Source organism: Cucumis melo, chromosome 11 (genome assembly GCF_025177605.1).
Source record: "Cucumis melo cultivar AY chromosome 11, USDA_Cmelo_AY_1.0, whole genome shotgun sequence".
Lineage (NCBI taxonomy): Eukaryota > Viridiplantae > Streptophyta > Magnoliopsida > Cucurbitales > Cucurbitaceae > Cucumis > Cucumis melo.
This window is the reverse complement of record NC_066867.1, coordinates 19,852,939-19,992,024: the sequence shown is the minus strand read 5'-3', so window position 1 is coordinate 19,992,024 and position 139,086 is coordinate 19,852,939. Positions and strand designations below refer to the sequence as shown.

Sequence of the window (139,086 nt, the reverse complement as noted above, 5' to 3'; positions counted from 1 at the left end):
TTTATGATATATGCACATATATATATATATATACATATGTAACATATTGCAGTACTGGTTTATATTGTAATGTTGTATAAATATAATTAGTGGTAGATCTAAAAATTTTATATAGGGGACACCGACCATTATATAATAAATACATTAAAAATTGTTAAAAAAATATCTCGACGTTTTATTAACACTCCAATAACATTTACACTACATTTGTAACAATAAAGAAAGAGATTTTTTTTGTAATGCAAGTATATGAATTTAAAAATTCCATATAAAGATAAAGAAAGAAAAAAGAATAATACCTTTTCTACTAGATATCAGTAAAAAAAAAGTAAAAATTTAGACCATCAACTTTGTTATATTTTTCTTTTAAATATTTGTTAGATAAAAAATACGGCTAAAAAATAAGAAAATTATTAATATTGGAATAAAAACTATTTTTTTGCAAAAGATAAGAATTTGACTCCTTAACCCCAAAGTTATAAGAACTAAAATTTATCTAAAAAACTTTATTTAATATATATTTTAGTTTGATATTCTAAAATCAATATTAAAATACAAAAATCGATAATGTGAGTAGCGGCATGTACCATTGGTCCCTTAATAAATTCGACTTTGAATATAGTTTATCTATCTATTATAACAATTTTAAATTTCATATATTGGTTATTATATAGAATGTTGTAAGGTAGATTTATAAATATAAAAGAGGAATATAATTTTAAACACTTAACTAGTGAACTTACATATATGGTTCACATTTGTAATATAGAATATTATTGAGTAATTTAAGTTGAATGAAAATTCTATGAAAGGACAAAAATATGTGAAGGAACAATATTTACTACCACTTGCAAAACCATGCCCCATTCATCCTCTAAACTGCTATCCATTTTTTACTGAATAATATACACACATTAAACTTTTTGCTATCCATTTGTTCTGTATAAATATCCCACTTGTCTAAACTGCATTACAAAATTCACCAAGTTTTTATATATGTATGTATTTATGTATATCTTAAAAATAAACAATGTGAAAAGGCTGTTGTCTAAGAAAAAGAAAAAGATAAAAGATAAAAGAATGTGAAAAGCATAAAGTATGATTCACCAATTAATTAATCCAACGTGACAGCTTCTCATCTATATATTTAAGTAGCAGAAGAATATGAATTATTTTCAAAACCACTTTTTTAATTGCATTGATTTATTTAATCAGTTTGGTGAGAACCCAAATTAGTTGATCCAACTCTCTACCTTTCGCCACCTACTCTTAAATGTTACAAAGTTATTATAGATAATAGTCTTTCAAAATAAAAATAAAAAAAATAAAAAAAATAAAAAAATTAAACCTAAACTAAACCCCATTTGAGTTACTGGGCTCAGCTGGCAATCACTTTCAATCAGTTATGGGCTTTTAATTGCTGCCTACAGCCAGAACTCAATAACGGCCCATTTCAGGTGTGACTCTTAACAAAAACAATCCTTAAATAACAATTTAGCCCCTTAATTTTTCTTATTTATTCATTTAGCCCCTTAAAAAAAAAAAAAAAACCAATTACAAATTTCATTTGAAATATTAAATATAATACCAAAATAGAAAAAAAGAATGAAGGAGCTTCAAATCTTAATCGATTATTTTATTAAAAAAGTCTTAATTAGTTGCTATTATTATTTTAAACTTTAGCTGAAGTTAGGGTGATAAACAGTAAAAATTATAAATATTCCACTACACCTAAATCCCAATACCATAATCCATATTGGACAAATCATATAAAAGATGCGAATTGTAAAAGCAATCTCATATTTCTAACCGGCCCATTATATAAAATGTATAGTTAAAGTGAAACATTATACTATTAAATTTTCTAAAGTAAATATTAATGCTTTTTTTTTTTTTTTCCTTTCTTATTACAAGTTTCTAGAGATAGGGGAAAAAGAACCACTAGAACCAAAATTTGTAGACTTGTATTGAATTTGGGTGACTCTATGATAATATATGATTAGATCATATCCCAATATACCTAATCAAAAGAAAAATCCGATGTTGTTTTCTAATAAATCACTTGCATCATTAAGTGTGGACACACATATGTACATATAATAAATTACCTTATCTCCTCGCATAGTTTTAATTACCTTATCTCCTCGCATAGTTTTAATTATCTTATGAATTTAATATATATTTAGAGAGATTACTAGATGTCACCAATACAAATTATTGCCACATGACAAAACCACTAGTGATTGTTTTAGTTATGTTAGATTTATATTATGATTGAGATGCAAAATATCTAATAATTATTAATTGGATGATGATAAGAATAAAAAAAATTGTTAAAATGAGCATCTAACTCAACCGACAAAATACTTGTATTATTAAGTTTAAAATTAGATGTTTGATTTTCCTACTTTTTAGTTTATTTTATTTTTCAAAAAATTGAAATGAAATGGAAGATTAGTTTAATTTCAAAAACAGTGAATGCCTTTACATATTTGAGGAAGCAAAACAATAAACTAGAGAAGAAGGAAGATAACCACCAAGATTGAGGTAAAAAAAAAAAGCAAAGCAAGAAAATATTCTCTCCTCGGACTTTTTCAAAAGAAAATGTATCAATAAGTTTTATATGATAGGTTGGAAAGTGATTAAGTTCCATTACTATCGTTCTTGTTTCTCTTTTATATGTTTATGTAAAAGCATGCAATCGTGTAGCATTGTTAATCGATCTTCTTATTACAATTTAATGATCTCAAATGCATAGCAAAATAAATAAATAAATAAAAAATAGTACAATTGAGAATAGAAAGATTTTCTTTGTTAAAATCTCTGTTGTCATTTTTTTTTCCGACATGACTTCATCGTTTGTAAGAGCATTGACGGGTCCACAAGTTGACGGGTGTCGTTTTGTCCATCATCCCCTGTTCTCTATTCTTGTTGGGATTTTAACGAATTTAAACTCCTAACAAGCAAAGACAACTAAAATGTCATGGTTGTCACTATATCCGAATCTTCATCACACTGCTCGCACTGTTAAACAACACGGGAGGCAAGGGGAGTACAAGAAGCAATTTGTTTCCATGCGGGTCCAACTTTACAAGGTCAACTTTGTAGTTTTCATGATGGTGTTGTCACATGATCATATCTATAATGAATGATTTAGTTTTTTTTTTCTTTGTAAAGAAATAATAGCAACCAAATACATATTGTATACTAAAACATGGTTTTGAAGCATTCATGAAATATCTTTGTAAACATCATTAAAATTAAACTAAGACTTAACCAAAATGTAACAATGTGACACATTTGTTCAAGTTTGAAGTTTAAACAGACGAAATCAAAAGTTTAGGGTTAAACTTAAAAATATCTTTTTTTTTTCCTTTTAAATATTATTAGAATTGTTTTAGTTATATTAATTTATCAGGAGTTTTCCATAGAACGCGGGATTATATGGTTACAATCTTTCTTCCTCTCTTAAATGTGTAGGAAAGTATAAAAAAAATAGCAAAATTGACCTAATATTTACACTTTGATTTTTGTTGGATTTTTCGAGGGAGGGTAAATAATTTTTTTCTAAAAAAAGAAATCCTAAATTTAATAGAAATAAAATAATATTGAACAACTTTTAATAATAAAATAAATTTGAATAACAAAAGTACAAAATTGATTGCATAAAAGAAAGAATAATACAAGATTCTAGCAATGCAATGCAATGCAATGCAATGAATACGTCAATAACGAATTTTCTATATACTTTCTGATATAATTTAAAACAGTAACATATATATATATATATATATATATATATATATATATATATATATATATATAAAGAAATTAATAAATATATTAAAAATTAAAAGAAGATAATTATGAATTAAAATTGAGTCTGATTAGGAAGATAATGATGAGAAGTATGTTATTGGCAAGTTGTGTTCTATAAAAATATGTAATGATAATGATAATAATATAAATAAATAAAATAAAATAATTAAGGGACACCCAATTTCCAAATTCCACTTGTTTGATGACTTCTTCAAACCAAACCTCTACAAATGTCTCTTTCTACCTCTCACATGGATTCAAATAATTATTTTTTTTTATTTTAAAAATTATGTTATTTCTTTATCATTTTAAAAAAAAAAAATTCTTAAGTTCCAAAAACACAAATTTAGTTGGAGAATTTTTGAGTTTAGTTTTTACGATTTATTAACACTTTTATAAATTATAGGGATAAAATTTTAGAGATGACAATTTCTTCTGCAAAACTCGAGGCTCTAGACAAGGAATATGAGGAGGATGTGAGAGAAAAAAAAATTACCCACAAGAGCTAAACGAAGACATAAAAGATGAAAAGTTCAGTCTTGTTCTATATGTCGTTCATGATAAAAATGGTAAATGTTTGTTTAGTTTTTTGATATGTCCAAACCATGAGGAAATAACCATTGAAAGAACAACTTCATTGTTTTTTCCCCTAAAAGAATTAAATGGAGATCCACCCTTCAATAATATCCTAGAGGAAATTTTTTCACACTAACCATTAAAATTGATCATCCCGTTTCTGTCTCCTCTTGTAACTATTTCTACTAAATTCTAATTATAAATCATAAGTGATTAAATTCTAACTTTTTCCAATCATGAAAACTACTTCTTTTTTTTTTTTTAATTGCAATTTAACCTAAAAGATTATTCTACATGTTATAAAAAAGAAACTTTAGTTAAGCAATTTGTCCAGAACACCGAATTAAAAATTATAAATTCCAAAATTAATATGTTAAAATTAGAAAGTCGAAGTTTAAGATCAAACTTTTTGTAAATAAACCTACAAAAGGGATAGAAAATCAGAGTTTGTTGAAAATTGTAAAACCGATTTATAAAGTGAATTGCCCAAATATAGCTTCAATCAACATTTAATTATGAGGCGAAAAATAGTAATATGGAAGAGGATATGTAATTTATTTTATGACAGCAATGAGTCGTGACCAAGTGAGTGGAGTCTTATTCATTTGGGAGAATCTATATGTTTAAATTATAAAGTAAAAAAAAAAAAAAAACAAATAGAAAAGAAGAAGAAGACAAAAAGAGAGTAAAAACGTGGTACAACAAACACCACAAAACATTTTTCATTCCCACTTAAAAAAAAAAAAAAAAAAAAAAAAAAAAGAAAAATGAAAATCTAAACCCCATCCCTATTAAGGATTAAAAAAAAAAGAATGTTTATTGATATGTAGGTTACAATTATATGGACATAAGAATGATCTATCCATAAAATATGAATATATATATATATATATATATATATATATATATATATGTATCCATAAAGATATGGTTTTGATTTATAAAATCTAGGTACTAAATTTGATTATATGAAATAAGTTATAAATCTTATTAGGTTAATAAAAAAGTCATGGGGAGAAGATGAAACTTACCCTTGTAGGGTTAATATAATCTTGATCTCTTCACTTCCACGAGTATTAGAATCTCTCGGTACGAAAAATTCTACTTATCATTAATTCTGATGATGAAGAAAGGATGAAAGGTTGGTTGGTGGGAAGCTAAAATTAGATAGATGGGAATTCAGTTTTGTTAAATTTTTTGATTAAAGAGAAGAATAATGTTGTTTTTGATGTAGAAAAAGATGTTTTTTGAAAATGCGAATTCTGCAAATATTAAGGAGGGAGAAAGAGGTGAGAGGGAGAGGGATAATATCCAATATTCTCTCCTCTCACATGATCACCACTCCCTCTTGTTGTTTGCAGGCAGATCATTTACAATTACTTTAAGAACCAATATCATTAATGAAATTAATTATTCAAACATTTAATCTAAACATCATAATTGTTTTAAATCATTTTCAATTCCAATCTCTCTCCTCATCTATAATTTTAATATAAATCTCATTCCTATTAATTTTAACTTATAGTTTTTTTTTAATGTGAATGTTATCTATATTATTATATTATATATATATATATATATTTTTTTTTTTTATTTTGATCCTTATTCAAAATTAACTTTATATTATATAATTAATTATAATAATTGTTTCTCATATCATTAATGCATATTCTCTTTATCTCATTTGAATAATTCAAATTATTCCAAAACTTTTTATCGTCATGTTATATTGTTAGGTTAGCTAGCAAGAGAACCTAATGAATCTAAGATTAGAAAATCTAATGGTTCTAAATTAATTAATTAAACTTTGTAATTACATTTTAGTTACATTAAATCAACTTTCATTAACTATGTGTCCCTCCACTAAAACCCGGTAGTTATATACTCTTTGGACTATTAGGATATTTTCTATGTCCATTGGTTAATACCCATTACAAGTAAATCGATCCTTCACGAGTGTTCTCTAAGTACCACTAACATTCAGATGAACAATTTGTTTATGATATAATTATAAACTAAATTCCTCTCGAGCCAATGAGATACTACCAGGAGGGGATATGCCAACGCAATACTGCATCGACATATTCCCGAAACGTGTCGGTAGAGGCTACGCCAACGCCGAGACCGATGTCGGCAAGGACGTTGGGAGAACTGCGTCGGTGTCGCCTCTCCTGATGTGATAATAGGACGACGCACTCTTTGGACGACATAGTTAACACGTTGACAGTGCGAAACTATTGACATGTATTAACAGCGTCGCAAAAACCTTATTGTCGACGTCATCGTGTGCATTAGCGTCATCTAGTACGCAGCGTCGACAGTGCTATCAGATTTAATTTTTTATTAATTACATTAATTAATAAAAAATATTAAAATTCTAAGTTGAATTAGAATTAACATAAAATTGAAAAAAAATTACAAAAATACCAAATCAAATTTATTATTAATTAAAATATTAAAAAAGTACACGTTTTAAGTAGTTCAAATATAAATTACATCTATAATATAAAGTAAAAATGAAAACTTAAACATAATTCAAAGCGTCGACGCCAGTTTCTCAACTTTTGCACATTGCCTCAACATCATGTAGCTAGTATGATCATAGGAACATAAGCAGAATGTGCAAAGAGGGAATGTAAAGACCCAAGTTGAGAACTTTATTTTAAAAGAAAAGAATTAAAATTTATTTAAAGTAAATAGAAAATAAAACAAAACTGCGAATTGTCGTTAAAATCATAAATAGAATGTAGGGAAATAAATTAAAACAAATCCTATCTCAGGCCCTACTAGTTTTAAAGGGAAAGAAAAACAAAGAAATAAATAAAATAGAATAAAATGAAAGGAAATATCAACTCTGAAATCTGACACATGACGTAAGCGGAAGCAAACGTATCCCTATGGCTCGCTACGGTCACTTCTGGTCATTCGCCAGCTTGCCTTTGCTCTTACCTTTGCCTCTGCCTGAAAAATAGAAATGGAAAGAGTGAGGATAAAAATACTCAATAAGGGACCCACTACTAGTCCCGCTTGGTGCCTGTTAACTTCATATTAGAGTCCTATAGAGTGGTACCTCTGAACTGGCACGTTCCCGAACACGTGCAATCTGTGGTCCCGTAGAAACAAGCTGGTCTTTGGTGAACCCAAGGGAACACCTAAGACGATCGGGCTGTAAGTGATCCCGTCGAATCACTCAAATCATGTCTATGTTAATGTCAATGTCAGACTAGTGGTCTCATTCGACTACGCAGTCATAAGTGTCAACGGTCCCGTCGGATCTCTCAAATCATGTCTGTATCAATGTCAAAGTCAGATTGGTGATCCTGTCGGATTACACAGTCGTCAAAAAGAGTGGTGATCCTGAAGGACACTCATGCGGGTACGACCCTAATAGATAAAGCTAACATACACCCTATCCATAGCATGCATATAACACATCATCAAATCACATCACAACATATCACGCATAACATGTCATACCATATATATCTTATCATATCATGTCATATCATCCTCAATCACAATACTGTATCAATAAAACGTAAGTGATCACATCAATGCATTATCAACTCTAACATATAGTCATCCCACAGTCAAAATTCCAATATCAGTTTCTATTTGTAACTTCAAGTTCTGTAACTAGCCATCATCAGTACATAACCATTCATACATGCGGTCTCTTTAAATTAAACTCGAGGGTCTAGTAGTAGAATCTCTTACCTGAAGATTAGCTCGGTTGAATTTTAACAGCAAAACACACTTTTCAAGCAACGAAGTCCTAAATAGTTAGAAACACCAATTAATAACTTGACCCTCGAGGAAAATAAAGGTCCAAAAACTCCAGTTGAATCAGCTTAACCAATATCAAGGTTGCAACAATTTTTTTTAACTAGGAGTTCCACAGCCCAAACTCCAATTGGTCCAACTTGTCATTTAGGATAAATAATAATTTAATTTAATCAAAAAATTAAATTATTTAGGTCCAAAAATTAAACTTAGTTGGACATAAGTTAGACATACCAAAACCCAATAAAAACTTACCAAAACAGGTAAAAAAGACCCAAAAACAGGCTTGTGGCTCACAAAAAGCTTGGCGGCTCAGCTAAAAGCCAGAAGGCGTCTTGGAGACAGGTCGGCTATGCGACGATCGTCGACCAAAGATGGCCCATTGACGGCGCTGTTGCACGGGGAACGACGGTGTTGCACGGTGAACGACGGTGTTGCCCGAACGGTTGGTTGATGGAGCTGCTGCACGACGAACGACGGTGCAACGCAAAGTGTCGTGACGTGCGGATGCTCAGGTCGTGTCGGGCGATCGATTGGTCGAAAACACACAGTGCAGAGGACGGTCAGTCGGCTCGTGCTCCTTGCGGCGATCGGCGGTGAGTCGAGCGATGGCGACGACTGCAGTTGAGGAGAAATTAGGGTTTCCTTTTCTTTTCTCAATGAAGGAGATGGTTGATGTTCCCGAGGTCTATTAATAATAATAATCTATTATTATTATTATTATTATTATTATTATTATTATTATTATTATTTTCCCAATTAACCAAACAAATCTTCTCTCATTTCATTTAAAACCCATCAAATCTCCTTTTTAAACTTAAATTTCTCTCTCTCTCTAAACCAATCATCTTTATCTTTAAATAAATAAATACCCTTATCTAATTATAATATCCACATAATATAATTACCTTACCAACAAAATTTAATTAATTATACAACCAAATATAATTAATCCAATTTTTCTCAAATACAACCAAATAAATCATGAACTCCCACACCACAACAATTAGATATTTTCCTAATATCTAGAAAAATCCAATTTTCATAAATCAAATAAATTAACAAAGTAACACCCAAAATTACAAAAATTTAATCTTAAGACCAGCAAAATAAAATACCTTAAATTTTGGGGCGTTACAGGGAAGTTGAACATTATTACGAGTTATGTCAAGAGAAACACAAGGTTTCTTCAAACAGAAGCAACCCTTACTATGGCGGTTTCAAAAAATAGATTGGGAAGAGAGTTGCAGAAAATGATAAGATCGAGAGCCGAACAAGTAAGTCATAGAAAGTTCCTTACTTGCAAGTGAGAAACTTTCTATGACTTACCTGTTCGGTTCTCGATCTTGTCATTTTATGCTCATCTCTTTCTAATTAATTTTCTGAACCACCAGAGTTATGGTTCTTTCTGTTTTAAGCAACCTCATGTTTCTCCAGACAAGCGGCTTGTAATAATGTCCAACTACCCTCTTTACACATGCTGCCCATGTCTCTATGATCAAACGAACATAACAATGTTTAACTTCCCTTACTCTGTTTGAGTTTCTCCATTGAACATAATGCTGAAATACACAACAATAATATCAATACAACAAAACATACATTTGTAGGAAATAATAGAACAACCATCAATATACATTCAAAAGCATCAACATACATACAACAGAACGATCATCAACATACATTCAAAAGCATCAATACACATTCAAAAGCATTAACATACATACAACAAAACAACCATCAACATACATTTAACAGAACCCAATGTCTAGATTTGAAATGTCCATACAACAACATCTCATTTTCTTCATTCTTTTTCTTTTCAGTTGAATGAATGGCTAATGCCTATTTGTGACCTAATGAAACATAGTGCACTTACGACCTGTGCAAACTAAACGACTTGTGATTATATCCCTCGTTCTCTATTGAATATAAGTTGTAGATTTATCATTAGTTTGAAACTAAAATATAAACTAAAATCTTAATGGTTTGAAACTTACTGAAAATGGAAGAACGACGACGAGGGAGACATCATTAGTTTGAAACGAAAATGCAAACTTCTCCTATCTTCAAAGACGTCGAAGCACGACAGATGGACAAGATGCGATGAAGATGCGGATCTCTAACGATGGTTGTGTGCGACGGAGACAACGAACAGAGAGAGACGAAGACGGCCTCATCTTCGAAGTTTCAGTTCTGTCTTTTAGAGAACTGAAATGAAATATATAGAGAAACTTTCGACCTCGTTATCTATGCATCAGGAATAGTTAGACAAAGTCCCAACAAATCATTAATGTCATCGGGAGTAGATAAACCATTTCCGATGCTCAATGCATGACATATATCGTAGATCTTGCTCAGACACATAACTAATGTTCGAGTTTATCCCGATGTCTCGTGCAACCTGTCAGGAACTATATACCTATTTTCTACGTCATGCATGCAGTGTCGGGGATCTTGCTTTAACACATAATAAATGTTCGAGTTTATCCTGACGTCACGTGCAACGCGTTGGAAACTATATTCCTATTTCTGATGCCATTTGAGAAACATCGGGACTGGCTTCTTTTTTCCCAACGTTCTTCATGACACGTCGGGCAAAGATGATATTAAAACAATGTTTTCGCCATGTCTCGATGTATGATCACGATGTCAGAATAGTCGTTTGTCCCGACGTTTCGTAATCCGACGATGTTTTGTGCATCGAGAAAATCCTAATTTTTTGTAGTGAGAGGGAAGAACCTCGTTGTTCAAGGCCCAACTCCCTATTCGGTTTCGTCAACTCTAAAATTATAGGCATATTGAGTCAACGACATAGGTCACTCTCACCCATATGAATCAAAGAACGATCTCTCATAGATAAGAGTTCATAATTCACTTAGGAGATCGAGTTACATATGGTGATCATTAAATTGAAATATTAGTCTCTTCATCGGTGTCAAAAAAAAAATATATTTTTATTGGTTCTGTCTTATACAAACTCTTTGTATAAGATACTCCATTGGCACGTTTCTACATAAATGATTTGGATCAAATTGTTTGTAACATTTACAAGTGGTTCCTATCGATATATAGTATTACTAGGATAAGGTATCCAATTTTATCTGTATACTATAGAGACCTTTTAAAATATCACTTGAACATGACCCAATTGTATATTTTTACATACTATATACTTAAGTCAAATATAATATTCTTGAAACTTAGTTTATTGGATTGAGTTATACGATAAATGAAATTTAAATAAATAAAACTTTATTAATAAATAAGTTTGTTTATACAAAACACAAGTTTAGGGCGTAAACCTCAAGTGGGTCGGGACCCTACAAGAGAGCCAAAAAGTGTAGTTTATACCATATTACTCTTTGGTTTCTATATAATATTGGCGTTGCCTTTCAAAATATTTATTTTGATCTTCTATTTTTATTTTTATTTTCATTTTAGTCCTTAACTTTTAAAAACTAATTACTTTTGCCCCCTTCATATATTTAATAAATTCATTTAATTTTTTACGAATCAAATGATCACATTCTAAAAGTTCAAACCAAATGAACAAAAATTAATTAAGATTACAAGGACAAAGGTAAACATCCTAAAATAAAGGGATCAAAGTAGTTAGAAGTGTTTGTGGGTTGGGTTGGGTTGGATTGAGTTGAAGCGATTTTTCGACCCACCCTTATAGTTCGGATTGTAAATTTATTCAACTCAAATGATCTTTATTTAAAAAGAACGCAACCCAACCATAAAATAAATGGGTTGGGTTGGTTCGAGTTACTTAGGTTGTATATTAAAATTTTAACGTGCAGCAACCGTCTTTAATTAGTTTTATATATTGAATTAAGAATAAAAGCTCAATTTCAATTTTTATTATTAGAGGTTGCTATCTAGGGTACTAAAAATTATTTTTAGACGTGGTTGGAGAATAAACTATTAAAAAAATGCAATTAAATAAGATTTAAAATAAATATGTGTATATATGTTCATATTATAAGTAAAAGAAATATCTTTTAAAATTATTAATAACCCCACCCAACCTCTAATACTATCTTTTGACTTATTTGAAGTGAACTCACGAACCAATCCAACTTATAAAATCCAATCCAATCCAAATGAGTTTATAACCCGACCCAAACGGTATATTATATGTGTTGTTAACCCAAATAATTTATGAGTTGAGCGAGTTAATCAGATTTTTTGGGTTAGAGTTTTGTGAACGTCTGTAAAAGTAGCATTCAAACCATATTATTATTAATAGGAATAATATTGATTTAAACCTCAAACAAATAGTCAAATTAAGCCCCTAAACTTTCGTTAGTGTATAAATCTAAACCTTCAACTTTCAAATTATAAAAGAACGGTTGAAGAACAAGAAAACCCTGAAAAAGAAGTAAGACAAAAAAGGAAAAAAAAAATCATTCATTTATGTTTTATTTTTGGATATACTAGATACATATATGAAAATTAATTAAAAAATTTAATTGATGATACACATTGAAGTTAAAGGTCTAATTTAATATAACTATTAGTTTGACATTTAAATTAAGTTTAAATTGATACAAGATTATAGTTTGAATTGTTTTGTTTTTATTAATGTTTAGAAGCATCTATTTTATTACTTGAAATTTTGAATTACATATATAAAGACAAGTAAGGAACACGAAATTCAACTTAAAAGTTAAATAGCAAACACAAATTAACAAAAACCGACCACCAAAATTAAGTTAATACACAAATCCATCCCAAATGACTAATAAAAACTCACCCTAACCACGTTTCGTTTATTTCGTTTATTTATATTTACCACAACATTAAATCAAACAAACACAAAATCATCCCTCCAAACTTCCTTTGGTTTATTAATTAAGTTATATTGAAATCTAAATAGAGACCAATATTTTGAAAGCATGGGTAGCTTTAAGACAATTGGATTACAATTTAAAATTAATACTTAAAACTTAAAAGTGTGTGTTTGATAATGTATACTTATAATTTATTGTAAATATCCATTCAAATAAGCTATAGTTAATAATTTATGAATGAGTTTTATTATGTTATAAATTTTATTTTTAAAACACAATAATAATTGAAATTGTGTTTTTAAATATAAAAAATATTTATAAATATAATAAAATATTAAAGATTATATCAACGGTAATATCTTATTATAATTTATTTTACTATATTTAAAAGTAAATTGACTTATTTAGAATGATAAAATGCATAGAAAAGTTAAAAAAGAAATAAGAAGGGGGGGTTAAAAGTGGTGATTTCCACGTCACAAGTGGTTTTCTCTTTAAAGAATGAATAAATAAAAGTGGGTTTGCACTAAAAGTGTCATTGAAAGGGTGAATTGTCTTTCCAAAAAGAAAGAGAAAAGAAAAAAAAAAAAAAAAAGTTGAATGGGGGGGTGGGCGAAAAGGCAAATAAAATTCATTCTTTTAATTTTCTTTTATTAAAATACCATCTTCCTCCCCACTTTTTTTTTTTTATTATTTTTAGTCGCTTTAATTTTAAATGTCCAATTTTAATCAAGGTTGATTCTCAATTCTCTTTTAAATATGACTTAACTATTCGAATGGTAAATTTCTTCGATTTATTAAATAATAAACATAAAATAAGTTAATTTATCAAACATTTTAATTGGTTGATTTGAGTTATTTACTTGGTTTTCTTATTTTGGTTATAAATTTTATTTTAATTATTTTTATATATTAAATTGAGATTAAAAAATTATTTTATATTTTTATATTATAAAAAATTTCTTTTCATGGTTCAAAAAAATTATTCTTTGAAGTTCCAATCAAATTATATCATTAAATAGAATTAAAATAAGTATATGTACATATAATTGTATCACGATACGTCAAAATAGATAGTAAGTTTGGATTAGATTGAGTTTTTCAAATGAATGGTCCTTACATATTCTAAACATATCTATTTCCGATCTCAATTGTTGTTGGTTTTTTAAAAGTTCTTCTTTTTCTAATAATTAATAATCAATATTTTTACTATGATCAATATTATTACTAATCATAAAAAATTAATTTTAAAGATAAAATTTAAGATTTTTTTTTTTTAAAAAAAAATTATGTTATTCAAATATTATAGAATCAAGTAGAAATTAGGAAGCGTGCGTAAATTAACTCAAATGCTATAGAAAGAAAAAAAGCTATGTTTTCATTAATGGGCCGTTTGTATGTATTTGATTTTGAATTTTGATAGATACAGCCAATTAGGTGATACCAAATTCCATTTCTTCCTTATCTTATGCTTTGCTTTGCTAATGCTGTCATCTCATTTTACCAACCCAATATTTATTCATAATATTAATTATAATTGTTTCCAACCTTTTTCTTTTTTTTATTTTTCTTTTTACCAAAATTGTATTGTATAGCTCCCTATGCATGCTTTGTTTCTAAATTTGGGATTGAAGGATAATAAACAATATATTTTTCAATTACTATAGTATATCTTTCTCTTCATTAATATTGTTTAGTTATTTTTTTTTTTTTATTTTATGGATGTGGAATTTATGGAGGAGAAATTATAATTAATGAGGGAAATAATAAAAATATCTGGGTTGGTACAGTAATCCCAAAATGCTGGGATGTTTCATTTTGTGGTGGAATTGAAAAGATTGTGATGGAAAACTTAATTTGATAAGATAAGGGTTTGGATAGGATTTTTGGCCAAAATCACATACTCTTTGTTTTTTTTTTTTTTTTATAGTGGGAGGAGTTTTATTTGTTTCAATTCTCTTCTCCCCCTTTTTCTCTTTAATTTTGCTTTTCTAAAATACCCTTTTTGTGTATCAACCATTACCATCCTCCCAAGGTCTAAATAATAATAGAATGATGGAGAGATCGAGAGAGTAGAACAAAAGGTTGGGTTGAAAATTAAACTATGCAAATAGAATGAGTTTGGACGATCGTTACAAACCGACCGACAAAAAACGCTCAATTCGGATATAAGAATTGAATTACAGTACATTATTGTTATTGTGGTTGGTTTTTCGTTTAGGGTTAGTTTCTTTCGTATCTTCTTAGTACAATAATATATAATATAGAGTTTTCGTAATTATTAAAATGAATCTTACTAAATAATATTAGAGTCAACTTTTTATAATTAACTTAGAGGCTTTATAAATATATATAAAATTAGAAAAACATCTTCCACGAGATCAACTCGACCAAGCTGTAAAATAGACTAAAATCCTAAACTCTAAACCCTAAGTAGTATATAAGATTAAGCTAAGTCTAGTTTTACTGTGCCAATTTATCCCAAACTACATATATTTAAGCTTACGAAATTTATAATTCATATAATATACGTAGCTATCAAAACAAGGATAATTCAACTAATATAATGTTGATTATTAAATTTAAAATTAGTGATTTGATTTGTGTGTTCCAGTAAAAATTAAAACTTGATTTGACAAACTAAAGCTTCAAACAGACCATTAGAGACATTGAAAAATTAGTTCAATATCCTCATGCTTATAGTGATAATTAACAACAATTCAACCAACAAAATGAATTACTTCTCAACCAAAAGAAATAATAAAAAAAAAAAATTAAGTCACTTAATACATTTTATTTTATTTATTTTGAATTATACTCAATCTTTTATTCCACTACAGAGACTCCAATTTTTTTTCTTTTATGAAAAAACAGAAAAATACTTATTTTGGTTTTAGTTTTCCTTTACTCTGTATATTTCGAAATGTTACACTTTCATCATTATCATTAGGATTTGAGATCTAATATTCTAGTTTCTTTTTTTTTTTAATTTAGCTTGTAAAAAGAACTTGAGATTCACACTTTTAGTTTTGATTTTTCACTAAATATCCACCATTAATATTTTACACTGATACACATTAATTAACTAAAAATAATTATAAAGTAAAATTTTAAATTTAGTTTTAATAGCAATGAAAACCATGAAACTCAATTATTTATAATTCTTTCAAATTAACTAATATACATTACCACTAAGGATAGGATATAATTGAATATTTAAAGAAAAATCAAACGTAAAAGTATAAATCTCAGAATCTATATATATATATAAATTCAAATCTTAAAAACTAAAAATGTAATTTTTAAATATAAATAATATAAATAAAAAATAGATTTGTAAAAGAATAAAAGGATTTATAACGAAAGATATATATACATATATAACAAGGGAAAATTTTGGTTAATGTCTTGTCTCTATTTTAGGGATAATTTTTAGAAATATAGTTATTTTTCAAACTATTGACAAAAATAGAATAAGTTGAGAACAAACAGTGCATATAGGGTCTTTTGACAAATTATTGTAAAAAATATGGTGATTTTGGATTTTTCGATGGCTTACACGACTTCCACATCAACACTTAAACCATTTGACCGTCCGACGGAATGTATGGAAGTCGTGTACTTCCTTAGTTATTATTATTATTATTATTATTATTATTATTATATTATTATTATTATTATTATTATTATTATTATTATGTTTTGATGATTCTTCCTCTTCTTCTTCTCATTATTATTATTAGTACATAAGGACTCAAATCTGGTATGTTTACAAATTTTTTTTATCAAGATTTTAATATAAACGATATGTTCTAAATTTCAATTGGATTGAGAGAAATTGTTTGTGTACTAAATGTGTAAATTATCCAGAGTTTTAATTTTAAATAAGTATATGCTTTTTTCTTTTGAAACTCATATTATAATTATTAGTATCTAATTTCTTAGTAAAAAACTATCATACTTTTAGAAAAGTTGAACATTTAAGTAATTAGTTAACGATGTTTTATATATTTTAAATTGAAATTAACAAGAATTCGAAATTAATTTACAAACCTTTAATTATCTTCATCACCCTCTACAACATCATCGCCTTGTCGTCGTCTACATTGCATGCGTCTACAATCTGTGTTAGCAACATTGAGTTGTCGGGTCTGCTGAATAATTTGTTTTACGACTCCCGTGGTTCTGTCACATATGTTTCCCAAAGCTTCTATAACGTGTTCCACGGAGAAAGCTTGTACTTCGTCAACAAAATCATACTCAAAGATTACAAGTAATACAAACAAAAATATTGTTTTATTATTATTAAATGTATAAAATAAACTATATTAAATCTTTACCATGCAATGATAGAAAGTGCCATGTTGGTTGATGAAGCATCTGGTAATCGACTTTGTACCAGAGAAAATAGTTGTCTGATACTATTGGTTGGCCTGTGGTGGGTGCTTTAACTCGAGAATTATATCGCAAATTTCACATCCCGATATGTTTTGCATGAATCCGATGCCAATTCTGATCATGCTTATCCCTCAAATCTATTTAATGCAGGCTCGGATCTATGAAACTAATCGCTGGTAGGATTTGCAACATATTAAATTATCACAACACATGATCTAGTTGATGCTTCTCGACCAGATGAAAACAAATCTATGGACCCACGTAAGTCCACACTGCTTAATCACTACGACATCTAAGAGGAAGCGATGTCATAATGTTGGGCGTGTACGATGTCCAATTAATCTGTTGAAAAAACAAATGTCAATAGGTAACAAAAAATAGAACTATAGAACATTCGTATAATACTTTAAGACTGCCTCAGCCGATAAAAATTTTATCGATATGTCAGCAACATATTTACTGACTATTCAGATGCAAGTAGAGCATCGCTCCATCTATTTGTGAAATAAACCATTAATAAATTATAGATAGTGCAAATTCTATTAAAAAAACATGTATATGAAATAGTATCTGAAACTCAAAGGTCGACCATTTGAATGCTACAGTTTTCTCTGTGGCGCTACAATGGGGAATTTGTCATATGTCCATACTTGTAGCAGCATTAATGGGTCGGCGATCTCTAAGGACTGTACATGACTCGGTCGATAAAATTCTCTATACAACCATGCGAGGGTCGCAGCGTCCCACGCTTACGTACCAGCTTGGTCGAAATCGAATATGAATTGGAGAAACATACAATGGAACAAGGTGTTTGACTTATCGGTAAAAAGAAAGCCCCCAATCAACTGCATGATGTACGCACGAGCGTATCTCTGAACGCTCACAATGTCAACATCTGGTAGCAATTCTTCAAACTGTTCTGCCAACCATGGAAGACTTAACCATTGACCTTTCATGTCAGGCGGTACAACTCCCAAGAAATCCTCGCAGATAACCTTCCAGTTATACCTTAATGATCCAGTCAGAGGCTTCCCATCCCCGTACCCGATACAGACTTCTGCGCTAGACGACAAAATTACATCTAGTACGTCAGGTACGAAAGTCGTGTATCTGATACACGACTCTAGTCAGTTGTCGTGGACCAGGTACACGACTCTAGTCCGAAATCGTAGACCCGATCCACGATTTAGCAAAGTCATGTACCTGATACACAACTTCGCTACTCTATTTTTTATAATACTTTTTGAACAACCCTATTTTTAAAGTTAATTTTTAAATTTACATTATTTAAAAAAAAATCATATTTGAGCGATTCCTTAATTTCATGGGTGCACCCATGGCCATACCAAAATCAAAATATAAAATAAAAATTAAGCTTACATCTAACCTTTTAGATGCCTATGAATGACAAATTAATAAGTTCAATCTAATTGAAACTGTTATATGACTAAAATATCTTTATAGTTAAAAACGTAGAACTGTATTTGATTATTGCTTGATTATCATTTAATTACCATTAATTATCAATAATATCTATTTCTATTTTATTGTTGACTAACTGTTATTTGATATTCAATGTTATCTAATTGCTAATGATATCGATTTATCATCTCAATGTTATTTAATTACAATTAATGATATCAGTTGCTATCTAATGACCGTACAATTTTTTTATAATTACTAAGTAGAATATTATAATCATCTCATTACCTTCCATTTTTTGTCAATTGGTAAGTTTTTTTTTTTTTTGTTGCATTATGATTGTCATCTGATAACCTTATATCTTTTTTTGTCAATTACCAAGTAGTTTCTTACTATCATCCATTTTGTAATCTACATAACATATAAATCATCCCATTACCACTTTGAAAAATGAATGCCCATAGGAAGCTCAACCACAACAACAAAATATTAAGATTGTCATTTGGTTATTTTATGATTATCATCTGATTACATTCTTATTGCCTATTTCTTTTCTTCTATTTTAATTAGCTTCTGACATAGTCATTTAGTTACTTTCCGATTGACATTTGATTACTTTTTTTTTTCTTTTGTAATCTTTTATATTGCTTGATTGCCTTCTAATTACCATATGATTAGCTTTCATTTAGCATTTGATTGCCGTCTAAATATAATCAACATTTATCTTTCATTTGCCATAAGATATATATTAGTTGGATAGCAATCACATAATAATCACAAAGTACTGAATATATAATTAAAATCTCATATGACAATCAGATAACAGTAATATATCAATCAAACAGTGATCACACGACAATCAAATAATAATTACAAAGTTTTAATATCTAATAAAATCACATAACAATTAAATATTAATCATATAACAAAACATTCACGAAGCATAATTTGAATAACTACTAATTCTTGGTTTACATAAATAAATCATGAAGTACTTGATATCTTATAAAAACTCATATGACAATCACAAACGACTAATTATCACATAGAAATAAGATAGTAATTAGATGACAATAAAAGGAAAATTAAAGCCTTAGTCATGAATTCCACATCTCAAACCATATATATCTTCCCATGCAACTCAATAAATAAGTCTAATTATTCCACCAAAATGCAATCAATCGGATTTACATCTTATTTTGCCATGTGATTGTCATTTGATTGAGTTCTTATACACTAAAGGCATTCGATTAAATTAAAATCAATGATATTTTTGCAAATAAGTTCGTCTTCAAAAATTTTAGCATTCCATGGTGGTTCACGTAAAAGGAGAAGGAAATTAGGGCTGCTACAAACAAACAAAAATGCCCAAGTAGAAAGAAAAAAAATAACTTATTTATTTATTTGCTAACACTATTATTTTTGACAAATTAGAAATACTACTTTGGATTGAAAGTGGTTACAACTTACAACATACAAAATGCTAAACATAACCACAAATTGAAACAATAAACAAAATAATTAAAACCCACAGATAGAAGACTTAATGCTTCAATTCTTACCCAACAAATATTTGCTCTAATCAATAATGGCAATAATGTTTTTCCTCTCCTCCTGCTTCAAGGTTTACGATCTTCCTAATAATTATTTTCTCAACTAACCGCAGTTAAAATCTGAAATTTTTGAAATCAAAATCAAAAGATAAAAAGAAAAAGAAATGGAAAGATGAAAGTGTAATTCCTTATCAATAAAAAAAAAAAAAAAAAAAAAAAGATAAATCAAAATCGAATCGGAAGGAAGTAAAAATCGGATGAGATATTCGTTTTAGCATAAGAAAATTTGAGAGCAAATTTGGAAAGAAGAAGAAGGACTGAGAGACACATGTGTTTGCTTAGTATTTACAAAATTAAGGATGATTTTGATTGGCCAAATATTACTAATGATTTTTGCTATATTTACATTATACAAAAGAGGTGATGGAGACTTAGTTTTGTTTCTTGAAAAATGTGATACGTCCAAATCCCCTAATTTCATTTTAAACCCATTTCTCTTCAGCAGCTTATTCCAGCAATCAACACTACGAATTTGCACCCAAAGCAAAGGAAAAAGGAAGGTTTCTAAGCCTTCTTTTTTTTTTTTTCATTTCGCTCTTCTCTTCCCCATTGTCGGTGGAATTTAGATGATGTCTTTTCTCAATACAAATGATTTGACAAGCATTTTCAGAAACACAAAGGTATTCCACTAACCACTTTACTACACAGTTTTAACCCTTTCTTTTTTTTTACACATTAGAACTCTCTGGGGCATTTCATCGAACACTTTCAACGCATATACCAATTGCCTTCCACAAAGCTCCACCTTATTTGAAATCCCAACGTGGGTTTTCTTAATACCTTATTGAACTTTATTTTTCTTTCTATATTAAAGAAAAAAGATCTCAATGTATAGTGGGTTGTTTTTCCTTTTGTTTTTTTTTTTTCCTAAATTTCCAAAAGAATACTAGAGACAGACAGGAAGAAGTTGATCGACCCTTGGGTTTGAAAGAGGCGTTTTTGAAAGCTACATCAACATATCAATCGCTTACTTTGATTATTTTTGGTGTTAATGGCTTACATCATATGCATAAGGTTACTTATCACTAATAAATAAAAAAAACCCCACCTCACTTCCATTGGTGGCTCTGCCTCCATTACATTACATTACATGTACGGTCAGGATTCAAAGCTCCTTCATAAAGTAGAGTCACTTACTTGAGATTTTGATGCTATAAATATTAGTTGGATACACTCAAAGTCTCCATGAGTTGGTGAGCTGAGAGAGAGAAAAAGAAGAAGAAGAAGAAGAAGAAGAAGAAGAAGAAGAAGAAAAGAAAAAAATGGTTGAAGGACAGGAAATCAGAAAGGGTCCATGGACAGAACAAGAAGACATTCAGCTGATATGCTTTGTGGGCTTATTTGGAGATCGAAGATGGGATTTCATTGCAAAAGTTTCAGGTTTGAAGGTGGCGGGAGACAGTTGATAGGTAGGCTAAACTGAAGATTTAATCTTTTTTTCAAAGGACTCTGTTTTGATTGCTTTTGGATTTTGGGAAATTTTGTGGAAATTTTTGTTGTAGGATTGAATAGAACAGGCAAAAGTTGTAGGCTGAGATGGGTTAATTATCTTCATCCTGGTCTTAAGAGAGGAAAAATGACTACTCAAGAAGAAAGACTTGTGCTTGAACTTCACGCCAAATGGGGAAACAGGTTTTCATCTCTACAAACTTCATAGATTCTAAGTCTAAACTTCAAAACCATTATCTCTAAATTCCTTTTGTTCTGTTTCAATATCAGATGGTCCAAAATTGCTAGAAAGTTACCAGGTAGAACTGATAATGAAATCAAGAACTACTGGAGAACCCATATGAGGAAGAAAGCACAAGAGAAAAGAAGGGGTTTATCTGCATCTTCTTCTTCATCATCATCGTCGTCCTCATCATCGTCATCTTCTTCATCTTCTTCCTTCAACAACCCAGCAAAGGAATTTCCTGCAGATACAGGACCAGTGAAGTTTTTTGATTCAGGTGGGTCTGAAATATCAGCTTCATCCTCAACAAAGAAGAAGATTGAAGAGAATCAAGAACTGGGCGGCGGTGATCAAAATGGATACACCATGGATGATATATGGAAAGATATAGAGGTATCAAATCATGAGAGTTTGATTATGAATCAAGATGTGTATAGTGAAGACAATAACTTTTCTTGTCCTGCTTTGAATTCTGCTGCTTCTTCATGGGAGGATTATTACTGTGGGGATTCACTGTGGAAGATGGAGGAAGAAGAAAGTAAGCTAATATTCTCTGGGTGGCCATGTCTTGGCTTAGCTCAGCCTAATCAGAATTTTTTCTATTGAATTTTGTGTATAAATATGTAGTGATTACTTCTTCTGTTGTCTAAGTTCACTAATGTGTTTATTTAGCTGTGTCCTTGTTCATACTACAAACTAAGTTAAAGAATAATGGAAAGTGATGGATTTAGATCCATTTTTCCACTTCTGTGATGTGATTAATTTTAGTTGTTTTGAATCAAAACTTTTGATGGCTGTTTGTTTCTATCTTCTAAAACAAAAGCAACAGAGTATATATAAATAACAGAGAAAGAGAAAAGATAGAGATAGAGATAGAGATAAAAAGTGGTTAAGTTAAAAACAAAAGGCGGCATTTGCTTTTTGGGTTTTTCTAAGGCTGATTTATAAATTATATCTTGTTAGCTGGACAGTTCCATTAACACCATTACCAATTCAAACTCCACCACCACCACCACCACCACCACCACACCCCTAATATATATATATACACATATATAGTTTAGTCTTACCTTTTCGAATTTATTCTTCATTTAATACGTGATCTTTCTTAATATTTAATACCTTCCTAAACTTTTCCCTTTCCATACGATAATTTATAAAACTTTAAACTTTTCGTCTGATTCATCTTTGATATGTTTAGTTTTTTAAACTTTTAGAAAAATAAAAAATTAAAATTGTAGATTTATATCTAATGAAACTACTAAGGTTATGTTTAATAGATCAAAGACTTATTCTATGCAAAACTAAAATTTATCTAGAAATTTAATATACACATACTTGAAAGTTTTGAGTATCTACTAGACATTTTTAAAATTTAAAAAACTTAAAAAACATAACATTAAAAGACCTACTGAACTTATATAACACACAACTGTGAAGTGTTAAAATGTTATTTTACCAAAAAGTTGAAGTTGGGTTAAGAGAGACAAAACGTTAGAAAATGGAAGAAGTAAAAGGTAGGACAGATGAATGATTTTTCCATGATAAGTGGAAGAGCATATTCAACAGTATGATACACTTTGATGCCTTCCAAAAAAAAAGACCAATGTATCCAACAAATATGTCACAAGACAAACAATAATGACAATAATAACAAATAGTATCTATCATCCTTCTCAAAAGAAAGTATCTCCCAATTATTATTATATTGAAGACACAAAACAATTGATGTTGTGGGTTAACTTTTAACATTAAAGAAGAGGGTGAAAAAAAAAAGTCTATTTGAACATCAGGTCTTGTTACTTTAATTAGCATGTTTGCTAGCTGTAGGATGAGTTGACCAAAGCCCTACCTCTCACCCACCATTAAAATACAAACAGTACTTAGTTTAAAGCTCAGCATCTTTACCTTCCAATTAACCACTGACAAAATGACTAGAGAACCATTTTAGATCGATAAGACACAACACAAGACACAAGAGTTAGTGTTATCACTTGTAACACTCTAAGTAGAATATTGAGTTAATATAGTCACATCAAAACGTCAATTATTCTCATCAATAAAATTGATCTCATACATGATCGACGTTTAACCTATCTGTCAGATAAGACAAGAATAGTAAACTTGAAGTAATTGAAATAAGAAAGATACGTTATGTAGTGTAGATCTCTTTTTGTGTCAAGAAAACATGTTATAGTTGGATGCTCGATAAGTCTAATCAAACAACCTAAAATTAGCATAATGTACCATTAAATTCATTTGTAAGCAAAGGAAGCAAAGTAATTAATGAAGTAGAAGAGTCCATGATTCTCAGCCACATTCCTAATGGAGAGAGAGAAAAGTGGAGGTGGGAATAATTCCTCATTTGACCCGTCAATGGTTTCTTTGTGGATTAGAATGGTATAATTTCAAGGAACAAAGAGTCCTAAGATAAGAACTAACAAGGAAGTGAATTTTATATTGAGAATTCAAAGTGGAAACACTTACTCAAGAAAGATACCACAATGTTATTATATTTTTTACCAGCAATCAAATACAAATTAAAAAAGACTCAGATTTATATTCGGATTTGAGTATATGTTTGACAAACAACATGAATTTTTGTTTTTTTAACTTTTATTTGTTTCTGTGATTCAAATATTACAAATTCTGAAAACAACATTTTTGCTTTTCGTTGTATTCCAAATTTTAATTTCAAAACTTAAAAGGTAGAAATATATTAAATAAAGATAAAAGAATATTTAAAAAAAAATATAAAAACCAATTCAATTTTTTAAAATAAAATGAAATATGTATTATGTAATGTGTTATATATTAAATTAGGTTAAACTCTAAATTTTGTGACATAATTTAGATAAAGTTAAATTCTAAAAGTTAATTTCATATATAGTCTTTGACGAAGAGTGTAAATCTACACTTATAAAAGTTCAAAGTTTAAATTGATATAAATCGACAAAACTTTTAAAGTTCATGGATATAAATAGATATTTGAACCTCCAACTTTAAATCTATGAAGTGGAGAACTATAATAATTAATGTTTCCAACATTATAACCACAATTAACTACAATATTATTATTCTAATCACTCTTTATTATATAATTTACTATTTTCTACTCCTCTTTTTTCTTTCTTGTTATCATAGTATTTATATCTTCCTTTTCAAACTAAAATACTACAGATATTGTTGTAATACAGATTAAAACAGTCACGGCTTCAAACACGAATTCCTGTAAAAGCATACCGTAATAAGTTGACTTAATAGCTCATGTTAAACGGACGAGCTTTATTGTGGTGGCGCTCCGAACAAATTAGCCTTAATTTACTTTGGCTGGAAGAAACAGAATGGTTGGCAATTTGTTGACATCATATCCCAAGTTGAGTCAAGAGATCCAAAACAAAACCCCCCCTAACTTAATTCCAATCCTACTTCTCTACTCCCAGATGTGATTTTTACCAAAACCTGAGAGAAGGGTATAAACTTTCTTTTTCCATTTCCAATTTGAAGCTCAACAAGTGGGTTACTGTTCAATTTATCAACAACCCAATGTCTCGTCTATCGAACTTGTATCTTCTAACTTACAATTCCCTCCAGGGTTTTGGCTGGTAATGGTATTTTTCAATTTTCCAGTCTTAAGATCTTTCTGCTGTTGTTCTTCTTCAGCAACGGAATTGTGTTTCTTGTTGTCAGGATGGTTTCTCTTTACAGACTTTTGGGAGATTTTGTAGCCACTAAATCTACTAGTGGTGCTTACTCGTCTACGGGAGAACTTGTCTGTAAGTTTTTAGCGCTCTGTTTTGTTCCTAGGAAAGTTTAGGAATCTGATAGAAAATGTCCGTTGAATCGGATAATGGATAAGAAGTTCTTATGCTTTTCCTTTCTCTTCGAAGGTTTCCTGCAAACTTCTGCATTCTTGGAAGTCATTCATGGAGCTGTTGGTAATTTAAAGGAATTTTGGTGATGTTCTTTTTTTTTTTTTTGATACCTCCCGTTAACCTAAAAGGTTAAGCGTATGAGTTAAAAGTCAAATTTAACTTTATATCATCTAACCCTTTACTTTACTTGTTGGCTTAAATACGTGAAAAACACACAAAACTCACAAATGTGAACTAACGTTAATTGGGAGAGGGCAATACTTGACCTCTTGGACTACACTTCTTTGTTGTCATCTTAAATTATCGAATGACTCAAAAGTTGAAGCTTACGAGTGAAAAACAAGTTCTATTTTACATCGTCTAATGATATCCAAGTATGATAACCTTTAAACTCCAGGCCTGGTACCAACTGGAGTGCTGCTTCCTCTAATGCAGTGGGGTGGGAGGGTTCATTTTGTGGTTGCAGTTGTTCGTCAACTTGATGAGGTTCTGTCTTTCTCATTATCTTGCAATTTTCTTTACCAGAAAGACATAGTTTCTTGCTGGATGTTTTCCTCCTAGGGAGCTGGAAGAAATAGTGGAAAATTTGTGTAGTTAATTGTATTGTTAATGAAGAGTACACTTGGGTATATAATATATAAGCATCAGTGCTCCACTAACTACTCAAACAAGCTATTTATCAGTCTATTACGAACTTGATAACATAAACAGCCATAAGGTTCATGACGACTACAAGCACTTCACTACTTTTTCTTTTTGTTTGACAGATTCAACAGTTGCCTTCTGTGTTCATCACTTTCCTTGCTTGGAGCTTATCTGAGGTAAATTCTTTTCTTTTTCCTTCAAAATTGGGTATCTGTGGCTTACGGTTCATTCTTTCTTTAAATTACTTAACAAAGAAAATTGGGTAGTGAACAAGCGGACATTTTTTAAACAAATATCTGAGAAGAAAATTAGAGGTTGATTTTAGGTTTGTCAGATACTAATAGCCAAGCACCGATTTATTCTTTACTTATAGATGGATAGTTCGGTAGGGCTTTGCTAGTGAGCAATATATATAATCATGCTAAGATAATTGTAATCTGCTACAAATATCAGAGATTTTACCTTGCTCTACTGAAAAGTGAAATCTAAGTCTTCTGAATGCAACCTATCTATATCTTAAAGAAAAAAAAAAAAAAAAGGTTAATGGCATTCTTCTTATGGTAAAATGATAGCATTCTTTCTTTTTGTGCTTGTAGTTTGTTGTCTTCTTAACGATTTCCTTTTCTCTCTTTTCTGCTTAGTTTCATTGATTTACCTGGAGTTCCATCTCTCCTTCAAACTGTAATTCCTTATACTGATGTTCTCTACCGCCTTTGGGATAATCTTCATCTTCATGTGTTTCCTTTTTTCCTTAATCAATTGGGTTTCTGGATTTTTACTGTGATGAAATGGATTCAGGTTATCAGATATTTTCACCATGCTTTGAACTGCTTGGGAGTTTGCCCATTTTGGCTTACATATCTTAGGTACTCTTCATCTTCCATGGAAAACAACACGTACCCAAAATGAGAAAAATAATTCTAATATTTAAATTTGTGATTTGTTTCTTCTAGGTACACTGCATTCATAGTCCTCTATCCTATTGGAGTGACAATTGGTGAAAGTGAGTACACAATATCTAACTCATCTTGATTCCTACAATTTGATATATCTCCAAGGAACTGGCGTAGTGCTTAGTTCACTGCTTGGGTTTGCAAGCCATATATTTTGACAAATATCACGAGCCTAGGAAACAAACATATGCTACAAAAACCTTGGTTTCTCCGATTTATCTACACACAACTTAATTACCGGTACATAAACTCAAACTTCTCAACCCTCGAACCACCATGCTTATTGAAACCACGAGTCAAATATCCCCTTCTCTTCACCAATACTCTAAATTTTTCTTGTATTTTACTGTGAGTGATGATGCACAGAACATGAACTATATTCTATTTCATCAAGAAAAAGGATCATTGGCAACTTATTAGAAGTATTTGATTTTGTGCAGTGTGGCTCATTTACCAAGCAATTCCATTCATGATAAAGAAGAACCTCTATGCAGATGTCTTTGATTACCTCCCCTTGAGCTATTACAATTTCATCAGGGTATGTCCAAACCCTCAGTAGATCTTCCTAGGAAGAACTTAGTTATTTTGATTTACCCGAAGTGAGATTACTTTACATGTAATCCTGCCAATATATGCTTATCTCCCCAATATAATATTGTTGTTCAGGTTCTGCTTCTTGTCTACCCATTATTGTTCTTGAAACTGTACCTTTATCTGTTCAAGCAAAGGAGATCAAAATTGGGCAAGCAGCATAAGAAGAAGAGAAACTAAAAGTTTAGGCTAATCTGGTATAATCTACGGTAAACTATACTCATATTCTTGGATGTTTGAACAATTTAGACATATATAATTGTTTGACTTATATTGAAACACTTCACAAGATGGTGAATTGATTCTATAGCATCTAGTGGTAGCCAGTTAGTTTCCTATGGCAAAAAAGTGTTTCTTGACCGCTTAATCCTTGTGTTATGTCTTTATCATTATCATTATCTTCTTTTCTTTTTCTTCTTTTTCTTTTTTTCCTTTCATTCACATAAATATATACCATAAAAGCTCGCAAGAATATTGATTTTTTTTTTTCCAGTGACCAGAATTATGGTGAGGAAAAGCAGAAGAATATAAATTATTTTTAAGTACTGGTGACATTGAATTATGTTTCTATTTGTTTAATTTTCTTTTTCCACGTTTAGTGGACCTTCGCTTCTAGATGTACAAGTAACCCACCACCATCAAAAACATTTCTAATTAACAATTGCATGTGTGTGGTAGCTGACGCAAAAGCTGATGAATTGAAATCTGATTGCTTATTATATAAGATATTGTCTCGACAAGTAGTTGTTTAAATATATTATTACGTCAACAAGTAGTTGCCTGGTGTGTGTGTGTGTGTGTGTGTATTCTTTCTTGTTCAAGGGTGCCTATCAGTTATGTTACATCGAAACATCTTGAACTGAAATGGGATGTCTTAGATATGCATTTGTGTAATCAAATTCATGATCCAATAAGTACACTTAAGTAGGAAATCATGTATGCATACTTGTGTGAAAACTAAGTAGGGTGGAAATGACATCAATTATTGTCTCAAAAAGTTCAGTCATTCCTACATGTAATTGTTGGAGAAAAATTAACAAATAAAAATAAAAAAGAGGGGGATTCCATGGAAACAAAGTTGTATTTTATGTTTTTATATATTTGTTTGGTACCAGTTTTAGAAATTAGATAATAATTTTGTATAAGTATATAAATGTGTTGGATATTATATATTGATAAATCATTAGACTAGTTTGACTTAGTTGCCAATAAGTAAGTTATTATTGATTTATTTATGAATAGAATGTATGTTTAAAAAATTGGTTAAATTGTAAATCTAGTCTCTTTGATTTGAAGAACGTGAGAGTTTAATCTCGATGGTTTGATAAAAATCTTAGGTATAGCTTTTGTTGTTTGAAAACCTTCATAGATACCCTAGAAACGAGACTATGTTTTCTATGACTTTGTCGAATCAAAGGGACATAATTTTAATTATAAATCATAGAGATTGAATTCTCTTCTTAGAAACCGTTAAGGCAAATTTATAATTTAACCTAAAATATTTATATAATTTATAATACATTAACTCTGTACATGTTACATTAAAAATGAATTGAGTTTATAATATGTCTATGTTGTATTTCTAATTCATATACAATAAACATATAAAAATGTTGTTTTCAGAATGAAATTGGTTTTAAAAAACAGAATCCGAATTGGCCGTGAAAAAACATATTTATTTATTCCATTCAATAAATCTAACAACACAAACAAAATTCAAATTCTCTACTAAACTTTTGTTTGGCACGATTGCCTTCTTAATGGTCAAAATGACCTTTGTTTTAACTTTTAAGCAAACTGGTTTGAGAACTACTCTCTTGTAAAATGTTGATTTTAATGTTAAATATATATTGATTATGAAAAGAACTCCACCGGCAAGAACAGAAAAGGTTAAAAAGTAAAAAAAAAAAAAAAAAAACGAGTAAAATAAATTTGACTTTTCGACTCTGATATTTTGACTTTAAAAGACAAAGATTAGCATAATAAAGTTTGTCTCACTTTAAAGTACAAGTTAAATAAATATATATGTGTGTGTGTGTGTACATATTTTTACTAATCTATATACTAAAAGTAGTTTAAATTAAAAGTTAAGCATTGAACTTTGTTTCAACTCTTCCATCTGTCCTCTATTGTGGAATAGCAATAACACCGCATTACGGATTGGACAATAAATTATTTCATCTCACATTTTTGTTAAACTAAGATAAACAAGGATGAAAATCAAATGTAGATCAGTTTTCTTAGGTTAATATTTCTTTTCATTCTTGAGTTATAAAACCCTATTTAAAATTAGTTGTTGATATTTTATATATTTGAATCATGTCCCAAACATATACTTTTTTTAATTGTTTAAAAAAAGTTGTTCTCATTACTAAATCTATCCTGAAAAAAGAACAATCTACCATGACGATGACATGTTTTGCTTGATTGTCAGGATTAAGAAAAAGACATACTAATACATCAGTCAAAACAAAAATGTTCAGAACATTCATGTATATTATATACACAACGAAATGCAAGCCAACTACAAGAAGGCCATGTCATACATACAACAATCAATCATTTTTCTTTATAGAGATAAGACTAATGACATTATTACAACAATAAGCTTGATGGAATAATTGTAGCTTTTAGAGCTTTATTGAAGTATCAAATTGGATATAAACTTGAAATTCAAGGAGGAAAATGAAATCAATGAAGGGGAAAGAACCCTTTCCCCTTTGGCAAATAACTAAGCATTCAAATAATATGATTGCAATAGCCATGATTTTATTCCAAGGGAGAAAAAAAAGAGTGTTTTTTTGACTTTCTGTGTCCACTAATCTATTGATTGCTTTTGCATCTGTCTTTTCGGTTCGGTGGTCTCCTTCATCTAGCTTTTTGTCTCAAAAAATATCCACTCTTTATTACCCCTTTTTCCCTTCCACCTTTTCCTTTTATATTTTCCCGAGACACCCACCAAATCTAATCATTTCGTAAAAGCAGAGAGCAAGTAAGTATTGACTTTTTGGAGTTTAGAATGTGTTAGTGTTAGTTTATGGCACACAGACAGTACACAAACAAAATATGGAGCTCACCCCCCCCACTTTCCCCCTGCCGTCGTGTCTCATACACTACACTAAGCTGCTCCCTACGCATTGGCAACAGACACCCCTTTTCCTACACTAAAAAGTTCGCTGGGAACTTTTATCAAACACTTAGTGGGCATTCCTTTGTCTGTCCAAATTTCATAGCCTTCAATGGGGTAATTCATTCCCTCTGCGGTACACACAATGCAAATGGCAACAATACAGTAAAAAAGATCAATCAAAAAGACCAATTTTGGAGGGAGGGGATTGGGGAAAATTTTGAAGGGGTTTGATTACTTGGGTAGCTGGAATAAAGAATCCTATGACATGAGAAAGAAGTTATTAACACATTGGGTTTTGCTTTTTGTGTATAATCATGGCAATCATAACTACGAACCAACAATTCTAAGTTATAATCACTCAAATAACAACCAAACTCAAAAAAGGTTTTACAATGGGGTTTCGAGAAATTTACGTGTCAAGTTTCCTTATTGAATAGACCACTTTTCCGTCTCGACAAACCCAATTAACCCAAGCTCCGAAATGATGATTACCAGTGAATTTTGTTGTCCAAGTCTTTTGCTTCGAGGCTTTTACTGGAGTATTGTTCGTCGGTTAAATTATGACTACCATTTGTCGCAATCATCTTCTTTCTATTTTTGTGGGCATTCTCTCTTAAAAATTAGGGGCCTTTCCCCTTTGATTATTCTATCAGTAATCATTCAATTTTAATTGATATTTGATAGATATAATTCCCATCCTTTTTGTTTATTTTATTTTAGCCATCATTTTTTTTATTAAAAAAAAAAAAAAAACCTATTCTAATATTTTGGATTTACATATAAAATAATCAAACCATCTTTACTAAAATTAACATTCTAACTAATAATCATCTTTGTTTTTTCTTTCTAGTATAAGACATATACACATCTTTATCTTTTTAGTATAACAACTAAAGATGTGAGGATGACATTTTTAATCTCTATAGAGAAAGGTCGTACACGTACAATATTATAAGACTATAAGGGTTGTTTTACAAAAAAAAAAAACAACTAAATTGAATTAAATTGTAATTTTTTATTTTAGTTAAGAGATTTTTTAAAAAATATAACAAACCGGTAAAATATTTACGTTGTATAAAATAATTCTAAAAATGGAAAAAACATACGCGCCTACAGTGGAAAATATAAAAGATATCCAAGTCAATACGCGATTAATCAGTCATATGCGCGCATGAGTAATCTTCTTCTAAACGATCGAGTTCTACAGTCTCAACAAATGGTATACGAATAAATCGCAAAAGAAAAATTGCAAAAAATGGTGAAGATAAAATAGAAAATTTAAACAGAAGAATAAATCGTTTAAAAAAAACATAAAAGAGGATGTGAAGAAATCTACGAAGAGAAGATAAATAAATCGCAAATAAGAAAAATAAAGTGAAGTGATAAATCGTTTGCAATAGTTAATGATAAATATGGAAATTATAATGTCGATTTTCTAAATTTTTGCTTTTTGTTACAGAGGTAGTGTGTTTTATTATATTTGTAAAAATTAAGGTTTAGTTAATTTTGTATGTATGATATATAGATGAAATTATAAATAGAATGATGTAAAATTAAACTAAAAATAAAAGTTTTATAATTTGGGTAAAAAAAAATGAGCTTTAGTAATACTATAAGTTGAATCCATCCCCTCACAACCATTTCTTACAAATAAATGATAATTATTTCCACAGCTAGATTTTTAAAGATATGTGGTCCATCTTAAATCTTATTTTAAATTGCAAAAAAGAAAATTAGAAAAATCACTCAAATTGATATGAAATTATTATTTATCATTTAAAAACACATCTAGCTAATTAAGTCAAATCAACCAACACTTTCAATCATTAAGAAGAAAATAAAAAATTAGTTTTGTTTAAGGCGTAAACTTTTATGTCTTATAATATTTGTTTATTTATCCTCTCCATTCTACATCTTAAGGTTAAAGAAAAATATTGGGGAAAGTGAATTTGAGATTTGTATGGATTTAATAGAAAGATTAAATTATTTATGGCCCATGAATTAATGAAATGTGTTACATAGATATGGTAGTTGGATGCCAAAATTAATAATTATTTCATTTTATTTTATCTTAACCAGTTTACACACATGAAAGAATCAGCTAAGCAGATGACAAATATTTGGGGTATGAAGAAAAACATTAATTCATAAGTAAACAACCACCATGGATTGAAGTATGTATATCTCTTTATTAAAACAACAATGTTTTAAGAATCTCTTCACACGTTTTCCCTATTTTACAGCGAACTGCCCTCTCTCCCCTCATCTCTCTTCTTCTCCTTCTTCTTCTTTTTAAAACCCAAGTACCAAAGAAAGAATCAACACGCTCCCAACCATTTCTCATTTAGTATGTCAATGATTTCTTATCAAAGGTATTCTATACCAATCTGAGTTATGTTCGAATTTAAATTATTGATCAATTTAATTAAAAACCTCATCAAGCAATTATCATATATCATATCACTTCCCATCACCATGAACCACACATTTTGTCTACTTAGAGGAGAGGAGGGGGGGGGGGGGGACATAATCTAAAATTACACCATGACTACGTAAATATATTTTTGGTTTTAACAAATATAGTGTTGGACCCAAAAAGGGTAATTTAACCTAAAAGAAAAGAAAAGAAAAGAAAAGAAAAGGAACATATAAAAGTAAAGTCAGAAAAGAAACACATGTCTAGAGTAGGGCGGTTATTGAGAGAGAATTAGCATAGGACAAATACACCGATTAATTCATACTTAATATCATCCTTAATTATAATTCAACCAAAAAATTAATAGGGGAGAGTCACGTGCAAGCTAGGAATAGCCACGTGCGTAGCACGATTAATTGGCAATTGCATGTGCCACATCGGACGGTAAAGTAAAGTAAAGAAAAAACAGGTTCTCCGAATCATGCACAACTCCGGTGCCACGTAAGTACGTGAGGGCGACGCCGAATTGGACATTTGTCCACGTGTCATCTTCCCAGTGGCCCCCCCCCTGTCAGACAGACACCTACCAAACTCTCCATGTGAATTTGCACTCCACCCTGGACCTCTTTGCTAATTAATCCCCTCCTAAGTCCTTCCTAACCCCACCCTTGTTGTTATGATTTGGACTTATTTTGAAATTAATATGATTATATTATTAATTCATATATTATTTATACGTAACGTTCAGTTTGTAGACTGTGGAAGTCAAATAATGATTCGGTCATGAGGAGGAGGGGGGAAAAAATTAATAAAATGGAAAAGTCTGGTCTAGTTTAATATTGATTGTCTATGTGAAGAGTCTATGTTAGTGAGTTGTGAGTGTGTATATATATATATATTGTAATAATTTCCACGATATTCCAAGGATTTGTCGACAGGTAAAGTCGTTAGCTGTTAGGAAACTAGGGAGGTAAAAGCGATTTTGGTCTCCTCTTTTTTGGACACTTTGTGTCATGTAACGTAAAATAACAAAGAGTTGCACTTTTTATTTGAAAGGGCAAAAAAAAAACAAATGTAATTGTTTCAAAATAGGGAGTGCTCTCCCTCTCTCTTTATCACTTTCTAAAATATTCCATTGACATAAACACAATTATTAAAGTATTTGCTATAAATAGTGTTGATACCGAAATCCCAAAAGAGAAAACACAAGCAAGCCTAACCTCACATAACAACTGTAAATTTGTTTGGTGAAAAAAGCCTATAGCTTGCAAAAGAAAAATATATATAAATATATATATGTATGTATTGATTTCTTAATGTTTAAGTCGAAGTGAAAAAATGTGAAAGCTAGAAAATTTGAGGGCAAGATTCATGATGTATTTATAGAGAAAGCTGACTAAAGTTTCTCTTGTTCACTTTGAAAATTCAATTATATGAAAATTTGATTGAACCCTGTATAATGACTATTGGGCTCATGGGAGTGACAAACACGCCTTGGGCGAAAATTAGGTTCCTAAACCCTCAAATTTGAAGGTAAGGAGGTGAGATCGACCTCAACCTTCAGATCAAAGGTCAAGGAAGTTGGCGAAGGACTAACTTAGGCCCATCAAGCCAAAAGGCTCCTCAGACTCATTGGACGAGGTTGCAGATTGTCAAACTCCCTCACTTAACTCGATATGATCCTATCTCGGTTTTGATCTAGCCTTAGTTGTCAATATAAAATATAAATACAAATAATAAGATTTACATAGTTTAAAAAAAAAAACTTGAAGGAAGTATAAATTTCAACCCTAAACTTTAGAATGTATATCAATTTAAACATTAAACTAATAATTGTATCAATTTAAACCATATTGTATTAATTTAAACTTCAAACTAGTAATTGTATCAATTTAGCTTGAACTTTTATAAGTGTATCAATCTAAACCTTGAATTTACACAATTGTATAATTTTAAACCCTCGATTATGTTTTATTTGGATATACTTAGGAAGGTTAGGGGTATAAATTGATACATTCATGAAAGTTCATGGCTTAAATTAAATTCAATGATTTAAATTGGTACAACTATTAGGTTGGGTCTAAAATTGAAACAAACTCTAAAATTCAAAGTTTAAATTAACACAATTATTAGTTTAGGATCTAAATTCATATAACCATAAAGTTCACCAACATAAAATATATTTGCTCAAAAACTTAATTGTTGATTCAAATTATTTGCTTTACTGGAATTGAAGTCTTGATACATCCACATTGACATCAATATATTTCAATTATAAACATAAAAAAATTATTTGTTGAACAATTGAACTATACATACACGTAGATTTGGTTGAATAACAGATACTGATTTTATCCATTTTATGTCCAATATATTCCTTTTTTTAGGCAACCTCTAGTAAATCATATTTAAGATTTTTAAAAACCAATTAATCAATTAGATATAAATTTAAATTTTATCTAAAAAAATCCCTAACTTAAAATGTTGTATTTAGTAGACCAATATAGGACATAATTTTAAATTAACACTTTATTAAACACTTATTAAACATTTTATAAAGTTAAAATAACTATAGAATAGAAAACTGACAATAACCTATTAGACTATTTCAAAAGTTTAGATATTGAATATTTCACACACCATCTTTAAAATTTAAAGACTAAACAATCAGTAATTGAATTTAAAATTTAACCCAACAAGAAACCCTTTTTCAAAGTGAATTAAAAGTTGTAATATTCCAATTTTCTACTGATTACTTGGATCCATATTGTTAGACACCACAGAAATGGATGAAATATGGGCTTCCATGGGCCCATTTCTCCAACAAGTAAAACCCCTTTGTACAAATTAAAATGTTGCAGGAGAGAGAGAAGGAGAGCCGCCGGGGGAAATTAAAATTTAAAAGGAGATAATTTGGGATTTTAAATCTTTATTTAGAGTCTAAGCTTAGAAAAGGTAGGCATTTTGTATTTGTACTGTAGCGATAAGAATTTAAATAAGGGAAATCTAACCGGTCTTTACTGCTTGACCTTCATGTGAGAGAAAGAGAGTCCTCTGTTTCCATTTTTGAGCAAAGAGAAAGAAGTGGTTTATAATGGAATTCAATACGCCCTTCCTCTCGGGCGTAGAATTTGGAAATTCATTTCTTTCTATACTTGACCCTCCCCCCACTTTTTTTTTTTTTTTTTTTTTTTTTCATTTTTCTACTAATTTCTTTCTTGATGTCGACTGCCTTTCTCTGGAACTTTGTGAGAGAGAAAAAAAAAAACCCATTTCTCTCTCTCTCTAGCTTATACCTGTCCTATCATTCACATCAATTTATAAATGTCTCAGGGTTCAACTTTCTTTCTTAAACTCCCCTCTATACTTTTCTCCCTTCCTCCCTTCATATTAGGCAAGCAGTAGAAACAACTATGGAGGATTTGGGCAGTTTATGGAGATTTCAGGAGGTGGGTCTCTCTTATTCTCTCCCTTTTCATGTCCCCAGAGTTAGTTCAGTTCATTTCTTCTTCTGGGTCTTCTCAATTTTGGGTGTTTCAACTAGAAGGGGCTTTTCCTTACAATGATTGTTTGTTTGATCTTCCCATGATCTCCCTCATTCTCTGTTTTCTTTAAGAATTCAAATTTTTTAATGGAAAATGATCGATTAAGTTCACTGAAGTTTGGTGTTGTAATGATATCTTATATCATAATGCATATACCAAGCTAGATCTTTTGGTTTTCTTTATTCTTTGGTGGGAGGAAATGAACTACAAATGTTCTATTTGTCTTGTTCCTAAGTAGCAGAAGGCAAGGGATTGGGAGTAACAGTGTTTGTGCTGTTCACGACCTGTGTGCTGACTTTTTTGATCTGAGCATGTTTGGTTGCAAATGGAAAAGAATATGTCGTCGGTTTTGATGAGAATTATTCTATATGTTATTCCAAAGACATTGATTAATAGTACCTAATTTGCAGCACTATTTGACAATGGACTTCGGATTTCCAAGTGTCTTCTTGGCATTCTATAACCTCATCCTGATTCTCCAATAGTTTATCATTATCTTCCCACTTTTTCTCTCTCTTGAAGAAAGTAAACGCAGAAGAGGATTTTCTATATCTTTAAAGCAAATCTTCTGTTCTGCTTATGCTAACAAAACTAATTTTCAATTGGCAGAACGTGGAGGATTTGAAGCAGAAACTCCTACAGAAGACTTTTGAACTTGAGTCACTAAAAATGGAAGCAAGCGAAGAAAGTATTAAGAACAAAGAGAAAGTGAAGAGCTTACTTCTTCTACTGCAGGCAGCATACGAAGAAAGAGATGAAGCAAGAGATCAACTGCAAAAACTGATGAACAAGATAATGCCAACTACTGCAACTGAATTACCAGCTCTGCTTCATTTCCAACCTGAAAGCCCTCTCAACATACCTACAAAAGCAAATTCAAGCATCACAGAATCAAATAGTCTCTATGAAACTTATAATCATCATTCATATGGTTCTTCACCAGCAGATTCGTTCTTCGATGGAGTTTCATCACCCGATTTCTCCACTGCAAACATGGCCGATTCAAGCAAAATAAGTTTTGTAAATCAGCCCTTTGTCTCAGAGTATAATAATGCCCCTCAACCTCCTCTGGCAACAGGACTTGACACTCCAAAAACAGAAAAGACCGATCCATTCTCTGCAGTGATCGATAATCTTGCTAAGGGAAGAGCATTACCTCAGAAAGGGAAGCTCCTGCAAGCTGTTACAGAGGCCGGTCCTTTACTTCAGACACTTCTCGTTGCTGGGCCTCTTCCACAATGGCGTAATCCTCCGCCATTGCAAACTTTCAAGATTCCCCCTCTTCTAGTGAACGGCTGCAACACTAAAAATATCAATCAAAATCCTTCTTCAAAAGCCAGCAGCTCTTCTCCAAAGCCTCTCCATTCTCTTTTACACGCTGAAATGTCGTCCCGTGGGTCTTCTCAAATTTGTTCAGCTTCCTCTACGTTGAGTTTCACAAATGGTCCTTCTGGTTCTTGCATCAACAGCGCCTTGATGATGGCTCCAAATGTTAACCACACTCAGATTCTAGCAGCCAAGAGACAGAAAATTCAGTGACCACCATTGTACAAATTCAAGATTGATCTGGAGTTGGCAGTGTAAAAAATGACTTGATAGTAGTTTTATTGACGAGATTTGAAGTTTTAATTACATCAAAAATTAACTTCATCGGCCATCATTCTAATCAATCTCAACTTCAATTTTCTTTTTCCTCACAGCAGAAAAAAATGACAACAAACAGTGACAACAAACTTTTAACTTCTTGCATTATTATCTAAATACAATAACTAGTATTCGATATCTTTATTCGTTTCTACTTGGGTATCATCTAAATTCAATTTTAATCGGCTTTTTGACGGAGAAATTCAGGTGCGAGATTCCCTATTCATCTTATTTATAGACAAAAAACAATAACCATCGAAACCCTTCACCAACTTTTATTTCTTCAAATGCTCTCGTCTCATCCACGAATCTATTATCTTACATGCCATCGAGTCCGCCGCCGCCATCTCCGGTGCCTGATTACTCTAGCTGGAGTCCATGGTCAATCTCGACCATCGTCATCGTATGCGTCATCTTCCTACTGTTGAGCAACTATAGACTTTTGAAACAATTGTGCCGTGTCCTTCATGAACTGTTTTCCGGTCGACCTGCGGTTCAATTTGAGGAAAACCCTAACAATCCTTCACTACAAATCCATGCCCATGGACTGGAGACCTCGATGATTCGTTTGCTACCAATATCACAGTTCAAAAAGAAAGAAGAATCTGAATCAACGACAAGTTTCAATACGGAATGCGCTGTTTGTTTGGGTGAATTCGAAGAAGGGGAATTGATTAAAAACTTACCAAATTGTAATCATTCGTTTCATAGTTCTTGTATCGATGCCTGGTTCCGTGATCATTCGAGTTGCCCTCTCTGCAGATTGCAAGTCTGGAGTTTCTCTACTCCTGATTCTTCTTCAGCAATGCTGGAAACGCTTGGAAGAGAAAATATTCTACGAGAAAGAGTAGCGCATTATCAAACACTTCGTGCTCAAATTCTGCAGCACCCTGAATTCAGAAGAGATGAATCGATTCAAGGATCAGATCAACGAGACCCAAACCGATGAACAAATCAATAGAGGCCGGGAAGACAGAAATTTGTGATGAAGCCGAGATATGGGCGATTTTTCTTTCAAGTATTTATTCATCTACCAATGCATCGGTGATCAGTAAAAATTTATGAATTTTCATATTTTTTCTTCGAACTTGAAATGATTGATTATATTCGATAGATAGTTTTAATTGAGTTATAATTTATGTAATCATACTTAAACTTTGTGAAATTTGGGAATTAAATTTGTAATTATTGCAAAACAACACAAACTAATCTAAATCTTTACATTAATGTTTTTCTTTTTTGTTGGTATTGAGATTAAAGCTCAGTATCAATTTGTAAACTATAGTCTTTTATTGGTTAAAATCATAAATTTTGTAATAGTTTAAATAAATTTGGTTCCTATAAATTCAACATCTAACAAAATAAAGGTTGAATGCCAAAATTCATAAAGTGAAGGTTTCTTTATTGTATGATTGTAGTTTATAATAAAAGATTCAACCATCTAATTCTAAGTTTTTTCAATTAAATTTATTTTAGTTTATTTTTTGGTATAAATGGGTGAGATTTGAACATGGACCCGCTTTTAACTCCGAGTGACCCAACAAAGTTGGTCAATCAATGTCGATTTCAAAAAGTCTCATTCGGTAATTTTTTAAAAATATTCATTGATGGTTGAAGTTGATGAACATTCATTAAAATTGACCATAGTCAGTTGGCAGTTTAGTCAAAAAACCGACTTCGATAGACTGATAATAACCTCTAATACATACATCGATTAAGTTCTTGTTGCGTTGAATATTTTTAGTGTTTGATAATAGTCTTTTCCTACTCGATGTATTTGTCTTTGCTCGATGAAAATTATTATAAATAACAAAATTGTTAAAAATAATTACAAAATATATCAAAATTTTAAATTATACATATGATATACATATAGGCTTCTATCGATGCATAGATAGACACTCCTGAAAGTCTATCCATTTTTATCATTCATAGAATATAATTTTTTATTATGTTTTCCAAACTTTCATGGGAACTATTTATAAGTTCGTATGATTTTTATTCGTCTACTCTAAAAAATATACGCTTAAATACATAAATTGTTAAAAGTATTTTGTATGCGTGAGATAAGAACTATTGTCGATAAAAAAATTTGTTCATCATCAGCAACAACAGAAGTTTAACTTAACTGACACCTAAATTTACGATAAACGATCAATTTAATCTAAAATTTTAAACGATTTTAAATTAAAATGTGATTTGAACACTAATTTGTAATTGATTATTGGAGTTGAATATTACTCGTAATAAATAAATATTTTTAATATAACATAACAAATTAAAATATCTATAGAATCATGTTTATATTTATTATTAATAAATTCTGAAACTTTGACACATCTTGAAAAGATTTTCTGACACTTTTGTCTATCTACATTAATTTTTCCATATCCAATCTCCATTAAATATAAAACATATTATTATAAAATAAAAATCAACTGGAAACATATATTATTTACACACACACATATATAGTCAACTCTGTTAAATGGTTAACAAGAACAATTTTCAAACTTGAAAGGCTACAAATAGGGTAAACTATAAATAATGTCTATTTAAAAGTTTTCAAAATGCCCTTTAAGTTTTCCTTAAATTTTCGAAAATAGTTAAAAATATCTTTACTGTTATTTTGAATAAAAACTATTATGATTTATGTAGTATAAAATAAAAACAGAACGACAATAATCCAGCAATATACAAATTATACAATTCACAAAGCAATAAAGAAGCAAAGTAAACAATTACATTTTCATAACCCAACTATACTGTCAACCCAAACTACACCAAGAATACGAGAGACACGAATACCTCTGAAACTGATACCTAAAGCCGTCAAAACTGACAAAAAAGAGACCAAAACCCATCGGAATTTGTCTTCAAATGTATCCAAACGTTGTCGAAGCTCGAAAAAACCGTGACCCGATCCCGTCGGAAACACACCACTGCAAATGCTTGAAAGCTCATGCTATCACGGCCTAAAAAAATGCCTTTCTCTTCTCGTCGGAAACCGCGTCGAACGCCAAATGCTACCGCAACTCTCTCTTTTTGATGTATTTGCAAAAATGTCATGAAGCAAATTACCATTATGCTCTCAACTTAAAAATCCAAATTTAAACCACCTAAATAATTAGTCAATTTTTCACGGAAACGGTTAAAGTTTTGTTTAAAAAATACTGTTGAACTATTGAAGAGTTTCACCATTTGATTTTTAAAAAATTCAAAAAAAATACTTCAATTTATCCAATTTTTATATCAAATTTCTTAGCATCCAAAATAAAAAAAATCAAAATTTTAAGTTAAAACTATAGTGTTAGATATGTTGATATTTCTATCAATATTTTTACATTTTCATGGATTCGATATTGATAGAAGTGGATAATTAATATTTATATTACATCATAGAAAAATCTATAAATCACATAAAATAACACGTCAAAATAATATTAATATAAATAATAGACATGTTTACTCTTTTTTTTTTAAATAATAAAATACTTATTTATTAATTTAGATTTATCTTTTGATTTTTTTGTTCTTATAATTTTCCAGAAATATCAATTGAAATCGATTTTTTTTTGTAAATTTAACACTTTGACATATTCATCAATATCAATATTGTAAACTTTTATTAAAGAATAAAATTCAACAAAATCTTAGAAAGTTTCGGAAAAAACATATTAAAAACAATAACTAATCAAATTAAAATAATCACTATGTATTAATAGTCAAATATATTTTTTTATTTGACAATTAATTGTATATTAATTATAACAAAAACTACTGAGGTTGAGTATGTGTTCGTGATGTATTATTGTGTGCTGATAGTCAAATAAATTTAAGATTATGATTTTAAATAAAAAATTTTACTTTTATTTTGATTGATGAAAAAATTAATATAAAATTTTCCTTGAAAATCAAGAGTATCTATGAAACGTCTCTAATAGTTAAAAGGATATTTTTAAAATAAAATTCTAACAATTTCAATTTAAAACCAAGATAAAGTATTTTCAAAAGTTGAAGAGTGTTATTGAAAATTTTGAAAGTTTTATGAACATTTTTTACACAAAATGAGAGATCCTAAAACATGATTAGGAGTTTCCAACCACAAAATTTACTGATTATATATATTTATATATATATATATATATTAAATTTATTTATTTATTTATTTATTTATTTTGTTCATTATCTAAAGCCTATTTATTTGTCTAAAAATTGTACTTTTTAATAAGTTAATAAATAGATATTTTGATACAACATTTAAAAAGTTATGCTAATTATGTGACATAATAAAATAAAATGAAAAGTCAAAAGTTTCCAAAGAAATAAGAAGCAAAAGAAAAAAATATCTAAAAAAACATAGAAATATTTTCTTGAAAGAAATGAAAAGAAGAAGAAAATGGGAAATAAAAAAAAAAAATATCGAAGAAGAAGCAAAAAGAAAAAGGGAAAGAGAGAAAGACGCCGGAGAAGCGATTCGGTGGCAAAACAGTAAAGACTCCCTTTTTAGGCCTTTTTCTCGAATCACTTTGATCCGAAATCGTCGTTGCGTTGCATTAATCACTCATCTTCAAAATCGTCTCCACTTTTCTTACACTGCATCTATGAGTTCTTCGTCTCTTTTGCCTTTCTCCTCCTCCTCCTCCTCTTGATTTTTCACAAATGGAATCCATCTTCTTCGTTAATCGGAAAGTAAAGCGTAGGACGTAATCGATAGAGTCTGTTTTTGGGTTATGGCCGAACCTACTGATAAAGATAATAAACTATGGAAAGGGTTATTTGCTGTTGCTGGAATCATGACCACCCTCGTCACCTACGGAGTCTTACAGGTTACTTTCCCAACATTTTTGCCTCTTTTACTTCTTTTGATTTTTCAGTCTTGTATAATATTCTCTTTTTAATGTTTTTTTCTGGGAATTTCCCAAGTTTGGTATTTGATTGAATCAATAGCTTTGGGTGTTTTAAGAATGTACACGTTTTCCGATGCCCAAATAAGCTCGACCTTTTGATGGGTTGGCTTCGTTGGTTGTTAAGTACTTGTTTTAGCAGTTGTATAAGGATTAAGGAGGGGAATTTGGAAGAAATGAAGAAGAGTGTGGGTGTGTATGGAAACATTTTAGGAATGACTATAATGGTAATGTCCATCGTTAATGCCTGATCTCCCCATGCGATCTTGGATTGATCTGGTGTTGTTTGTACTTGGTCTAGACTAGTGAACTATTGATATATCATTTGCTCAATTTTATGCTTGATTGATGGTCTAAAAGTAAACTGCTGTCTAGGACTTCTTCAAAGTTATTTGTCACTCGTCATAAGTTATTGAGCTCACTTTGATTGTTTTATTTACAGGAAAAGATCATGAGAGTTCCATATGGGGTGAACAAAGATTATTTTAAGCATTCATTGTTTCTTGTTTTTTGTAACCGCATCACCACTTCTGCAGTTTCTGCAGGTGTTTTACTGGTAAGGGCTTGTTCTTTGATGATTTCCGAAATTTATTTTCGTGTGTATTCCTCAAGGGTTTTCAAGTGAAATATGTTTGGACAATTGCTACTAGTATTTGCTTTATACTCATCTTACCTGGCTTTATGTGAACTTAACCACTCTAATTTTACACTTATGAACTAATTTCTTTTCTAGATTTTCCGTTGATTCTCTTGATATATGTATATATAGGCAAGTAAAAAGACAGTGGACCCTGTAGCCCCAGTTTACAAATACTGCCTTGTTTCAATAACAAATATATTGACCACCACATGTCAGTATGAGGTACGCTGACTTGTTATCTTTGATTGTGGCACACGACATATTCCTGTATATTCATGATTGACTGTCTCATGCTTTTCTATAGGCTCTCAAGTATGTCAGTTTTCCTGTTCAAACTCTGGCAAAGTGTGCTAAAATGATACCTGTCATGGTGAGAGTTTCTAGTATGTTTATTGATGTAGTTTTTCTTTGTGAAATTTATTACTTTACCTTGATCTACATTCTGATTTCTTCCCATTTAAGTATTTGAGTTACCTTCAATTTGTAGTGGAGAGAGGTGGGCATTAGTTTCTTGAGTGACTAATTGTTTTATTGTTATCCATCGTTTTACAGGTGTGGGGTACCATTATTATGCAAAAGAAATATAAGGGTCATGACTATTTGCTGGCTCTTATTGTGACTCTGGGTTGTTCGATATTTGTTCTCTATCCGGTAATGCTTTGATTGTAGTCACCATCTGTTCTTGTTTTCTTAATCATATTTATGAGATGGGGACATAGTAGCATCCTACTTCATTTGTTTGGTACCTCATCTAATGCATAATGTCATGCAATTTATTTTTCACTGCTAAACTTACCTGTAAAAATGGATGTTTAAAGTCAGCTAACACAGGCCACAGATTATTCTCTTTTGTTAACATCAACCTTTTGAAGAATCAAAACCAATTGGAAGTAGAAATGTTTGAATTCCTCTGAATTTCTTGAATACTGAGCTGTCAAGTGGTGATTAGTTTTCAGAAATAAATAGTTCTCCTTATGTGGTCTTGAGGGGATCTTAGGTGGTCTACATTAGTAATTAGAATGTTATGTGGTGGGTGCCAGGCCGTGGTGCATCACCTCTCGTCAATTCAATTGCTTCATGATGTGTGCTCTGTGCTTTTGGGTACTATTCATGGATTAAATGATACATTTGCTAGTGTTTATTTTTTTCCCTATATGGCAACATGTACTGAAGATATTGATATGGTATATCAGATACCATGTAATATATTTTCTAAAATTTTGTTTTCATATATTTGTTGTTAATATTGTGTCTCTAAATCCTGTTATAGATGATTTATGATTTATTAAATTTCCCCCCAATTGCAGGCATCGGCTGAGATTAGTCCGTACGATAGAGGAAGGGAAAGCACTGTTTGGGGTGTCTCGCTTATGATTGGTTATCTTGGGTAATAATTTATAACTCATTAAATTGTTGTTGAATGATGATAGATTCCTTATCCTTCTATTTTGAATTTTTAGTTTAGCTATCATGGGAAATGGTAGAAAACTACAAGGGAAGAAAGACAGCAAAATAACAAGAGAGAACATCTCCTGTCTTCCCCTCCTGGGAGTGGGAGGAGAACAAGGAAAAAGCAATATGTGGAAGATATCAATGAGAGAAAATAATTTGAGAACCATACCTTTAACATATATAGTTATAATATTTCTTCTTGAATTTATTGGGGATGGTGCGCTGAAGCTGGATTTTAGGAGGAAGTAAAATTTAGTCATAATCTTTTATCTTTTATTGTGCCATGACCCTGACACTTTATCTTTTATCGTTATCTTATGTTAAATTTTAAATCTCTCAATGTATAAATGGTATGTAAGCATACAAATTTCTAATACTCGATGCATTTAACAGGTTTGATGGCTTTACAAGTACATTTCAAGATAAACTTTTCAAAGGCTATAATATGGACATACACAATCAAATTTTCTATACAACTTTGTGTTCTTGCATTCTTAGTCTGACAGGTCAGCTCCCTGTTCTATTTTTTTATCTGGTAAACTCATTTTGACCTTTGATGATTAATTTCGTGGAGGATACTTTGGATTTCATTCTTCATATTTTTTTGACCGCGATTGAATGTTTAGAATCTTCAAGGCCACCTAGTGGTCAAGAGGCCAAAAAAAAGAAGGTAAAGATTTTGGGTTGATGCAATCCCGGGGTGTTCACCTACCTAGGAATTAGGATGTTATATGTGGATATTATAGTCCTATATGTTTCATGACAACTAGATCTACGTGTAGTTGCAAGGTCATCCTGTGCTTTTGTGAGATTAGTTAAGGATTGTGTAGCCCTACTCATGATATCAGTTCATAAGAGAGGGAGAGGGAGAAAAGTTCAATGATTACAATGAGTATTCATATAAGATTGAAAATCTGGACTTGTTTCCTAAAATTGAACCCTCACCTCCAGATTGCGTGATAATAACTCGCAAGGGTTGAATGCTAAGAAATGAGAGGCCGGGGGTTAGGGTAGTTGATGTTAGCCATTCATTGGAGAAAATCATTCTGAAATGAAAATCATCTGCTGTGAAGGAATTTTGTCTCTTCTTCTTCTTCTTCTTCTTCTTCTTCTTCTTTTTTAGTACAATATGGGACGACAGATTCAAACTATAGACATCTTGGTTGTTAACACATATTTTATGCTAATTGAACTAAGCTCACTTTGGGAAGGAGATTTAGCTTCATTTATCAAATCAAAATTTTCTAATCTGCATAGCAGTTTAAATACTATAAAGTGAAAAACCGACCTTTCACCTGCTATTTGAGATTTGGATCTCAATTCATTCTGAAAATATAATTCTCTGCTGTGAAGGAGATTTGGCTTAATTGATCAATTTTTCTTTCTAATATGCATAGCACTTCATAGTATTTACGCTGGAAAAATTTTCAATTATTTCACCTTGCTCTCTACTGAATTGATGTTCACTTCAGACCTTTTGCTTTGTTATTTAGGTCTTATATTACAAGGTCATCTACTCCCTGCAATTGATTTTGTTTATCTTCATAAGGATTGTTTCTTCGACATTGCATTTCTCTCCACAGTGAGTAACCCTTATACTGCCGTTCAATTTTAAGTTGTTCTTCTTCACAGTCTTATTTGTTTCGTTTGATTGTTAAGAATCTTAGCTTTGAATAAACGGATAGTGAGCCGTACTAATGTTGACTTCCACAGGTAGCAACTGCTAGTCAATTTTTTATTTCTTACACAATTCGAACTTTTGGAGCTCTGACTTTTGCCACCATAATGACAACAAGACAGGTTAACTCTTAAATCTCATCAACTTCTATACTCATCGATTGAATTTCTTGGTCGTGATTCTTTTTATGCTGAACCATACTCTTTTTTGGTTGAAGTTGGTCAGCATCATGTTATCTTGCGTATGGTTTTCTCATCCTCTTAGTTGGGAACAATGGATTGGAGCTGTAAGTCATGATTTCAATCCTTTGCTAACGCATTATCGAACATTTTCATATCCCTCAATCATAACTCTCTTTTTCTTAATCATGTTCAGGTTTTGGTCTTTGGTTCGATTTATGCTAGAAGCTTCCTGCGAAATGCAACTCAGAAACTTCCAACTTCTGAAACGCCGGAGGACCGTTCTTCAAGCCCTATAAACCGATCATCAAGCCCGGTGAACCGATCTTCGAGCCCGATGAAGGAGAGTCCATGATTGACCATGTTATATTTCAAAAAGCCAAAGACAAGGGTTGTGGAAAATTGGTAAGGAAGTAGAATTTAGAATAGGTTTGTAGGTTTTCACTCTTGAAATGTTGGTGATAGAGATAATATTTTACAGAGGCCAATTTTCTTCTGCTTCTTGATTTTGTTCTTAATACGATCTTCTCTTATTGCGATTTCAAGCTCATTAGGTGGAAGTAGATAAAGTTCTATGACACTGAAAGTCTTAAAAAGAGGGGAAGACAATTGGCCCCTCTTAGATTGAACATTTTGAAAAATGATCTTAACATTCTCAATCTGTTCTTCCAATATTTACAACTTTCAAGTTATACATGAATAATTTTACAAATATAAAATTTTATCTCGTCCAATATCTCCGTGTTGTTCGATAAGTTGGAACAGAAGTTTTGGATCACTCTCGATAACCATTTTAGTTTTCAAATAACCATTTTGTTCCTTTTATTTCATTAAGCAAGAATTATGGATTCCCATTCTGGGTGCGTACACTTGGGGTCTTAGGGCATCCGTATAATTTTGAAGCAAACTATTATGTAAAGGATTCAAGGCTTTAAATATTTGACAACCAAAAAATTGGCAACCATCACTGTTTGAGCATTAAATGTTGACTTTGACTTCATAAATTTGGAAATTCGGATTCATCCTTACATTAGTGAATGTTTATGTATGTAATTTAAGAATTTGTGTTGTCAATTAGATAGAAAGGTTGCGATCTTTCTCAATTAGTACAAAATTATTAAAAAAAAAAAAAAAAGAAAAATGCACTTTTGAAATTTGAGAATAAAAAGAGATCTCGAGTGAATTTTCTGCTTTCTTTGTATTCTTGTATTGTTAGATTGTTGAGACCTTGGAATCTTGAAATTAGGAACACATTTTCTCTTTCCTTTTTTTTTTTTTTTTTTTAATCTTTTATCAATCCTCTAAGCCACATATGTTTAACATTTTTAGTATTGCTTAACAATTAATTATGGAAGGTCAAGTAGTTTCTATGAGAATACACCTTATATAAAAGTTCTCAAAATATAAATGAGATTGTTAACTTTTACCAATATGGATGTCAACCAACATATAAAGATCTTAATTTACGTAAATATAGATGCATATGTATATTTCTGAAAAAAAAACCAAATTATTAAATTAATGTTTTATGATTTTGAAAGAAATGAAAAAGTGTATTTAAATTAGTGATATTGTTTTCGGTTATTTATTTTAACAATAAATTGGAAATACCGCATCTTCATATCGATATCTAACGAAAAAAAATGAAAATAATTCACTGTGAAGAGGATAGGGCTGGGAATATTGGAACGAAATTGAAACATTTTTTAAGCTTATTTATAATATATAAATAAGTCTAGTAGTGTTGAAGCTCAACAACAAAGTGGCTGTAGTTTAGTGGTGAGAATTCCACGTTGTGGCCGTGGAGACCTGGGCTCGAATCCCAGCAGCCACATACGTGTTACTGTTTTTTCCTTCTCTTTTGTCATTTTGGAGTTTTCATTCGCAACGAAGATGTAATCACAAGAGGGAAAATAGCATATATATATATATATATATATTAGGTCATATGTTAAAAGAATTAAATGATAGTTTACAACCTTATTTAAAACAAAAATGTAATATTTAGATATTTATTAAACATGAAAATGAAAGTTACTGGTAAAATATTCTTTATTTATTTATTATATTTAAAAAAAAACGATTTAAGAATTGTATCCACCCATGCAAAAGTTTTAAATTTAGAAAATTTTATTCAATGGGATGAAAATAGAGAAAAAATTAAATGAAAAGAAAAAGATAAGACACTGTTTGGTTCGTGATCTAAAAATTATTTTAAAATAAAAAAATTCAATAAAAACAAAAACAATTATTTAAATAGAATAATATTTTTCATTGTATTCGAATTTAAAATTTGAAACTTGTTGTGTTTGGGTATGAATTTAAAAATACAATAATATATTTCATATTCATAATTTCTAAAAATAAAATCTAAAAAAGACAATTTATTGTTTTTGAGAATGGACTATTTAACGTGTTGTTTTGAAAACAAGCCTACCAAATCCTTTTTAATTATCGTTTTCTATTTTTTGCTTTTGAAAACGGCCGATTTTCACAGCAAAATTTTGAAAAATAGACTCATTTTGGCTTGAACTGCTTCAAACGAAACGCAGCCCTAAAATCATTGGAGCGTGAAAAAGAAAATGGCGCCACTGAAGTCTCTGGAGGAGCTTTACCCATTCATAGACTCTAATTTCCTAACCTTTTGTGCTTCACACGGCATTTTCACTGGTACTTTCTTCTTCTTCTTCTTCGTCCTATTTGATTTTTAGTTCAATTTCAATATAACCCATCATTTTGATTTTGCTGCCAGTGGAGGATTTCCTCATCCATGATCTATACGTTTTAGCTGCTTTTGCAGAACAACAGCCTGCATCAGAGAAATTGAAGCAGGTGAAACCTTCCTTACACTTTCCATTCTCTTGTTTATCATTCACTGTACTCAACTTCTCTATATCTTATATGTGTACACAGGGAATTACCCAAATCCTTTCAATAATTGATGTTACTGAACGACAACCATGGTTGAACGGTTTGGAGCTCTTGGAAGATGCTCGAGAAAATAAGCATATTCTGTCTATTGGTTTTGAAAGGTATTTTCATAAGGTTTTTTTTTTTTTTTTGGGTTCGATTGCTCATCCGTTTACTTAATGGAAGTTTATGGCAGGGTTGATGTTTTGCTTGGAGGTGGGCTACGCGAGGGACAATTGACTGAGATTGTTGGGCCCTCGTCTTCTGGTAAAACTCAGGTAGCTAATTGGGACTCTTTTTGCTATGATGAATTTTGCATTTGGAGTGATTGCTATGATTCTACTTGAACGACTATTTCCAAATTTTAATTATTCAAATGTTTGATTTATGGATCAGGAACTTGATTTCTATAAATTGGGTTTATTTCTCTCGAATTAGTTTAACATGACACTGGTACTATACTAATTAGTTTATACATGATACGTTTGAATTTTTTATATTTATGGTAAGGTTTGTCTGCGAGCTGCTTCAAATGTGGCAAAGAACTACAATGCTGAGGTTTTCTACGTGGACACAGGGAATTCCTTTTCACCCCAACGCATCTCAGGCTTTGTTAATTGGAAGCCCGGAACTGCTTTAGATTGGGTAACTAGATTACGTGTGGCTGTTGAAACTATTGCTTTTTAAGATTGGAAATAACCCATCTCTTTGAGTCAAAATTATAGTCTTCCTTCTAGAAAAGAGGGATAACTGATAACCACTTCAACTGCCAAAATTATACTGACAATCGGTTACCTCTGGCCATTGCTATATAGAATATCATTAAATGTTGGCCGAATTAGCATTTTGTGGCAGTCAAACACTCAAGCAATGCAGTATAGCAGCACTATTAAAAATTCAGCAACTTAAGAATTACAATCTTTATTTGTTCTTTTTTCTAAACTTAAGCAATCTAATAGTATGATTTAATGGTGCATCAGTTAAACAAGATTAGGGGCCAAAATACTCATACACCACACCCTACTATTTATAAGCTCTTTCCCCCAAGAGTTCAGTGTTATTTTTGGTGGCCTTCAGAGTGTCAGAGTGACAATTGAGGAATTCCTCCTCCATCTGCCCTTCAGAGACGAATGGGTTTTTTTTATTGCTTGCAGGGGCGTGCATTGTTATTTGGGACATTTGGGATGAGAGGAACGATCAAGTCTTTCGGGGTAGGAAGAGGGAGTATAGTGAGATTTGGCCTTTGGTTAGGTTTCACGTGTCCCTTTGGGCTTTAATTTCGTAGGATTTTTGTAATCATTCCATGGATAATATTTTATTTAGACAGTTTCCCTTGTTTTTGTAGGGGTGTTTTGGTGGCCTATTTTTTCTTGTATGCTTTTGTATTCTTTCACTTTTCCCGATGAAAGTTGCTAATTTCACAAAAAAATCACAAAGGAAATGGTCGTGTAGGCTAGGCAACAATTGTTTTTGTTGCGATGGACTGAGGTTATAAATAGTGAGGTGAACATAAATTTGGTCCTTAAGCCTTTTTTCTTGTTTAAAAGATATACCATTGTGTTATGAGATTGTTGAAGGCTTAGAAAAACAAATATTATACTTCATTGATTGTTTGGAGTGCTGTATAAGCCTGTTTTACTTAAGTTCCTAAGTTGCCAAATTGCTGCCAGCCAAAACAAATTGCTGGTTTGCCAACGTTATGACATTCTATATAACAATGCCAGGAGTGAACAGTTGCCTTCATTTCCCCTTTTTGTGACTTATTCTTATCTTGTCTATGTTTCCGTCTTCCAAGTTTGTATTTTGTGAATGCTCCAACTTGATCTGGCCATCTCTTGAATCCATTTCGTAGAGTGAACAGAGCATGCTTCAGCAAGTAATGAGCAGTATTTCATGTCACTCTGTGTTTGACATTTTTGCGCTGTTCGATGTCTTGCATCGGTTGGAATTCAATTTGAGATCCCAGGTTCACAGTAACATAATGCATCTTAGGTGGTGAATTTGAGTTTGACCTGTCATAATTTTTTAATCCCAATTAACAAACTAAAACCATATCAGACGTGCAAAGGGGATCGAAGAGTGCAGTTCCTGATTATAGATTCAATTTCTTCGCTAATTACACCCATCCTCGGTGGAAGTAGTTCACAGGGTACGCATTATTGGATGTAGATAACTGTATCGTTCACATAAGCATAATTTGTCGAGCTGATTGAAAGAACACGTACAATTTCTAGCTTCTTCAGACAATACAAAGAAATTGGTGTACATATCATTCAGGAAAGGAATTCTGTGTATTATTTCATGCGCTTATTCAAGATATTTCTAAAGGTTTATTTATGACTGATAATTGGTCTCATATACCAAGTGAATTGAAATTGGACATTCTTTTTCTTTGTTTGCTTGGGTTGTCATTTAAGATTTTCTGTAGTTTTAAAAAGATAGTTGTTAATTAAATGTTGAATCAGATGCATTAATCTGTAGGAACTTCATATGTTAAGACTTCTGTTACAATATAAATGAAGATTCATACTTGATGGGCATATACAGGACACGCTTTGATGATATCTGCTGGAACTCTACTGAAGAAAATAGCTCATGAACATAATATAGCTGTATTGGTAATTTCTTACTTGAAATTTCTTCGATTACAACATGGCTTTCTGTCAACAGTAAATGTCTTTAACCCTCTCCGATTTTAAGTAATTTCTCAGAAGTATCTCTTCTCTTCACATCATTCCATTTGTCTCTTCGTTGAATACAACTCCCTCAATTACATTATGATATTTTTAATTTTAACTTATAAAGAATGGATTAAATACATTTTTTGTTGACTTCCAGTAACTTGTAATTGTAATACCAAAGGTAACAAATCACACTGTGGGTGGAGATAGAGGCACTTCAAAACCTGCCCTAGGAGAGAGTTGGAAGAGTGTTCCACACGTGAGGCTTCAGCTTTCCCGAGATGCAGGAAGCAATGTCTACCAAGCTTCAATATTAAAGCACTCGTCCATGGTATGTTCCTTTATGCACACGCATGATTGAGCACATCTGCAAAGTGTTCTGTGACATTTTATTTAACACAAGAACCTGTTTGTTCTCGTTTTTACCAATTTATCTAAGAAAATAAAATTTCATCTTGTTGAAATGCCTTAAATCTATTATGTGACATTCTTAACAACCAAAATATGGTCTTGCTGCCTGGTCAAGCTGGGGTCTAAGGTCAACACCCCCAAAACCTAATACGGATTATAAGTAATATACGATTTTGGATCTATGGTTTACAGAGGTGATATATTAAATCTCTAATCTCATTGATACCTCTATATATATAATTTATGATATTTTCCTTGAACGACAAAATTACTTTCTCCTTTTATCTGAAGCGTAGTCAACACACTTAGTGAGCCACGTAAATATTATGTCATTCTTTATCATTTTCTATTTCATTTCTATCATCACACATCTTTTCCGGTAACAATTTGATTCCCTAATCATAGAAACTAGACAACCTACTTAATTCCATTATGCTGATTGCCTTTTGTTTGTCATTTCAGGCATCTGGTACGGCTGCAAGATTCGTAATGTATGAATGAAAGGAAGGAACTCCTTGTACTTTGAACAAGAAAATGGCAACTTCAATTTTGATTCTTAGTGAAGTGTGAAGGTCAGTACAATTACTGCAACCTTGCTAGCTTTGCTTGTTGCTTTATCTGTAAACTATCTTGATGAGTAAAAGAGTTCTGTACACAATGATGATGAATTTAAATATTAATTTGCAATATAGTTCTTGCTTATTTCTATTTGTCAGTGGGGAAAAAGGTGTACACTGTTTTTATCTGCTTCTGTCTCTTTTTTTTTTTTTTTTTCCTTTTTCCTCTATTTTCCCTTCTTTGGTGCTGCCTATGATTTAGGTTATGGGATAAAAAAATGACCAAAGCTATGGAAATTTTCATAAGAAGAAAGAGATGAGTAAGATTAAAAAAAACTCTTGTCGTGTCCGTGTGGAAGAGTTTGATAAAGTTTGAAGCAAAGATAGGGTTAAAGACAGAGAGAAGAAGATGGCCCACCATTGGCAAAGTTGAAACCGACTTGGGAGCAAAAGCTCCACCTTGTTGTCCTTGTCTGGTTCACCGTGGCTCTTCTTCACAATGAATAGTGATACACTTAAAGTAAAAGAGCACTGTCTAAATATGCTGTTCACATCAGACCCACCTCTCTTCTGAGGGTTATCTTCACTAGGGGTTTGGGGTATGTGGTTCAGGCTGTTTTTGCCCAAACTTCTGTCAAAACTTTTTTCTTTTATCTCTTTTTGACCTTAACCCCATCGTTAAAGCATCTATGCCCAAGGGAAGTTGGTTTGAATTCGTGCCCACTTATTTGTAATATAATATTTTGCCCGAAAATAGCTTTTGTTATTAGAATTGATCACGGGAAAATCTATCGGACACAACCAACGAAAACCACTCGAGGTAGGGTGAAAGAACAAGAGAAGAAGTTTATTCTCCAAAGCCTTGCTTGCAAGAGAGTGCAAGAACATTGTGAGAACGACAAACATGGGATAAGGAAGCAACCTCCTCATATTGTGTCTAGAGCTTAGCCTCGCCAATGAAGAATGATACTTTTTGAGAGCTTAACCACGGCTTGTTAAAAACTTAAAAGTAGTTTTTGTTATTGGAACTGATGACTAGAAAATCTATCAAAATGGACAATTTGACTTTTTTCTGTTGATATAATCTAATGTTACAAACTAGAGAAATTATCTCAAGATTCAAAATTATATATATATTTTAAAAATATGCAGATAAGAATACTCAATGGGTATGTTTCATTCTTGTAGATATTGGTAGGGTTCGATTCGATCGTGATCCATTAGTAGATTTTTTATTTCATTCTTGTAGTATTGGTGGGGTTTGATCGCAATCCAATAGTAGATCTCTATTTAGTGATTCAAATAGGTACTAATTCTTTGTTGAATTTGCTTTGAGAATCTAGCTTTCAAAACTGTAAGGATTATGATATGATTGGTTGATTTCTTATCAAATTAAGAGAAAAATTTATTGGTTGGTTTTTAACATGTTATTTTATGCATGCTAAGGCTAATGGCGTAAGTAGGTTTCCTATTATGGTTTACCTTCGTATCTTTTGTTGAGTCGATTGTTTGCTTTTCCTTCTTTTTTTTTTTTTTTTTTTTTTTTTTTTTTTTGGATTTACGGTTTTACCATATACTTAACTCATAGAAAAATTATCATATACTAAAAATTGGCTAAATGATCAAAATTAAAGTACTTGTTCAAACATATGATCAATCAAAGAAAGAATTCCCAAAAAGTGAGGACGTTACCATTCCATTATTAACCTGTGGTGAAAGGAAAATAACAACGGGAAATTTTTAGAACTACATGCTGGTTTCGTCTTATAAAACTAGCATCAATTTTTAAAAATCATTCAAACAATATTTTTAGGTCCATCTTAAGAGAGATCGATATTTGCGATTTTGTTAAATAATTAAAAGTTTTAAACTTATTATTGTTCAGGTCTTCTTGGTGAAGATTACATCTATATTCTAGTAATTTTTTAAAACAATTTTTCTTGGCTCATCTTGAGCGAGATTGACCATTGAGATTTCGTTAAAAAATTTGATTGTTCGAGCTTTCTCAATTGAGATTACACCGTGGTTCTAGTAATTTTTTCAAACAAAATTTCTTGGTTCATCGAGAGTGAGATAACCACTCATTTTTTTCAAAAATAAAAAATGTAAAACTTATCAATTGTTTTAGGCCTCGTCCAACTGGTAGAGATTACACGAGATTCTAGTAAATATTTCATGTCTTTCCAAATCTTATATATTTTTTTAGAAAAATTCTAATTTGGTTATTTTGTCAAATATTATATTCAATTCTTATTTCAACTAAAAAATCCCTTTAGATATTTGAAAAATTACTAATATTTAGTAAAAATGACCGAATATGAAAAAAAAAGTTGAAAATATATAAGATTTGGTATAAGATTTAAACAATTAAAAAAAATGCTAATTTTGTAAGAAGAAAATAGGTGGTGCATTATTTTTGACAAATTTTCATGGATATTTCCAAATAGAGAGATTGACCATCGAAATTTCGATAAAAAAATTAAGAATTTTCAACTTAAATAAATTGTTTGAGCCTTCTCGATAGAGATTAAACTATAATTCTAGGATTCATCTTGGGTGAGATCGACCGCCGAGATTTCGTTTAAAAATGTTCAAGTTATCTATTATTTTTGGCTTTCTCGACAGGGAATACACCAAGATGGGATTAAAATATTATAAAAGTAGTTAAGATTTGGATATAATATTTGGTAAAGACAACAAAAATGGAAAAGAAATGAAAATATATAAGATTTGGATGGAAATTTGGAAATAGGGAGTGTGAATGTTGTTAGTTAAGTGGGGGAAAGACAATCCAGCAGACAGCAAAAAGGAGAAATGTGTTCACTTTGAGTGCCCACCCACCTTTCCCTTCCGCATGCATTTATTTTCTCACTGTTTCGGAAGTTTTAATCATCTCTTTTCTTCCATCTCTTCTCTTCCACTACAATCCTTTCCTCAAAAACATAATCATCGATCTTCGTCCAAAATTATTACCCACCACACACCGTTTGAATGCAGATTCATAAAACCTTTGTACGAACGATCCCATTCAACATTTCACCCCTTCTACTGATTGGCGTTATCAACTCAAATCTATAATATATAGAATGTTGAACGAAGATTTAATTAAAAGGAAAAACAGTGAGATGAGACTACACAAAGCTTTTCATTTATTCCCCAAACTAATCCATAGGGAAATGCAGAAGTACTATTACTAATACAACTTCCTCACAAAAACAGCAAGATTTACACCAAAAAAAAAAAAAAAAAAAAAAAAGGAAGAGAGAAAAAAAAAGCACATGAATTCTCCAACTTTTTTGCTTAATACCAGCAAATCCCAAATGGGGATTTTTGTAGCAAAATATTTGGTTTGCCTTTTCATTAATCAAAATGTTGTTGATGATGATGATGAAGATTGTGGAGTAGAAGATGAAGAAGAATTTGGTGATGGCCAAAATTGAGCATACTTCACTTTTGACACACTGGCCAACACATCAAAAGGGGTTAAATCCCCAATTATGGTCACTTTTTTTGTTGTGAAATCCACACTATATGAGGTCACTCCTGCATGATTCATCAACACTATTTTCATAAATCCATACTTCCCTAACCATCTTCTTTCAAAACAACCATAAACAAAAAATATCAATTCTTACCTTTAAACTTTATCTATTTACCCTCTTTTCATCTTAAAAAAAAAGTTAAGTATGAAACTTCTAATTATATCGATTAATTAAGCCCTAAATCTTTTATAAACTCGTCAATTTAGACTCTTCATCTTCATGCATTTATACCATTAGTTCATTTTGTAAAACCGACATTTAAAGAAATCAAAATTAAATGCATGTATGATTTTACAAGGTGATCATAATATATATATATATATAAACAAAGGTTTGACTGAAATAATAAATTTCACACAACCTTAATCAAATAAAAAAAGGGGCAGAGAAGCAAAAGTTGATATGATCCCTAAATTGATATTTGTAAAAAAAATTTAGCAACTTTTTAGCTTTGAAATGTGCAAAAGCTTTACCTTCCATCTTTGAGATATGCTTTTTCACCTTCTTTTCACAGCCTCTACAGTTCAATGAGACCTTCAAAACCACCACCTATGAACTCAATGAAGAAGATCAACAACAAATATATTAGTAAAGAGAGAAAAAAAACAACAACAACAAAGATTTAATTACAAATTTTGAAAAACAAAAGGGTTAAAACCTGATCACGAGATTGAGTTAAAGAAGATGTTTTCAAAACAGGGGACTCAAGAACAGAGGAAGGAGACTTGAGGCCGCGATATTCATGAACAGTCAAAGAACGATTCAACGAAAAAGATTTCTGTGAATTGTGGCTTATTATCTTCCTTTTCTCCGGCACCGGTGCCGGAGGCTCATCGCCGGAGGCCGCTGGAAACCAATCAAGGAACGGCGCATCACCCAAAAGATAGCGAGCAGAGGAACCGGAAACAGGGCTCTTCAAATCATCAGCATCAGCACAGCTTTTTCTTCGTAAATCATTAAGTTCCTTTCGATTCACAGTGCTGGAACAGCTCGTACTCTTTCTATGATTCTCAAAATGAAGCTGCCCTTTTCTCCGATCGCCGGAATGAGCATCTCCGGTGACCGGACGTCGGCCGAAACTTGAACGAACCGCCGTGGAAGCTCTAGATTTGCAAAAAAGGTCTAGTTTTTTCATGTTGTGGATTGCAAATGAGAGGATGGATTTTGCTTTTAAGCTAAGAGAGAAAATGAGGAACTATGAAGAAGAAGAAGGAGGAGGAGGGAGGGACCCATGAGAAAGAATTGGTGATAATTACATAATTTGAAGCTATGAGATTAATGGGATCTTTTTGAAAAAAATTTCTTCTTTGGGTGGTTTTTAATGTAATTATTTATGTTGGGGGGTTGGTTTGGGGAAGGAAAAAAAAAAAGATTTTATTTGATAATTGATATGAAATGATTACTACCACTTCTAGTAACATGAATGACATAGAGTTGTGTTTATTATATGGTCTTAATTTTTTAAAAATAATGTATTGGTGTCAATAAATTAATAATGGGAATTGTTTAGTGGATATTGTTTCACAAATCCCAAGTGTGGATTTTAAAAAAACCTAATTTTTGGAGGAAAAAAATGAATAAGAAATACACTTATAGCCAATGTTAACTGTCACATAGGTCAAGATTTAGTCAAAATTTTGACTTGTTTAATTTCCTTAGTTTATTCTCTCTAATAATTATTTTTGGTTGATGTCTTTAATTGTCTTCCCCCTATTCAAGTTTGATTCAAGAGAGATATTATTGCATTCAATCTCATTAAAAATAAATGTAAATTTTGAGGAATTAGAGAATTTAATAGAAAATTCTCATTTCAAAATTATACCACTACAAGACAAAAATCAATATATGTTAAAAGACTTAATTATTATTAGCAGAAACAAGTTATTGAATTGTAAGTTGGTGAAGATAGTGTCAACACATTGTAGAAAGTATCAACATGTTATTGCAATTGATGAAAGAAACATCCTAAAAGAATTTGTATTCTAGAGACATTAGATTCACTTTGTAAAATGTAACTCAACATTACCTAATGCAAAGTTTTGTAAAATCGTGACATCTAGCATGTGGCTATATTTTTTTAATGACATTTCGTGTGGGAGTGTGAGGGAGAGAGTTGTAAACTATATACATCGACAACCTTGCAGATCAAAATATTTTCTTCTTCATTGTAAGTTAAATTGTAAAATTGCGGGGCATGAAAATCAAGTAAATCATTATCCAACACAAGTATGTAATCATTTTTATTTTCAGTAAAGCTTGTTGTTGCATCAAACTAAATATATCTCACATCACATATTCTCTTTTTCTCTATTATCTTTTATTTATTGTTGTGATTTAACGATTTGAGTGTGAAATGGAGAATAATATTTAATATACTAATCATGGTATATATCCATTAGATTCATGACAACATAACATTCTTGCGTATTGTGATGTGTAATATTGTTTTCTCCCGCCAATATCTTACCTATTAAAATAGGTTCTAATTGCAAAAGTAGTAATTAGTACAAATTCTTGTTAAAAAGTAGTTTGATAATGTTCTTAATTCAATTTAAAAGAGTAGACGACATAGAAACACATCAATTTACAATTGGATTAACAAGGTTAGTTAGCTAAATTATTTGAGGTCGGTGAGGTAGGTTAGACAACAAAACATTATATACTTATTATTAATTTTGCAAAATTTTTGAAGTTAATTAAAGATTGTAATCTTAATTTATACGTGTTATTAAGATACAAAATATGGACAAACCAAAGTAAGCTAAATAATAATTAGAGAAGAAGTAAGTAAATGGGACAAAAAAGGAGTCAACATCAAACCAAATATTCAACAACAACCCACTAATTCTTAATCTAAACAAAAAGCTTATTAATTCAACTTTTAACATTTTTAGTTTAATTACAAGAAACCCAGCGTCGCGGGCGGAGACTCATTGCTTTTCCACTTTTTTATGCTATAAACAACTTCACCATATGTAACTCATCCTAATGAAGCACACACTAAATTCTTAACCATTTGAAAAAAGTTCTATGCTTTACTCTTTTAATTTATATTTATATGTAAGTTGAATTTTTGTTTTATAAAAAAGACGTGTGTTTTTATAACATAAATAGATGAAAAAGCAAAGGGGGGTGTGATCCTGAAATCAAGGGGTGCCATGAAGAATGCCAATTTTGTTATTAATTCTTTTTTCTTCCTTTTTCCCAAAGTCTATATTTACTTTCCGTCTTTATTATTTTATGTTCGATGTTTAATTACTTTTTCTATATATTTATTGAAATATGTTTTGTTAACAAATTGACCGCATAGCGCAGTGGATTAGCGCGTTTGACTTCGGATCAAAAGGTCGTGGGTTCGACTCCCACTGTGGTCGAATCTTTTTTCAACTTTATTTTTCTGATGGGCCATTCATTAGCATTCCAGCCCATTAGCCCAATATTACTTTTTGTTCTTGCTAAACTTTACTTTTTTTATGGGTCCATTCTTTTGGATTCTAGTCCATTAGCCCAATATTGCTAATAAAACATCCTCCCCTGAAATAATGCCAAATATAACGTGGATTTGCGGTGGGTTCCATGGTAGGTTTCGTCGTAGTTCTTCTTGGGGTTTGCAGTGGGTTGTTCGACACGTGAATCTCCAATTGAAGGAGCTGACAAGAAAAAAAATCCCTTGTTTGCATCAAATGTATGAAGACTTTGAAAAGTTTAAAGGAGACGAAGTTGGAAGCTAGTTCCAATCGTTTCTGGCTGAATGTTTAAATGTCTGAACGCGCACAATTTGAAAAATTATGTGGAGCTTTGATGATGATAGGTGTTAATTAAAAAAAATTACAAATATAGCAAAATCTATCGATCTATCAGCAATTAATGGTTAAGCGTATGACAGCATTTTGTTTTGCTATATTTACAATTTTTTATAAAAAAATATTGTTATATAATTAATTATTATTCTTAAAATTGTTAACCATTATAATTATCCTTAAGAAATTGCTACTTTTATTATAATATGAAGTATGGAATGGTTCATAAGTAGATTTGAAGTTTGATTATAAGAGTGTGTTATTTATTACTAAGTTATTCTCACGTTGTCATGATAATATTTTGGTCGAAGTTATTTTATAGAGTAATTGGCACAAATGATTATGACATGGATGATTTTAGATTAAAGGACATAATCGACGTAAAACAAGGAGAAAAGCAATTAGGCCAATGTAAAAGCTTTGGGAAGGGTGTTAGTCAGTAAATTGATGTATTTGACCTCGATTAGCTCAAGCAAAATGCTAATGAGACATATATGAGATATTCTCTAGCCTAACAACCCTAAGCTAAACAAGAAACAAGTTGTGCCCTTCGACTTATATGTTTATTATTATAAAGTGGCTTTGAATCAGTCTTATAGAACCAAGTTAATCACTTGTACATCATTGTATCTTCATGTTAGATAACTTGAATTATACTCTCAAGTTTTATAACTTTTACATTTTTTCAATCTTTGACTTAATTATCAAAGTGTGTGGCAAATACTACAACAATGTACATAAGTTTTTTGTTTTGTAGACCTCAATCTAATTTCATTAAATAAATTCGTTGTTGGCGTCATGTGAAAGTCATGTGTTTTTATTGTGTCTAAATTTTGACATTTTTAACAAGACTATTAAATATGAAATTGCTTATATTTTATATATAGTTAAACTAAGTATTCGATAGATGATTCTAATTTTTAAAATTTTTTGTGTGGATGTACTAAATAAATGAATAAAAAGAAATCAACAAATTAGAAAGAGTTGGAATTCCTTTTAATTAATTTGTTTTCACCATTTTATTGTGAAACTAAATCTACCTGTAATTTAACTTTCATGGGCAATAATTCTCATGACTTTGTCATTTATTTATGGATTAAGAAAAGCAACCTTCTAAAAAGACAAATACATATATATTATTCATAACAAACTAAGTCTGTTGTTTGAAAACTTCTATTAAAGCTAAGTTCTAAATAGTAATTAAGAAAATCTGAAAAAAGAAAAGAAAACAAAAAGAGGAATAATATAAAAAAAAAAAAAAAGGAAATTAAATATGAAGTGAGTGGAAACTTCCAAGAACACAATTATGCCACCAACTTGCCTAAACCCATTTATTTAGTTTCCCATTGCCTCTCTTTTTCATTTTGTTGACTCATTATTTAGAAATTAATCACTAATATTTTGTTTGTGATGAATGCCTATTTATTGAGACTTAAATTTATGATCTAACTTGTGTGGAACAAACTAATCTACGTCTAGAGAAAATATCATAATTTTTTGTTATTATAATTCCATATAATTTGGAAGTTCTTTGTCGATCTTTTTTTTATTTCAAACTATGACATCAAAGTTTGATTTAATTTGCATGTCCTTTCTCTTCAAATCATTGTAAATTTATCATTGTGATAGATAATAGTCAATTATGTTTTCTTTTATCTCGATTTTGGTACAATCTCGTAAGTTCTTATCCACTCCCTGTAATTCTTTTATCTTTTGACTTAAATATCATGATCTGATCCACAAGGTTTTTGCTTTCAAATTACAGATTTACCATGTCAGAACATGGAGAGATCATGCAAATTTTGGAAGCTAAACTTACAAATTAACCAAGGAAAATTATAGAATTGGAGTAAGAGAGAGAAAACTTTAAGTCCATATATAAATAAACAGTGTCTATACTCTTCCCGTAATCGCTGATGGCATTTGACAAATTGAGGTTAGGATACACAAAAGTCAATGAGGCTCTTTGATTGGGCCCCTACTAGGGCCCATCAACAACGTGGCCCGCCCATTGTCAAGTGGCCCTTTGACGTGGACGTGGGAAAATGGATCCCTCAATATCTAAATTAACTTATCAAAAACCCATTTATTTATTTATATTCTCTTTTGTCCCCCAAAATAATAGCGGAAAGAAAAAAGGAAAATAAAAATTGTGTACTCATTTTAAAAAACAAATAATAAAGAAAGAGAAAATAAAAGAAAAAAAAAAAAAAAACTATGGTCCATAATATTTTGTTCTCAAAGATTTTTTTTTCCTTCCAACATTCAAAATTGGATTAATTAATATTTTAAATTTTTAGTTACGTGTAATAATTAATATCTAGAAGAATTTTTATTCTCATTTGTTTTGGAAACTTTAAACAAAAATTAAAATGCTTATATATAATTATGAGATATTAAATTTGGAATAGACTAATTTTTTCACTTCTACTCCAAACAAGTTGCACTAAAAAAGAAGTTTACATATTTCTACATATTTATGAATGTGTCATATTCATCAACAAAGGATGTGAATTGGACAATTTCATTGTATTGGAAAATTCATTAAATATAATATATTGAGTATCAATATTTTCATAGAAAATTTGGTAAAATTGACATTAAAACTTTGATTAGAACATGGAAAATGGAAAATTTTAAATTAGAGCATCATGCAACACATTAATCCTCATTATGATTGTTACATTGCTCATTGTTAAACCATCAAATTATAGCATACAAAATAGACAACTAACCTAACATAAACATAACTCCACCAATATAAATTTGTAGTATAGATTTTGAGGTAGGATTCCAGGGCATGTATTATGTATTAAAATAAAAGAATGATTGAAAAAATCTAAGGAAGAAAAATGATTGAGATGCCATATTCTTGTGAAGCAGATGGCTAAAAAGAAAAGGATTATTAGATATATTTATGTAGTTAACTAAATATGAATTAAAGTGGGTATAGTCATTTAATCAAATAAAAATGAGAGTTTGAAGTAAGCAATGAGGTAAGAAAGAGATTACAAGTTATGATTGAAGGCAGTAAAAAAAAAAAAAAAAAAAGTCTTTCTTGGTGGTCTAAACTAAATTGTTGAAAAAAAAATCAAAATCAAAATCAATTTTGTTTCATCTGGAGAGAAGTATTTCATGGTAGGATGAGACATTTTTTATGATTTCAAGAACTATAGAATACAAATAGAATTATTATTATTATTATTATTATTATTTTTTTGAAAAAAATGAGATCACGTCGAGAAATTTTTAGAGATCCCCAGAAACGCCTTAACATAACAACAACAACAATAATACTAAATTATAATTTGGGTTTGAACTTTTGTCTAAAAATATAATATAATATAATTAACGTTTGAGTCAAATTATGACATCCCCTCTTCCCTTCATCCTCAATTTTTATGTCCTCACGCCTCTTCACTTGTCTCCACGTGGCGGCTACTGAACCTTTTTGTTGTTTTTTAAGTTTTTTTCTTCCACCTTTTCAAAATAATAAATAAACATATACTTTTCTTACAAATATACTCTCTTTTGCCTTTACAACATTCTGTCCACTCCAATTTTAAATTAATAATTGTGTTAAATTTGCAATTCTAAAGTTTCTTAAATATATGAATTTTACCACTATTTTGTTCCACTAATTTGGTACCAAAACTTTGAATTCGTGTTAATTTACTTATATAAATTATCCTTCAAAATTATTCATACAGAATTCTTAGACTTCTTTAATTAAAATATCTATTAAATTAAATACATCGATAATTTTAAAGAAATTCTTTAATAGAACGTAATGGGACAGCGTATATATAGATGCATTTACCCATATATTTTAAAATTTTAAGTCTAATTGATGAAATTTTAACTTTTCACACAAGATTTTCTCCAAATAGAATGTAATGGAGGGTGTAAATTAATTCACTATTACAATTTAGAGTTTAGTTCAAAGTTCTGAATAATATAAAGCCTAACATGCGAGAAAAATTAAGAGGAGACATGAGAAACACACGTCTTGAAAGGGAAAAGTAAGAGATCACCTTAATATCACCAAAGTTACACAAAACCACATGTTGTTAGAGGAGAAACATATTATAAATAGCTTAATTTGGCAATCCTAAAATGAAGAGTAGAATAATATCCAAAGTAGAGCAGCTCCAACCTTACTTTTGTGTGTTATACTAATTTAGGTGTAATTAGATTGCCGTAAACTCAACACCACATAGATGTAAGGATCTTTCACGTAGGTTGGTTTAGAAAAGTACATAGAACCAAACTAAAAAAACATGTTGGATCAAAATCAAGCCCTCATGGAACCTGCATGCGATAAGTAACATGTACGAGATCCCTACACCAAATAATTTTTATACTTTACCAAACTGAGTTTAACTCTTCAATAATTAGTAATTAGTGTGACATTCTTTTCTAGAAAGGAAAGGCTCAGTCCCCCACCATCCTTACCATTATTATTAAAAAAGAAACTTAATTTTCATTCTCTCTTCATTATTTAATTAATCTTTGATCACTTCAGAATGGTTTGGAGCATAAGATGTGTTGAATATATTAATGGTTGGAATATCAACCAATTAGTATATGGACATCAGTTTGAAAAGAAAATTATATTTGAATTAGCTCTGTGATTCATCTCTATTATAAATAAATTATTGTGTACTATTGGAAAAAAAAAAAAAGAAAGAAAATTTGTCCATATCATATATATATGTATTGGAAATTATACTTTGTTCTTAAGTTTACTTCCAAATACTATACGACATTATTTAGAAACTGATCCATCTCCTTTCTTGATAAATACTCTTTTTATCATGAATTGGTCAATCATATGTGAAAGAAATATAAAAATAAGAAGAAGAAAAAAAAAGGACATAATTTGAGTAATATAATAGGATATTTATAATTTATATAAAAATATTATAATTAAGAAACTAGTCCTCACGACATTATGTAATATCTCAAAAATTATGTGGCTATATTATATACACAATAAAATTATCCGTTTTAGTCCTTTATTATCGTTACATAGCAAGGTGATAGATCTTTGAAACATTGTAATATTCTATTTTCTAAAATTTTGTAAGTTCATATGATTTATTTATTTCAAAGAAAATGGTTTTCTTCGACCATATATGCATGTGAATAATATTGTCATTATTAAATGAACCAATTTTTTTTTTTATTACATTACATTCTAATTTTCTATTACATTACCATCGTATTATTATTTATAGAACTTAAATCATTTTGAGTTGGTTGGTTGGGAATTAATTTCCCATTTCCATGTTAAAAGAATAGTCTCAAAATCTCCCAAACAACTTCTCCAATTTTTTTCAAATAAAAAAAATTGGTCCAATTAATTTAAATTACATAAGATACACATTTATTATTTAAAGAGGAATTGGTCAAAATCAAATATTTGGATCTTCATATTATACTATTATTCCATATACACACGAACACATTCTTTTAGGAAACAAAAAGCAAAGAATATATAATAAATATAAGTGTGAGTTTAAATTAAAAGAATAATATATAATGAATTAAAATAATTAATTTGATTAACGACTCAAACCACGTCCAATTAAATTAAAAACAGGGAATGAGTCATAAACTGTTTTGAATATGTATAACTGTAAACAGACAGGTAATTAAGACAAAAGGTAAATTAAATAATAATTGAAGGAGAAGGAGAAAAGGGTTGAAATAAGTTTAAAAAGGATTAAAATAAAAGCAATTGTAGAAGAATAAATTGACTTTAAAAAGTGAAATTGGAAGAAGAGTCCAAAAAGGGTGGCAATAAACGAGGCGTGGCTAAATATATCTATATTTATTTTTTGTGTGCTTCATGACCAACATTTTTGTGATTGGACTTTCTAATAATAGATACTCAAAATTATTATAATTTAATTATTGTGTCTATTGTCTAATGTCACTCTTTTTCCACGTGATATTTTTTTAAAAAATATATTTTAAAAAACTATTTAATAATCATGATTCGTTCAAAGAAAAAAAATTAGGATCAGCACTTGATTTTGGAATGAGGGTCAGAGCGAAAATCTCATTAAGAAGTGAATTAATAATTTTTTTCCCCTTTTATTAATGTAAAATTGTAATTCTAAAGTTGGGGATTTGAGTTTTCGTTCCTTGAAAATTTTAATTTTATTTTAACTATTGGATTATGTTAGGTTGATTATTGTTGGGTTTTTACAAGACAAGAACTAAAAAAGTTACTCTTATTTTAATTATTATTATTATTATTATTATTATTATTATTATTATTATTATTATGTGTTGAATTCACATTCAATTTTGACCTTTTCTTTTGAAAACATATATTCCTTAACCGAGCTGGTAAAGCTGTTTTGATGTTGTAAGTTTATTCTCATTCAAAATGTTACCATACAAAACCATTGGCATTGCAATTTTTCCTAATTAGATGACAGCTCTAATGGATACTTTTTTCAATCCACGATTGATTCTTATTCTCTTCCATCCAACTTTTTTGTTGGCTGTGTCATGGATTTGATTTTTGCCGATAGAATATTTTTTCCGACGCCATAAAACCATCGGACAAAAGGCTTTTCCAGATCCTTCATTAATGTTAGAAAAAATGGGCGTTTCCTATGCTAATTGCCAACGCCCTTTCTTAAATTGACGGTGTTAATTTCCATAAATTTCAAAATGTATTGTATTTTACGTTTGAGTTTTGTTTTCATCTCACGTTTAAGTTTCTATGCTTTACTCTTTTATTTCTTAAATTTTTGCTATTTCACTCCATTTTTCTACATTAACTTCTTGTTAATTAATTTATAATAACTATGAAATGAAATTATAAAATTAATTTTGGTATTAAGGTTGAAATGATGATGAAAATTCATTAGTATAACAAATTTTAAATTCTTCAACATTAACCCTGATGGCAGAAAATTAATATTCACTAAAAAAGAATCAAGATTACAAGTAAATCTCTTAAAACCTACTAACCTAGGACTGAATTAAGGCAAATACTCGGTAGGCATGAATAAAAATGAAATATTATGACCAAGTAACAATTAAACTCAAAATTCAAGCATAAAATATAATATTTTAAAACTTATAAACTAAAGGATATTTCCAAATACAATTTTAAACTATTTAAAAACATAACAAAACTTATCAAATTCTGCATTTAAGTTTTATTTTTTGTTTTTGCTAGATCTGAAAATACTCTCAATTTTATTCATGACGTTGTCTCTAAACCCACATTAAAACTAAACTCAAATCTTAAGAACCAAAAATGTATATTTCACCCAAAGAAGAAAAACCTAGTCGAGCAAATATTTATAGGTTAAGTTAAAAACAAGTTCATTAATTTCAACTATTTCTCTTTAGTCTCTAAAATTTAAAATTTTTCTAGTACAACAATCATGAAATGAAGATTGAACCTTCCATCTTTAAGATAAAAGATAATATCAACATAGTAAGTATTTAGTTATACTCACCTTGGCAGAACTTAGTAACTTATATCCTAACTTCTAAATTATAGTAGTCTCTATTATTCATATCCATTAATTGCACCAACAAACATGCAATTTGGGAATTTATTTCATATAACTATCCTATCACTATTAGAATAAAATTAAAATAGACATAGGAATCATCGCAAATTGCAAAAATAACCTCTAAACGATAGTTGTTACAATTATCCCAAACTTATGCGACATTAGATTTAAAAATTGAAAGGAAAAGTGAAGTTTCAAGGAAGAAAAGTAAGTCGTTGTTAAGACTTGAGAAAAAAAGTCCAACAAATCGCAAGGGCTATAGAAGTTTGGGTATTTATTTATCTGATACTACGCACGCAATCGAATTAGAAAGGTAACACCGCGTTTCGCACTCATCAACGTCATACCAAAACAAACAAACAAATACCTTTTCACAAATTAGCATATAAAATACAACTATAACATATATATATATAAAAAAAATATCACTATTACTCGGTTTCTCTTTCTTCCCTATTTGCTTTAGGATCAAGCTAATTAATTCCTAGTCGTTACCTTTTTGTCTATAAATACCCCCTCCAGTTCTCCATTTCCCCTATCAAATTATTATTCCCAAACAAAATCTCTCAAATCATCTTCCAATAATCCATAATCAATACCCCATTTCATTTTGTTTGAATTCGTACTTGTTTAATTATGCCACAAAAGGGAATGAGGAGTGTGTTCTTCAATTCTCCAATTTCTTCTTCTGTACCGAGCACGCCGTCGTCGCACTCGTCTCGACCCACTTTATCGGATTCAATGGTGGAGGAGAATCTTAAAGTTGCAGAATCGTTTGTGATGAGGTGGAGACCTGATTCCACCATTGTTGGTTTTTTGTTTCAAGGAGATGACCGTGATGAAGCTCGAAAGTATATCAAAGCCGTTATGGGTTTGTATAAGTCCATGCACAGCCTTGCTTCTCGGGATTCATCTTCCCAGAAGCTTATGCGTGCTCATGATTTGATGAAGATAGCTATGGAGAGGCTACAGAAAGAGTTTTATCAGATTTTGTCAGCTAATCGAGAGTATTTGAATCCGGAATCGGTTTCTGGCGTCCAATCACCGACGACGATATCGACCAGATCGAGTGTTTCTGATTTTGAATTGGAATCGGAAGATGAATTCCGATTTGCTAATGAATCTATTGCGGAGGTTGAGCGAGTTTCTATGTCGGCTATGGCGGATTTGAAAGCAATTGCGGATTGTATGATATCGACGGGCTATGGTAAAGAATGTGTGAAGGTTTATAAAATTGTGAGGAAGTCGATAATTGATGAGAGTTTCTATAATCTAGGGATTGAGAAATTGAGTTTTTCGAAAGTTCAGAAGATGGATTGGGAGGTTCTGGAAGTCAAAATCAAAATCTGGTTGAAAGGTGTGAAAACGGCAGTGAAGTCTTTGTTTGAAGGAGAGAAAATCCTTTGCGATCATGTTTTCTCAGGTTCCGTTTCAATAAGAGAAACGTGCTTCGCTCAAATTTCCAAAGACGGAGCAGCAATTCTGTTTGGATTTCCAGAATTAGTTGCGAAATACAAGAAAACTCCTGAGAAAATTTTCATTACGCTAGATCTATACGAAGCCATAGCCGATCTCTGGCCGGAGATCGATTACATTTTCTCATCCACAGCAACATCAATGGTACAGTCACAAGCCGTCAGCTCACTAATCAAACTCGGAGAGAACATTCGAACATTAATCTCCGAATTCGAAATGGCTATTCAGAAAGAATCATCGAAAACGCCTATTCCTAGAGGCGGAGTTCATCCACTCACTCGCTACGTGATGAACTACATCTCATTCCTCTCCGATTACAGTGGAATACTAAACGACATTGTAGCCGATTGGCCTTTAGCAACAAAATTATCAATGCCAGAATCATATTATGGAACACCTAAACAAGAAGATAGTCCGATTACCTTACGTTTCGCTTGGTTGATCCTCGTCCTCCTTTGCAAACTAGACGGCAAAGCAGAGCATTACAACGACGTCGCTCTCTCCTACTTGTTCTTAGCAAACAATCTCCAGTACGTCGTTGAAAAAGTCCGTACCTCGAATCTGAGATTCATCCTTGGCAGCGACTGGGTTGAGAGACACGAATCGAAGATCAAACTGTACTCCTCCAAGTATAGACGCATTGGATGGAGTGGAGTTTTCTCGTCGCTACCGAGGGATGTGACGGCGGAAATATCGCCGGAGGAAGCAAGAGAATCGTTCAGAAATTTCAACAGAGCTTTTGAAGAAACTTACAGAAAACAAACCTCATGGATCGTTCCCGATCAGAAGCTTCGTGATGAAATAAAGATCTTATTGGCGAGGGAAATTGGAGCTCTTTATGGCGAGTTTTACACGAGGAATCGGGTTCGGGTTAGGCGGGTTTCTGGGTCGGATCACGCGGTCCGATTATCGCATGATGATTTGGGTAACTATTTATCGGATCTATTTTACGGGCATGGATCCGAAAGTGTTGGGAGCGGGTCCTCGTCTCATTCATCGTCCCATTCCTCGCCGTCTTCTCGAGGGAGATTAGCCCGTTGACACGTGGATGCCCCCCCCCCACCCCCGGGCTGTGTTACATTTTTTATGTACATAATTTTTTTTATATAAATAAAATGAATTAAAGTTGGAGGTAATTTCTTCTTATTTAATCCTCAAAATTCAATTATTATGACAAAATAAATCACCACAATGGGTCATTGGTTAGATTCTCTCCAGTTTATTTATATAATCTGAAGGGGATGAAAATGTATATATATATATATATATATATATATATATATATATATATATATATATATAGTAAGTAAATAGCCATCTAATTAGACTAAAGTTTACAAGCTCTCGATTTACACGAAAAACTAGCTAGCAACTATAAAATTAATAATCAGACATTAGTCAGAAACAAAATGCATGGCTACACTAATTTTTAGTTTAACATGTTCCAATAAGTTAACAAGATCGTGGAAGAAAATCGAGCTTGTTATGTTAATACGAGCATAACTTAGTAGATAAATTTTAGGGATTTTAACTCAAATAGCTTAATTTGACTTATGAATTTACACAATTAACCTAATGTGACTATATATTACACAAAGGTCATAAATGAACCAATTTTTTACGCAAAAGTCTGCCTCAAATTACTACACTATCCATGTTCCTTTTTTTAATTTAATAATTTTAAAAAAATAATAAATAGATAATTGATATATTAATGCATGAAAGAAGGGAAAAATTTGAAACTATTATGGAAAGAGCATAACCAGAGAACAATAGGAAACCTCCTTTGTGCACAAACATTCTACGTTCAAAAGCTCATTCTTCCGCAAACATTTTAGGTTTGGGCAAGTCGATTCCATCACTGTGTGCAGAAGCATTCTTCCCTTCCGGTGAGTGTTTTTATTCTGTTTTTATCTGAAATTAAAGGGGGTGTATATGGAACTCCCTTTCATGTGCAGAGATACACCGTCAACAACTAATTAGGATTTTCAAAAGCTCATTATTACGCAGACATTCAACGTTCGGGCAAGTCGGTTCCATCACTCTGTTCATAAAGTCAGTTCTCTTTCGGTGAGTGTTTATTTTTTGTTATAATCTAAAATTAAAGGGGGTATATTTAAAAGTCTTCCATCACCGTCTTTAAAATGTCGAAGAAATTAGGGTTTTGGTGATGATTATCTTTTTAAATCACCTTAAAGTATAGAGAGTCTGTGTAAAACAAATCTTAAAAGTAATGCATGTTGTATATATTGAATGATTAAATCTAGTTTGAAGTATGTATATATTGAAATGTTGATTTAGTGTTTAAACAAGAATTTTAAGTGTACATTCTCTATGAAAACAACAAATTAAGTAATACATGTTGTACAATTTTAAGTGCAGTTTCTCTGTGAAAACAACAAAATGATTCGTAGAAGCGAAAGATGCCTAGAATCGAGGATGAAAAATATAAAATCAAACAAGGATGAACCTATTTTCATCAATGATAATACAAAGGTATATTTCTTATTTACTAAATTTAAATATTAAATTGTACAAATAGTTAAACACAAATATAATATGTGTATATATGGTAGGAGGAAGTACGAAATGAAGAACCATGGAATACCAACCACTACAAACAATATATCCAGAGGATGATGAAGAAGAATTAAGAGGACCGACAAGTACACAGATTGTTGTGTACAAGGATCAAAAGTTTAAGAAAACGGATGTGATGTTCGAAACTCCAGAAGCAAAAATGCTAAAAAAACAACAAAGGAAAACGATCTAAAATAGTAAGTATATGTTATATTTACTGATATATATATATTTTTTATATGATTGTTGCTAATGATTTAATTATATTTGTTTGTAGATTAATGAAGGAGAAACTTCGTATGATGTACCACTAAACTTCTTGTTAGAGTCTGATGAGGTTTATTTATGATCAATACAAATTGAAAAATATTTTTTGTACAAATGATATTCAGTTTTATATATGAATAGAAACTAACGTTAATGATATTCTATTATCTGTAGGACAATGTACCAATAGCTAAAAGGAGATTGTTCGAACGTGTGTTGAAGGGGAAAAAGAAGGAAACTCAAACTGTAAATGTATGTATATATGAAATGTAGGTATGTAAATAACTTGTACGCACTGTTTGAACAAAGATTTGGTTGAAAACATGTCCTGGACTTTTAGTGAAAAATTGGAATCTACCTTATACATATTTATGTTTTCAAAAAATTGACCTCCATCATCATGGATTTGAGTTTGAAAAGAACTGGACGATGATGAACCCAAACAAATAGATAAAGGGCCAACAGAATGAACAATAAGGGCAATATGATGCTCAACATTCGATGTTATTATATGGTAAACTCATTTAACATCATTATCATTTGTTATAGCCAAATCCTTTTTAACACATTCTATAGGACCTAGGCAAAGGTATAAATCAATATTGTTCATATCAATAATACTGCCTAACTTGGATCTAAGGCTAGTGTACAATTCTTTATAGCACATATGTTCATTAACTATAATCTCAAACATGCTAAAACTAATGAAATTGTGCGATTCATTGCAAAAATCATCGAAGTAGACTGCAATTCTGAACATCCTGACAAACATATTACAAATATATATAACTATTACTGTATGTCCAAATGTATGTATTATGGTATATAATAAGGGGTATATATATAAATAAGTATATTGCAATTGGAGCAATCCGAAAAATATGAAGGAGTATATATTTACAAAAACAAGATAAGATAAATAACTATTGTATCGAAACTTATATGACTAATCGAATATATGTGAAGGCAGATGGAATCGTTGAATAAATTTTCGGCAGTGAAGATCTGAACACAGTGATAGAATAAGAAGTTTCCGGCGGTGGAGGATTTCCGACGGTGGAAGAAATATCCGGCCGTGGAATAAATTTCCGGCAAATAACAAATTTCTAGCGGTCGAGGATTTTCAGCGAGGAAGAAATCAATAAATATTCCGGCGTATGATCAAACAAAATTGATGAACGATTTGATATACAAGTCGATGAAAAAGATTAATGAAAGATGAGAAGAAGACGGTGGACGAAAAAATGGAAATAATTAAATTAAGAAATATATTTTAAAAAAATATTTTCATATTAAAACATATATCATTTGATTATAATTAAACTACATTATACAATGAAACGTTTTTTTATTAATATAATTATTATATATTAATTAAAATTATACGTAAGGAAATTATAATTTAGACAGTTATGATAACAATAATTAATTAATGTTAATCATAAGGATAAAATCATTTTAAAAATAATTGAATTCTTAATTAGGTAAAAAAATATCATAATTTAGGATATTTATGAAATTTTGTAGGCAAAATTAGACATTTCCTCTAAATATTTCTTATAAATTCTTATCTTAAAAGTCAATAGTTCAATGCTATACTTTTGTAAACTTCTTGTAGAAAGAAAAACATGTTAAACTTTCAAGTTTGTCAATTTGACACAATTCTTCAATTTTAAAAGCATATGATAGTTTTTTGAACTTTTGATTTTTATCAAGTACTTTTTTGGACTTCAAAAAGTGGCTAATCATTAGATTCTTGGAGGATTGTTTGGCCTAAGAAGTGGACTTTGGAAATTTGAAATTGCGAAGTCCGAAGAGTTGTGTTATACGGAGTTATAAAGTTCGTGTTTGGAGTATAGAATTGTGAAACTTGGAGTTTTGGAGTCTATTTTAGTGTTTTAACTTCATCTAATGAAAACCTTAAACTTTTAATGTTGTGTAGAATAGTGACCGATTGTTGTATTTAACATGTCTATTACAAAAATTATTATATACTCTAAACATAACATTAAATTTTCAAGGTTTCATTCAAATTTAATTGATCAATTATCAATTATTTTTTAAAAAACTAAATATATCAAGAATCTAATAGAAACTTAGATTTAAAGTTTGCAATTTTATTAAAATAAAAACCTGCTTATTAAATACTTTTAAAAATCTAAAAAATCAAACAAACATAAATTAAAAAGAATGAAAAAAAAAATGTACAAAGTAACATATAGTTTGACCTATGATTGACATACAAAACCATTTTCCAACTACCAACCTTATTAGCTAAAAATATCTATGGTTTTGATTTGATGTTAGATCAAATTCCGAGAATGATAGGAAGCTAAGATCCCAATAAACTATAAAGGAGGATTATTGCTATAAATAGTACATATTATAGGCCTCTTTTCCAAATTATTTATTAATAGTAATGTAATTGAATTGTGGCCCTCCTTTCTCAACGCTCCTCTAAATGGGCCTTCCAATGCTACACTCAATTTTCACGTGGGCTTTCCGATCAAATACTTGGATAAAAGAATCATACAAATAATAATAATTGATAATGATTCAATAATAGAAATCTCAATTACGAGATTAGAAGTTTTGGTTACAATATGTGTGGAATATATTCGTATCGTTAATGCAACTAAATAAACCAACATTACTCTTTATATGTCTCTACACTTAGACTTAAGAAGAATTCTTTTATTTATAGATATACTCCAAGAGTTTTGTGGGTTTAATCATGGTTGGTTCATGGATACTATTTTTGGGTTCTAACTAGATTAATATTGGACTCAATTAAACTTGAGTTTGAATAGATTCATCAATCACTTTTAATTATTCCAAAAATTGATCATTTAGAATTTTGTAATTTATCTGTGAGTAGAAAAAGTGATTATGTTAATGTTTTTGAGGACAATTGGCTTTAAACTTTAAATGTGGTTTAATGCAATATTAATTTATTTCATTAATTGAAGTAGAGTAAATATTAGGGGTGGATAACAGATGACAATTATATGATCTTATTGTACAAATTAGAATTTTTGGTCAAGAATTTAAAATAATTGTACTCTTCATTTTAAATATTTGAACCAAATCCCCTTTTTTTTTTTATATATATCTAAAATAATTGAATTCTACCTAATTATATCTTAATTGCTCATTCATTTGCAATTCAATTCCACCTCACACCACATTTTTCCAAATTTAATATAATTGGAGTTGCTACATGAACACACTTTATTATATTCATTAATATTTGATAAAGAAAGAAAAAAAACTATTCAATCTCTTAAAGGCATGAGGTTAAATCTTGTTAATTTACAAAATTTTGAACACACAATTTCAATATTTCTTCACAAATTATTAGACTTGGTACTATATTTTTATAAGAAATCCTAATAGATCTCTGTAGGTGGATTTTTTATGTTTTAACCTGAAAGATTAGTTTTTATTCTTGGTTGTTGGAAAAATTGGTGGGAAATTAAGAATCGAAAAATTAAGAGATAAATGTGAGAGTATCTAGCTATATGAAAAGAAAATGAGAATATCTATATAATTTGTTTTGAAATTGGTTATTTTCAAATTTAAAAAAATCGCAAACAAATTGATCATCATATTAATGATAAGAGTTTTGTTAAAAAAGTTTAAAACTACTTTTATAAGGAATTAGCAATTTCTTTTCAAATACCACCCGTGGTGAAGATATTTTTGAACTTTTATTAACTTAAAAGATATTTTTAAAACTTTTGAAAGATCAAAATACTATTTCTATCTACAACTAATAATATGAATAGTTTTTTTTATTCTTTTTTTTTTTTAAAGTTTAAGAGTACTTTAAAACTCTAAGGGCATTTTGCACGACCAACCAATTTGGAAGGTGATGTATCATCGACAATGAATCCTAACTAGCTAAGAAGAATAGAAAATTCATTGACAACATTCCTGAGATAGCAAAAGAACAAAAAACCAAAATACGATTCTTGATTTCCCCCACTGTTGTCTCAATACTTCACCAAATTACATTCTTTTCATCTTATTTTGTTTCGTTTTCTATATAGTTCACATAAAGTTGACATAATGTGTTTCATAAACCAATTGATCATATTTAGAAAGCTTAAGTTACTAAGTAAAGAGAAATTTAATATTATATCTTTCAACAATCTCATATTCTATCGAAAGAAACAAAATAGTGGAAATGAAAGGCAAGGATGCTTAGAAACAACAAGAAGAAGTAGTACTTAAAAAGAAAGAAAGGAGAAGAGAAGTAAATGCAAGGTGAAAGGTGGTTGCAAGAGAAAGCAGATAGCTAGCTGGCTAAAGATGGAGACATTGTGAGATAGAAAGAAAAGAAAGAAAGAAAGAAAGAAAGAAAGTGATTGTGAATGGGAAATTGCTTTTAAGCCCACAGCTCACAATGATTCATTTCATGCAATTTTATGCCTTTGCAATTAATCACCAACCTCTCTCTATTTTTCTTTTTGTTTTATGTTTTTTGGCACATGGTTTTGCTTTTTTGTGCAACCCTCTTTTAATTCGCCGTTCAAGTTGGATTTCTAATTTCATACCCAACTTGACTTCTCCTTTTCATTTGTCTATTCTTTTTTTCCTTTTTTTCTTTGTCGTTTGTTTAGTTACTTAACAACAAAGGATTGGATTGCTTACTTATATCCAAACACACTACCATGTTTTTTTTTTTTTTTTTATGGAATTCTACAAAAATGTTTATTTATTATTTACTTTTGAGTTTAGAAAGATTAGCAGATTTTGATGATTCGAATCTTAATTTTTTTTTATTAAAAATTTGAGTTTTAACTAATGAATTAGGTTTTGGATTGAATCGTAAAGACAACTGTTAATTTGTAACAGTGAAAAAATGTAATAAATTTAAGTTATATATTCATTAATATTTGTATGTAAATTAAAAAATGACTAAACAATACAAGAAAGATAAAGCGAACATACTTTTTAAAAAAAAGTAATTTCAAGTGAAATCTTGTTTAAGACCTTGATCTATGTTGAAGTTTAAAATTATGTTTGATAAACGCTTGACTTTTAAAAATTAAGCTTAGATATATACTACTTTCGTGGGTAAAATCAGTCAAAATAATACACCATGCTTAGGGCGAGTCAAATGAAGTTCCAACTTTTATATTTTGGTGAGGCTAACCACCCAATGTAGTATAGAGCCCATTCTAAGCTAACTTGACTCAATCGAACTATAAACTACTTTTGATTCAATTTAACCTAATACGAGCTCTTAAAAATCCTAGATGTGCAATTCTAAAAGGTATGCTCCATCACTATGTTAGTTTTCCACTTGTTGGTTACTAAATTTGTGGGTCACCAATTAGCTTATACAATTTCATTTGGAAGACAAAAAAAATTTAGAAAAAAAAGAGTCATTATCACATTTTTTTTTCATATTACAAATATGATAAGTAATTAGATACATCAGTAGTTAGAGGGCTATCAAAAGATTATCCGATTTTAAATTTGTTACTTTTGCAATTTAGAAAATTTAGTGACATGAGTCCTTATTATGATAACATTTTTTGTACTTTTACAAACACCTCATTTTATTTTTATGTTTTGAATTTGGTTAAAAATTTAAATATTTATTAAGAAGCAATGTGTGAGAAAGCATTCACTAATGGAAAACTAAAAGCAAAATTTTGATTGAATGACATAAGATAAATGGATGTAATCTCTCACAATTAGAATGATTCACTTTCCAAAATAGGAAATTTCAGTTTTCAATTTTAGATAATATATAACTATGTCCAACTTTTATTTGGTTTATCAAGTAACTTATTTTAAATAGTATATATATATATATATATATATATATATATATATATATATATATATATATATATATATATATATATATATATATATATATATATATATATATATATATATATCCTGAGACAAATAAATATATTATGTTTGATCAACAATAATATAAGTATGATATTGTTTATCAACCACTAAAATGATGATTAATATTTCATCTACGAAACTAAAATAACATCAAACAAATTATTATCTATTAAATTAAAAGCATGGTGATACTTTTCTAGTAATCATAATATATTTAATTTCCATTCATAGTATGAGTTATGAGTAAAAAAAAGAGAAACACTGTGAATAAGAATTTGATTCTAATTTTTATGAGCTATACAAATGTAGCCACCACACATATATCTATACTTTTATGAGAGATTACTATGAATGAATGAATGGAAAAAAAATATTAAAATTATTTATAAAATATAGCATAAACTACCTTATATATATATATATATATATAATTTAGCCTATTAATTAAATAATATTATAGTACAACTAAAGAATAGGTTAAAATACCAATACTATATCGTCCATTACTAAAATTATGGAATAAACCAATTTAATTCTTGTTTACAGCCATTCTAGGCCCATAAATGATTGAACTTTTACTATAAATGTTTCTTCATGCAAATTTTTTTAAACATTAGTTTCATTTATTTTTATTATATGTATTCAAGTAATTTTAAAATTACCTTTTTAAAATAAATCAATTCAATATTTTACACTCAATTTTTATAATGTAAAGATCAACTTAAATGTGATGAAAAACATATTTTATCGATATTTATTGTGACTTAACTTTTTTTTTTTTGAATATTGGCATAGCTTTGGAAGGAATATTTTTTTTTTAATTGTTTGTGACTTCTGATATTTGTGTTTGTAAGTAAAGAATTAGTTTAATCAATCAATTTATTTCCTCCAAGTGATCGTCTCTTTCGAGGTTGATTTTATAGATCTAATCGTAAATGTGGGGTTAGATTTCATTATTTTTATTATTAATACCCATTTGATAAATAAGGAATTAAATTTGTTTGGATTTTAGAATATATATATATAATGTTTTATATTAAATTAAATTTGTTTGGATTTTAGAATATATATATTAAAATTAACTATTTTCTTATCAATGTTTTTAGAAACCAAGTCATTTTGAAAGAAAAATAAAAATAGTTTTTATTTTTAGAATTTAACTAAGAATTCAATAGTTTTTTCAATGTTGTTAAAACTATAGGATGTACTCTTCCATGGTAAAAAAAAAAAAGCATACATTTTTAAAACATAAAACTAATAATAAATTTAATGTCAAGCAAAAGTCAAAATTATTATCAAACAAGATAGATAGTTTTTACCTTATATTTTGTAATATCATATATATCTATTTAGAATTTAGGTCTTTTTAACCCTAACTTTTTGCTTTAAAGAAACTTTTAACTTCGACTACTTGCTAATAAAATAATTATGACATGCTATGATTATTCTATAAATTTTGCTCGCATTATTTATTAAAATATTACATTTGAGTGTGGTAGCTCTAACATCATATAATCACTCGTATAAACTTTCATTTTACCAAGTTAATATACATTTTTTTAGAATGAAAATAATTGATAGAGACCATTATTAATAGGGATTAGCTACTAGAACATAAGAATTACCTCGAGAATGAAATCAAGTGGTGCCCATCGATTAATAGATTTAGGAGACATTTTGCTAACAGTAATATTTCAAACTTGATTGTTGAATAATGAAGCAGTTGATATGTGTGAAGTTAATTCTGTTTTTTTTTATTGAAGATGTTAAAGTAAAGAGTAATGATGTCGATGTTGTTTCTTTGATCTCCTATGTTCTTAATAGTTTAAAGGACTTAGAGCATTCAGAAAAAACGTTGGAGAATGAGGAATTCCTGCTTATTCCTTTCTCCTTATCCTAGATGTTTAATAATATGATTTATTTTTTTAAAAAAAATATTTGTATAATATATTAACAGATAATTTTTAAACCCAGCTTATAATTGAATGTTACTTTAAACCAATATAATTAAGCTCATACTTAGAAAGAGATAAAAACTAAGCAAGAGTAAAAGTTCTCAAAGCACAATGTTCTTCTTATGGTCGGTTTAAACCATATCCATTTTTTTACTATTACAATTAACATTATACTCAATGCTATATGCTCACTTTGTTTATAAAGAATTAGTTACTTCTAAACCTTCAACGTGCACGAAGAACTACACACAAAATTTGATAATTAAATTAGTAATCACTTCAATTACTCTGGTATTCATTAATCATTTAAAAACTTATAGATAGAAGAAAGACTATTTCAACTACAGAGTCTGATATATTGCTATCGTTAAAAGAAAAATCATAATTTCTTATTTCAATTAATTTAGTTACTTTTTTCTAATAAAAAAAATGATAGCCTAAAATGTTTCGTTAACAATCAAATAATTCTTCATATCAATTACCAACGTGACTAAGAGAACATGTGCATGTATTATCTAAATGAAATAGTTACCTATTAGATTAAAGTTCTAAATTTTCAATAAGTTATAGTAATAAAAAAAAAAAAAAATCAATAAACTATAGTTTTCAATTAAGCTAAAACAAATTTATTTATATTATTTAAAATTTAAACTTAAGAAAGGTAGAGCCAGATTATATAGAGCTTTTGTTTCTAGAATTGACATATAATTTTCAAAAACAAAATTAAAAAAAAATAAATAAATTAGATAGACAATTGAAGCAATAAAATTTTGTTACGAGGAAAATGCAACCTAATTGATTTTAATTCTATGAATTGAGTGACATGCCATGTATGGTTTCTTACCCCTTTTCAAAGCTCACTGCTCTATCATGTCATAGGAATTTATTTACCTTTATGACTAAAGGAGGGGTTTATGCATCCAAATAATTAATCATTAAGTAAAAGTTTAATATATTTATGCAGTTTTCTCTTGTAATATTTAACAATTATTCAAAATGCTAATTGTGATGACTTCAATTTGAATAATTTCTCAAAAGGAGGAGAAAGAAATAAGTTTAATTTAACAAGTGGTGTGTGAAATTCACTTGTCTTTGCCTTATTCTTCCTTTTTCTTTTCTTTTCTTTTCTTTTCTTTTCATTTCATCTGTTTTAAGTAAAATCAAAGTTAAGTTGACTGACTACTCAAATTCAACCAATCACTAATTGCTTCTAAAATCCAATCTCTTTAATTACATCTCCCACCAAACTTCTACTTTGATAGCTCCTTTCTTTCTATATATATATATATATATTTGTTTTCCTTTTCTCTCTTTGTAATAAAGGTAGTCTACAAAGTTTGTTTAAAATATTATTTAAAAATTTATGATCAATAATTAAACATATTTAAATAATTGTTTCCCAAAACATATAGAATTAATAATAGTTGGTGAGAAAATTCACCATCCAGTCTCGAAATTAATAATAAAAGTACTATACAAGTTGAAGCAAGTTCGTTTTAACAAATTATAAACGACAAAATTTATCACACTTAATTTTTCTATGAAGAATAAATATTTTGACTTTTTTTTTTTTTTACCATTTTCCAGTTTATGTAAATTTTATGCGTTAAAACATATCATATATTTCTCTAAATTAACGTTTGGATTTATAAATGATAAGTTATAAAATTTTAGTGCTAAAAATATATATATTTTTAATTCATTAACATTTGGGGTAGACATTATGTTGACATTTTTTGCATGTGATCTCTCATATGCTATTGTTCATTATGTGATTAGAGTCAAATTCTTTGGGTCATTCTTCTAATTAATTGGTTCATAGTTATTTATCTGTATTATAAAGAGCATTGAGAAATTTAATGAGTTCAAGTGTGTGTGACTAAAACTCATCAATTTTTGATTGATAGAAACAATCTATTTTGATTGTCAAAAAACAAAAAAAAAAAAAAAAACCATTATAATTTGATAACTTTGTACAATTAAATTTATATCAAAGTTTAATGTCTTACATTACACTTCTCTTTTAGTTTAGAAATACGTGAATAAAAATTCCAACTTTTAATTTTCTATTAGAAAAAAAAAAAAGATATTTTCTAACTCTTTACCACATCAATAATTATACCCTAATTTTGTGCTATCCAATTTAAAAACCCAAAGTGATGGATTGCTATATATATATGTTCAAAGTTGAAATTAAATATAATTAATTATGCTTTGACTTATGGTAGAGTTGTTTCAAATTATTAAAGAGGATGAGATTGGAGTAATTAATTAGCCATCCTAACATCTCCATAGCACCATTCTCTCTATTAAAGGGCCTCTAAACTCAATAATTAAAAACAATAAAACCTAATTAATTTGGTTAAAAATGTTAAGCTTTGACAATGTTTTATAAAGTAAAGAAAAGTATATACCAAAATTATAACAATAATTGTAGTGTTAACCTAATTAACTATAATATATTTTCTATTAGGAAAAACCATATCAGTATATAGTTTTTGTGATGTCCTTATTCTTGACTCATACATACATACATACAATATATATTCATTGAAATTGACAATTGATAATTGTAAATAATGGATTTATATTAGATAATTATAAATGGATATAGCTATGGTCAATTTAATTAAAGAGTACGATATTTGCAATATTAATAATGTTGGTAGAAGACACTAAAAAGTCAAAACCCCATCACTTATATGTAATCACACAACAAGGAGTTGTGGTTGGATATATTTTTCATTTTTTTTCTCTATTTCAATTTGAAAATTAAAAAAAAAAAAAAAATGGGTAGGGTTGGTTAGTTCAAATAATTTCTCATACAAAATTATGAGGATTCATTCACAATACATTTAATGCCTACTAAAGTCCAAAACAAAATTTCTTCATATATACATAAAACATTATTCATCAAATTTGGAATTACACTTTTACTGATGTTTGTCTAAAGCTATTCTAAGAGGGAAGGGGAAGTAATGGTTTATTTCTCGACTAAAGTTGTTGGGGCATTTCAAAACTTACGTTAAATTTAAATTTCTATCAATAATAAATATTAATAAACTTGATTGATAGATACTCATAAATTTTATTGATAGAATAATATGAAATTTTACTATATTTTATTGTATATCCAAGTTTTAACTTATATAATCGTATAATAAAATCTTGATGGTCTTTTGGAAGGAATAATTTTCATGCTAAACCTTACGTGAGTTAGACTAACACACTTTGATTCATTTAAGAGATTGTGTCTATTCCTCTAGCGGTACTTTATTTTAATTATTTTAATATAATACAAAAATTAGTAATTTATTTCATTTATTTATTTGTTAATTATTATTATTTTGGACTTTGAGGGAATATGGCTATGCTTGTATTTGGAATAATATTTTAGACATACAATAAAGTTAAGACAATTGCTATTAATATCAAAGTATAAAATTAATATTGAGAAAGAAGGCTGGAATTTTACTTCAATAAAATTATTTTTCTATACATAAGTTCAAATAAAAGAGAAATATTGTGTTGATTTAATGTTGGAATTCATATTGGGTAAGCTGCTAACTGTGAAGAATAATGACATTTTTCACTATTTTTGGTTTTGGACTCTTCAAATTTGAAGACAAAGACTTTCTTGTCGATTCCAATAACACTATTCGATACCCATTTAAATACAAAAGTGCTACAAGTGGAAACAATTCCTCACATATATATTTCTACTTCAAAAAGTGACTTTCAAGACTTCCAACTTTTCCAATATTAAATAGGTTTCCTTAAATTATGCAAAATTAAAATTCATTTAACCGTTGAGTCAAAGGTCGAAAGGTTATCTAGATTGTAACGTTGAAGGAGCGTACTACATGAACAATTATCATATTCGACTGAGAAAGACACTAACACTTGAATCTATTAAAAGTCTTATTTATCGTCCAAATGAATGAAGAAATCACAATTGATATGAAATCGTGAGTTAAAAAAAATTATTAAAAGAATTAAAAGTTATTATTTATAGATTTTTTTTTTTAATAACAAAGTGAAAGCTTCAAAATTAAGTATATTTAGCTTTGAGCAATTTTATGGTGGCCGATGATCTCTAGAAAATCTTTCCAAGAAGCAGGTGAGTGAAGACACAATATTCTAAAAACATTAATGTCGATTATTAGTCACTAACGAATAATGTTGAGATAGTATTTCAAATTATATTCTAGGTATGAATAAGGGAACATGTCCCATCATGAGAGTTCTTTCATATCATCTTACACTCATCTCGATAATGTTTTTTTTTTGTTAAGTACTAAAATTTAAGTTGTAGTACAAACTTCACTTTTACCAAATAATTTGGTACATTTTTAATCAAGGCCGATAGAGTAGCTGAATAATTAACATAGAAACTATATATGCAGAGAAATTAAATATGATGATTTAAGTAAATTAATTAATTAATTAATTTTGTCTCACACTATTGAACAAAGAAGAGACCAAATATGACTGTTAGATATTTTGGATAAGCTTAATTATATGTTTGTATGGGATTGATAAATCTATTTTTTGAATTGATGTTTATCAGAAAATTAAACCCTACATTATTTTGGAGTTGACTTGACATTAAACTTTATTGTTACTTTGTTAGTGTATTTGACCAGCTGCTGTTTGAGCTTTCAAGTGGTATTGATAGGATGATGTTATTGCAACTTGCCCAACAACAACAACAACACCCAAACTTCCACCTCCGACAATATATTAACTTAATTTGTGATTGGTTTATTGTATATGTCCATTTATGTTAGCTTCTTCGACCGATAATAATTTGAGTATAGTTCAATTGATACATTATGAAGTATTTTGTCGCGAATCTCTTAATTTCAAATGTATATTATGTAGTTTATCATTATATTGTCAAATTAAAAGAAGAAGAGTTGAAGAAATCTGGAAGAGAATATAAATAAATCTCAAAGAAGAACATCAAGAACAAATTTAAAATTTATAAAAAAAATTTATTGGCTTCATGAATTTTTTTTGATTTTGTTAGACAAATTGTAAATATTTTGGTGTTTTATTATATTTATGAAAACTAATCTTTAATTTTGTTTTTCCAATAGCAGAAAAAAAAAACAATTATCAAATATATATGGTTTTTGCTTTTTTTAGCAAACAAGAATTCAAAAATCCAATTTACAGAAGAAAAAAAAAACAAAAGATTTGACTCTTACCTAATATGAAATAAATATTTAAAAGTACAAAGACAAATTAATTTGTTATGCATTAAGGTCCTAAATGGTTACTAACAAATTGAAAAATATTTTTTAAACTTAAATAATTTATTCATAAAAATTTTAATATTTTACTCAAATAAGTTTGATTTGGTGGTATTAATATGAGTAGGAGAGGTTAGATGTCCAAAACTTATACTCCACCATTTGATGTGAGAAAAGAAAAAAAGGGGAAAAAAAAAAGATTTAGTTTCCTATTTCATTCTTATCCTTTGGTTGTTATACACATTTTGACCAGCCATCGTAATAAATAATACGAACCACTTTGGATATAAGCTTAAACTACTCTTGACTCATCATCAAGTCAAGCAGTCCACTCTTTCTTCTTTTTTCCTTTTTCTTTTATTATTATTATTAAAATTATTCCCCCACCCTCAAAATTATTGGTTCTTTTCAAAATACATTTCCAAAGTGTTTAATATTTTTTTAAAAAATTAAAGTATTTTGATAATCACTTGAAATAGTTTTTCGATATAGCGTGGGTTGATGTAAATAAATTTTTATTAAAAGAGTTAAAATAAAATTGTGTTTTTTTAAAATCAATTTTTATCTTAAATTACCAAATATTTCAAAATGTATGTAGATTTATCGATGTATATTTGCAAACTACACGAAAGTTATAAGTATGGTTCAACTAACAAATTGTATGTGACGATAGTAATCAAGGAGCTTGAGATTTAAATATTTTCACTCGAGAAATACTCAAACTTTAAATATTATTATAAATAGACCAACTTTAAATTTTGTTTTCCTTAAATTTTGAGGGTTGTTTAATATGAATTTGAAATGTAATTTTTTAGACGAAAAATGTTGTAAGTAACAAAAAGGAGTTAAATTGCATTTTAAATTAATCAAAGCGTACTCTAAAGTATCACAAATAATAAAAAGAAGTAAAATGTGGAAAAAGTGAAGTTTGAGAGCGTAAATATAACCATTCTTATAATCATTAACGAGCACTTGTACAACCTTCTTTAGATATCATTATTTTGTCATATTTTTAGTAATCCATGCACATTGTGTAACCATTTGACATTGTTGCTTCTATTATTAGTTATCAAACAATAAATTAAAGAACTCTGTTTGTCTCGCTTTCATATCGATTTCTAAATAATTGATGTATATGTATATGACCAAGTGATCAAAAACAACACAAACTAACTAAACTATATATCAACATCATCTTTGTCAATTAGGGCTAAAAGTCAACTTTTTCAATATTATGAAAAGTTACCATGTTAGCAATATCATCCATTGCACTTTTTACAATTACCAACGAATCAATGGTTCAACAGAACATCATTGGCAACCAAGATTTAGAATGCAAAAAAACAAACCACATGTATCAATAATCATACATATGTATTCAAAAATATATAATTTGGTACATTTATTTAAGTAGTAGACATTGGTTTTCAAATTAAATTCTCCAAGATATACTTAAACTAGTTCGTCTCAATATCTAGCTAATTAAGACTAAATTATCGTTTTTGATATCATATTATATTATATAATGCAATTACGATATTGTTAATTTGTAGCCAGAGCTCACATATCGATTACAATTATCCATGGATGATTTGATTTTTTTTGTTTGTTTACTCTTTTTAATTAGAGTGGAAATGACTCACTTCTAAGTTTTGGTTTAATTATGTATCGACATATATTGCATTTTTAATACATGTTGTGGTTTGAAAGGAATGAAACCCAATTATAATAATAAAAAAAAAAAGTTGTGTTTTTAATTATGGAATGTTAGGAAGATGGAATGGAATCCAAGTTGTAAAAAGTATATATAAATACTTTAGGGGATGCTGTCTCAAATTAAAATAGGTATAGAAAAGAAAACATAAGGGGCGGGGCGGGGCGGCTGCTCTCTTTCTTTAATTGCGGCTAACTTAATTGGGTAAGCTGCTAACTGTTAAAGCTGCTAAAGTTTTAATGTTTTAATGTTTTGGTTTTCTATCGTATGCTTTCAAATTCTTTTTTTTATATTTATTAATACATATACTTATAGTTTAATTAATTTCTTAGTTCGTATTGACTCTCTCCTTATTGGAAAAAAAAAAATGAAAATACATTTTCTCATGGGTCTTCTTTGATTCAATATTTTGTTACTCTTTTAGAAGATGCTTCAAATATATATTATATTTATTTTTAGGGGTTTTTATATGTTTTTAATACAATCTTGTATCTTGAAACGTTAAATTCAAACTTTTGATAGAATGAAAACATACAAATGTTGTTTTTAAGAATTTGTATTATTTGGATCATAAAATCTTAAAAACGATTTTCAAAAATAGAATCTTAATTGTCTGTCAAACGTATATCTGTTGAATTCAGTGAATTTGGAAACATAAAACAAAATTCGAATGTGATACCAAATAAATCCTAATTTTTCTTTGAATTCTTGGTTTGTATCTATTTTGATTGTTTTTCTATAGAAAGAAAATATATTCTTTTATTTTTCATGCTTTCAATTATTTACATTTTTCTTAAATATAATGGTTGAGTTATTAGTCAAATTCAAAAAGAAAATAGAGAACTTTTTGAAAGCTATGCACTTTTTTAGTTTTTCAATGTTTACTTGTTTTTTAAAATCATTGATAGAATTTAGATAATAGATGAAGAAAGTTAAAGGCGAAAGTAGTGTTCGTATACTTATTTTTTAACTAAAAATGATTACTAAATAGTATTGGAACTTATTCTAAAAGATGCAACTAAACTAGATAATAGCAATGTGTTAACTCCCTCATTAATTTGAACACCAACAGGTTGGCCTACATTTGTTTATCTTCGGACCCCATCTATAAATATTGGTACCATTAAAACCTAAACTCACAACATAAGGTAGAGGCACCTAAAGAAACTTTCGCATTACAATTTTATAAGCGACGAAAGAAATCTTATCTTGGATTAAAATATTAATATAGTTTTATCGAACAAAATTTTGTTGAATTTCATCTTAATTTTCTCTTTTAAATAACTTTCATCCATTTTCTAAATTCTTATATTTACAAACAAAAAATTTCATGCAGAAGACGTCAAATTGAGAGAAAAAAAAAAAAAAACAAATACTTGTCCATTTTGTACAATACAAATATATTTTTGTTCATAACCCACCAAACAAACCCAACATATTTGTAAGTCGACGAATTCTGTAGTTTGAATATCAAATTTTGTGATTGATAATACAAAATTATGTCAACTATATTGATATTAAAGTAAAGTTTAAAAATACCAAAGTCTTAATTTTATTAAAATTCCAATGATATTATGGATAAATTTTCTATGAATAAAATTTTAGTTTCATTAAATATTTCTAAAAAATTAATAAATATTAAAGTATTATAAAATATTTTTGGATTTTCAAACAAATTAACACTGATAATATTTTTTTAGGGTTTAGGGTTTATATTATATTTACGTTAGCTTTATTTTATTACTTAATTATTATGTTTTTGGACTTTTCTATTATATAATAATAGAAATATTGATTCACTCACATTAATATCGAATTCATGAAAATTGAGAAATATCGACATTTCGATAGAAAGTTAATATAATGAAGTGTGTATATATATATATTATAACATTTTAAAATAAGATTTATCAAAATAAAAATTATACAACTTTTGATAACAAGGCTATTTAGTTATTTAGGTTAATCACAATAATTTAATATTAGTTTCAAAACACAATAACCTTACCTTTTAAGTTTAAAGCCAAAATTTATTAAACATTGGGGTGCATACGTGGAGTTGAATTGGTTATCGCAATCCGTGAACCTATAGTTAGTGTTTGAGTTGAAAATTATTTTAGCCTAAGTTATTATAATTTGTGTTTTGCTTGTAAGTTGTTTTTACTTGGATAAAGGATAGTACATACTATATCAAAGAAAAAAGAGAATGAAAGAAAAATATTCAACCCTTTATTCCCTTTTTTTTTCATTCGATATAGTTTCTATGTTTTTCTCCTGTAAATCACAATTGAACTCCAAAATTAGGCAAAAAGAGGTTTCGTCAAAGAATTAAAGGACAATAAATACAACTTGTTGTTTGTCTATCACATCCAGGTTGGTGTAGTAACTACGAAAATCGACCACAAAACTAAACCTTTCCCACACAAACGTGTGCCAAAAGGTATGTCTATCTCAAGGACTAGAACTAAATCACAAGGCCTTTCTTGCTCAACTTGGGTTCAAAGATGAACAATAAACACTACATAAAAGAGTATTTTATGTTAAAAATAGTTGTAGTTCATGCCTCTTCGACCCCTAATTTACTTCATGATATTATCACACACTTACTAAAAAGATTGTCAACTTAAACTCTCTAAGTCAATAAAAGAAAAAAAAAAAAAAAAGACAGAATTGAAATATTTGTCTCTTCGGCCATTTATTGGACCTATATTCAAGTTACAAATAATCTAATTTAGAAATTTGTTTGAGAAGATTTGTTCTATATATATGAAGAGGATACGAAGTTATGAAAGTACTCTAAAAGAAAAACAAATCCCCAATAGTTTCATTTTATACTTTTGGTTTTATTTTTATTCTCTTTTTCCTTTTTCATGGCTCTGCTTTTACTCTCCCACATGCCCTTCGTATGAACAACTCTTTCTTCTCCGATTAACAGAGACGTCAATCCGTTGGGAAACTTATTAACCATCTTCACATGTTCTTCTTCTAGATTCAATACCCACTTTCATAATTCCCTTAAATCCCCATTTTCCTCTCCATATCTTCAAGAAGCATCTTCAAAAAATAAAACCCCTTTTTTGATCTCTCTCTTTGTGTGTGTGTGTTATGGAGCTTCTCTGCTTCTTCTTCCTCTGCTCTGTTTTCTATTTTCTCTTCACCATTTGGAAGTATTTTGATGACAAACGAGATCAAGAATGTTACATATTGAATTATCAATGTTACAAGCCGACCGACGACAGAAAATTAAGTACGGAGTTCTGCGGCGAAGTCATTAAGAGGACCAAAAATCTGGGTCTCAATGAGTATAAATTCCTTCTTAAAGCTATTGTTAGCTCCGGTATCGGTGAAGAAACCTACGGTCCGAGGATTATGTTCGCTGGCAGGGAAGATAGTCCGACGCTGGATGATGGAATCTCGGAGATGGATGAGTTTTTTCATGACAGTATTGGGAAGATCTTTCAGAAATCGGGATTTTCTCCTTCGGATATCGATGTTTTGGTTGTTAATGTCTCAATGTTAGCGACGATTCCGTCGTTATCTGCTCGAATTATTAATTATTATAAACTCCGGTCTGATGTTAAGGTGTTTAATCTCACTGGAATGGGCTGCAGTGCGAGTTTGATTTCCATAGACGTCGTTTCCAGAGTATTCAAGTCGTATAAAAACATCAACGCTCTTGTTATAACGTCTGAATCGTTGAGTCCAAATTGGTATTCCGGTAACGACAGATCGATGATTTTATCGAATTGTTTGTTCCGATCCGGTGGGTGTGCGATTCTGTTAACGAACAACAGAGCTTTGAAAAACAGAGCTATGTTCAAACTCAAATGCTTGATCAGAACTCACCACGGGGCCAGAGATGAATCCTACGGTTGTTGTATTCAAACAGAGGATGATAAAGGCTACATGGGTTTTCACTTAGGGAAAAACCTCCCAAAAGCCGCAACAAGAGCTTTTGTCGACAATCTTCGAGAAATCGCGCCTAGGATTTTACCGGCAAGGGAGTTGGTTCAATTTTTAATTCTGAGTCTAGGGAAGAAACTGAACAGAAATCCAAAACAAGGGAGCGGGCCGAAAACGAGTGCGGTGAATTTCAAAACAGGGGTCGATCATTTCTGCATCCACACCGGCGGGAAGGCGGTGATCGACGGAATCGGGCTGAGTTTGGGGTTGGAGAAGTACGATTTAGAGCCGGCGAGAATGACGTTACACCGATTCGGGAACACGTCGGCGAGTAGTTTGTGGTATGTATTGGCATACATGGAAGCAAAAAAGAGATTGAAGAAAGGAGAAAGAATATTGATGATAAGCTTTGGAGCTGGGTTTAAATGCAATAGCTGTTTATGGGAAGTGGTGAGAGATTTGGAAGATGGTAATGTTTGGGAAGATTGTATTGAACATTACCCACCAGAATCCATCTCGAATCCATTTTTGGAAAAATATGGATGGATTCAACAGGAAGATATAGCAACTTTTAAAATGCCGGAGTAACTATAAACAAACAGAACAGCGATGATGATGAAGCAGAAGGAGAAGAAGAAGAAGAAGAAGATGATGATGATGATGATGATAGATTGTTTTTTTGTACTTTGGAAAATTTGTTTCTTCCTCATTTGATGATTGTGTTTGAATATGTAATTTGTCGTATTTACTGTATTACTACTAGTGTTGTCGATTTGAATTGTTTCACAAAGCAATAAGTTCTTTTCCTAACCCAAAATATCCCCAATGTGATTTAGTTTTCAAATTTGCTCTCTATTTTCTTCTTCTTTTGTTATTCTCTTTAATTTTAATTTCTATATCTTTAAGAAATTTTAAATTTAGTTGTTTATTATTGACTTTTTACACTTCTTAACATTTTTACTTAAAAAATTGAATTTATATTCACATTTTATATATCTTTTCATACTGTTGGCAGGGTTTTTATGATGTCTTTTTTAAGAAAAACAAAAAAAACAAAAAACAAAAACTCCAAAAGTTACTGTTTATATGTTTTTTTTTCTCTTTTATTTTATATAATTTGAGATGGAAGTAATGTTTGTATGTTGATGTTTCATTGAAGGATTTTATGATATATTTGAATGAATTGTGTCCAATATATTGTCTCTACAACCCAACCTGGCTGACTTTAATTTTTGTCCTTTTTAACATCAAAATGAATTTATTTGGCATCTCTTGCGAAGCCTTGTGGCTTCCATCATGGCACTAGCCAAGTGTTTTCGTGAATGTAATAAGTTAATAAGTTATAAAATCTACTTGCTCTCTATTTCAATTTTTATACTTAGTATGTATCAATGACTACGAGATTTATGTTTGGTTGTTTTTAAAATAAATTTATTTTACTTTATATTCACCATTGACTTTCTTTTATTTTTGTTCATACATATTTTATATAAATTGTGGACTTTGTTGTAGAACCCACTTTTTAATTAATATCACGTGACGGTTGTTGGAGACAAAGTTTGGGAAAGAAAAGGGGTTGAGTTATGTTGTAGGTTCCAAATTAAACATCCACACATTATTGTGTTTTTAGGATTTGGTGGAGCTTTAAACTTTACAAATCACATGAAATTGTAGAGTTTTTGGTTACAAAACAATTTTTTAATATTGAAATGAGAGAAATTTATGGCAAACTGTTTTATTACGTACATCCAAACATTCACTTTTTTTTGTAAAAATATTGTTTTTTTCCTTGTAAAGCCATTAATTAATATTTACCGACCGATGCACAGGTATGGATATGGATAAGTATGATACATTATACGTCAATTTCTAAAAAAACTAAGATATTGATACTTTTGAAAAGATACATTTTTTTTCTTTATAAATCTAAGATATACGTAAATTTAATATAAAGATTCTAGATATAGTTCACTAAATCCATAAAAGTCATAAAACGTCAAATTAATGACAATGGTACCAGGTACAATACCAACACACTAAAAAAAAAGTAACATAAAAATAATGAAATACAATCATCAACAGAATGCAATAGAAAAGAGAGAAAAATTGATTAGAGAAGAGAAAAAATATTAGAGGACCAGGAAAAAAATGAAGATAAACGAAAAACTTCTTCATCGTTAAATTGTTTAATATATTCAAGAGGAATATGTTTTACAACACTTTGTGGGGACTCAAATGATGATGACAATTGGATGATCCTGAGATTCAATCTTTTATTTATTCTTGTCATTTTAGTTTTAGCAAGGAATTGATATTTTAAATAGATTGTTCGGTTTTGTGTTAAAAAGTATTAAATGAGTTGTTTACTTTTTTTTTTTTAAGATAAAGATCAACATAAAAATAATTACGTCGAATCGAATATCAAACACGTTTAAGATATGCCAACATAAAAACAAATGCGCCAAACCGAGTACCAAATACGTATGTCAAAGTACCATTATCTAATTACAAATTCTTTGCTTCACATAAAGTATTTATGCTTCATAGGTTGTTGGTAACCCCATTTTAAAAATTGATCAATATTAATATATTTGATTTGTTAAGGTCCCGTTTCATAATTATTTTTTTAAAGTTAAATCTATTTCCTCCTTATTTCATAAATGATTTACATCCTTTTCAAGTATAATTGTTGAATTATTTGTTAAATTCCAAAAACAAAAACAAGAACGAGCTTTTAAAAGCTACTTTTTCTAGTTTTCAAAATTTTACTTGATTTTAAACTATTAGTAAAATGTGGATAACAAATTAAGAAAATTGAAGGTGAAAGTTTTATTCTCTTATCTAAAAAAAAAAGAAAAACGATGTCTAAATATTTTAGTAGTTTTTTTGAAGCGAGGAATATTTTAACGTAAACTAAATTTTACGAAGAAATTTCTAGCATTACAATTTATCATGCTACCTGTTTACCAACAAAAATATAGTATAAGAATAATATGGACTATTCATATAATAAATTAATATATGATTAGCTGACGTGTGAAATAATTAAGAAATAGTGCAGTAGTAACTAAAAATTATTCCAACAAACACTTATTTTCGTGTAACTCACCCAAATCATAAAAAAAAAAAAAAAAAAAAAAAAAAAAACAAAAGAAAGAACTCAATTAAAAGAAGTTTGACGTCCATATAGAAGGATGCCCACACGTGGCAATAGTTATTTTTATTTTGTAGGAGTCGGAATAAAGGGAAATTGAAGTGGGTATAAAGTATAAACTATAAATAATGTGATGTGGTGGTCTCACCGCGTGTGACATTAATTTCAATCATCTAATTCTTCATATATATAAATCCTATATTTGGAGGTGACCAAAAATATTCACAGCCCAAATAAATAATAAAATGAAATAACACACATATAATAACACCCATTCTCTCTACTCTCTTGTCTCTACGCCCCATACAAATAAAATGGATTTTTATTTTTCAACCACACTTTTTTACTTTAATTTATATTATTTGTTTTATAATTCTTGTTTTATTATCTACTTTTTTATCCATATTTTCCCAAAACTATATTAAGATTTGAAAATTAGGAAGACTAAACTTAAAAACCTTCTTTTGTTTTTAGGATGTGATTAAGAATTTAACTTTTTGTACTTGAAATATGTAATTTTGAAAAACAAAATGGTTGTCAAATAAAGTTCTATGTTGTATTTATACTTTTATTTGGAGTTTAATTTATATTTGGTCATTAAATTTCAATATATTACATTTTTGTCTATGAGTTTTAAATTTAGTTTTCAGTTTATCTATCTGTTTCAATATTTTATACTCATTATTGATCTTTCACTAATGTTAACTTAGACATTTGACATTAACTTTCACTACATTCATTTTAATAATGGCAATGGATATTTTAGATTAATTTAACTTGAAATTAGGGGTAAGAATGAGATAATTGTACCTTTTTTTTTTTCCAAAATAAAATGATTATATATGTTTTTCCAAAACAATTTGAAACAAAATGTAGTTTTTCCAAAAATGTGGATGTACCTAACTATTCTTTTTCCGACTTTACCCCCTCTGTCCCTTTCCCCATTTAATTTCTTGGCTCCACCAAAATTACTTTTGATTTCTTCGGATCAATTTAATTCCTTCCTGAAATGAAATAAAATTATTTTGAATGTCATATTTAAATCGAAATTTTGTTAAGAAATCGAACAAAAGAAATTGATACTCCAATATTATTAGAAAAATCCACTCTTTTACTTTCCGTACACAAACACACTTTTATTTAAAAGTTTCCTACTAACTCTCTTTCCTTCTTCCTCTCTTGTTAGGATCACACCTCCTATTTATACGTATGAAATTCTTGAAGTCCAAACTAGAAGATTTCTCTAGAATTCTAATTTCAGAATTCCTTAATCTAAATAAAATCTACATAGATTTTTTCTTTTAGATGTTTATTTACATATGTCAACATAATTCTAGAGAAATCCAATTTACACACTAATGACTTATTATAGATACTTAAAAACTCTTCGAAACTAGTTAGTGTAATTCATTTAGTGGAGCAAATGGAGTAATATAGCTTAGATTTCTGATTTGAAGTGGGGTGGTACATATTAATTATGCTTCGCTCATTTTAACAACTTTTTTTAACACACTCTTACAACTCGTACACATAAATTATTACATTAATTTTGATAATTATTCAATGCTAAGCAAGAATGGAACCAGACTAATCACGAGTTAGGATTCTAATTTCTATCCCCACCTTAGTACTTGTAGTTTCCTATGTTATCGGTGCCAAGTTGTAAAGATGATACTCATAATTTTGGTCGACAATAAGATGATAATTAGTTTGTGTAAGTTAGTTTTATATTTGGTGTAAAAAAGAAATTGAAAATTTATTTATTATATAAATAAAATTGAAAAGAAATAGAGTGTATAATTTAATGAATTAAGACATACCCAAAACTTAGTTAATGTATAATCGTATGAAAAAGGGCGTGTCCAATTCATTGGGATGAGTAAAGGGTGTAGCCTACCACACAAAATCCTATTGTGTGAAATACATACACTATTGTCTCTTTCCATTTGAAAGCAAAAATGGAAACACACAACACACTATCATCCCATTGCGTACTGCTCCAGCATTGGAACACCAACTTGATCTATACAACCATTTTAATCCAAATGAGGGTATTGTAATATGAACAATATTCCCTATTAAATAAATAAAGACAAAATAAAATAACAAAATTTTGTAACAATAAACAACAACAACAACAACAACAACAACAACAAAATTCTCTCTCAATTCGTAATTGCTCCAAATTAATCAATCCAATAAACCCTAACCATACCCTAAAGTTATGCACCTGGTCATTGTTTATTATTATTATTATAACGTGGCCTAACAATGAGTAGGGAAAAGAATCAGAAAAGAAAAATAGTAACGAAGAGAAAAGGAAAAGGAATCGGGGCGGGAACGGTAAGAGAGATTCCCTCTCTCACTTTTCCCCTTAAATGGATTCTCATCCCTGCTTCATTCTCTTTTATTCAAGTAATTCATCGAGCAGTGCGCTTCTCAGATGGAGAAGGCAGTGGATGTTTCATGCTCCCCCTTCAAGATTCTGATCGCATCTCCATCTGGTCTAACTCCATCGCAGGTCCTCTATTTTTCCATTCTTTTTCTCTCAATTCACACATTGCCTGTTTCTGATTCATATCTGCAAATTCTCCATCCATAGGTTTCTATAGCTTTCAGCGACAAGTACGATAGAATTCCGCATCCTGATTCTAGCTTGGAGGATTCCATTACCGAGGTAAGATTGTGAGAAATTTCGTTTTATTCCGATGCTGGGGAAATGGATTTTATTTGCGAGGTTGCTGAAATGGTTAAATCTATTCAATACTCATTTTCCTAGCATTTATGTGGTCTGCGCGAGTTCTTCACATATTCGCCATCTTGATTAGGAGTTGTTAGTTTTGTAAGCAAGTGAGAATTTCAGTTCGTCTCGAAATCCTGGTTTGTATTTTCTGTTTAAGGCTCAAAGCAAAGTCCATGATTGCTCCAGTCGTTGGAAATTTCCCGCTCTGAAGCGCTATTATGTGGATATGTTTTTCAGTTTTGTCCTTTCTGACTTTGCTTTAAATCTTTTTGCTCTTAGATTTGGAATCAACGGCTTCAGACAAACTCATCATTATTCAATGGAAAGAAGTTCAGAGTATGCTTGTTTATTTTCGTTTAAGCTTCTCTGCATTATTTCATTGTGCCTTTAGCTCGTTTGATTTGTTTCTGAAAACTAGACAGATTACATAATTCATAACTTATGCAATATCTTGGTTTTGAAAGTTGTGAACTCTGGATTAACTTTTTAATGGTTATTTAGAAACAGAATGACAAAGCACCGAGTAAAATTTTGCTTCAATCGTGCTTGATAGTTGATAGTAGTTTGTATCTGAAGTTCAAGATTATTCTGTTCTTTCATCAACGTTTTATCTCCTCCTTTCAATGTAGTGGACTCTATTTTATTAATTTATTTTTTGTTATGAAGTATTAACTAATATGTTCTTTCTCAATGAATTTCAGTATGGAGGATTCACATTCCTTAGTGAAGGAGGTAGTTCGAATGAAGATCCTCATGTACGTCTCCACTTAGGTTTGACAGATTATAGGTCTTTCTCCATCCTTGTTACATTTATATATTCAGTAATTTTACAGGACTTGATGGATATTGGTATTTTGATAATTGAAATTTATTTGGACTTTTAACATTTCCTTTCATATTGATGTTTGATGTCCTTCAAGAATTTTGATGTCCTAGGAGGTTTATCCATATGTTTCTCAGATAGTTACCACTGAAGATATTTTGCTGGAAGGAAGGGTGTGATTGTCACATTGAAAATTTCCTATCCTTTTGTATTGGCGTAATGTATTGGTAGTTGAACACTCAACATGTTTTTCTTTAGAAAAGGGAAAAGGAAAACTTCATTCTTTCCTTGTTTGAGAACGTAAAGTTTATCTCCACATTCAAGAATATAATTTTCTTACAGAGACTGCAGTAGCTTTCTAAAGTAGTTTAGTTCCTTAGGTGATTGAGGATTGTGTTAATTTCCAATAATTGGAAGTCCAATTTTGTTTATTCGTGAATTTATTTTCAATTATATATAATCAATCAAGAATATTTTCAAAATTATTTCTTTTGGTGGCTCGTAGAAAAAGGCACGATAGTAAAGAACATTGTGATTATTCAAGCCATTTCATCCACTAACGATTGTATCTCGTATTTCTTTTATTAGGACTTTTGTGGGAACGAACTTAAGTCCTTTGTGGGAAAGGTTCCTTGTTCCATCAGAAGGTAATTCTCTATGATTTTAGAAATGGTAAAATATTACTAAGTTTTTCCATACTATTTATGCTTCATGTAAATTAGTATTACTTACCCTGTTCACTAATTTTACTTGATGCTAAAACCCAAATGAAAGAGAATGCACAAACCCAAAATTGTATGAATTATTTGTGACCATTTTGCTATCCAAATTGTATTCCTGCAGATGACTCAATCTCATGTCAACACTCCTCAAGTCCTCTGGGTAACGGCGCTATTGTGGAGACTTCAGATGGGAAAATAGTTTTGTTGAAGAGGAGTAATAATGTAGGAGAATTCCCAGGTCACTTTGTATTTCCTGGAGGCCATCCAGAGGTATCGCCTACGTAATTTACTAATTGTAGTGTACCACATCATTTCTGTACTTCTAACTTTTAGAGGGCAAACTTTTGGCTTGTTTCAGTCCTGACGTATGAATATGCTCATGGATTCAAGCAAGCCTATAACTGGGCTTCATTATCTTGTCCACTTTTTTGTTTACACAGCTACACAAAATATCCAATTAGTGAAAGCAGTAATATCTACATTTTGTTGCCTGCCTTGAGAGTCTTTGCATTGCCGGCCATCTGCTTTCCATTGAAAAAATGTCCAATATTTGCAGCCCCAAGAGCTTGGAATAGAATCCCATGACGATGCAAAAGGTTTTGCAGATCCCAATACCATTGACGAAAAGCTTTCACAGGAGATGTTTAATAGCATTATCCGGGAAGTTGTAGAAGAAATTGGAGTACCACCAGAATCCCTTGTATGTTAATCCCTCTCTCTCTGAGTCTCTGGTGGTGAGTGGGGTGCTTGGCAGCTTTTATCAACTATGTTTGATAAAGTTTTCTATTTTTATAAGAAAAGCTGGTTATAGGTTATTTTAGCAATTTAACTGTGGAATGGTAATAACATAGTTACAAGTCCCGTTGGTCTGTAGTTTTCATTAGCATTGTTCCAAATTTCTTTCTCTTTCTCAACTTGTGTTTTCGGTCCTATTTCAAGCGTAGATGATGTTTTTTTAGGAGGATTCTAATTTTTTTAAAAATGTTTTTGTAGAACTTTTTAAATATTTGTTTCCTATAAAAAAAATGGTTTTGTAGAACTAAAATGGGAGTTGTCCGTGGTGATTAATTGTTATCCAAATATATTTATTGTAATATACTCTTCTTGAACTTATGCAGTGCAACCCAGTTTTTATTGGTGTATCCCGCAGAGAATTAAATGTCAGACCAGCTGCTTTCTTCTTTATGAAGTGTAGTCTGGATTCTCTTGAAATTCAGAAACTATATACCAGTGCACAAGATGGCTATGAGTCCACTCAACTTTATACAGTTCCGTTGGTTAGTATCTTCCGAAACATGCATGAATTATGATGATAGAGCTAGGGAAGTTAATTTAATATAATTCGCTAGGAATGTTTACAAAACTACCCTACATTTGAGGGGTCTTTTGCTTTCCAAAATGAAGCTAGAGATCCTAATGCCATTGACTCCTCTCTGCTCACCCTTTCATGCTTACTATTTTCCCTTCGTGTGTCCCTATCTCTTCATTTTTTATTACCATCAGAGTTTACGTAAGGAAAAAACTCCCATGTCCTTCTGAAGCTTCTATTCTTGCCTGTATGGATGACTAAGTAGCTTTCTTAGATCAAGTTCAATAATGTTTCTTTAATTTTTTCAATAGGAGAGACCTAGAGTTTTCGAAGGTTTGAAGGTGGAAATTGGGAAACAGCTTGGACGCTCACTTGAATTCTTCGCATATAGTTTCTTCTCATTATATTTCTTCCACTGAATAAAGACATTCAGTTCCCTTTGTAATGTATTGATGGACAAACTTCCAACATTTTTCTGGTTATTGTTGAAGCTCAAAATTCGAATCAAGCCAAGGGGTAATGCTGTGTTGGGTTCAAGTTGATGTCCTTGGTGAGTTATAGCTGTTAACATGGAAGCGGAGTGGTTCCCTGCTGTCGTAGGCAAGTCAAGTTTGAAGGTTAGCTTTCCAACCGTTTCCAAAACTAACAAAGGACTATAATATCTTTTGGCGCGTGCTTTTCTTTTCAACCTTGCTGACGATACACTCTTATGTTGATTTGGTTATAGTTTAAAGAAACGGCAAGCCCTAAATAAAAATCCACATCCCTTTGATGCGACCTATTGAAGCTTTCATTAGTTGTTGAGCTCAAGTTAATTGTACTCCAAGAGCATCATTCAAAATAGCTTCAGAGGATATTCTTTGGGATAATATATGTTATAATTCTTCCTTATGGCTGGTGGTCTATAAGGCCTATTGTAATCATGTTATCTTTTGGACTTGAAGCCTTTTCTGTGCTTTGGGGCTTGGGGCTTCTATCTAGTAGGCTGTTTTTTATATGTCATTGTCAAATGACAAGTTAAGGGTGAAGGAGACATGCTGTATAGAAGTTGAAACAGAGAATCTTTGGTGGACACTTGGAGGCTGTTTGGTGGCCTGTAATGGGATGGATTTATAATTTAATGTAAGCCAAAACCCATGTTTAGACTGAAAGGCTTGGTTTGTAATACACAACTTATTTTGTTCCGACAATTTTCAATCCAATCCTCTTTCGCACTGTTTTCATGCTTCACTATCTTATTTTAGTTTTGTCTTCGATTACTCATACTTTCCAACACTTCTCTTAGTCCCATTTATCTCGAGTTCATTCTAGCTGTAAAAAAGTTCTCTTTGAGAGCCTACTTTGAAATTCATTCCACTTATATAAGTTAGTTGATTCTTTTCTGCCCAGTGCCTTCCTGAAAAATTCAACCGGAAGCTAACAATTCCCATGTTCAACCTAAAATTGCTAGGTAAATTGCATTAATGATGCAACCATAAAGAAGACAGTTCGATCAAGTCACCTCATCAAATCTCCCTCATTAAAGATTCCAAATTTTATTTAATCCATCGACTTTTGGCTAGGACTAGAAAAAAATGGTGCTAGAATTGTGAGCATAACTCAACATTTTATTTCACAAATTAGTTTTTAGAATCCCCAATTTATGAGTTCACCTGTTTCAGGTTGATGTAGAGAACATGACGTTGAAAATGCCGGGCTGCCATCATGGCGGATTTTATCTCTACAAGCTGATGCTACAAGCTGCCAATGATAATAATATAACTGCTGATTAGATCAAGTTCTCAGCCTTTCCAATATTTCATGGGAATTATCCATGATTAAACTCGGTGAACATGTTGGAAAGCAGTGTAAGGCAAGTTTTGGGCTACCAGGAATCTTAATACGGAAGCTTCAACAATAAGTAATTATGCAAACTTACTACGACATAATTTTTTAGACTTGAGAAGATGCAACTCCAACTCATCTAAATAGACATGTATCTGTAAAATAAAATTTACCTTTCCCTAAAAACCAGCCAATGCTCTATAATAGATGTATGTGTTTAATAAGAACACATCAAATTATGCACTAACTTTGGGTTAATTTTCATTGATTTCTTTATTTAGAGGAAAGTATGAATGATGTGCTGCAGGTTTCGATATTACTAATCAACCTTTATTATCTATTTTAATGCTTGCAGTCAAACAACAAAGATTAATACAAGCCCACAAAGGTATGCATTATCTTTCCTGGTATAAACTGCTAGATTATCTGTTATGCCTTTTATCTTTTCCTTCAAAAAATGGGTAAAAATCTCACTAAGAATTTTTATTTTCTTGCCATGTCATTTCTACATTGAAAAAATAAGTAGGCGTATCTATTTATTCAGTATGTCGTCAATACACCAATAAAAATGGACCAGATATAAAAGTAGGAAGAGGAGCTTCTACTTGTTGATGGGAGGTGTAAGCATGTTGCGTTCATAATCTTTCTTTCTCATATTTTATTAGCATTATTAGTCAGCTTCATATTAAAATACACGCATTTAGAGCAACGTTTCTTTATGAGTATAGTATTCTGGAGACATGCTAGTCAATACAATAGTCCTAACACGTTGAGCTTATTTTTAGGGATTGTCAAATTAGATTAGCTGATGGATTAAGTTTTTCCATCGTAAGAAAATGGAAACATTTGACTATTCCATAACCCCATCATTTATATCACCCCTCAAGTCAAGACTATTTTCTAGAACTCAGAGACAATAATTTCATCCCCATCTTGGGTAAATATTAGGAGTGAACACCAAAACCTACCAAACCTAACTAGATGACAAATTTGAGTTGAAAAGAATCCAAAATTCCTTTATTACTAAATCAAGGTTTAGTTTGGTTTTCAAATCCAAAACTGAATTGAAGGGTTTATATATAGATAGCATAGCTTAATTAAGCCTGTGGTTTGGTTTGAATCAAACAAACAGTTCACTTTAGTCAAACTGAAACTTTTTGTTTTTTTCAAATAGTTGTGTGAGTGTCCAGGCCAACTTTCTTGCACTTCATTTGATCACAAACCACATACCCAACTTACTCTTGCATAGGAAATTAATTCTTTATTGGATTGAACTCAAAGCACTAGCCCAACTTACCGTGGTTGAAATTTTCAATTGGGTCAAAAAGACCCCTATAAATATTCCATATATATATGAGGCACATCTTAAATGTCAAGACTGGATTGATCAAAATGCAAAGGCATTTGTCTTGAGAGGGAAAGAATGGATATCAGCAGCAGTTGTTTACTTTTGTGCATTTGTTAAAAATGATCGATCTAGCAAAATCTCCCACTGAAAAATTGGACTGCTTCAAGTATGGAAAGCGACCATTTATTTGGTTTCTCACACTGAGCTTAGACAACAACACAACACAAGTAGATGTAAGATAAAGCAACCTTTATTGGCCAAGTAAAGTCCAAAGTCAACAACGCATTGCAATATTTTTAACATATGTGGACTTTTCTTTCCCCCAATTTTTTATTTCATTTTATTTTATATAAAAATAAATAAATAAGATAATGCTTATTTATGAATGAGCATGGAGGGTCCCATAAGGGGAAGTCACTTCATCTTCATATGAAGTAAATTGACCAAATACGAAGAACAACCGTGCTTCCCACACGTGCGGTTTGTTGCCTTTCAAAAGATTCCTTCCACATTATTATGCGTGTAACGCACTAATTTAGGATCACATTTGTTCTTATTTTTTGTTCCTTTTTTTTTTTTTATAGAAAATACAACTTGCTTCTTCAACTAATTATAAAAACGTTCTTAACTTAGTTTTTTCTTGCAAAAGATAATTTATTTTTCTTATACCATCCATTTATATTATTATATTCATAAATATTTAGATTCTGTTAGATTAAATCGTAGAAAATACTTTTGAACTTCAATAATACCCTCCGGCCTTATTTTAAGGGAAAAGAAAAAGTTCAGATGTATTTTTTTATAATAATCCAAAAAGATACCTTAACTTTGAAGTTATCTTACATAAGAAATAAGTTGTTTGTAAATAACCTTTGTGGTAAAAATGAAGGGTTTCAATCTAACCAATAGGTTATCGGTTCAATCCATGGTGAATACTTACCTAGAAATTAATTTCTTATAAGTTTTTCTTTAAAACTTTTTAAAATGCATTTATGACAAATTTCATAGTTTAGTATTAAACTTATAATAAATTTACTAAATATCTTGAAATGCATTCAGATGTCGATAGTTTTCTTGCCACATATTACTGATATAAGTGTTATGTAAGAAAACTTGCCAATATGTTTTAAATCTATTCAAAGATGTTTGATCTTTGAGGAGATTTAACTAAAACTACAAGAATCAGATTTTACCCAATAAAAATGATAATGACATAAATGGTAAATCGACCTATTTTTATCTATTTTCATCAAGATTCTTGTGATATTATTGGTGCAAAGAGTTGAGTTTTCCAGATGAATATCATTCATGTTGGTAAGAAGACAAAGAAGATTTGAGATTATCTAAAACTTTATTCATAAAAAGAGGATTTTTTTTTCAGACAATTTAAACTATACTCGATTTGACTTAATTATTAGCACAGATTTTATTTGTGTGATCTTTATGAAAAATACACCATATTAATGACGTGTAAATGCATCCTAAAACATTAAAATGTCGGGTTCTCATGGAAACCAAGTGAAAATTTAATAGAAACGAGATTTTGATAATTGTTAAAAGGAATATTTATTTGCTTTCTTTATTGAGAATAATATTGCTTTATTCATATATAAGATAATACAGGATTATAATTAATTATTGGCTAAACCAGAACAAAAACAAACACAAAGCAGCCCATGTGATTTATTTGTCTCTTTTCCTATCAGAATCATAAAAATAAATACTTTGTCCATAATATTTTACCAACATATCCATGCAAAAGTTTGATGAATATATATATATATATATATATAATTGGGCATTAATTTCAGTAGCCATGATTCTCTTCTCTTATTGAAGCTTAGTTCTGAAGTATTTAATACTTTCGGTCCTATTTGCTGGCAACTCCCTCAATTTGCATACTATTATTTGTTTTCTTGTGAGTGCCTAACCACAAACCTTTTCTTCTTTTTGTAGTTTCTTCTCTTTGTTTATGACTGTCAGTAAAACAAGCTTAATATATTGAATAATTACAAACCCCAATATTACTTAATTTATTACTTTATACTTCTCTATACTATATATACATTGAAATATGCAAAGTGTGCACAAATAAAGTAGGGTGTGTTTGAGAGTGATGGTTGGATATTGATTTTAGAAAAAGAGATTTGAATACAATTGATTTTGTAAAATTAGTTTTTAAACAATCAAATTTATGTTCGGTACCAAACTCTTTAAATGGATTTTCATATATTCAAAATTCATTTTCAATCTTTATATTTGATTCCAAAATTTAATTTAAAGTTATCTGTAAATTGTAGTTTCTATTTGAGAAATAATTAATTAATTAAATAACTATAGTAAAGACCTATTTTTGTTTTTTTATTATTAAATTTTTATATGCATTTTTTATATATGTTTATATATGAATAGTGAAAAAAAAATTCAAAACATATATAACTTTTTGTTTTATTAACAAATGATATACAATGTCTATCATCTTTTGTTTCAATATTTAAAATTAACAAAATAAACAATAATATTTTAGATAAAAACTAAACTAGAACCATTTTGGGAGAGGTTGACCGCAAACCACCTAACAAAAGTCACATATCACTTAAATACTCCAAAACCAATTTGAATGATTATATATATATATATATATATATATATATATATATATATAAATCAATTTTAATTCATATCAAATATCATCGTTGAAGAAATTGTTTTGACACAAGAAAAAGTGATTTTTGACCATCTCAAAATCACTTCTCAATATGCTAAATGTTAGAAGTGAACAAAAAAGTGTAATAAGAAGTGAAAAGATAGAGACACTTTCCTAACCAAAAAGTAAAGTTCACATTGATATGGCATAGTGTAAGTGTTGTTTAAAAAAATTGTTTTAGATAATGTAATCTCAATAATGCAAATTTTGAAAACGTTACTTTATGTATTCAGCATTTTGCAAGTTTTTTGATTTAAAAGTTGTAGAATTATATTAAAAAAAAGATAAAAGAGAACTTTTTTTTTTTTTATATATTTGTTAAACTAAAAAGTAAAATATGTCACATAATATGTTTTAAATTATACGAGATATACTACAAAATAAAAACTATACAAATTTTTAAACATAAAACACGCTACTAAATTAATTGATATTGATTTATATTCGACTTATTTATAGTGGGTAACTATATTTAGTTTTATAGTTCAATAAGTATCGTAAACCACATTCCAAAGAATTATTTAAATTGAAATTTAATTTTTTAAATGATCTATTTGGTAAAATTTTTTATTTTTATTATTTTGTTTTCTAAAAATTAAGCTTATTTCCTCTCATGTATTTCTTGAAATAATATGCATCATTTTTTAAGTACATGAGTTGAAATCTTCTAAATCAAAGAAAGAGCTATATATTTTTTAATTTTGACTTGATTTTAAAATCACTCCTAAAATGCATCCAACAAAATTTGAAAACCAATAGATAAAAATGAGACTTGTAAACTTAATTTTCAAAATTTAAAGCTTAAAAGGTTGCCAATACATACATATATTTCATACAATCCTTTCGTGTTTTCATATTTGATTTCAAGGTGCAAACCAAACAATCCCTTGGATATTTCTCAGTTAAAGTAACAAAGTTTCCTAAAGATTACCTTGATGTATAAATTACATATATCAAACAAAAACCATGTGTCCATAAACTTGTTAATATGTGACAAAATATGAGTTACATAGCATGATTGAGATTAGCTGAGACTAATTGGAGATTATATGTTGGGTGTAGTTTAACTGCAGAAAGAGAGACAAATATAAGGTTATATTATTATAAAGTATTGATCATATATACATATAAATTAATGTGATATTCCTGAAGAGAGAGAGGTTTGATTGAATGGCCAATCCAATTCTGTTCGTTTTGGTCGTTTATTTGGTTGTATATATTATTATATATATATATATGTGTGTGTGTGTGTGTGTGTGTATAGTTGGTTGGAACTTGGAATTTGTTAGTTTATGTTTTCTCTATAATATCTTATTCTATTTGATTGGATAATGGATATAAACCACATGCATTTTTCAGCTTGTGTCGGATTCTACGTCCCATGCCAATTACGATACCATTATTACATATTACACCTTTTTTCTTTTTTTTTGGAGATTGTGGGATCTATACGACACCGTTTACACTAGTTTGTTTTAATTAATTAAATTTACTAAAGTGTTCTATTTTTCGCTATTAAATTTTGAAATTTGTTTTTTTAGATAGCACATCATGATTTACAACACTATTTATGATAAAGTGTGATATTAATCTTCCTTCTATATATCCATCATCCCGGGAGAGTTACATTGTGCCCTCCTCAAGTGGTTTAAGGTTTATAGTTTATTATTCTCCATAGTATTAACTTCTATATTCAAAGAACTCAAGTAGGGTTGGTTCAATTTTTTTCTTTTTGAGTTGGGTGTATCTTTGGTTTGTTGTTTGTTCTTGTTCTCCTCTTAATCTCCTTGGTTAGATCATGTTTTTTTTTTTTTATTATTATTATTATTTTGAAATATAAATTAAAGTTCCCTTTGTTTTACTACAATTATATATATATATATTAAAAAATTTATTACTCCAAATTTTAGTTTTGTGGAAAATGAAAATACCTTTTTTTTTTAATAACAATTAAGACATTTTGAACACAATAATGAGGGGTGGGGGGGGGGGGGTTATTGTTAGAATGTAGTGGGTGTGTTTTGTGTTGTGTGTTCTTTGTTTGGTTTATTTTAATTTAATGAATGTGTAATAATTTAATTTAATTAAGGAAGAAAAGGTAATTTGGTTGATAGTGAAACCAAATGGGGTCAAGCGCGTGGGCCCACATGCTGGGACCCAACCGGCCCCACTCCTCAATTCCAGACTTTGATTTTGCTCATAAAACTATATATATATATATATATATATATATATATATATATATATATATATATATATATATTAATTAGTTTACTTATTATGTGGTTGACTTACGCGCCCACCCCCTCTTTCTCACGCCCCCAATATTCTTCATTTAAATCATCATTTCCAATCTCTCTCTCTCTCTCTCTCTCTCTCTCTCTCTCTCTCTATACATATATATATATATATATATATATATATATATATATATATATATTTCTTTTTCCATAATGATAGTATGACCCCTCTACTGCATCTACAACCTGTTTTCTATACTACATTTTGTATCCCCATTGATGAGAGTTTAGAGTAGCGCGACCATGAAATGAAGTACTGTATAACATAAACATGAGTGAAGACGAGTGCTAGTGATCACTTAAAGAGCTAGAAGCAAGAAATAAGATTGATGAGAGCAATAAGGAGAGCGTGGAGCATGAAGAACCCTAGGGTGTGATAACATTATTGTTCTTCATTGGTTGAAGATGAATGTCATAGCAAAGGAGAGATGAGACGTGCAAGTGTGAGGATACGTAAGCCTTAGAAGAAAGCTATAACTTTAGGCACAAACGCTAGAGATAACTACATTGTAAGATTAGACTTGGCTTTCATGTCTCAATCGTGCTTTCTATTTCGTTCTTTATTTTTACAAAAATTTCATTTGATTTTATCAGATTTCCTTAGATAATTTTTTCCTTTTTTTATTTTAGAAAAAAAAACTTAAGTAACTATTATTGATAGCTTTTTTATTAAGCATAATTCACTGACTTTTGTGATTTTTTAAGAATAATAAAAAAGTACAAACAATTTACACTTTATGACAAAAAAAACTTATTACACTTAATTTTGTCATAAATGTAAATAGTTTGTCCATTTCGATATTTTTGATAATTTCTCTTGATTTTATATCTTAATAATTAATTTAAAAAAGAAAGACTCAAATTTCTTAGTAGATGGAAATAAGTCCAATCAAATTATATATGTATATATTATAAAAATAAGAAAATGTGATTATTCTTTGGTGTATATATATATATAATATTTATTTTTCTTTAAACAAGATATTTTTATTTTCCTTATGAGGATTTAAAATTTTAAAATATAAAAACTCTACCTTTGTTTATAATTATTAGGCTACAATCTCTGACTTCTTCAAAAACATGAGGAAAATAATAAAAAAAACAAAAATTATTGATAAATGAGAGTGACACAAATTTAAAAAATAATAATAACTAAAATTGTAAAATTGTAAAAAAATTCACTTTGACCAATATCATCTCTTTCACCTATTAATTTGTTATAACCAAACATTCTAATATTACAAGTTGAAGGAATTATCAATAAATTACAAGTATCCTTCCCAATCAAACTCCTTCATTTCATTCAATTGAAATTCAAAGAGGATTCTTAAAAAATAAATAACAAAAAGTCCATTATTTTGACTAATAAATAACACTATATAAAATTTAAATTACCATAAACATGTGAATGATATTAAAAGTAACCACAATGTTTTCAAATAATAATATTCTAAACATGTTTGCTAATTTTATTTTTAAAAGACATATTTTGGAATAATTAATTTTATAGCCATTTATTGACAGCAAAATTAAGCATGTTTCAACCAACCTATCAAAGTGTTATTTTTCTGTTAAAATATGGGAGTCTCAAACCTTCAACTTCACATATTATTTTTAAAACTAAATTTAAAAATCACCCGTGTAAATATATTAATCATCAAATTAGAAAGATAATTATCAGAATGAGTATAAATTCGATGATGAAATGACATATAATATATATTATATATAAATGAGGGTGAGGTGTAAGCCCTAATCATCATTATCCTCATTTAATTACTTCCTTTTTCAAACCATTTAATTTAACTTCTAACCATCATGCTCTAATGCTCTATTGCTCTATTGCTCTAATGCTCCACTTCACACTTCACTTTTTTCATATTTATATTTAACCACCCTAATCATAATGTTTAGGAAAATGGTTTAAATTATTTTTCACATTTCAAACATATTTTTAATTCTACAAAATCATTTTTTTATGATTTATAAAATTAATTTTAAAGGTATCTTTAATTGGAGTAAAATTAACCAAAATATATATATAACAAAATATTACGGTCTATTTACGAAAGACCGTGATATACCAAGATAATAAACTAATTTTTGTATTTATTTATATGATGATAGACACAAATAGTAATCAATTTTAGTTTATTATATGAACTATCACAAATAGATTATGATATTTTACTATTTTTTTAAATATTTCTAGAAGTTTTATCATTTAAAATAAGTTTCCTTGAATTTGTGTTATTAAAGTATTATTTATAGTGATTTTAAAGTCATTTTAACAAATTTAAAATCACTTCAAGATATACAATTAATCTAAACATATAAAAAAGAGACATAAGCAATAATCATATATATTACAATCTATCAAATACTCTATAGTCTATATATTTATGTTATATTTCGTAAATAATTTTAATTTTTTTTCTATCTTGGATATATATATATATATATATATATATATATATATATATATATATATATATATATATATATATATATATATATAATGAAATGAAATGTATAACTTACTTTTGTTTCATTTTTAACCCTAACTTACTTATTATGTCTAAGTCAAAATTTATAGACTTAATATTTAAATGTAGTAAACATATATTTATGATATGTTTCACTCTAATAATTATAGTAATACACACACATATGTTGTCAAATATTTCTTTGATATTTTATAACATGATATTGAGATCTACCAACCATTTTATTTTGTAATTTGGTTGATTTTTTTTTTAGTATTACTAACCACTATTAAATAACTAATGAATATGACAACTAATTAAAATCATAATCATATATATCATTTCATTTTCAATGAAAGAGACGAACAAAGTTGCCCCAATTCAAAAGGATCAACACAACCGACTGATCATCATTAGGAAAGTGGTAATTAATCATCATTAACCCTTAGTTAATTTTATATTATTAGGTCAAGCTTAATTAAACATGGTTTTCAATGCATCTAACAACTAAAGATCCATTTTCATGATTGAAGTGTCACATCCATTCATTAATTTGGTATGAGACATCTTAACAAAGTCATAACTAAGATGTATATACAAAGTGGACAATATCATACAATTGTATAGATATTTGGAAGGTTTTTTTTATCTATATATATAATTAAAGATATAAATATAATATCAAAATCAATTACGATAATATCTCGTTATCTTCTCATTTTTTAACCATTAAAAATATTAACTTTTAAGATGTGATTAATCGTTAATTTTCTTTAGTTTTTGTAAATGATATAATTTAAGGATAAATATTTTATGGTTAATCACCTAAAATAATTAAAAGTTGAAAAACTTCATAACTATTTTTTAGTTCACTTTTTTTTTTATTACATATCTCTAAAATAATTAAGTTTTTTTTCCTCTTGTATTCAAATAGAATGAATAATTTCATCTTAATTGGCAAAAAGAGAAAAACGTTGAAAGAACCAACCATGATGTCCCTTTCTAGAATAATTGAAATAGAAACCATCACCAATTTTGTCTCTCTCTCTCTCTCTCTTCAGATATCAAATCAAATCAAATCAAATCGATCTTCCTAATTTTTTTTCTAAAATAAAAAAACAAATTCAAGTTTCAAATAAATCTAATTTAGGGGTTATTTGCCCTCGAGTTATGAAGGACATGTTTGGCCCAAGAATTATTATAAGCTGAGTATTAGGACTAGAATTATTTTACTCATTCCTCTATTTCTTTTCTGTTAGTATTTCTTATTCCATATTTCTCCTTTTATCACTATTCCTCACTCCTCCAAGGGTTATTATATATTTCACATATTTTAATTATACTACAAAAAAATTCATCTAATGAATTTTGTAAGGAAAAATAAATTAGAAAGAATATACTTTGCAAAAATAATTTAGGAATATGGTTTGTTAGGAAAAATAAATTACGAAAAATATATTTGTAGAAATAATGTAGTAAAAATTACTTAGAAAGAATTAATTTGGAAACAATATCTTAGAAAATTTTTCTTTCCAAGAATTTACCAGAAAAAAAACAATTTTTGACAATGTTTGATATAGAAATAAATAGATATAATAAAACAAATATTGGTAATTAGGTAGGGTTAGATGAAACTATACTTGTATTTCCGTTGAATCAAAATTTGTATATTTTTTTTGAGCTTTTATTTCTAAATAAAACAAAGGAATATTTTAAAAAAAAATACGACTCCACTTTTTTCATTAAAAATCTATTTTATGAAAGTATTTAACATAAGACAACATTTGAATAACCAAATTTGTATCATAAATCTGAAGAATAAAAGATATGCATCTTAATGCATTTTTGTTAAGAAAACAATTTGTGTTATAAAAAGAATGATTGCATGATAGAAAAGAAAAAATAATACATTTCTATCGTAAAAAGAATAAATTTGTATTATACTTAGGAAAAATAAAGAATCAATGATAGTATGGCAAATGCATTTAGAAAAAAATGACGGTATGAAGTGGTTAAGATCATGCAAAAACTTATATAATTTTTAAAACTTTTTTTACAAAATTAACAAACTTATAACTTCCTTTAAAAATCATTTTTTTTTTAAAAAAAAACACAAAGTAATAAAAAACACGGGTAATTAAATAATGGAAATGAAGAATTAGTAATTAAACTTTCTCCTAAAATTATTTGTATGACATGTAATTAATGATTTACAGAAAATGTAATTGAAGAAATGAACATCATAATTAACAAAATTTAATAAAACCCGTAGAAGAAAAATGTGTATTTCATGTACCATATATATACATGGCAAAAAAAAAAAAAAAAAGTGAAAAACCAAGTTTGATGCTAAATTTATTAAATGAACAATTTAATTAACAAGATTTAGTAAAATCAATCAAAGAAAAATGTGAATTTCAATATAGTATATAGACAAAAAAAGAATAGTGAAAAACCTAGATTCTAATAGTTTCCACCCTAACCCAACTTATTTACATAGATTATAATAGTCTACACTCCAAACACAGACTATATTAACATAGACAAACTATAATAATCTACATCCCAAACGCATACTATTATAATCTCCATACTATTATAAGTCACTCTCGCCCCAACCACCTCCTTAGTAGCCTAAGTTTGTTGTATAAAACAACTTCTCTTTTACGCTCTCTACAACCAAAAAAACAAAAGAACTTATAAAATTGGCATGGTTAATGTCTTTTCATTTATTAAGTATGCACATTCCCTCAAATTTAAAGATATAGTTAAGTTATTTGAGCAGCACATATCAATTAGTTATTAAATGTCATGTTTATCTAATATAATATACTTCATATAAAAAAATACAAGCAGAGGAGATAAACAAACCAAAATATCACTATATATATATATATATAATATATTACTTAAGAATTTATGTCGTGCATCATTATTTACATACATTTTAGCTCTATTTATCTCTAAACAATTTTCACTATCTTGTTCGAAGAGCATGACGAGGGTAGTTCAAATGTCAATATTTCTTTTATCTCGGTCTCTCTTTCCAACTTTCACATTAGAATACAAACCATAAATGGTCGTGCGAAGCTAAAGTCGTTAAACTAATAGTTAAATTATTATTTATTTCCTAACAATTATTCATGATGATTGTGTATGTTAAGCCAATATTAAAAAGTATTAATTCTTTAGGCAGGATCACACATCTCATCACGATTTATCATATTGGTTACAAACAACAAAGTTTGAAAAATGAAAATTCATGATTATTTGAAAATGGGAAGGTAACGTAATCATTGCAAATCTCATGTTTTATTCATTAACTAATTTTCTTCTAAACACAAACATAGCGCGTGGTTACACACTCCTTTACTGGCGCGTGGTTCTGTTAATTCTGTTATTGTCATTTTTTATTTCTTATTTATTTATTTATTTATTTGTTTGTTTTACTTTTTAATTTTAAAAAAGAAGCCATTAAAGCAACCCCAAGTTTTTTGCACCTTTCTTCTTCCATTTTAATTTCATCCTTTAATTTCTTTTTAACATCAATTTTTAATCTCAAAAACTTTTATCTTCTTCTTCATTATCACCAACTTTTTCAAAACCCCCTTTTCCATTTTGATTTTATTCACTTTTTTTTAAAAAAAGAAAAAATGTAATTAAAAATATATATTGTTTTTTTTTTTTTAAAAAAAGTTGTTTCTGATTTGTTGCTTACATGTGCGCTGTCTTCCTCTTCCTCTCCATCGGTTCATAATATATACGAACTTACCCTTTTGATTTCTTTGTCTTCTTCTTTTCACCATTAATGGTGAAATAGCTTTGGCCTTTCTTTTTCTGTATATATAAACATGTAAGTTCATCATCACAAAGTTTTATTTTTGAGGGATTCCTCTGTTTTTCATCACCCATAGGTAAATGGGGTTTCCTTTCTTTTTGTCTTTTTGATTATTTTGATTCCAAGAATCTGGTTTTTGGATTTTTTTTTTCTTTTTGAGGGGTAAATGGGAGAATGAGATTTGGTTTGTTTTGATCGGGAATTTTTGTGTTAGGATTCATAAGTGAGAATTGGAATGAGATTCAAGGAACCAAAGAACAGAGCTTAGAACCGAGCTTTTCATTCTTCTTCTTTTTCTTTGGCCAGTTTTTTTTTCAATAAAAAGGGACAATCATGGACGAAAAATGAGAATTTTCTATGTGGGTTCTTCTGAAAACGAAGAAAAAAGCTTTATTTGGTGATTGAAATTGGAAAAAAGAGGAGAAAATAAGTTGATTTTGATGTCAGAATCAAACAGAGCGCCGCCGCAGGCGGCGGAGACAAGTTTGCCGAGGAAGAAGATGACGAAGCAATTGACGGGAAAAAGAGACGACACACCATTACATTCCGCCGCGAGAGCCGGAAATCTAACGGCGGCGATGGAAATTTTGACGGACACCGATGAGATGGATTTGAGAGAATTACTGGCAAAGCAGAATCATTCCGGCGAAACAGCGTTATACGTGGCGGCGGAGTACGGATACGTTGATTTAGTAAGAGAATTGTTGAAATATTACGATCTGGCTGATGCTGAGATCAAAGCAAGAAATGGATTTGATGCTTTTCACATTGCAACAAAACAGGGTGATTTGGGTATGTTTAATTTAATTTCATCTCAAATTTCTGCCTTCTTACCATTGAAATCGGACTTGATCAAAGCAGTTCCTTATTGCAGAAATATTGAAAGTTTTAATGGAGGCCCATCCGGAATTATCCATGACAGTCGACATATCGAACACGACCGCATTGCATACGGCGGCAACGCAAGGCCATATCGAGATTGTGGACTTTCTATTGGAAGCCGGTAGCGGATTGGCCACCATTGCTAGAAGCAATGGTAAAACTGCTCTGCATTCTGCTGCTAGAAATGGACATTTGCAAGTGGTTAGAGCGCTTCTTGCGAAGGAGCCGATCGTGGCAACACGAACGGACAAGAAAGGACAGACCGCGCTGCAAATGGCGTCGAAAGGGCAGAACCTCGAGGTGGTGGAAGAGCTGATCAAGGCGGATCCATCCTCTATCAATATGGTCGACAATAAAGGCAACACTGCCCTACATATCGCTGCAAGAAAGGGCAGAGCTGAGGTATTTCAATGAATTTCCAATCCTTTTTGCTATTATTCCCGAGGTGTTTCGGGACGAATTTGGATTGAAATTTCATGTTCACAAACATTGGGAAGTGATAATTGAGATTTGTAGCTCGATCCACAATAAAAATGTTAAGAAATCAAAAATCAAAAACATATTATACAGATTCAAAGATCATACATAATATCAATATGCTTAGATAAGAAGCACCTAACAAAACTTCTAGTAGCAATAATTCAATGTCATTGCGCTGTTTTTCATAGAAACATTATGATATGAGCTTGTTCTTGCCTTTGTATAAGATATGTGCAAGATAATTTTGGTTATACTTTGTGCAGATTGTTAGAATGCTTCTCAGGCAAAATGAAACAAATACGAAGGCGGTGAATCGGTCGGGGGAGACAGCTCTCGACACGGCAGAGAAAACAGGGAACCCGGACATAGCTTTGATTCTAAAAGAGCATGGTGTACAAACTGCAAAAGCAATCAAACCAGAAGTGAAAAATCCAGCAAGGGAATTAAAGCAAACAGTAAGCGACATAAAACACGAAGTTCATTACCAATTAGAACACACTCGACAAACCCGAAGACGAGTCCAAGGAATAGCGGAACGCCTAAACAAAATGCACACTGAGGGCCTAAACAATGCCATAAATTCAACAACTGTGGTTGCTGTTCTTATAGCCACAGTAGCATTTGCAGCCATTTTCACCGTCCCCGGTCAATACGTGGATGATCCAGAAGACGTGCCGGCAGGTTTTTCCCTGGGCGAAGCGAATATCGCCCCTAAAGCTCCATTTATAATCTTTTTCATCTTTGATTCAATAGCCCTTTTCATATCACTAGCTGTTGTGGTAGTTCAAACTTCAGTTGTGGTTATAGAAAGCCAAGCCAAGAAGCAAATGATGGCCATTATAAACAAGCTAATGTGGCTCGCTTGCGTGCTCATCTCCGTCGCGTTCTTGGCACTTTCGTTTGTCGTTGTTGGAGAGCGCGAGAAATGGCTCGCCATCGGCGTCACGCTCATTGGAACGACCATAATGGCTACGACATTGGGGACAATGTGCTATTGGGTAATCAAACATAGAATTGAAGCATCAAATCTAAGGAGCATAAGGAAGTCTTCAATGGGAGGAAGCAGATCAAAATCTTGTTCCCTCTCAGTCATGTCTGATTCTGAGATACTTAACAATGAGTTCAAGAAAATGTATGCAATTTAAAACTAATTTTTTCCCCTTTTTTCCCCCTTTTCAATAACCCTCAAGAGAGTTTTTGGGTTTTGGCAGACAAAATTTTCTTACACCTTTTTTTTTTATGGAGATGATGATTGTACCATCTTCATCTTCTACAAACTGCTCACTGAAATTTCTCACCTATATATAAAAAGACTTGATTTGTACATATATTATTTATGAATGCCTTTAAACAATTATGATTCTCTTTGTTGATCTTGATCACAAAGTGATGAATTACCTAAACATTAGAACCTTAAGGAGAAGTGTTAACTTCAATGATAAAATTTAGGGGACAAAGTGCTATTGACCCTTGGGATTTGGATTTGGTTTCTGCTTGTTTCTCGCTTTTAGTCTCATCTTGGGTTCTTTATTGCACCTTTCACCCGTAGTTTGAGTTTTACTTTTCATAAGTTTTGAGATTTATACTTTTTAAGTTAGATTTTTCATTAAATACATACTTTCAATTGACATTAATATTTATTTATTAATTTAAAATAATATTGAAGCGAAATTTTGAAGTTAATTTTTTGTATAACTATTGAGGTCGGAAAATTTGAACATCTCATCTCAAAGATGGAAGATCATACCAATTACAGCTCAACTAAACTCGCTTTAGTAAAATTTGAAATTAATTTTTATGGTAAAGCTTAAACAATTATTATTCTTTTACTTGTTTTAAACCGATGTATAGACATTAGCACTAAAGAGTAGAAATGTGTACTTAGAAATTAAATTAAAATTCGAACGTCAATGATAAAATTGTAATATTTTAAGCTTGAGATTTAAATTAAAATTAAACTCAACTTAAAAAACTAAGTTTACACACCACATAGAAAACTAAACCCGAAAGTTAAAAAAGCAAAAAGGTATTTAAAACTTAAATCAAAATCCTTTTTATTTCAAGTATAAGAAAATGTGGTAGGGAGATATGAATCTTGGATATAGAGGAAAAGAGACAAAATAAGTATATGCCAAATCTTGTTGATGGAAAAATGTGCACAAGGAAACCCACCCGACCTTCATGTCCCTTCAATAGTAAATAATAATTTTGGAGGAGAAAGACGACCAACAAAAAACAAGAAAACAAAATAATTGTGCATCACCTATCGCAAAAACTTTTATGCTTTAGATGTCTATGACCCCTATTTATAATTTGATGTCTTTGGATTGCAAAACCCCGAAGAGGATTAGGATAAGTCGACTCGAGGGTACCAAACAGACTTGGGCCATGGCCACCGAGAAGCAAATCCTTTGAGATGGAAAAAGGTTCGTTTCGGCCTTGGGCTTCAAGGTGAGTAAAATTGCTAAGGCGGGCAAGTTGGATCTTTTGGCCCAATTCTTCTTCTTTTCTCTCTCTCCCGACCCATTAGCCCATTTCTTACCTTCATCTTATCTTCTTGAGCTCGTGATTCTTGATTGGAAGACGATCCATAATAATTACCGTTAAAAACGTTGGATACGAGTCATAAATAAATATGTAAATCTGACAGCATAAGGCAGGGGTTTGTATGCCTTTATATTATACACCTAGAAATGTGTACTACCGCTCTTATCATTAAAATGAAGTGAATTTGAATTCATTGTTTTGTGCCTCATCTCATCTTTTCTTAAAGTAGCAAGATATTCTCGTTTCCCAAGATTGATTTTTCTTATAATTAATTTCTATCACCAAGTGAAATCAAATTAAGTTTAAATTATCAATCATTAATCATGTTTTCCAAATTCTGTTATCATTGTAGAAATTCGAAAATCTGCATTTTAAACATTAAATTTCATATCTTCATCTTAATTTCACATCCATAAAATTGTAATTATTTTAAAAGAAAAAAAAGAAAAGAAACCCTCACGCTTTGTCTATTTCCAAAACCAGAATTTCAATTTGTAAAAAAGAAAAAACAATCTAAAAAGGGAAGCTGGAAATAATTTTCGATCTATAGTGCTATGCCTTTTGCTACGATATTTTTGAATGCATATATGAAATGTTTTCATCACATATAGCCAAAAACATACAAATATTTAGTAAAACAAAGTAGTAACAATAATAAAATAAAGAGCGAAACACCATGAAGGCCGCAAAATAAAGCAGGCCTAATTCTCTAATATATCATGAGGAACAAAGAGAGCGCTAACCATTGGATGATACAGTTTCTGTTTTTTTGTAAAGAAAAATGAAATGGCTCATTACAATAACAAGGGCCTATATGATTGGTTGCAAATACCAAATGAAGAAGGCAAAACATCAATTCTACAAACACAGCTAAAGCTAACAATAATAGGGGGGAAATCCACAAACTTTATACATTAAAAAAAAATAATTGAAACTAATGTTGCGATAGAACTGGTCTCTTTTCTACCATCTCGTAGTGGAGAACGAAATTATCCTGAAGCCAATGGAAGTAAGATGATCAATAAGAATGAGGGCCAAAGGTATTAAAGAAAACTTCAATGATAATTATTGGCAAGTCCACAAACCTTGCGGACAGTTTCAAATGTGTGAGGGTCGAAACAGAGATACGATCCTCTTTCGTACGTGCTAGTCTTCACAAGTGGTTCCATGTTTGAAACTCGAATGAACCAAAATCGATGTTCTTTGTGATAAAACCAGCCTCTATTATAACTACCATAAAATAAAATAAATGTAGGCAGCAACCATTAGGGAAAATTCTACCCAATTTTAAGGCTTTGGTGAGAGAAAGTCAGATAATACGAGGGGTTATAGCTTACAGTTCATTCGCAGCATACAACTGAGCTTCATCTTTTGGCATGCTGTGGAAACACAAAGATAAAGCGGAGTTATTATATACAGCAAAACGAAAGTGAAGGAGAAAAAAGAAGTGTGAAATTATTTAAAATTACCATACCTGAAAAATATATAAAACAGCGTCTCCAGAGAAAATTTTGGGAAATACCCTTGCTGCAGTTACCAAACAAATTAATAAGTTGGCAAAAGTTTCACAAATGAACTAAGAGACGGATATGAAAGGTGAAAAGGCTCACGTGTAGTGAAGCTGGGGGTTTAATAAGATAGCATTGCGGTACATTGAAATCTGGATCACCCTTGGCAGGCTCATCAGACCATGGGGAGCCAAAAGTCTTGTGAAGGTTATCTGCTGAATTCAAATTTAATCCTAACGTGGTCAAATCAATTCCGAGTGCAAGGGATGCAAGATCAGGATCACTCAATCTTATCACACTTAACAAACCAAGTAAACCAAACGGATCGGGAGACGATTGAGCTGCCTGCATAGATTTGATGCCCTGATCTCTAAATGACTGACTAACACCGGACATGTGTTGCAAACGAAATTGAGATTGACCGTGATGCTGCTGATACTGCTGAAGTTGATCGTAACCCATTCCAGAAGCTGAATTAGGAGAACTTAGAGGTCTTAGACCAATACCAGGAGGCCCACTAGACTGCATCAATAATGAAAACTATCAATGGAGAAAACATTTAAGATATATAGGCTATAAGCATTTAATCCCGTTGAATCTTTTTAATACATGAGAATGATTGACGTCAAAAGGTTGAAACTTGAAATTGCATGGCATTTAAGAAAAAGCAAGAGTGGAAATATTATAAAAAAATCAACAGTTTCATTCCTTATGTCTGCAAAGTAAAAGTGTAAATACAAGGGTAAGAAATTTTGCTTCCTTTACAGTAAAGCAATAGAATCGCACACCTGCTGGTGATAAGAAGCAGCATGTGAAGATGGAAATATATCTGATCCGTGTAAATGGAGGAGATCCTGATTATTTGCAGGTGGAAAGGAGACCGTGCTGTTACTGACGGCAGAAGAATGCTGTTGCTGCTGCTGGGGTCGATGCGAAAAGGTGCCCCCAAGGTTAAATCCAGCAGACCTTCCAATCTGAAGATCAAAACAATGGAAAAGTTGATAAACACCCCATCGCCAAATGATGAAAGTTAGCAAAAGATTGAGTAAAATGTGTTCCCACAGAGAATTGCTGAGACTGCATCATAGGCACAGAATTTTCATGTTGATCTTTCTGATGAATGTCCATACCATAATCAGCATTGCCACCTGCAGAAGATCTAGAATTATAATCAATGATAGAAAGTGTCCTGTTTTATATCCAAAGTAAGCAAAATGTTAACATTTTTTTATAAGCATATTCAAAGTAAGCAAGAGGTTAACATGTGTCATGCGATAATTTTAAAATCCAAAGAGACAACCGAAACAATAATCCTAACTCTCTACGAAGAAGCACCTGAGCTTAATAATTGCAACCTACTGGAAAAACGAAATCTGAAATTCTACTCCATATATTCAGCAATTATCCAAGGTCAACTAGGATATTTCCAAATAATAGCTCTTCACATTATCATATTTCTTTTTTAAAAAATAGGGTAGAGTACAGCAAACAAAGTTTTGGCTTATGATTTACATGAATAAAGCCTACTGGGTAATGCAAAGAAGGGATTTGCACCTTTAAATCTCGGTAATGCTGGAAAGTCCTCATTCTGAATACTGAACTCTTGGTTTTGTTGAACAATAGGACTAAGACCCTGCTTCCTCAGCGAACCTGAAACAATTGCATGACACTCCCTATTAAGTCAAAACTGGCACAGAGAGGGGAAAAAACCTAACAATATCTAGCTACTAACTTAATTGTCCCTGAGGCCCTCCTGCAGAACTTGGACGACTTGTTAACTGTGGAAAATCATTAATGTCAAAAGGAGAGTTGTCATTGGCGTTCACATCATTCAACATCCCCAAAGAATTCAAACTATTCACACTCTGCATGTGGTTTTGGGAAAGGGGACCTCCAGCACTGGGATAAGAATTACCCAACATAGAAAGGACCTGTTGAGATCCTGCATGTCACCAACAACAAAATAGCACATAACATTTTCAACTAAAATATACCTTGAATACGGATGTGAGCAAAAACATAACATAGTAAAGAAAGCATTTCCATTTTCTGGTCAATGTAGCCTCAGAAATAGGATATTTGTAGGAAAAATGTAAAAAAGCTCATCCATGGAAACATAATGTGCACACTTGACAACATAACGGATTAAATAATAAATAGCAAATACATAACACATAAATAACAGTATGGAATAAAGTAGTACTGTGTAATCACGTAAAATGAGTTAATAGTTTGCAAGCCTGCACACTACTCTTTCCAAACAGAACAAAATGATTCATCTTAATTATGCTAACTACGCTAGCATCTAATACAAAATGTTCACCTTTGAGCAAAAGGTGTATAAAAAGGGAGGATATGACATTCTCCCACTAGCTAACATGTAGTTTTAATTAAATTATTAGTGAAAGAAATAGTCAAATTACAAGAAAGCGACTCAGTAGCTACAAAATCACAAAATACATTTGCAAAAAATACCACCATTATTGACACATTTAATTACCCATGCAGTGGTTAGAGAACCAAGAACAGAACAAGTCTTAATATCAGAAACTGGCCAATGAACATAAATGCAAAAATTCATCCTCAAATTCAAGGGATCACACCTTGTGGTAGCACACCACTTATTAGACGGTTTTGTCCTTGGACAGTTAAGCTTCCGGATCCACTATTTGAATTAAGATTTAGACGAGAAGCAAGACCAGGTAGTGACAATCCTCCACCTGCTGTTACACTCCTTCCGATGTTGCCTCCACTGACCATATTGCCCATTGAACTTGTGATCCGAGGACCTGCATTTCCCAAAATTGGGGATACACCCAATCCTGGAACAGCATTTCGATTACCAATAGCAGCAGAAGTAGACAGAATCCCCGGAATAGACCCGCCAACTGCATTTGTGCTACTACTAAATCCAGGGTTCCCAACAACATTTATACCTCCTCTACTTGTGACTCCTGAATGCCCATGGGAGCTGCCATGAGACAACTACATAAGAGAACAAAAAAGTTAAAAAATGGTGTAGAAGCACACAGTTACAAGGGTTAGCAAGAGGATACTATGATTAGAAACCAGATAACAAGTGTAATTATGAACATTATGATCCGGTATCAAGTTTGCAAAGCAACTGCCCATCATTTCTTCAACAAATTTATCAGATAGAAAATGTCTGACAACAATTTTTCAAAATAATAAACAAAGTGATCGTACCTAAACTATGTTATCATACAACAGCTAATCTTTTGTGACCACCATAAAATGCAACTCAAAGAAGTACAACTGATCTCAGTCGGTAAACATGGCATCCAATGATGGGTGAATAGCCTGAGTCCCTGACTATGAAAGATACCTGGGAAAGAGCAACAGGAAGGTTGTTCGATGCAAAACGTCCACTGGAAAGTGTTCCTGTAGGTTGTTGCACCCCACCTGATGGAACATTATTTATCGTTGAATTTCTTGAAGTTAGTGCACCTGACATGTTCTGAATATTGAAGCTTCCATGAATGTTATGCAACCCTCCTCCTAGAAATTTAGACCTCTAAGTTCCATAAATTTGAAAGAAAACTATAGAAACTCTAGGAACATAAACCCACCGGAGTGATGAAAGACAGGGGAGGCTGCACCAGACTGACCAGAAAATGAGGTAGCAAAAGATCGCCCAGTACCATCTGGAAGATTTGAAGTTGATCCATTAAGAGATGACTGCAAAGAACAAGAGCTTTGGAAATTTACAAATCATGTAAATCACAAAATTTTGCAGTAGAAAATGGATCAACACAAAATAGTAAATCTACTTTCATGAGAAATAATGAATGAATACATTTTGTTGGTGTTGCATCCTTTGTCGAAAGGTGAATGGAAAACCTTTATCACCTGCCCTAGGAGTGTCAGTTTGCAAGATTTATGTGGAATGACTTCTTTCAGGAGTTTGGTTTTGCATTCATTCGTCAAAGGGATGTTTGTTTGATGATCAGGGAGTTCCTCTGCCATCCACCTTTCAAAGAGAAAGACTGTTTTCTTTGGGATGTTGGGGTGTGTGCAATTTTGTGAGATCTTTGGAGGGAGAGAAACAACAGAGTGCTCGTGGTGTGGAAACAAATCCTGGTGATGTTTGGTCCTTAGTGAGGTTTCATGTCTCTCTTAGGGCTTTGGTGTCAAAATTATTTTTTATTATTCTCTAGGCAAGATTTTACTTAGTTGGAATCCCTTTCTCTAAGGGGTATTGTGGGCTTCGCTTTTTGTGTTGTATTCTTCCAATTTTTCTCAATGAAAGCAGTTGTTTCTTTTCAAAAATAGAAAATAAAAACGAATACTGCAGAGACTCAAGTAAATCATGAAATTAATGCAGAAAGGTGACAGTACATTAAGTAAACCCGACATGGCATGAGGTGAGAGTAAAATAAACTAGGCAAATTTCATCCCTTCGTTGAAAACAGCCACTCCAGTCTTTGAGGAGCCAAAAGATAGAGAAGCTATTTGAAAAGCTTTATTGCTAACCAAATTACAGCCTGAAAATAATAGTATAGTGTAAGAGTAAGCCCATAAGTACGATAAAAGCACCAAAACTAAACCCAATGTGGCTGCGGAGCCAGTATAATATGAAAATCAAGGAGTACATATATTATACTTCAAACATGTACAATTCTCAGATCGCTTTTAGAAAATCATAGTCACTGTAGTCTAGGCAACCTCTAAACAAGATAACAAAAGTAAAATGAAATCCAAACCTCCATAGCAAAACCAAGGACCGTAGAACTAGTAAAAGTAATGCATATCTATACAAGCAACCAACGACCTAGAAACTTCTTGAGAATCTTCCAAAGACAAACACGATATTGCCGTCTTTACACACAGAAAAAGCTAACTACATCTACTAAAAATGAATGATTCTCCCTCGACTAAAACAAATAAGATTTAAAAATAAACAAATAAACGAACCTAGAATTGTCGCAGTGTTTCTGAACTGATTCTTTTAAAATAATCCTTATCAGAGTAGAACCAGAAACAAAAAGAATTTGAGAGTATGTGCGGAAACCCTTGGAACGGCATTGATAGATGAAGGAAGAACAATAAAGATAAGGAGGTAAAACGAAATAAGAAAATCTGGATCAGAAATGAAAGCAAACCTGAAAAGCAGATCGGAAAGACGTCCGGCTGAAAAAGAAAGATCGTGGTTGTGTGCCCTAATGGAGAAGATAGAGGATGAAGAAGAAAGTCGGCATGCGACGGTGATGGCAGCGGCGAACCGTCTTCGTTGGCCTTCGGCTTTTTTTTCTTTCCCCTTTTCCCTTCGTTTTGTGATTGCTGGATTTTGTGGACCTAAAGCCTTAAGCACTTTCTCCATACCTCTTTCATTTTTGGCCCATAATTTGGCACCCACAACCAAAAGAGAACTATAGTCCCTTTCATTTTTATTTTTAAAAAATAAGATTAATTAGTATCAGGCCTATACTTTTAATTTTATTTCATATACTTTTTTTAAAAAAATTATTCTGATTATTCTACTTTTTAGTTTTAGTCCGGACTATGTTTTCTAAAAGAAAAAACATAGAGGAACCAAAATAAATATATTAAAAATATAGAAAAAAACAAGCCAATGTGAATCAAAATATTATTTACACTTTTTTATACTTTTTTTTTTTATCATATTTCAGTATAACTCTACGAGGATGAAAGAGGAAACCTAAAAAATAGAGAGATCGGTTTTTCTTGTACCTACTTATTTTTATTATTTAGGAGGGAGTAGAGAATGGGAGAGTATTCTCCATTCCTATTATTTGTACTTGCTTATTTTTATTATTACTTTATGTGTGTGTTTATATATGCCTGCAAAATTAATTTTACCAAACATTAATTGATTAACAACGTCGTGTTATCGTCAATAGTCTTAAAAGTAAAATCACTCTCTTCGCTATAAGAATGTAGTGGTCGATAGAATGTTTGAACAATTTAGAATTTGTTAGACAAGAACAACATACTTTATTTGATCATTTGTTGGATAGAAATATCAAACGAAAAGATAAATATTTATACACATAGCAATGAAAGAAATTACAAAAACTTAAAAAGATAATCTCGAATTCCATAATTTACCCAAGAGAGTAAAAAATGATTGTTTTTTAAAAAAGAACAAAAATAGTTAAACCTAGCCATCAACATTGCAAAAAAGAAACACATGAGTTATAATGATAGAGGAAAAACTGACTTGTAGGATGGTATGCATACATCTTTTTTATCTTTCTTTTTCTCTTTAGCCATATCTCATTTTCATCAAAAGAAAAAAAAATTATTTTATTTTAATTTATCATATATATATATATATATATATATATATATATATAGAAAAAAGAACTAATTATATTTTAAGTATAGATGTTAAGGGTAAGACTATCTACAATCAACCCAAACTACAAAATATATAGAGTTTTGAATGTTGTGTCAATCCTAAGTGTTAAAACTTTTCATAAAAAATCAAATAAAAACTAAAGATTTAATTAAAATAACAGCACATCAGAACTAAATGTGTTAGAAACTTCATTCAAATGTGTTTGAATGGAAAGTTAGGTGATTAAAGAAAAAACCAACCTATCAAAATCAAATCTCTCTTCAAGCAGAAAACAAAAGGAAAGTTGAGTTCTGAATAAGGCACAATAAGGCAATATCGAGCAAAAACAACACCACAAACAAATAGAGAAGGTGGCAAAAACAAACCTCAATAGAGAGCAAACCAACATATCCTCTTGTTAGAAAACAATATAGCATGCATATAGCAACAATAAGTTGCATAATCACAAAAACGACATACGCCAAAACTTAGACTTGACACCCTTATCCAACCTAATCCGACATACCTGTTGCAACTCATTCCCTCGCCACTAATTCAAGATGTTAGTTGCGAAGCAAGTGCAGTGCTTGTTAAAATTTTTTAAAAACATAAACTTTTAGGATGAAATTTGAATATTGAATGAACTACCTCTTCTCTATCTGATACCCTCGTATTCCGGACCTTCTTATATAGTAGCTTCCTTCGCCCACACCACCTCGTCTTCTCGATTGGGTCCTTCGTGTCTTGTAAGACATCCTTAGTACCCTTGCCCTTGCTTTTGCTAGTGGGAGAAAGGAAATATTTCATGCAGATGTGAAAGAAAAGATCTAAGAAGTAAGAGCAGCAGCGAAACCTGAAAGAAGGGATGAGATATCCTCTCCTTCAACCACCACTGCTGCTATCAAGCTCACATGGTCGAACATTTTTCACTAATCCACAGATTTAGATTTTGGATCGTTGTCAAGCCTAACCTCCACATTGTTATATGAGTCGTCCTCCATTCAGGTGTCAATGTTTCTGACTCATTTGGACCCCTTTAGTTTTCTTTCCTGGGACCTCTTGACTGATTTTAATCCATACTGATTTATGGAATATAGCATTTGTTCCGATTCTTTTTCCCTTTTCTTCGGAAACAAAGAAATACCCTAATTCATAAAAGGAGGTCGAGAAAGAAGCTCTAACTCTGCTGCTTCGCACTTTCAGTCTCGCTATTTCATAACCTCTAGACCAACCAACTGGTTCAAAGAATATTCTATTTCGAAGCGACTATTAATAAAGAGGAGCGCAAATTGACTTCTTCTCTCTTGTTCATTGACTTCCTTTACCTTTCACTTTTTCTTACTTTGAGTAGGTTTCAGTTCGTTTCTTTCGTTAACAAGTTCATGCATTGTACGAAATGAGATTGAAAGGAATCACATCTTGAGTTCATGAGTGTGGGATTCTCCTTAGTTAATGAATTCTTGGACGTGAATTCACATATTCATGGTAGTAGTGTGAGGTACAAACCAGAAGTATGAGGAAGCACTCGAGCCGAAGAGGCGATCGACCCCACTCTCTTTCCTATGAGACAGGGACGTAAGGATGAGAACCTCCTCTTAGCTTACCACCGCGCCCTATTACTAAGAAAGACTTGAGAGAATATGAGAATATGAACTCTCAGTCATACTCTTTCTTGTAAACAGGGTTGAGCCTGACTCTTCCACCTCTCCTCAGAAGCAGAAAGATCGATTTCTACTGAAGAAAGAGAAAGAATAAGGCTCGACCAAAAGGAGTCCAAGGTTCAAGCTGAAAAGTGTGAAGCAGCTCGACTAAAGAGGAGAGGTGCAAAGAATTTGTGGAGTTGAACTCGACTCAAAACAGAAGGAGAGGGGCAAAGCCACTTAATTGAAATAAAAGAGCACTCGGTGAATTCTTTAGTCATCTTTTGCATTCCTTAACAAATTCCCCGCCTAAAATGAATGCCTTGCACTCCCTTGATTATTCCCCGCCTTCTAGTGGATAAACAAGGGTCTAGGTGAATTGTCTCGCTATTTCATAACCTTCGGATCTAGCCGTAGGCTTCTTATTATAGCGGACCACTCAATTCTTCTGGAGGTTTAAGGCAAAAGAATGATAATGAACCCATGGGAACTGAAGAAATATATGACCTTTCTTGGTTAATACGAGGTTCAGTGAAGATTAGTAAAGAACTAGATGGCAAGAGGCGGATGCCTCTCTTGTCGTGTGGGAGTCGAGCAGCTTTGCACCTTCGTCAGTCTACTAAAAGGAATGCAACTAAGTCATAATATAAGGATATGAGGTTGGGTTCAGATATGAAGAATTTGAACTTGCGCTCCTTTGCTTCATGCCGTAGAAGGATTCTTCTAAAAGGCTTATAGAAGGAGGATTCCTCTTATTTGCCTTCGTCCTACAGTTGTCTAAATTTCAAAAGGCTTTGAGAGTTGAGGAGGTTGATTATTTGACCCATGGAGCGGTTTTGAGCAATAAGTCTTTTTCTTTTATGGATTAAAGATGTATAGGATGAGGAAAAGAGGAGTCTTCGTCCTTATGACAAAGCTCATCCGGTAGGAAGGCCTACGGAGCAGGAAGGTTGAATCCCTTTGCTCTTGAATGAGCATTTTTGTGTTTTAATTTGATTAATCTAAGGGCTCTTTCACAGTCGCTTTACTTCACGCCTCCTTTTGAGTATATTACACTAAATTAAATAAGGACTAGCTTCAGGCTTGTATTCTCAAAGAGCTAAGGACAAATTAAACCATTGCTACGTGGACGACCAAAGAATTTCTGATTGTGAGATCTTCGATCAGCATCCTCAAGAGGAAGAACCACTTGTTAGAATGAAGATAGCAAGAGCCCTTGCACCTCGAGCCTTTATCCTTGTCTCCAGACATTTGGAAGCGTAAAAAGACCTCAAATACCTTGATTTGACTTGTAAAAGATAGAAAAAGATTAGCATAAAGAGAAGAAATGGATGTGGTCGGAAGATAAAGGATAGGCTTTGAACCCTCCTCACCCATGGAGCGGTACTTCACTCGCGAAAGAACTTGTGAGATTGACCTTTTAGAATGAAGGCCACTGCTGCCCTTGAAACCGCGGAGTGGGCCTCGCCTCCATCTTAGTACCTAGCGTGAGCAAGGGAAGAAAATATATAGGAACTGAAAACGCTCTTACCTGGGTTTTAGTGGGGGGAAGGTTAGAATAAGATACATCTTTTAGGGCAAATGTGCAATGAAAAGGCTTTTGGGGGTCCCCATATCTACCTTTTCGAAAAGAGGGTGGTAGATCTCCTCAGGATGAGGTTATCTTTTCAGAATTGAAACTTGGAGATTAAGCATTAGACTAAATCGAAAGTTCAAGATTCTTCACATGGCTGAAAGCGGACGATCGTTTGATGAAATTGACGAGCTCGACTTCTGCCATTAACATATGAGAAGGAAATGGGTAGCCGGATAGGCGCGAGGTTGTGCTTGACCATGAAGGAGAGAAAGTCAATGAACAAAGAGATACCTATTATCAATATCAAGAGCAAATTCAGTCCCAAGTGGATGAAGGAGCTACGCTCCTAATAAGGGGAGAAAGTGATTGTTGAAAGGCTACATGGATCATTGACTAAATCTTCTCATGAAGGTCAAAGAAAACCAAAGAAAACCTCAATGTATGCATAAAAGGTAAACCTCAACGTATGCATAAAAGGTGACCCCAATTGTAGGCTGATTATTCCTTAGAGCATTCTTAGATTTGACTACCCCTAAATTTCATTTTGCCTGAAAAAGGGGAAGAGTGGAAGCCATGGGATCAACCGAATAGGAAGAAAGAAAGCTCCCTGAGTCTAACTTAGTCAATTGGGGGGTCAGTCCTAGTTGCAAGTAAGATAAGAACACCTATCCCGATCAAACCGAGGATGCATGGCCACTTGTTCGTTCATTCTACAATCCATGAAATTGAGAAAAAAGGCTTAAAAAGAAATGAATATGGATGTAAACAAGAACTAAGAAGACGTCCTTCTGGAGTATATAGGTCCTATGGACATAAGTGAATATGGATTTTTGACTCGTCTGGAGCTTTAGTTTAGCTTTCCACTAAGTCAAATATTAAACTATGGAGGATGCTCAAAGAATTAGAGTGTGGCAATGGCTGACGTTCTTGCTCTTTCTTAAGTAGTGGTTTTTGACGGAGTGTAGGAACTAGCTTTTATTCAAAGCTCTATATTATCATCAATGAACAAGGGCCTAGAGTAAGAGCAAGGAAGGATAGAAGGCTAATATAAGAGACAAAGTTTTATCGATTTTGATAAGAAGCTTTACCATTTGATAGAGGGAGAGAGACGAGCTAGACATAGAAAGTAAATTCAGTCAAATACAAGGCAAAGGCCCCATCAAAACCTGATCTCGAAGGATCGACAGTCTCGCTTTCATTCCCTGCTTGGCTTAAGGAAAAGGGACCAAGGGTGAACGAGTGATTATGCAACAAGTATCCTCCTCAATAAAGCATTTTCTATGAATTTAGTCAAATCTTCTATTATTGGAAGAAAATCAATGAAGAAGTCATAGGGAAAAGGAAGAGAACTCCTCTAGAAGAAAGTTCAGTCAGGAAAGAGAAGACAATGAAACTCATTTGGAGCTTTATTTTAGGAGGCGCCATAGGCTTGATTTGGTAGTCCTTTTTCATTGATCTATTTTGATGCCAACAAGTTTGAGTGGAATCTTTGATACATTGTTATATAAGTCTGACTATCGTAGCAAGAGTATCAGATGAAAATTCAAGGAAGAAGATCATGTTCTATTTTGATGCCTTTGTCTGCAATAAGAAAGAAGCCTTCTGTGCGTAAACAAAGAAGTCCTTCGAATGCTTCAAACAAGAATAGGGAATACGTTCATGCATCAACCAGATCTCTTGTGGAAGAATCCTTGGGGTCGAGGTTCTCAGCGTCTATTGCAAAATATTCTCTTTCTTCAGTTGCTCTTGTTCTTCCTGGTTATGTTCGTATTCTAGGGGGAAGTACCTCTTCTTCTTGTTAAGCTCTTGAATCGGTGGGTGAGTAGATGCGCCTCAAGCGTAGATACAATCAGTATTCTTACAAGTTCTCATCTCAGATCTCTCACTCAAAGATAGAGGCTCGGGATGCGAGTGAAGGTTGGGAAGGTAGATCTATTCTTTGATCGATCATTCATTCTTGTAGGCAAAAGGTTGATTATTTCTCTTTATTCATTCTATTAACTCATGATCGATACCCATATCACGACTAAAGTCAGGATAGGAATTCAAATAGGAAAGAGACAGGCTAGGCCCTTACTCTGAAAAGCAGGATAGCCAAAAAGAAAACGAAGGATCCGCAAAGGATCTCCGTTCGTAGGGCATCTTTTGAGTTAGATCTGAGATGAATAAGGAGTGAGAGATCTGAAAGGAACTTGAGAAATCCATATTAAATGAAATTAAGACTAAAAAAAATAAGGAGAGTGGCAAAGCGAATTCCTTATCAAAGAATTTGAGAAATCCATATTAAATGAAATTAAGACCTTTGTTTTTCCTACTAAAAAAATCAGGAAGATCATATTCTCATACTATGGGTGTCTAACTCGAAAGGCTCTGTCAGATGCCACTTTTCAGGAATCAAGACAGCGATAACCGATCAATATATCTATTTTCAGTGAGGTTGCGGATGTTGAGGACATTATCCTCAAACAATAATGAAGATAGACGAATAGGAGAGAAGCAACCCAACTTCTTAGTATAGCCGCCCTCTAACTCAAGATCCAGGCAAAGGAAGTACTTGAACTTGAAGAAGAAATTTATAAGTATGTGACCCATACAACTACCTATTATTGGTTCTATGTGAAAGCCAGATCAGTATGATATTAAGTTGCTCTACTTGAGGTGTGGTCTGAGGTGCTCATATGTATGTCTCAAGTGCTAGGATTAGAGCTATACGCAGTCAATGCCCACTATGCAGGGAACGAGAAGAAGTGGAAGAAGAAGTTTCAGTTATATTTTACGAAGAAAGATTCTCGAGTTCACTTGATTTTCGAATAAGTACCAACGAGAAAGTGAATATAGAATGAATGAGTTCAAAGGTCCGATGCTTTAATGAACAAGGGGACTGATCTTGCCCTCGTTCTTCGACCCGAATTTAGGCTTTTTGCAAAATAATAGTCCAAGACGGACCTGCAATACGACTTCTCTACAGTGCAAACTATGAATATTCCCTTTCTTTTTCTCTTTCTTCTTTAAACGAGATAAAAAGAAGCAAGATGATGCTCTAGAATCTAGGAGGTTAAGCTCGAGCGGGAAATTCTAGCGCAGGTAGTGAAACTTCTTTATCTAAATTCTTTGGTTCGTCATGCTTAAGGTGAGACCTTTTATTGACTTTGATTGTCATAATGAGTACAAAGAGAGAGAGCCACTGATTCTACATCTAAAGTAACTTCTCTAGGTTGAGCCCTTCAAACCTCTCCTACTCCTACGTAAGGATCTTCCTACTTTCATCAAAGAACCTACTAAAAAGATTCAAGCCACAGGTCTGAAGGACTGATTTGGATTCATTAGAATGCAGCGGAGGTTGAATGAATATTCGTAATTCCACAGGTTCATATGGAATTTCATGACTCCTAACGAAGTAGTCTGAATGCTTGACTTAAAGGAGAGCGAGACTGAATCAATGAAAAAGGCACAAAAAATTTGCGAGGAGTTGAGGCACGAAGCGAAACGACTGTTAAAAAGTGCATTATAAAATAACTTGACTCTAAATGATGAGAGGGGCGAAGCGAATTCCTTATTCTGTGAAGGAGTCCTTTATTTTTAGAAATAACTCGACTCAAAATCATAGAGAGAGGTTCAAAGAACTTGAAAGCGAATTTCTTATTATGCCACTGTGAAGGAGCCTTTATATTTAGAAATAACTCGACTTCAAATGATGATAAGGACGAAGCGAATCCTTATTCTTAAAAGGAGTGCATTATGAAATAACTCGACTAAAAAAGATAAAGATAAAAGAATTTGAGAAGAATTTTAAAGCGAATTCCTTATTCTGCCACTTAGAAGGAGTGCATTAATAAAATAACTTGACTCAAAACAATAGGGTTCGAAGAAGCTTGACTAAGAAGGAGAGGAGAGGGTCGAAGTGACTTAAAAGAAGCCTTTAGAAGCAGCTCGACTAAGAAGGAGAGGAATGCAAAAATGAATCATTAGATTTCAAACAAGTCATTTGGATGGAGCGGGAAAAAGAAGATCAGACTACTCCTACTCCGTTGGAGCCCCAAGATAAGGATGCCTTGTTGGGTCAATGAAAGAATATGAAAGAGAGAAAGCTAATATGATGAGATAGTGGAAGAAGGAAGGTTAGAAGCAACTATTCCAAGAGGGGCAGGTATGATATTCTCTCTTTTGTATGAGTCCACAGTCTTAGTATCGGTAAAACGAGATCAAGAGGGACAGGATCAAAGCTCATTGATTAAAGAGAAGGAGTTCTCAAACTACAATTATATCTCTTAATCAATGAGATAGGTTGAATCAGAGGAATTCGTGGGGTTGCGATCGTAGCTGAAAAGGAATCAATCGTCCCAAGAGTAGTCTCGGAGATGGAAATGCTCAGATCGCACTACGCACTAGCCCTTGGTTGATCAATCATTGGAGAAATTCCCAAAACCCACATAGCGGTAATTACATAAGTCAATTCTCATTATTTCTTATGTATAGAAAAAAACCTGAGAAGTTCACCCTTTTTACCATTCCGACTTCTTTCTTTGTGCATTCATGAGTGAGGCATTTGGCTTTTGAATCTGGATTCTCATTCGCAGTTTAATGAAAAGAAACAAATAAGGAGCTTTACTTCTTTTCTTGCCATAAAGATAGGGGTAGATAGGTTAAATCGATCCCAGCCCCGCAACTTTTAGGTCCTTAGTGCTGGAACCAGGCGGGCAACTAACTCTTTTTCTGTGGATACTTCCTCCTCTAAAGCTGTTCCACGATGGAAGAAAGAGGTTAAAAGGACAAAAGCGTGAATTTGGATGAAATGAGATGTCAGAAGTCGAGAGAGTGACGTGGAGATGAGACATCAGAGAAGAACCTGACAGTTAAGGACAACACTGGGTCACACCGCCTCAATGAACAAAATGAAGAGTGCTGGTCTTAGAGTAGAAGTTCAAAAGAAGAAAACTGGAGGTTTGGCCTGAGTGAATTCTTCATTATCTCTTTCTCTTCGAGGAAGAATTTCTTATCTTGCTCCGTTTGCCTTAGAATTGAAAAGTTATTTGTCTTCATTGAGACTCTGCTAGATCATTACCGGCATCTTCGGGCACCTATATTTGACGATCCACTATTGAAGAGCTTTATTGGACCCTGCTTTTTCTCAAAGAAAAGAATAGTGGTAATAAGAAAATTGAGAGACTTTCCAGAAATCTCACGATAGCTGGAGCTTTCTATCTTTTAGTCTTTCCATTTGTACTCTGCCAGACATTTACCAGCCGACTACAAGGCTGGTTTTCTTTGTGAAAGACAGAAAGAGAAGAAGAAGAGAGAGACACTTTACACAATTACCGATATTCAGAGTTCTTCACCAGTCCTCACTTCGTAAATTCTTTGTGCCTTATTCATTGATGTCTTTTACTGGCAAATGGACTTCCATCTTTCCTTCCCAACAGGGGTTTGAGTGGATAAGATAAAGAGTCTTTTCGTCAGAAGAAAAGAGAGTCAAAGGTTGGAAAGTCAAAGAATGAAGAAAGAAGGCTTGACTATGCTAAAAAAGATATGATCGATCGATCTTTCTAATTTAGCTGATCGAACTCCATTGAAGGGAAGAAGAAAAGTCGCTACAAAAGGAGAAAAAAGAAGAATGGCCACATCTATTCAATCAGGAACTACTGATGCTCCTCTTTTTGCTTCCACCGAGGCAAGCCCTTAGATGAGGCCTTCGTCGGGATAGTTGCTCTTAACCACCCGTTTGAAGGACTGATGTATGGAATTGAATTCTGACGTCTCACTCAAAACTAATATTTAGAAGAATTTCATTCTTGTGGGACTTGGGCAAATTCCCTTTATTCAAGGGGTGGAAGGGAAAGAACGACTTTCCTGAGTTTAGAGTGAAATGAGGCTTTAGTCTTTGAACCTTGATTTGACACCCTAGCCAAAAGTAATGGTTTGCACCAGTCTCTTATTGATATCATACCACGCCCTTTGCTCTTTTGAGCTTCTGATCTCAAGAACTCCCTTTCATCGAGCCTTCATCTATTCGTCTCTGGTTAGCACCTATCTTAGTCTTGAGACTAATAACCTTGAGTGAGATCCTCATATTCCGCTTCCCTTCATCCATTTCATTTCTCCTCTTTCATCGTATACAATTTGAGAAAGATTAGTTAGCTTAGAAGAAAAGTGTCTTGACGGATGAAGCATTCAACGTAGCGACATAAGAAGAAGATCGTCCCCATAAGCACAACCACAAAGGATTCCACTTTTGCAAGAATGGTTTTTCTTCTAAAAGAAGAGCTCGGGATGCCTCTAACTCTGGTCTATAATTTTTGAATGGTGGTCTCACATTTCATCCTCTTCATAAAGGATTCCTCTATCTTTTCTCTGACTGAGGCTTCTTCTCATATGAAGGTGTGGGCCACTCATTCTAATCATTAATTGATCATTTCACATGAAGCGAAAGGAATAATCCCTTATTAAAGAGCTTTACTTTGTGCTCCATCTATCCTATTCAAAAGTGTCCTTCCTCTCACACTCGCATTCCTTCGCACCACTCTGTAGGGAAGATCCAGTCTCCAACTTTCTTAGATTAAGCTATGGAGGACCTTATTTTTGACCTTTCTTCTTCTCTTCCCTATTTGATACTGGTCGTATTCATACCCTCAGTCAATACCCTCTTATCAATTGTTCTAACCGTCCAGTAGGAAAGCATTTAGTCTACTCTTCAGATGTCAGTTGTATTGTACAGGCTCGAGGGTTAGAGGCAAAATCATCAAGGAGAGGCACGAGATCACAATGCATAGGGGCAACAAGAGAGAAAGAGAGGAAGCACGATCTTTCGGTGGTATTGAAAGAATGAAGATTCTCTTTAAGATCTTAACTTTCCTTATACACACTGAAAAGGATTCCTTTTGGGCCGTATGCCCGTGAAAGGGATTGATCTTGGGCAGTCACCTTGTGGATGATATTCAAGCACTTAGCCACTCATTAATTCAGATTCGATATCTGAGCTTTCCCTTACTAGTCAAGTAGAGTGAATCCCGACTCCCTTGCTGGCATGAAAACTGCTCGAGTCTCATCTCTCTAATCATAGAAAGAAAGATAGGAAAGGTTTCATCTTCCTATAAAGAAACAAAGATATCCTATCCCACTCTGTCTTCCTTGCTTTCAACAACTGGATTGAAAGAACTTTCCAATGGCTTATTAACTTTTCCTAGGAAGCAGATGCAACTTCTCCTTTTTTTCCTTTCTCTTGGTGTACGGACAACCAAAGAATTGCATTGCATATGTAATGGTTTCATTCGCGACGACTGATCTCAGGTTTCATCTACATTGTTTATCTCAAATTCTTTGACCCTTATAATTTGATGAAATCCATATTCACCTCCATTTCATTGATAAGGACACTAAAAAAAAAGGCTTTGAACAATGTAGATGTATTAAAGATGGAACTAATAGGCTAAAAAAGAAAGAGGAGGGCTCGACTGAAATGAGTGATTCCATATATATTAGTTTTCCATTTGATCCACTAAGTCAAAGATGGAATTAAAAGAATTTGAAGAGGTAAGGCCAAAGACTTTCTACAAAGGTAGGTTGCCATGATGGGAAGTTGAGTTGCTATCATTCGCCATGGAATGCCCATAGAACTCATTCGTAGATTCAATGCCCGGGAACTCTTTGCTAAGTTCAGTTAAAAGTCGAATATAACTAGGATAAAAAAAATCCATGAATCAACTTATTTGGAAAGGAAACTAGCTAGGCCTTTCACGGATAAACTTAGACATCTAAGTCAAAGGGAAAAGGTTTATTCGTCCTTGACTCATATGATCTCATTCATGGATTCAAACACTAGAACTACAGGTCGAAAGTGTCATACCCCTCCCAAACTACCTGTTAGCTTAACCCGAAAGATGACGTGAAGTTGACCGACATCGCTCTCCTCCAACGATATCTGTCGACTTTGCTGAACTCTTGAACGTGATAAACTTGCTAATCTAGTATATAAACTATTATACATGCAACATAACATAGCGGAACCTAGACTAATTATATACATACATGAAGTGTAGCCCAGAAATAACTGATTTCGCAAGTAAACCTAATGGAGACACCTTAACCAAAACATAACCAACAAAGGTTTACATAACCATAACTCCTAGAGCATACACAAACTGTAGAGTATCTATATTGTGCAAAGACATATACAACAAACACAACAGACTCTATGTACAACTCTAACCACGTACTGGCAATCGATATTGGAGCTTCAGCAGACTAAGGCAGTCTATCAAGCACTAGGAGCTCGATCTCTACTTGGAAAGTGGGTAAAACATTTTGGAAGGGCAAGCTATAAAGCTTAGTGAGTGAGTCAATTTAAAACTATAAACTTAAAGATAAGAGCACGTGAAAGCTTACACATATAAATCTGTTTATACAAGTCATAAATATAAACGTATAATAGTAAGAATAGCTTTGTCAAATACTCAATATGTACGTCATTGAAATCTAGCAAGACATATCAAGTATATCAAAATATTTTAACTAACACGACAAATCTACGTTGTGTAGGGCACGTCCAGTACAACCAACGCTTACAAGCTCTACAATGTAGTAGGACCCGCCCAGCACCCCATCGTCTTTATCGTAGTGGGGCCTGCCCAGTGTCACAATCGTAACCTTTCAAACACGATTGTGT

General features: G+C 30.9%; 12 protein-coding genes and 3 non-coding genes across 49 annotated transcripts; 13 read left to right on the top strand and 2 right to left on the bottom strand.

Moving 5' to 3' along the window:
* The first annotated feature begins 20,825 nt into the window (after positions 1-20,825).
* Positions 20,826-22,826, top strand: LOC103490581 (transcription factor MYB48-like). Of its 3 annotated transcripts, XM_051079448.1 has the most exons (4): positions 20,826-21,030; positions 21,575-21,819; positions 21,913-22,042; positions 22,130-22,826. In XM_051079448.1, the coding sequence occupies exons 2-4, from the start codon at positions 21,705-21,707 to the stop codon at positions 22,686-22,688; spliced, it is 804 nt and encodes a 267-aa protein (XP_050935405.1). In that variant the 5' UTR covers positions 20,826-21,030; positions 21,575-21,704; the 3' UTR covers positions 22,689-22,826. The 3 variants fall into 3 exon arrangements, with proteins under 3 accessions (XP_050935405.1, XP_008448372.1, XP_008448373.1); XM_008450150.3 differs by lacking the exon at positions 20,826-21,030 and having other exon boundaries at positions 21,388-21,790; XM_008450151.3 differs by lacking the exon at positions 20,826-21,030 and having other exon boundaries at positions 21,477-21,819.
* Positions 22,827-25,272: 2,446 nt separating this feature from the next.
* Positions 25,273-28,886, top strand: LOC103490580 (uncharacterized). 2 transcript variants are annotated; one of them, XM_051079447.1, is made up of 10 exons: positions 25,321-25,687; positions 25,773-25,858; positions 25,973-26,020; positions 26,355-26,443; positions 26,725-26,778; positions 27,401-27,468; positions 27,556-27,605; positions 27,996-28,093; positions 28,222-28,343; positions 28,640-28,886. In XM_051079447.1, exons 1-9 carry the CDS (start codon positions 25,629-25,631, stop codon positions 28,324-28,326), a joined length of 657 nt encoding a protein of 218 aa, XP_050935404.1. In that variant the 5' UTR covers positions 25,321-25,628; the 3' UTR covers positions 28,327-28,343; positions 28,640-28,886. The 2 variants fall into 2 exon arrangements, with proteins under 2 accessions (XP_008448368.2, XP_050935404.1); XM_008450146.3 differs by lacking the exon at positions 28,640-28,886 and having other exon boundaries at positions 25,273-25,687; positions 28,222-28,513.
* Positions 28,887-36,337: 7,451 nt separating this feature from the next.
* On the top strand, positions 36,338-38,907 carry LOC103490578 (uncharacterized). The gene is made up of 2 exons (XM_008450144.3): positions 36,338-37,141; positions 37,847-38,907. The coding sequence occupies exons 1-2, from the start codon at positions 37,106-37,108 to the stop codon at positions 38,774-38,776; spliced, it is 966 nt and encodes a 321-aa protein (XP_008448366.2). The 5' UTR covers positions 36,338-37,105; the 3' UTR covers positions 38,777-38,907.
* A 255-nt stretch (positions 38,908-39,162) lies between these two features.
* On the top strand, positions 39,163-40,112 carry LOC103490579 (RING-H2 finger protein ATL66-like). Its single transcript, XM_008450145.2, has one exon. It carries the CDS (start codon positions 39,204-39,206, stop codon positions 39,828-39,830), a length of 627 nt encoding a protein of 208 aa, XP_008448367.1. The 5' UTR covers positions 39,163-39,203; the 3' UTR covers positions 39,831-40,112.
* Positions 40,113-43,258: 3,146 nt separating this feature from the next.
* On the top strand, positions 43,259-48,396 carry LOC103490576 (UDP-galactose/UDP-glucose transporter 5B). Its single transcript, XM_008450143.3, has 11 exons — positions 43,259-43,710; positions 44,231-44,344; positions 44,558-44,650; positions 44,733-44,798; positions 44,981-45,079; positions 45,736-45,815; positions 46,274-46,386; positions 47,374-47,462; positions 47,594-47,680; positions 47,776-47,844; positions 47,934-48,396. The coding sequence occupies exons 1-11, from the start codon at positions 43,615-43,617 to the stop codon at positions 48,090-48,092; spliced, it is 1,065 nt and encodes a 354-aa protein (XP_008448365.1). The 5' UTR covers positions 43,259-43,614; the 3' UTR covers positions 48,093-48,396.
* Positions 48,397-49,499: 1,103 nt separating this feature from the next.
* Positions 49,500-49,571, top strand: TRNAH-GUG (transfer RNA histidin (anticodon GUG)). The gene has a single exon. It is a non-coding gene; the product is annotated as a tRNA-His (tRNA).
* A 624-nt stretch (positions 49,572-50,195) lies between these two features.
* Positions 50,196-54,447, top strand: LOC103490575 (DNA repair protein RAD51 homolog 4). 7 transcript variants are annotated; one of them, XM_008450139.3, is made up of 10 exons: positions 50,197-50,407; positions 50,490-50,569; positions 50,651-50,769; positions 50,844-50,925; positions 51,158-51,292; positions 52,500-52,613; positions 52,706-52,796; positions 53,195-53,265; positions 53,510-53,659; positions 54,202-54,447. In XM_008450139.3, exons 1-10 carry the CDS (start codon positions 50,320-50,322, stop codon positions 54,238-54,240), a joined length of 969 nt encoding a protein of 322 aa, XP_008448361.2. In that variant the 5' UTR covers positions 50,197-50,319; the 3' UTR covers positions 54,241-54,447. The 7 variants fall into 7 exon arrangements, 5 of the variants coding, with proteins under 5 accessions (XP_008448360.2, XP_050935402.1, XP_008448361.2 ...); XM_008450138.3 differs by having other exon boundaries at positions 50,196-50,407; positions 50,490-50,769; XM_051079446.1 differs by lacking the exon at positions 52,500-52,613.
* Positions 54,448-56,937: 2,490 nt separating this feature from the next.
* LOC103490574 (protein SODIUM POTASSIUM ROOT DEFECTIVE 2-like) lies at positions 56,938-59,124 on the bottom strand. 2 transcript variants are annotated; one of them, XM_051079444.1, is made up of 3 exons: positions 58,497-59,124; positions 58,312-58,387; positions 56,938-57,368 (listed from the first exon to the last, which is right to left on the bottom strand). In XM_051079444.1, the coding sequence occupies exons 1-3, from the start codon at positions 58,971-58,973 to the stop codon at positions 57,358-57,360; spliced, it is 564 nt and encodes a 187-aa protein (XP_050935401.1). In that variant the 5' UTR covers positions 58,974-59,124; the 3' UTR covers positions 56,938-57,357. The 2 variants fall into 2 exon arrangements, with proteins under 2 accessions (XP_050935401.1, XP_050935400.1); XM_051079443.1 differs by lacking the exon at positions 56,938-57,368 and adding an exon at positions 57,423-57,839 and having other exon boundaries at positions 58,497-59,120.
* A 2,014-nt stretch (positions 59,125-61,138) lies between these two features.
* Positions 61,139-61,212, top strand: TRNAR-UCG (transfer RNA arginine (anticodon UCG)). Its single transcript has one exon. It is a non-coding gene; the product is annotated as a tRNA-Arg (tRNA).
* An 8,326-nt stretch (positions 61,213-69,538) lies between these two features.
* LOC103490573 (exocyst complex component EXO70H1-like) lies at positions 69,539-71,815 on the top strand. Its single transcript, XM_008450135.3, has one exon. The coding sequence runs from the start codon at positions 69,825-69,827 to the stop codon at positions 71,703-71,705; it is 1,881 nt and encodes a 626-aa protein (XP_008448357.2). The 5' UTR covers positions 69,539-69,824; the 3' UTR covers positions 71,706-71,815.
* Positions 71,816-91,062: 19,247 nt separating this feature from the next.
* On the top strand, positions 91,063-93,062 carry LOC103490572 (3-ketoacyl-CoA synthase 12). The gene has a single exon (XM_008450133.3). The coding sequence runs from the start codon at positions 91,421-91,423 to the stop codon at positions 92,804-92,806; it is 1,386 nt and encodes a 461-aa protein (XP_008448355.1). The 5' UTR covers positions 91,063-91,420; the 3' UTR covers positions 92,807-93,062.
* A 4,566-nt stretch (positions 93,063-97,628) lies between these two features.
* On the top strand, positions 97,629-106,155 carry LOC103490571 (nudix hydrolase 9). Of its 14 annotated transcripts, none has more exons than XR_007815579.1 (12): positions 97,629-97,715; positions 97,816-97,893; positions 97,975-98,049; positions 98,395-98,451; positions 98,817-98,902; positions 99,527-99,585; positions 99,782-99,930; positions 100,217-100,360; positions 100,779-100,937; positions 101,281-101,310; positions 101,461-101,586; positions 102,631-102,770. XR_007815579.1 is itself a non-coding variant. In XM_051079441.1 (11 exons), exons 1-11 carry the CDS (start codon positions 97,644-97,646, stop codon positions 101,509-101,511), a joined length of 960 nt encoding a protein of 319 aa, XP_050935398.1. In that variant the 5' UTR covers positions 97,629-97,643; the 3' UTR covers positions 101,512-102,199. The 14 variants fall into 14 exon arrangements, 5 of the variants coding, with proteins under 5 accessions (XP_050935398.1, XP_050935396.1, XP_050935397.1 ...); XR_007815578.1 differs by lacking the exon at positions 102,631-102,770 and adding an exon at positions 101,697-102,199; XR_007815575.1 differs by lacking the exons at positions 101,281-101,310; positions 101,461-101,586 and adding an exon at positions 103,149-106,155 and having other exon boundaries at positions 102,631-102,869.
* A 9,071-nt stretch (positions 106,156-115,226) lies between these two features.
* Positions 115,227-118,160, top strand: LOC103490569 (ankyrin repeat-containing protein At5g02620). The gene is made up of 3 exons (XM_008450130.3): positions 115,227-116,264; positions 116,347-116,756; positions 117,098-118,160. The coding sequence occupies exons 1-3, from the start codon at positions 115,913-115,915 to the stop codon at positions 117,977-117,979; spliced, it is 1,644 nt and encodes a 547-aa protein (XP_008448352.2). The 5' UTR covers positions 115,227-115,912; the 3' UTR covers positions 117,980-118,160.
* A 1,881-nt stretch (positions 118,161-120,041) lies between these two features.
* On the bottom strand, positions 120,042-126,252 carry LOC103490568 (probable NOT transcription complex subunit VIP2). 12 transcript variants are annotated; one of them, XM_051091557.1, is made up of 16 exons: positions 126,013-126,162; positions 125,825-125,922; positions 125,249-125,394; positions 124,480-124,588; positions 124,236-124,408; positions 123,826-123,874; positions 123,493-123,711; positions 122,622-122,831; positions 122,444-122,539; positions 121,952-122,037; positions 121,678-121,863; positions 120,992-121,411; positions 120,856-120,908; positions 120,719-120,760; positions 120,467-120,611; positions 120,042-120,375 (listed from the first exon to the last, which is right to left on the bottom strand). In XM_051091557.1, exons 3-16 carry the CDS (start codon positions 125,264-125,266, stop codon positions 120,316-120,318), a joined length of 1,866 nt encoding a protein of 621 aa, XP_050947514.1. In that variant the 5' UTR covers positions 125,267-125,394; positions 125,825-125,922; positions 126,013-126,162; the 3' UTR covers positions 120,042-120,315. The 12 variants fall into 12 exon arrangements, with proteins under 12 accessions (XP_050947514.1, XP_016900549.2, XP_050947511.1 ...); XM_017045060.2 differs by having other exon boundaries at positions 123,493-123,874; XM_051091554.1 differs by having other exon boundaries at positions 123,493-123,874; positions 124,236-124,367.
* On the top strand, positions 124,480-124,560 carry LOC127144081 (small nucleolar RNA snoR35). The gene has a single exon (XR_007815705.1). It is a non-coding gene; the product is annotated as a small nucleolar RNA snoR35 (small nucleolar RNA).
* Positions 126,253-139,086: the final 12,834 nt, after the last annotated feature.

Bases quoted from the DNA above. Each gene is read 5' to 3' on its own strand.
- LOC103490581 (XM_008450150.3), top strand. From the start codon at position 21,673: ATGGTTGAAGGACAGGAAATCAGAAAGGGTCCATGGACAGAACAAGAA. The intron at 21,791-21,912 runs GTTTGAAGGTGG...TTTTTGTTGTAG, and splicing joins TTTCATTGCAAAAGTTTCAG to GATTGAATAGAACAGGCAAA. The intron at 22,043-22,129 runs GTTTTCATCTCT...TTTCAATATCAG, and splicing joins CACGCCAAATGGGGAAACAG to ATGGTCCAAAATTGCTAGAA.
- LOC103490580 (XM_051079447.1), top strand. From the start codon at position 25,629: ATGTCTCGTCTATCGAACTTGTATCTTCTAACTTACAATTCCCTCCAG. The intron at 26,021-26,354 runs GTAATTTAAAGG...TTTAAACTCCAG, and splicing joins AGTCATTCATGGAGCTGTTG to GCCTGGTACCAACTGGAGTG. The intron at 26,779-27,400 runs GTAAATTCTTTT...AAATGGATTCAG, and splicing joins TTGCTTGGAGCTTATCTGAG to GTTATCAGATATTTTCACCA.
- LOC103490578 (XM_008450144.3), top strand. From the start codon at position 37,106: ATGGAGGATTTGGGCAGTTTATGGAGATTTCAGGAG. The intron at 37,142-37,846 runs GTGGGTCTCTCT...TTCAATTGGCAG, and splicing joins GTTTATGGAGATTTCAGGAG to AACGTGGAGGATTTGAAGCA.
- LOC103490579 (XM_008450145.2), top strand. From the start codon at position 39,204: ATGCCATCGAGTCCGCCGCCGCCATCTCCGGTGCCTGATTACTCTAGC.
- LOC103490576 (XM_008450143.3), top strand. From the start codon at position 43,615: ATGGCCGAACCTACTGATAAAGATAATAAACTATGGAAAGGGTTATTT. The intron at 45,816-46,273 runs GTAATAATTTAT...TGCATTTAACAG, and splicing joins CTTATGATTGGTTATCTTGG to GTTTGATGGCTTTACAAGTA. The intron at 47,845-47,933 runs GTAAGTCATGAT...AATCATGTTCAG, and splicing joins GGGAACAATGGATTGGAGCT to GTTTTGGTCTTTGGTTCGAT.
- LOC103490575 (XM_008450138.3), top strand. From the start codon at position 50,320: ATGGCGCCACTGAAGTCTCTGGAGGAGCTTTACCCATTCATAGACTCT. The intron at 50,408-50,489 runs GTACTTTCTTCT...TTTTGCTGCCAG, and splicing joins TTCACACGGCATTTTCACTG to TGGAGGATTTCCTCATCCAT. The intron at 53,266-53,509 runs GTAATTTCTTAC...GTAATACCAAAG, and splicing joins AACATAATATAGCTGTATTG to GTAACAAATCACACTGTGGG.
- LOC103490574 (XM_051079443.1), bottom strand. From the start codon at position 58,973: ATGAAAAAACTAGACCTTTTTTGCAAATCTAGAGCTTCCACGGCGGTT. The intron at 58,388-58,496 runs GTTTTAACCCTT...TTGAGTTCATAG, and splicing joins TAACTCAATCTCGTGATCAG to GTGGTGGTTTTGAAGGTCTC. The intron at 57,840-58,311 runs GTAAAGCTTTTG...TGAATCATGCAG, and splicing joins GCATATCTCAAAGATGGAAG to GAGTGACCTCATATAGTGTG.
- LOC103490573 (XM_008450135.3), top strand. From the start codon at position 69,825: ATGCCACAAAAGGGAATGAGGAGTGTGTTCTTCAATTCTCCAATTTCT.
- LOC103490572 (XM_008450133.3), top strand. From the start codon at position 91,421: ATGGAGCTTCTCTGCTTCTTCTTCCTCTGCTCTGTTTTCTATTTTCTC.
- LOC103490571 (XM_051079439.1), top strand. From the start codon at position 97,644: ATGAGTAGGGAAAAGAATCAGAAAAGAAAAATAGTAACGAAGAGAAAA. The intron at 98,903-99,526 runs GTCTTTCTCCAT...TTCTTTTATTAG, and splicing joins TTAGGTTTGACAGATTATAG to GACTTTTGTGGGAACGAACT. The intron at 99,931-100,216 runs GTATCGCCTACG...CAATATTTGCAG, and splicing joins TTCCTGGAGGCCATCCAGAG to CCCCAAGAGCTTGGAATAGA.
- LOC103490569 (XM_008450130.3), top strand. From the start codon at position 115,913: ATGTCAGAATCAAACAGAGCGCCGCCGCAGGCGGCGGAGACAAGTTTG. The intron at 116,265-116,346 runs GTATGTTTAATT...TCCTTATTGCAG, and splicing joins AACAAAACAGGGTGATTTGG to AAATATTGAAAGTTTTAATG. The intron at 116,757-117,097 runs GTATTTCAATGA...TACTTTGTGCAG, and splicing joins CAAGAAAGGGCAGAGCTGAG to ATTGTTAGAATGCTTCTCAG.
- LOC103490568 (XM_008450122.3), bottom strand. From the start codon at position 124,876: ATGGCAGAGGAACTCCCTGATCATCAAACAAACATCCCTTTGACGAAT. The intron at 124,605-124,706 runs GTATTCATTCAT...AAATTTCCAAAG, and splicing joins GGATGCAACACCAACAAAAT to CTCTTGTTCTTTGCAGTCAT. The intron at 120,612-120,718 runs GTAAGCTATAAC...ATTTTATGGTAG, and splicing joins TTGTATGCTGCGAATGAACT to TTATAATAGAGGCTGGTTTT.